Raw genomic sequence first — 121896 nt, forward strand, 5'->3', positions numbered from 1 at the left:
GAAGCTGGAAGTAGCAGAGAGTTCCTGGAAAATGTGGCTTTTACAGTGCGAGGTAAAAGAGTACACACACTCAGAGTGTACAGAATTTTATGTTTTATAGTACTTCACGAGGAAATAGAATTCGTAGGGAAAATAAATAATAATAATGTTGCAACACCTTATTTAGTTGTCCTTGATTTTTGTAGGGAGAAAAAATACTGAAACAGTTTTGCCTCTGGCTGCTGTTTGTTTTGTTTTTGTTTTTTTTTTTTCCCTCTGAACTCCATTTACTTTGTCTGCTTCTGATTTTATTTTCTGGTTTATTTATTTATTTTTTCTGAGCTGGAAAGATTATCCTGTTGCATTACAAACAAACACTAAACCTTCTGAAGAGATTTCTCATCTGCACTGTTTTGCTGCTGAGTTGCTTGAAGCCTGATGCTATAAAGATAATAGAATTAGCAGACCTAGCAGACCTCATTATTTTTAATTACTATTACTGCTGCTCACACACTACATGTAATTTGGTAAAGCTGGAGTGGGGTGAGGGGAGGAAACCAAGATTTCTGTATTTCAAAATGGTCCATCATAGGAGTGGTTGTTGTCAAATCCTTCTGTAAATTGTGTGGGTCTTTTTAGATTTATCTTTCTGATAATATTCAGAACAAATCTCAGAAACTAAACATAACAAAGAGGGAAAGGGAATGTGAGCCATAAATAGTCAGCTCACAGTTTGGTTCATTTATCAAAGCAAAATCAATTGTTATTATTAGCCTATTATCATCATCCTTTCAGTGAGCTGGCTTCATTTTGATCAATATTTCTAATTAGGCTACATCAAATACAGTTTTTAACTGTAGTATCCCAGTTCAGTGTTGGGTAATTATACATGTGTTATCAGTACCCATTCTTTCTGTTCTATCTTCATTAATAGGATGTTTCTTTACAAATGACTGAGAAGCAATCATATGTCAAGCAGGGTTGTAGCAGTTATGGATCAGTGCATCAGAGTTGATAATGGAGCACCTACTATGTTGAGATAGTGTTACTTTTATTTGTACGAGCTATAAATCTTAAGTAGCATGTCATGAAATCAGTCCCTCATTTTTAAGTAACTTTAAGTAACTTTCACTGAAGTTTCAAGTAACAGCACAGAGACCGGGAACCAATGCTCTCTGCCGTGGTTTCTCCTGGCCCATTTTCATTTGTAAACTAAGTGTTAATGCAAATGGATACATGTCATCGGTTTCTCATTCCCTAGTAGTTTATTTTTATCCTATAAGTATCATTGTTCCTCCAGGGTTTGTCTGATAGCTGCCTAGTGCTGTGCGTGCGTATATATGTGAACTGCCCTTTTGCAGAAAATTTCAGTGAATTTCCCTGTGTAATTCCATTAGGCTCTGTTACAAATTCCATCTCAATAATAGGCCAATGATCACAGCAAAGTTAATAGAGGAGCTGGAAGGAGAAACAGGAGTTTTTGCACCCAGATATCTTAATCTGAGACGTATTTATCTGATGAGTTCATCTGAGGATGTAACAAGCTTGACAAACTTTTGAAGTCTGGTAGACACTAAGTAGACATAGTTAAGTGTGAAAATACTTTTTGGAATATGTTGAGTGTAGCTGATTCAGTGCTTCTCCTTTATCTCTTTAGAACCCTCCCATGCCCCTTTTTTCCCTCTCTCTCCCTTTTTCCCTCTCTCTCCCTTTTTCCCTCTCTCTCCCTTTTTCCCTCTCTCTCCCTTTTTCCCTCTCTCTCCCTTTTTCCCTCTCTCTCCCTTTTTCCCTCTCTCTCCCTTTTTCCCTCTCTCTCCCTTTTTCCCTCTCTCTCCCTTTTTCCCTCTCTCTCCCTTTTTCCCTCTCTCTCCCTTTTTCCCTCTCTCTCCCTTTTTCCCTCTCTCTCCCTTTTTCCCTCTCTCTCCCTTTTTCCCTCTCTCTCCCTTTTTCCCTCTCTCTCCCTTTTTCCCTCTCTCTCCCTTTTTCCCTCTCTCTCCCTTTTTCCCTCTCTCTCCCTTTTTCCCTCTCTCTCCCTTTTTCCCTCTCTCTCCCTTTTTCCCTCTCTCTCCCTTTTTCCCTCTCTCTCCCTTTTTCCCTCTCTCTCCCTTTTTCCCTCTCTCTCCCTTTTTCCCTCTCTCTCCCTTTTTCCCTCTCTCTCCCTTTTTCCCTCTCTCTCCCTTTTTCCCTCTCTCTCCCTTTTTCCCTCTCTCTCCCTTTTTCCCTCTCTCTCCCTTTTTCCCTCTCTCTCCCTTTTTCCCTCTCTCTCCCTTTTTCCCTCTCTCTCCCTTTTTCCCTCTCTCTCCCTTTTTCCCTCTCTCTCCCTTTTTCCCTCTCTCTCCCTTTTTCCCTCTCTCTCCCTTTTTCCCTCTCTCTCCCTTTTTCCCTCTCTCTCCCTTTTTCCCTCTCTCTCCCTTTTTCCCTCTCTCTCCCTTTTTCCCTCTCTCTCCCTTTTTCCCTCTCTCTCCCTTTTTCCCTCTCTCTCCCTTTTTCCCTCTCTCTCCCTTCCCCTTTTTTTTCATGTATTTTAGAGAATTTTCATTTTAGAGTCATGTAATTTAGAGAATTTTCTTCGTTTGTAAACATGCAATATGAGTGGGTGTCTGTATACTCTAGTTTAGTCTTCTAATTCTGATTTCAATATTTTTACAGACAATTGGAACCATTTTACTCTGCTGTTGTGATGCCAGATGAATTTCATAATAGAAGAGAGCTATGAGATTTCTGATCTGTGTAATAACAAGCATTTTTCTCTGTACTGATGTTAAGGTGATTTTAAGAGATCTTTATTTTGGAAGAAAGCGAATTAAAAACTTAAATATTTATTTTCATCTCAGATTGATTAAATATGTATGCTAAGAGGATAGGAGAACATTATGGAGTATGTGTAGTTTCAATGGGATGAAACTCAAAAATATGTCAGTGATTTATCTGTTCGTGTGCTTTTGTGTGTGTGTATATAGCGTATGGTACTTAAACATCTATTACACAAAACGGCACACAGGGGATTTGGGTAATAGATCATTTTAATGTATGAATAGGTTACATTCCTAAATGCTACTTGGATATAAAGGTTAGTTCATATGGGAAGGGGGGAATAAAGTAAATGGCTGAGAATATTTATAATATTGTAATTCAACAAAAATATTGATTAGAAAATGAAGAACTCAATGTTTATAAACTTAACGCTGATTGTTTGGTACCCAGCTAGTAATCTGTCAAAGACAAGTCAAAGCTTCAGGCATGAAGAGAGTAGGGTCCGAGCTGACAACAATCTGAAGAGAAAGTATTTAAAAACAAAACAAAATCTACCAGTAACACAAAATAGTCTTCCAGTATTTTGGACAACTAATTTTTTGTGTGTTCTTATTTTGTTTTGTTTGTATTGCTGTGTAGTTGATGATTGGAAATATTTCTACAAGCGACTGTTGTATTTAGGAAAATCTGGCTTGTATTTTAATGTTATAATTCTTCTAGCATCCTGTGTTTTCACAGTAATCATAAAATAATCAGTTCCACAAAATGGGTGGATGCTGAGATCCATCTAGAGCCATGAGTGCCTTGGTCAAAGGTCAGCACCAGGGGAGTTCTGCACTGTGGTGTGCAGGTGCCACTTGCATCCTGGCCATTAAACGTGAAACTAAAATCAATGTTGCTGCTGCTTCGCAAGCTGGCAAAGGTTGTCATATCAGTAGAAAAAAGGGACAAAACTTGCACACATGGTGTGCTTTAATAAGGAACTGTGCAGATTCTGAAGGAAGTTTTAAAGACCTCGTAACTCTGGTTGTATCTCCCAAAATAGAAAGAAGCTGTAATTTTCCCTAGAGATTGCTTTCCCTTTTGAATAGTCCTTGGAATTGAAGGAAAATGTTCTGTGCCTCAGAGGAGGAGTGAGGAGTTACTCCTGCAGTTTTGGTCAAGGTGGTTAGTACCAAGTGCTCTTAATTTGGCATTTTTTTAGAAGCTATCAATATCCATTGAATAAATATCTGTCATGGGGCTGGCAAGCTGAGTGTTGGGTGCCTGCCCAGACATACCGTAACAAGACTGGGGGGCACAATTTGCTACGGTAAAAAGGAATATTTCTGAGCTGTTGAACCACAAGCTCACGTAACATCCGAAGTTGAAAACGTAGTCTGTCAGTGGAAGCTAGACAAATATTTCAAATGATCTTCCAGGAAGTACCTTGAAGTATTGATCAGTACAACATTTTCATGTGTATTTTTGGGAAGGGGGGTAATTTTTAAATCATTTTCTAATTGTAAGGATTGTTTTTATTCTTCTTAAATCGTTTGACTAGACCAGCTTCTCTTCCATGTTGTGTAGATTTATGTGTGAGAGCATATTCATATGTAGTGTTTAACTTAAACACTTTTCACACAGTACTAAAAAATATTTTGTATTATAATTGTATCTGGAAAAAGAAAGCAGTTGTCAGTAAGAAAGTGTGCCAAGACCTATTTAATATGTACTGTCACCAAGAGAAATAAATATGTAACTAGAATCTAGGGAGAAGACTAACTTCCCATTTACTTTCATGTTATGCTTACAATCCCCAGTTTACATTCATGGAATTATTTCTGAAAAAACAAATATGTGAAATAGCCCTAGACACTGCTGTAAATTTCTCTTATGTAATAAATTTCTCTTATGTAATTTTTTCCTATTATGAAAGGGTTATTACTTCACTGAGAGCTATATTTCCTACCAGAGACTTTCTAGCACCTCTCAAAAATTTTCTGGAGCCTGCAGCTTTCCTGCTTGAATTAGTTTCTCACCTTCTGAAAGGATTTTTTCTGTCTCATTTTCAAAAGAATATATGATAAGAATTAAGGTAGCTAGGCTGGGACAGCATAAACTTTCAGCACAACAACCTACTTGTTCAGTCCCTCCACCCCTTGTGAGCAGTAGCAATTACCTTTCACATCAGCTTTTCTCAGTCATTGACAATGGAAGTGAACATTAGCTATTCAGTCTATAATGTCGCAGTCTCTTCTACTGATGGAGGAGGAAACAATATGTGGTCCTACACTGACTGCATTATTTTAATTTAACTTGCTTTACAGTTTGGGATATTATGCTTTGTGCTGTGTCATCTACCCAAGATGTTAGTAGACAACTTTCAGCATTTTTGTTCTTTTTCACAGCAGTAATGAATTAAGTTTAACTATGGTTTTTTTCTTTTCAAGTCTGTACTTAATTTGAGAAATACATTTTTGTACATATAGACATACATACATTTTAGAAACTACTATTTAGAGGTGCCTGTATCTCAAGGAAGATAGAACAGCTTTACCATATTTTTATCATTAAAACAAATAGTTACGCATTTAAAATGAAAACTTTTCTGTGAAGGGTGAAACTCACTAACAAGACAGCAGGTCATTCATGTAGAGCCACTAAACTTTTATGCAGGTTTGAGAATTAAGTCCTTTCAAAGAACTTATGGTCTTGATAAACTGTGTAATTTTGATTCTTGCAGTGTCATATAGGTAAGTAAATTTGTCTAGATTTCGTATTGATCCAGTTTTGAATGAGAAAATAAGAAATCATAGAAAATTGTTTCCCAAGAATTTATCAGATATTCTGCAGATGCAAAGCAAAACTGATTCTTGCCTCAAAGATCTTACAACTTAAGGCCTTAACTTTATTTTCAGATGTAAGCTTCTCAGAACATGTTGAAAATATTACACCAAAATGAAGCTTTTTTAAATGATGTTGCAGTTTCAGCTAAGGACTTCCTCAGAGCTAACTTGTTTCTGATAGGATTATTTCTAGTGTGAGTTCAGAAATGGAGTAGGCACAGGGGTATGTGCAGTTTTGTTGCCTTTGTTAGCTTTTATCATATTATACACACGGGTAGCACATCTATAATTCCAGTGAACAACAGAGCCTGTTGAGCTATTGTTGATGGTTTAATATATGCATTTATTGTACCATTGTTATATTCCCTGGGATTCTTCCTTTAAGGGTGGAAAGAGTCAGGTCAGTACATGTGAGAAGTCAGATGGAGGAGAAAGGCATGTAGACCCTTCCTAAGTTACTCATTTTCTGCTGTTGCCATGATTCATGGATTTGCCACCATTGTCTGTTCTTGCCCTTTTAGTGTACATGTCATTAGTGAACATTGTCATGACACAAAATCAAAACTAATTTCATTTTGTAAGGGACACCCACAGCTGTGACTCTTGCTGTAAATATGATCATGTTGTTTTTCTGTCATAATGATGAGTAGATGTATGCAATGTTAATAAGATACTTAACATTTCTAGCAATGATAGATGAGAGTGTTCACTCTGTATTCTGTAGAACTTTATGTAAGTGGGCTGATAGGGATATTTCTAACTTTTAATCACTCTGAGACAGGTCACAAATTAGGTGCAAAATTCTTTGCTTAATTTGTAACCAGGTTTTTAAAAACTTAATATTATGGATTGTGAAGGAAGTCTGCTTTAAAGCTTTTTCAACAGTAGAGTAGGACATCTCTGGAATTAAAGTCATATATGGGATTTATCCATTCAATTTTTTTTTCAGTAAGATTGTAAAATAAAGACTGCCTGCTCTATGGTGGTGTATCACAATGACAGCATGAGCAACTAAAACATTTGGAGGGAAAGATCGTATCTTGAATCACCTATGGGTCTTGGATGAAACAATCTTGTGAGCCTATAATACTTTTGACTCACAGCAGTCATATAACAGTAAATACTGCACTTGAACACTGAAGTATTTATATTTAACCTATAAAATACCATTTATGCATAGCTTGTGATTTATGTGTTAGCTAATATTAACCTTCTTATTTTAAGACTATAAGTAAAGTCATCATAAGTGAGAGAGACTTATGATCACTGAGATGTTCACTGGGTGGAAGCAGCTTTTCCTTCTGGTTAAGGTCTAAATTATATTCTCTATGAAGAACTATCAGGCTAAAGTCTCCCTTTTCCTGAGAGATTAGATAAAAAGTGCCCTGTCAGGTTTTTGTTGTTTTGGGCCCTGTGAAACAGATGTGGTACAAACATGTTCTCCTAGAGAAACCTTATCTGTGGAGTTTGTTTCAAGTGTTATGAACAACTGCTTTGAGCTAAGTCCACTACTTAAAAAGCAGTTTGTGTGAAGAACAAACTCAACTTCTCTGAGAAAGCTAGCAACCAGCTAAGGATTACAGAGAGTTGTCTTCTTGCACTGTACAGCAGCTATTACTAATAACTAATTGGAGGTTAATATAACCCAGACAGGAAAATCAAACCTTCCTGCTCTTCCACTGGTGCTTTCTGTGGACTTGTCTAAACTCCTAGTTAAATTTGCATGCTGGAACTCGTGTATAACTGAAGCAGATCCATTTTTGCTATTTTTTTTAATTAAAAATTATTACTTTATTTATTCTTAAATTGTTTTTATATTTTCTTCTGACCTCACAAACCCATGTTTGGGAATGGCTTGACACTTAGGTCAGCCAGTAACACTGCATTATTTTGGAAATGTATGCCTTGTTGGCATATCATATAACATATAATACTTACCCAAATGAAAGCTATTTTGGTTTGCTTAAGAACCTTAAGGTTTTGTTCCATGATATTGCAGTTTTTTGGAGTATCAATAGTGGCTGAGCTATTCCTAACTTAATGCTGTCTATACCAGTGGTGTGATCTCAAATTTAAGTTTAGGAGGCTAAGATAACCCCTTTGCTTTGTATCTAAGTATTTTGTTTTTAACCAAATGGCGACCTTCAAACTGAAAACATATTGAGCTGTAGACCACGTTTAAGCTATTTAGGTATTATATTCTTCTGATAAGAAGGACATATTCATAAAATTGTTTTTTCCAACACAGCAAATAACCCTTGAGTAGGCATTTAAAAATTGATATACATTTTGTAAATAATAATAATAAACGATAACTCTTTATTAAATGAGTCACTATTTAGTCTGTTCTTGTTTCATTTCTGATTTGCAGATTGCTGGCTGCTATAGAGAAATGTTGGAAACAGTTGTTTCTATTCATTCTCTAATTACAGAACATCTGTTCTCTTCCCTCTCAGTTGTATCCCATCCCAAAGGTTTGATTTCAAAACTGTTGTAGCCATTCTTAGAAAATGAAAGTGTAGCATTTCAACAAGTCAGCAGCAGCCATTTCAATTATATCTCCTTTTTTTTTTTTTTTTAGGTTAATGATACAATTAAGAACTTACCTCTGTCCCAAACTCTGTTAAAAAAAAATAGAAAAAGCAGATTTTTATTTCATTTTCTTGAAACCAATAAAGTTAGGGATTATGCTGTAGAAGCAGTTGTTAAAGTCTTTTATCTAGACTAGATAACAGATGTTTTGCTAAGTAGTTTCACTCTTTGAAATGTGCTATTACTGTTTGAACCTGATCTTGACAAATAGGCTGTTAACTACCAGGGTTACAGAAATAACATAACTATTAAACTTCTAATATAAAACACTGCAACTGTCTAGTATTTGTTTGAGATATGAAGATTAGTACGAAAGCAAATGTTCTGGATCTGTGGTTTATAGTTCTGAGATAGTAATTTTGGTGTGGATTAACATTCACTCTTCGTCTCTACATGATTATAGGTTAGCTTTATAAATATAAGCTTTCAAATATGACTAACTACATAATAGGGAGAAAGAATCATAAGCCATTAAGTGGCAGGTATAATGACAAACAGAAGACTTTGAAAATCAAGTTGAAAAGTGTGGTAGCTGATGATGTGCAGAGGCATAGTAATATCATGCGAATTCTTCAGGTCATTCCTGACACTATTCTATTGAAATGGTTTCTGGGAACCCTTGAAATTTGAAAACCATTTCCTATAGTGGTAAATGTTGATCCTATAATAAGTGTTTTGCCTCTTCTTGCATGTATTTTTGTCTATAAATGATGAGGAAAAAAAAACCTAAAAAGGATACAGACTAGGAAACTGGAAGGTGCAGCATAGATAAAATCTGGACACCTCAGTAGAAAAAGAAAAGCTCATCTCCTCATCTGCATCTTGAGCTCTATCAGTCCATAAAGCCAACATCAATGGTGCTCTCAATAAATAGGGATGGCTTTCTGTGTCTTCTGTGGTCTTCAGTAGTTAATGTTTAGGCAGATATTCATGGGAATGTTTAGTATATTATCACTATTTATCATAATTTTTAAGAACAGTTTTAAGTGAGAAGGGGAAATGAGTCCCAGTCTTCTTGCAAGCTGAGCCTGTATTCTATAGAGCAGAACAGAAATTGTTCCCATTTGTCATAGCATGATTCCTAGGTCTGGGCATACACAGATTCCCAAGTCTGCCTATCTGATTTATGTTTTAGAAGTCACCTTTGCTGCTAATCAGATCTTGGTGACAATTTTCAGAGATAAATGAAAAAAAAAAAACAACCCAAAAACCAACCCTAAAATCAACGAAAATGTATGGGAGGATTTGTATTGCCTTTGATGCACTTTTGGGTGGAATTACAACTCACTGCAAATTGCTATTTGATTCTCTAGCATTAATGTCCTGAATGACAAGGCACAGCATGCATGCTTGTTTCCTCTCAAGACAGCTGATGTTGCTCTGGACTGCTATTTTTTCCACGCATTTGGAAGATGACAGCGAAGTCCAAGAGCAAGAGCTGCCTACCACCATCCTGGTCTCCTACATTGCTGTGTCTTTACATAAAGAATAAAAATACAGAACAAGGAAGTTCTGGCCATTTCCAGCAGGCTGGAAGCAGTACATAGTTCCACACGCAGCCAATCCACTTGTGCAGGCTCCTGGCTGAGGCAGTATTTTCCCTTCTTTCTTGTTCGCTTTGTATTACATAAAGTTAATAACTTCCAGTCCTAGCTATCCTGCAGCAGGTAGTTTTGTTTTGATGCTCAAATGTAGATTGTTTCTATTAAAGATTTAACTTGAGAAGTTAAAATTGCACTGGTAAAAGAGCCATTTAATATACAGTATATGAGAAGAGGACAGCACGAGATGATCATTCACTTGTTACTAGATTACAATTAAAGCCAACTTTTGTCCTCAGTTTCACTGGTTTTGCACAGGCCAGGGTTTTCCTTCTATTAGAGAAAGAAACGTGAAAGGTGCAGTTCTACAGCTGCTTTGTTTTCATGGAAAGCTTCCTGACAGTGAAGTATTGTGCAAGGAGCAGCTGCAGAATCAGGCCCTTTGTACACATGCACTTGTAGTAACCTTAAAAGAAATAGAATGGGACCAGCAAAATGGCACTTCAGCTCAGAGAAAAATCCAGCGTCTTCCATCTGCTCCCTGCTCCTGCAGCTGCAGTGAATTATGATGTGCTGTCACATTTATAGGGTGATTTCATCAACTGATTTATTTAATTAATTTAGATTTAACATTGTACAAAGGATATGTGATAAAGTGGTGTAACTCTTTCCTCAGCCACCACACCAGCCAAGATTTATTTTAAGTACCCTTTGCCTCGCTGTGTCCTCCCTTGTTCTTTTCAAGCTGCAGCCATGAGAGAGTTTGAAATAGCTGATTGGACCTAAGTCTGCTGGGTAACACTGCTGCCATGGAGTAGAACTAGCAACTTCAATCTTGTGTTACGATGTGAGTGTTTAAACAGCCATATATTCTCTCCATCAAAAAATTCTCAGTCACGCTGATGAGTCCCTAGTGACTCTTGAATCTATGCATTATTTTGTGTACGTATGTGGATTCATCTGTGGTTAGGTGATTACTCAGGGTGTTGACAACTTTAAGAATATGATTCCTGAATATGCTTCTTGAATAAGGTCTTGAAAAGGCATGGAAGCACCTCTCTTGTTTTGTTTTTATGGAACAATTGGTGAAGACTGTGGGTGCTAGTAGGTAAAATCAATAGCAGTACAAATCTACACTTGTCTTCAGAATTGGTGTCATATTGATTGTAAAATGAGGGTGATGATTAAATATGGTGATTTCCTAGTGATGGTTTTAATAGTAACAGCAAAATTGTATTACTGTATTATACAATCAGATATAGTAAAATTAAGGCCCTTTTTTCATAGCAGCTCTATGTAAATATGGAAAGTAATGATTCCTCTACTGCAGATCTTGATATCGCATAGCTAAGAGAACAGAAGCTCTCACTGAGAAGTTTCACTTTGCTTCTTTGTTGAGTACATCCATTTCTTAAGACCTAAAGGTAGTCACAGTTGTTTTTTAATTTTTTTCTTAGTGTTCTCTAGTGCTAGCTTGAACTGGAGTAGAGGTTGTACTTGAATTAACCCCAGAAAAAGATGAGTCACAGTTCAACTAAATCAATCTAAAATATCTACGTGTATAACATCTATTTTGCGTTATTGATCATGCTTCATTATGAACTGTAAAGTGTTAACAAGTGACATTTGTGAGGAAAGAAAAACAGTTGTTTTCAGTGTAGGTGAGAATGTAAGGAGTCAGAAAAAACTAATTAAAAAAAAAATTTTGTTTAATTTTACAATATGTAAGTAGAAATGGCCTGAACTTTTCTGGTGGGATAGGGAACATGGTGATGCTTTATATTGGTGGAAATACTTTTTGTTTCATCTTCATTCCTCTTGCTGGTTTTCACAGTCCTGAAAAGTGTTTAATCTTCTGAACTGTATTTAGCTGTTTCATTTTCATAAAACTATTTATTTACTAAAAACATAGCTTATTTCTGCATAGTGAGGCCACAGGAAAAAAAAAGTCTCACTAGTAGCAGAACTCTAAAATAAAAACTCTGTTAAAGTATATGTTTTTCATCTCAATATTTTTTATTGACAGCTGCTCTTATTTCACAATTTTAAAATCAGTACAAAGAGAAAAACAGTTACACAGGAACTAAGCTTGTTTCCACAGTGTTGAAATTATGTTTGTGATGCTGGATTTCCAAGCAGCATTCAAAAAGTAAAATTGAAGAGAATGCCATTAATTTTAATGTATTGTATTACCATAATCTGGAAAAAAAAAAAAAAAAAAAAGGTGAAAAAGGTGTGGGAACTGTATCATAACTTCAGAGGTGGCCTGGCTAGATTTAGATTAGAAGTTAGGAATGTGATTGGGATGCAGATTCATTTAGGCTTTTTAGAAGTTTATTAGTTTCCTAGTCAAAAGATAGAGATGAGAGGGGAAAAGTGAATAGACTGTTCAGCAGTATGGGATCATAAGCTGAAAATAAATGGTGCAATATTTTTTATAATAATATGCAATTAAAAACCATTTTTACCTGATAACCATAGTCAAATGTGTACTTGTACATCGGTAAAATTAGATTTGCTTTCAAAATCAGTGGTTTTTGTTTGTTTATTTGTTTAAATCTGGGCTAATAAAATTCTGAAAAAAGAAAAGGAAGAAAGAAAAAGTTTTCTGAATTCTTACATTGTGAAAGAACCATATCTAAAATTCAGGTTGTTTCCCTGTCACTGTTGTATAGGTTACCTGCTGTTGTTACTGAGAATGCACCTCTTGATTATTTGGTCAATAGCAATATTTGAAGACTGACTGATATGGTTGCTGATTACTTCCTTCTTCCCTCACTCTTTCATCTCTGTTATTTCTACACTAAATGTTGCTTGTCATGGACCTGTTTCCTGGTTCTTCTCCCTAAGGGGTTTATCTCAATGTCCCTAGCTGACTGCGTACAAAGTCAAGGATTCATTCTCGTTGAAATCTCTGTTAGGTACTTTCAAATACAAGACTTTTGTTAGTTTCAAGGCAGTCTAGCTGCATCATGCACATCTTGATAGTTTGTGAGAAATATAGAAGGAAATGCTATGTGCAACTGGAAATTGTATCTCCTCATCAGTTGGTCAATGATGCTGATAGATGTGGAAAGCTCTTTGGCTGTTATCTCTGCCAGCTCACTCAGCACCCTTGGGTGGATATTATTTGGCCCTGTGAACTTATGATTGTGTGGGTAAAGTAGCAGTAACTATTTCCACCTGAATAGCTGGGGGTTTATTCTATTCCTTGAGATCAATAGCACTATGTCTCTTAGCCTTTTTCTTCAGTATGTGACTCTTTATTGTGTGATCATCTTCTTTCTGCTCAAAACTCATCTCCAGTTTCATATATTTTAGTTCCATGGCTGATTATTTATCAGTAGTGAAGGAGCCAGTGTCTTCCCTGAGACAAATACAGTTCTAATGCTCTGCACCAATAGTAGCACGTAATATTCTTCCACCACATGCACACTGCGCTTATTCAAAAGGAGTCTGCGTTATATTGGCCACAGAAACATGCAGTGACTACCTTGGTCCTTGGAACTTGATGACCAGGAGTGTGTGAGCAAAAATACTGTCTTAAAAAAAAGTGAAGACTGAGTGCTGCAAACATTGCAAACTACATAGTATTGGTGATTCTTAAGTATTCCAGTCTTGTGAAACCTTGCAGTTGTTCTTCCAGAAAGGTGAAGTACCATTTTGTTTCCAGAGATTCATGAACTCTTTTGTTTCTTTTTACTCTCTCTATCCTTCCTTTAAGTTTCATGTTTGAACTTTTACAAATGTACAAAATGAAAGTAATCCAAAATTGCGAAGATTTGCCTCGTTTCACACTAAATGATACGAAACTTCTGAGTTCAGCGTCATTTCCACTTGCAATCATAAATCTACTCACACTCACTCAGCCTAGGATAATGGAGAAAGTTTTTAAAGGGCCCAAATGTAGGTTTCATGAAACCTGTCATCAAGATTGAATTTCATTACAAACAATTTTCACCATTCTTTTTCAAAGGCATAGATAAAACTGAGAAACTATCCCCAAGACAAAGAAACTGCAACAGAATCAAGTAGTTGCTGGAATTAGGATCTGAATTTTGCCTGCTGACAATGAAAATAATGTTAGTAACGTTCACCACTCATCTTTTTGAGACAGAGCAAGTTATCTTGTGCTGTTGATTATTAGAATTTTGGCAGTTAATCTGCCAACACAAACATTAGCCAAATTTAAAAGCTTTCAGAAAGTTATTGAAAATAGCACGTTTTACAGTGCAAAAAGGTGCATAGTTTACCAGAAGGTTATTAATACACTTTAAGATATCAAAACAGTGGGAAGCTTCTGAAAACCAAAAGGAGAGAGTAGTGAGTTGATGTGAACATTGGAGCAATGTTCACCTATGAAAGTATCTGAATCTATAAAGGCTGGAGTTCATCTGTTTGAATGTTCTTATCTTTTAATCAGTATTGAGATGAATAGTAAAGAAAAAACTAGTTCCAAATATTTCAGTTTGCTAAGAGCCATGATGCTGGTTTTTTTTTAAACTAACTTTCTAATAAAATGACAGAACTCTGAAGGCCAAACTAGTTGATACCTTTTAAAAATGGGGGAATTATTAAACTGATGACTAGAATTTGAAAAATTGACATAAAACTACAAGTGTTCCTGCAGACATATTGTCCATGCTCAAGATAGATGTCAGGAGTCTGGACACCTTTGTGTAATATATCTTATATAGCTTGCTTAGAAAGGTCTTTCTAAAAATATTGCTGTCTCTCTTCATAATTGAATAGTTCTAACATGTGTAATTTAAAATTCTTATGTCCAAAAACTGAAGTATAGCTATTCTACTTTTAGAAGTTCTTACCATGTAGGAAAAAAATAAAAACAACTGCTTTTATGTGTTACTGTTTAGACTGTGACATTAATTCACAATGCCCTACTGAATTCTTTTCTTTAATGAACAAAGTGGATTTCATTTGAGACATTGAATTTATCTCATATTCTATATTGACAAACAAGGGAATACGTCTATTGAAAGCTAACTAGTTTTAAGACTTTGAGATTCTTTTAGAAATTGTATATGTGTCTGTGTACTATCTTCTACCTTTACATTTGGTGTTTAAGAAAAATACTGAAAGAAATCATAAAGATTTTATACACCAATAGGCAGCTACTTTGAGTATTGCATTATGTAGATGAGCAGTTTTGCCAAGTCTCAGCTTTGCACTAAGGCATCAATGCAACTTGTAGAACAATGAGCTTAAATACAAATGATGTGGAGAGAGAAGAAGAAAATGCTTCTTGTAAGTGAAGCAGTATAAGATATTCACGCATGTTGAGAAGAATGTGCTTGGTTATTTACTGTGTTAAAACACTTTTCAAATGAAATCCCAGCATTACCAGTTTCAGGCAACATGGTTTGTACTTTGTCGCATTAATTCCATACTGCTATAAGCACAAAAATTTCAGAGACTGTATCAAGAGAACAAAAAAATTTAAATAAGTCATGGTACAAGGAGATAATTTTCCATGTGATAAATAAGTAATATCTATAGGTAAAATATTTTAAGTATGCTGTGCATCTTATCTTAATCTTAAGTGTATGCTCTAAGGATTATATTGGCATGTGTCCTGAATAGCTGCACCACGCTTATGAGTAGTGAAGGCATGAATAAGTTATTGGTCATTCTAAAGGAAGGATGTGGTGAGGTGTAGGAATTTTAAGTGTCTACTTGTTATGATCCAAGAAAGTAATTCATTGCATGTCTAACTATTCTTTCAGCTTTCTTAAATGGAGTAGCAGTAATGATCTAGTCTTCAGACTTCCCAATTAGAGTGGCTCCAAAATTACCAGGTGTAAGAGGCAAATGTTTTTGTGTACTACCTATGCTTGGAAGACAGAATCCTTTGAAGTTCTTGGGAAATCCTCTTGTCTGTCCACAAGAAGTATGGTCCAGGAACTGAACGTATTCTCTGATTCATTACTGAAATAACCATTTATCTCCTTGTCCCTGAATGTTCCTACTGCTTTATAAAATATGAGTAAGCACTAGTGCTCCATCACTCTTCAGCTCCACTGTCAAAATCAGATAAGAAGTCATCCACTGCTTCTAATACCAAAATTTAATTTCAATTACAGGAAGTCCTGCACATTCTGATAATGGTGACATTTAAGTTGAAAATGGATAGCTGCAGAACTTTCTTAAGAAAAAAAGGTTTTAACTAGAGGCATGGTATGTACAATATAAGCATAGAAAGCAGCCGGCTGGAGAGTATGCATCTTGGTTTACTATTCACCAAGTACTATAGAAACTAGTATCTCTCTGGACTGTTAGATTAATTAACAATGGAAAAAATAAATGCTTTCATTTTTATGAAAATGCAAAATCTGAATATTTTCACTATTATTCATGCCTCTATTTTAAATCTGTGAATAGTTCCATAGCAGGGAAGAGTGGAATGTAGTTAAAAAAAATAAAAATTAAGGAGATGTGTCATTCAATTAATGCCTAAGCAATTTCAATTAATTCCATTTAAATACTCAGATTAATTTTAAATCTCTTTTTAGGTAGCTGTGACTATCTAAAAATTGCAGGATTTTATGCATTGGTCATGTCCAGAGGAAAAAGAAAATACTTTAAAAATAAACCTGTAGTAAGCAATGGGGAAAAGAAGTGTGGCCATATAGGGTTCAGGATTAAATAGAAAATGCTTCTTTTCTATGAAGTGTACTTCAGTAAAATTAGAAGTTTAACTTTTTCCTGTTGTAGGAAAGTTTTAAAAGAAATTTGTATTTGTAGCAGACAATGTTGTTAAGCAATGCTGTAGTTCTTTTAGTAAAATTTTCTTTTGATTAGACAGAGTGGCAGGAGTAGAAACTGTACTTTAGACTATTGCCATGCAAAACTTTTTTCAAGATATTCTATCATAATGTGTTATGTTACTGTAAAAAACTCAATATGAGGTCCAAGGATGCACCTCGACACATTTATCAGTCATCTGATGTCCCATGACACCGAGTGCTTCAGGCTTGAGTCTTTCTGTACTGAAGCACTCTAAATATTGCCTGAAATGTGTACATTTATTACACAAGTGTGAACCTCAGATGTTTTGATATTGTTCCAAAACAGCTCAGTGTAAGGTCTTTTAAGGTAATATGACAGTATTACAAAAGCCCAGCGAGAATTTCAGATATCTTTTCAGAAATTATCCTAATACTGTGATTCTTCTGAATCAAGCGTGTTAATCCTATATAGAAATCAGTAAGAATCAAGATGTTCATCTTATCCTTCTGTCTTTGCTGGACACTTCCAAAACATTAATCGGTTGAAGCTTCTATTTTGTGACTATAAAATGATGGGCTTGATAAGTTCTGAAGGAGCTGATATAGTTGAAATAAATGCCCAAATAGGTAAAACATATTAAAAAAAATTAAAAAAATTACAAAAAACTTTCTTGAACACATATTGTTTTCTTTTGGAAATATGAACTCAGTTTCCTTTTAAGAATATTGAAAGATTTTGAGCATGTCTCCTAAAAAGTTGTGTGAATATTTATGTTTATGGTCTCCCTGTTTCCTGTCAGCATGGAATTTGTCTAACCTCTGTTGTATCTGCAACATCTGCTGTTTCCAGCTAGCTGCCCAAATTCTGGCACTTACGCTTACCTCACACATAAGAAAGCTTGACTGTTCTTTGTTAATGAGTCAAGTTAATCCTAAACACATATTTCCTCTTTTATATAAAGCATTCAGCTCCAAGGACAACTCCTTAGCAAATAAATGTAAAGACAACAAGAGCTGTATTTGCTTAACCATAGCAGAGCTGTAGTACACCTTCTTGAAGATCCAGATCCTTCAATTTTACTTTACTAATCTCATTAATGACAAAGTATCAAGATATTGCTGACATGTAGATGTATTTTATGGCTATTTTCTACACTTTTTCCTCCAGAAGCGGGAAAAGTAGATCTAAATGTTCACTCTACATCATGAAGTTTATCAGTTTTCTCTGCTATCAGTCAGACTGTTTTGGGGTAGTTTTTTTTTGTCTGTCATGTCTCTGCCCTCTGTGACTACAGTGATTTGTTTCTTTTCTCTCCTACAAAGACTAATGTTATGTGATGTTGATTTGAAAAACTAGTAGAGTGGTTAGCTTTTCATTTATCTCAAGGAGGATGCTGAAACTAAATCATTACTCTGATGTTGAAGTAAAGGAATTATGCAGGAGTTGCTCAGCAGTGAGGACCATAAGCTTGTTCCCAGAACAGCTTGGTTTACTGAAAAATGACTGCTGTGTGAATAAAATCCTGGTCCTCATCTGATATTCTATAGTACTCATTCCAAATAGACGTAAGGATTTGCAGACATATTTTAATTGCTTGGTAACATGGACAACCAGAACCACTTAAAAAATAGGGTGCATATTACAGAAGGAAGACAGGGATAAATCACTAATCATTTTTGCTTAATCCTAAATTTCCTATATAGCAACTAGGAAAAACTTCACTTAGTCATATATTTGTTCAGGACTATCAGTTTGTATGTAATTGATGAAGCTGTGATGCCAAATGCAGTGCTTCTGCAGAAGGTCATAATTCAATGCTCAAAGTACACAGCAGTATACTGTTGATGCTTAGCCACAAAAGAGAGAACAGGCAAAATATTTGAAAATCTGATTTCCTGAAATAATTTTTGCAAAGGCACGCTTAAATAACTTATCAGTTTCCACGTCCTTTAAAATAAAAGCTACTTCCCTTCTAATTCTTCTTTTCTTGTATAGGTTTTTAGTCAAGCTATCCACACGCCTTGCCACAGCAAGAAAAGATATGGGGATTTCTTTGCTTATCATTGCACATCATCCTTTCATGTTGCTATTCTCAAAGTCTCTTTCATTTCAAATTTTTCATCATATTGTCTGTATTTACAGTATTATTTAATTATTAGGAGCACTCAAATGCTTGATTGTCATTGTTGTAAAGTACAAAAGCTATTGTTTTGAAAGCTGACTTTTGACAAGAAAATGAAGTTTTCAATCTTTGTATGCTCAACTTCTCTTTCCAAAACTACTGGGCAAACCCCTATCAGATGCAGTTATATTTTGAGTGGATGCTTCTTTCTACGGGGGAAGAAAGTCATCAAATTCTTGTTGATTTGTTTTTCCTAGTAGGCTTCAACATTTGTTAATGTTTCTTATATGGAAACAGTGGCTCAAATAATGAAACAAGAAACACTAGTGGCTTATGGACAATAGTGAGCTCTTTTTATTCCATATTAATAAGAACTCAAATAAGCTTTGAGGCCTCTAATAGGCATATAAAGCACAAGCTTAAACCTCTGAACTTCATGAGGAGTGATCATTCATATTTAGTGTGTGAAGAAAATTCTGAAAATGATGTCTGATGCTTCACCATTATTGCATGTGACAGCAAACTAAGGCGATTGCGGGAGAGATTTCAGTAATTAATTACTCAGCTGAGGTTTTGTGGGCTTATTTAGTGGAGAGTCAGATCATACTATCTATAAATTGTTTAAAAAAGAGGTCTGAACACTTCAAATTGTATAGGATACAGGGCATATGATATTCCTGTCCAGGTTGCACCAAAGTGTCTTTTCCTCCATAGTGTATTTGCTAAGCAATGTCAATTTGTGATAGAAGTACTCAATGTGGAATGGAAAAAGTGCTCAGAATCCAAAACTTGTTCTGCAGTAATTATCTCATAATTATTGTTATGTTTTTCCAGAACCGTCTCTAAAATGGAATTCCTTATACAGAGTCACTCATATGAATTATCAATCCATAAATTACTTGATTTCTGTGATTTTACTGAGATAGGCAATAGAGGCAGGAATATTGCTGCTTGAATGTTATAAATCAATCAGAATGTAAAATGAAGGCATTATTAACATTCAAACTGCACTTTCACTTCCCACAGAAATGTTTTTTATTATTATGGCTAACTGTGTCAGCAGTCAGACTAGACATAGAATCATTGCCAATTAATATAAAAATTCTTTTATTTGATTTACTGGGTGAGATTGAGAGGACAAAATGATTTTATTTTATTTCATGCATTCCCTTTCCCCAGGCTTCACCTGATTGAGGTATTGGCTCTCTGGGTCAGTGTACTTTAAAGTTATTAATTATTTCACTTCAATCTATAATAGTTAATTAAAGCTTAAAACAAAAATAAATTGCTTGTGTTTGGTGAAAATGTTGTTGGTCAGATGGGATTTTAGCAACATAATAGAGCCAATAGGTTTGTTTTGTTTATAGCAATATTGGATGACCTTGAAATGTTCATCTGGCCAATGTGGACTCTTTAAGATAAGAACCCAATTTCTTTTCTTCTCTTTACCTGAGTTAGGATTAACAGTTTGCATTATCAAAAGGATATTAGCACATGACAAGCCTACAGATATTTCTTTATGTTATTTCACCTGCCATCCCTCAGAGTCAACATGAAGGCACTGTCAGCAGAACTCATACGTGTTTGACTGCAATTCTGTCTGCACAGAGAAGAAGGTAGCTTTAATATTCACCCTTCAAGGTTTGCTATTGCATTTCTTAAAGCCTCATTTCACGATTGAGCAGGGGAATGCTGTTGTTTTGTTGTTCTGAGAGGCAGAATTTAGAAATGGAAAAGTTACTAGATTGAAACAGACATTTCCCTGCATCTGTAGAACAGAGAGCATCCAGATAAAGACTCAGATATTAAAGTCTTCTGACCCTTCTCTCCTTTGCCAGGATGATTAAAGTCCAAAGGATTTTGTATTTGGTATCATTTGAAACCAGCTGAGCGAGAAAAGCCTTTCCACAATTCCTCAAAATATCCTGCCTTATTCAAGAAATCTATGATAGCTGTTCTGCTCTTTCAGTATTTTTTACTTGTCAACAAGGACTGGAAGGATGTGTTCTTTCCTTAACAAAGACAAAAACCTTTTCAATAATCAGTTCTATTAAGTTATGCAAACCCTTTCATTTTTATTGACAGGTTCACAATTATTCTACATACCATGATGTCATAGCTTACATCCAGCTTTTTTTTTCTGGTGGTGATGATGGTAGTTGTGTGGGATTTTTTTTTTTTAAGGCAGTTCTCTTTAAAGATAACTAGCTCTATTTTATCACTGAGGGTTTTTTAAACTTTTTAAATTATACAGACACTGTTTTCTCTTGAATTACAAGTATGGCCTCACAAGGTCCTTGCTCCCATCTTCTTCTGTTTTGTGTTACAAAAGCGCTCCTTTAAAGGCAGCATCTGAGCTGGTTTACTCTTGCTCCCATAAAACCAAACATTAAAAACAAATTTTGTTGGACTATACAAAATTTGTATGGACTATGAGTGCCAATCTGATATAGATGTTACTCATAACTGAATACAGCCAAATGCCCTTTGGCTAAGATCAAGTTTAGCTGTTGTTTAATATCTGATAAATCTTGTGTGCAGCATTTTCCAAGATCACGTTTAAAAACAACCTAGTATGAAATTTTTACTAACTTTCTGGGGGTATTTGGGTATTTTATAATTTTAAAGGTGTTGGATCCAGCTTTTGAAATGTCTTTAGATATATGTATTCACTGGAAATGGAACAGTTTGCTCAGGGGGTAGTGAGTCTCCTGTCCCTGGATATGTTCAGGGTCAGGTTGGGTGGGGCTCTGGGCACCTGGTTGAGTTGTAGATGCCCCTCTTCATTGCAGGGGAGTTGGACTAGATAACCTTGAAAGGTCCTTTCCAACATAAATGATTCTATAGTAAAGGTGATATGCAGTGTTACAGTACTTTTAAAAATGTGGTCCCAAGTTCTCCTACTCTTACAATCCTTAAATAATTGCATCACATGGGTTGCTGTCCTGCTGGCCATTAAAGGTAAACCTTCCCTCTCTACCTTGGTATTTTCAGTGTGCATAATTTTCATGCACGGAACACTGTGAAGATTCACACTGTCCAACTGTAGCTTGCTGGCTAGGAAATGCTGCTTGCTGTCTCCTGGAACTGCCAGCACCTCAGGAGGTGGGCTGAGTGGAGGTGCTAACAGATATGCAGGAAATGAAAGAGATTTAAGGAAATTAGAGAGGAAAATCACAGTGTTCAGGGAGATGGAAAATGCTTAATACATAGCTGTGTTAAATTCACACCATCCAAATCTCATGTTTATGGAGTCTTTGCTTTGGCAGGCCTTGTGGTGGGACACGTTGCTGTCTGGCAAAGGTCAATTTATTTGAGTCACAGAGAAGAGCTGGACTTTACTGAAGTATATATTTGCAGTGAAACTTAAAGGGAAGGCATGGATATTTCAGTAGAATTTTGTGTTATATGTTCCCATCTCATAAAAGAGATTTTTCACAAGGGTTGAATAGAATTTTTCCTTTTACATTCATAGAAAAGCCTTGTACAAGGTATGCAAATCTATGCCTTCCTTGGATATCAGACTGTTACTGAATGTTAAGGCTTGTGAATGTAAAAGGGTACAGTGAGTAAAGATACACAGAGGAACATAAATACATATATATACTTTTTCCACTTCCAAATATTTCTTGGGTTTGAATATGTTGCCAGCTTCATTTTCCCCGGAAATACAAATTTGGGAAATAATGTAAACATAATATGCAAGTGAAAGGCAAGCAGCATGCATCCAGCCCAGAGAGATGAAATTCCTGACCAATTTTTTTAAAATCATGATGTGGGATGATTTAGCCTGTGCAAAATAGATTGATCAGTTGTTTAGTGAAAGCTTAATCAGTTCAGGTTTGCACCTATCTTTGTCTTTGTGACTATGTAATTCTGTATATTTTCTCTCTGTTGTGCCTCCTTGCTATTGTTTTCCTTTAGCTCCACCATGTCATTTCTTAAATAATTTGATAACTTTGGTAGGGTCATGTCTTGCATTTTATAACCTGATACCAATTCTGCATTTCATGTGGGGACTTCACCGTATTGTGTAATGTAAATAAATCCACTTTGAATTTAGAATCTCTTACTGCTCATCTGTCTTAGATAGAATTGCTGATCTGGTGATTAAATACTGTGTTTTTACATCTTGTAACCTGAATCATCAGATAACAGGAAAAGGGATACCGAGTTTGTGAAGTATTGGATTTCAGTGGATGCCTTGAACACTAACAGGTTTTTGATTTGATATAATATCTTTCTGACAGCTTACTTCAAAAATTCTCATAAATAAATTTCCTTTGTTGTATTTTTCGTCCCTGGGTGTCTCAGCAGTCAGTGTTTTCACTTTGGAAGACATGTAACAAAGGTAAATAGTGATTGACTTGGGGAGGGGAATGTTACCCTCAGAAAGTCATGGGCAGATGGCTTCAGTCATTGTAGCTGATCTAGACGTAAACCTACTGTGAGAAAGGTAATTGTGACAGTGACTGGAAGTCAGCACAGTGGATGACAGGTGTTAGCAGAGCTGCACAGCCAAGAGATTTGTTGTGTGCTCAGAACATGCTAGTTGCACTGCCACTGACCAAAGGCACAGGTGGATGCTCTGTTGCTCACATTCTGGTTCTTGCTGTTACAAATCATGCTGTATTGACAAAGGGGTCAGTGCTCTGAAGGTGCTGTCATATGATGTGGGATGCTGACATTACCAGTGTTCCCCTAACAGAAGGCAATATGTGGGTGCGAAGTGGACTTAGAGAACATAAGCTTTGTACAAACATAGTGCTCTTTCTGCAGGTTAATCAGGTCTTTAATAAAAGACCATGGAAATGTCAGCAGTCTGAACAAATAAACCAGAATTGTAACTGAATGTTCGTTCAAACAAAGAAATATAAACCCTGTTTTTATTAACGTTCTTCACAAAGATAGAAAATGGATTTGAATTAAAATTAGAAATACGTATTTTCTAAATATTATCTTTAAGTTCCAGTACATACTTGAATATGCATTATACTATTAATCTTACAAACATTACCACCATGCTTTAAGGCTTATAGTCCAAAACATTTTTAATGAAAACAGGTACGTGGTAAATTAATTAAACAAATGGAAGAATTAGCTAATTAAGCCACTCATTGTATTGAATTAATTAAGTGATGATAACGATAGAAGGGAAAAAAAGATTTTTTTCAAAGCAGAAAAACAATTGCATTTCTTTTTGATCATTAACGGCTAAATGTTCAGCCAACTTTTACTTTCAGGTAGTGGTGGAATACAGCTATCTATAGAAATATTCTTTTCTGAATACTGGATGATGAGACTGAAGAGTGACTAGTAATGAGTGACTTAAAATATCTCATTTACTGCATCATGCATCCTAAATTAGATCCAACTGTTACTTTCTCTCCAGGCCAGTATTATTCCGATGACATTTTTCTAGAGAGTTGTTTGTTGTTGATTTAATACAAAATTTCACAATTTTATTTGCTTGACTATCTTTTTATAAAAGTTATTTCTCTGTTCTTAAAACGGTGTAGTAATATATGTGTGTGTATATATATATGTAATTCTTTCTGGTTTGCGCACCTGCAAAATAACATCAAAATAAAAAGAGAACTTCTAACTAGTGAATAATGGGAGAAAGGGAAACTACACTGTTTCCTCATTGTGGATTGGTGGGAATACAGTTGCTGAAGTAAGGTGGACTTAGATCACAGCAAGGAAAATTTGGTACACGGAAAAACATTTTCTAACATCTTGTGTTCTTTAAAGTTAAGGATACAAAGCACTAGAACAGAAATCCTAGTTTAGCTCTGGAATTTCTGTGGTTATTTTTAAGGAATAGACAAATATAATTAGGAATGACAGTTGTGAGGGATCCTTCTCTGGAACGGGGTAAAACAGGTAACCTTTGTAGAAGAGTGTGTGTGAAAGGAAATGTTATGTGGGACATCTCTAAAAAGACCAACAAGAGGAAGTCAGTATAAATCTCTTCAAGTTTCACTGTATGAAATAGCTTCTGCTTCCCCTTCTAGTTCTCAGGTGGAACAAGTTTTCCTTAAAGTGCACTATGGACCTTATCAAATTTGACAGTATTCTCAGAACCACATATCCTACTATTGGAATCCTCCCTATAACCTCAGATTTGTCTGTTTGCGTTGCCCTGCTGGAGATAAGGTTAAAATGAAGTTTCATGCTTAGCGATGCAAAGTAAAGTTTAACTGACATTTAGTTTTGGTGAGACTTCTTTTTAACACTGTGCTCTCAGCTCTGATGTTTGGCCAGTTTTTGACAGAGGTGTGGAGTAGTATTTCTATAAGAACACGCGGAGGCAGGAGAGGATAGGCTTAAAAGACAAAGGCAGGTGTGGGGCAGGTATGTTTCAACAGCCAAAGAGATAAAAGTGTTACTGTAGATAATCATGTTGCAAGTAGCCAGTCCTCCAAGATTCCTCTGTCAGTGAGCTCCATTTAATTCATTATGTTGTGGAAGCAACAAAAATATTTAATCGTAGTACAGAATTTGTTTGTAATGGGCAGAATAGTAGATAAAAAACAGCTCTTTGACAGAGTATTTCTTTTTCTTTCCATGTGATGCATGGTGTTGCATTTGCCTGGGGAAGATGAATGATTTTTTTTTTTTTGCCACATAGAAAACAGCACTGCCTATCTAGAAACATTGTAATGAGTTAAAATAATAACATGAAATGTATGCAATAACAGATTACAAAAAAAACAGTAATGACTAAACTGTTGGATTTTGGTGCTCTGCTGTTGAGTAACCAAGTTGAGCTTACCAATTTTGACAAAAGCTTGTTGGAGCAGTGTAAGAAAGTTTCCATCATCATTAGTCTTTGCAGAAAGGTACTTGAGAGTCTGATGTAGTTCCTGTTGGGTACTGTCCCTGTCACTGAACATACTATCCAGATGTTAGCGCTGATATCTTTGCCAGTGTGTTTACAAGAGAGGCCAAAAACTGGAGAAGCACAGACTAAACTAAATCCTTCCTTCCTTGCTTCCTCATCAAGGCCTTAACAATTTACATGAATAGTGAAATTAATACTACCACTGCAGTGCCTGCCTCATGGATTAATAGCAGAGTTTAGTCTCCTTGCATGTTAACATGCGCTACTCTCTCAGCAGCAATAAATTCACACAAAACTATCAGCAGTTCACCAAAAACATTGAGTCCTATGCTCTTTTGATTCACCTCAGGTGCACTATGCTTGAGATTTCATATGAGTAAGTCTCCTTGATGACCAGTGCATGAGAAGAGGAATATTATTGCCTTAATTACTTATAATGAAGGATCATGGGATGGTGATGTCATCATTTTAAGACTTGCTATGTCTAAGTGCACTGCCAGGAAGAGAAAAGATGAATGATGATTTATGTACCTTGGATAAAATTCAGGTAAAAACCTCTTCAAAAATGTTAATTATTTGAGGTCACTTTCTATTACATAGAATCTGTTCTATAGAATTTCTCATAGGTTAATAGAGATAATTCAGGAGGTTTCAGCCTGGCTTGGTCTGACAAAAAGCAGCAACTGCGTGGGGGAGGGAGAAGATGGAGACAAAGGGTGTGATTTATCGATGTGCACTTTGCTATTTGTGACTAACAAAGAGATGGTTCACAAATGTCTGAGACTCAAAGCTGTGATCTGTCAGAACTGCTGAGCTGGGGAAATACTACCACTAAGTAAAAATAGATTGGTCAGCAGTTAGAGACTTATCTGTAAGCAGGTCATCACATACTATCTGTACGTGCAGCAGGAAGATCGTTTTGCTGGGTTAGGAGTGAGATAACTTTGTTGCAGTGCTGTCTGTTATCAGTCAATAGTTTTAATTAGTTACAGGATTAACTAATAAAAATCCTTGCTGATTAATTGATTTTTTTAAATCTGGGTAACACTTGCTTTATTATGGAGTTTCATTTGAACTAAATGCGTTAACCAAAATGCAGAGGGGTTTTATTGTTTCTGAGGGGATGAAAGAATATTGGGGTATGGAGGGGAAAGAACACACATGTATGTCAGGAAAAAAAATATCAAGGATAGTAGTGATCTGTGTTAGGCTTACATTTATTTGGGGGTTCTGTGAAATATTTTGCAATTGTTCACACATATGTTGAAATCTACTGCCATTTGCCACACATTAACCTTTTTGTAGTGAAAGGGAGATTGGGATTAATATTATAACATCTTTGTTATTCTCTTCAGTAATCGCATCTCCACCTGTAAATACCTAATTTATTTACTAACTAATAAATCTAACACTTAAATACAGTTTTCTTAGATAACACCTCAGCTCTCACATATGTATAATATGCATCCATTCTCTATTCTTTGAATAGACAAACTGTTACTGGGGGTAGTGGTGTGGATGTGGATTTGCTCATTGTAAATCTGAGACAGGTGTTGCTGCAGCTAGAAGGACCCACAGGGTAAACAACTGATGACGTGGACTTGGCTCATAATATCCTGATTGTCCACACATGTATTCAGTTATAACTTCTAGTAGTATCTACACAATGGCAAATATGTTATATATATTCCAGGAAAGATTTTGAAGACTGCCTGAAAATAAGTGAAAGAGAAACAGCCCGTCTTGCATGAACCAGTTGAGTTGCTATTAATATTAACTATCTAAAGGCGTAGTTAGAGAATAAGCTGTGAAGCCTCAAGGCCTGAGCTGTACTGCATGAAGGGTTGTAGAACATTTGTATGCTAGTTTTTTTTAAAGTGTGAACCTTAAGTAAAACAAGAGTGTAAGTTAATCAAATAAGGCAAGCAATTCCTCCATGGTTAGATTTTATTTTATATAAGCTATCTCCGGTAGCTTACACTGTTCTAGTGTTGAATGCTTTCTATTTTACATCCAGTGACTGTCAATGATTGTGTTTCTCAATTTAGAGAACATCCAGACTTGCTTGTTCGCTTCACGAGGCATGCATTTGATTAGACTGGTGACTGAGAACATCAAAACAGTAATGTGACTGAAGTCCACCACAGATTATCATCAGTTCATCCACAGGCCTAGCAATCTGACTAACCTCTACAGGATCAAAATCAGTTATGCCTTATGATTTTCAAGAGATAAAGGCATATGGAGAAAGTATCAAACTGATATAAGATGAAGCAGCCCATCATCCAGTCTTCAACTACATCAAGTTGTGGGTTCTTTGTGAGGACTGTAAAACACAGGGACTATACACAATAAAGCTTACTTGGGGCTCCACTCCAACTTCCATCTGTCAGGTGACATTTTGCCTGTTCCTGCCTGCCAAATGCAGCGAACAGGTCTGTAGATGTGGACTCTGAACCATGTTCCCAGCTGTACTATGGCTTACTTAATGTCACAGTCCACCTTTGTGGTCTCTGATAGTAAATGATGTGTTTTTCACTGATTCTGTTTCCAAGTGAGCAATATAATTGTGAGAATAGAGTGGGTGTGGTTAATGTTCAGGCAGATAAATTCAATGATCTTTGCAGGTCCCTTCCAACTGAACGATTTTAATGGATCATTAAATGTTCCATGCTTGTGAGTTACTTCCATGAAAAATACTGCATTTGTATTAGAGGAAGATAAATTATAGACTTCTTTGCACAGGGGCAGTATAAACAAACTACATTGTTTTAATGTGTTTGCTTTATTCTTGCCATCTAAATAGGAAGAAGTGGTGAAGTTTTTGCAACAGGAACTATGTAAACAAGGAAGTTTCAATCTTTGTTGAGGCACCACAGCTCTTCTCTTTGCTACCTGGTGGCATCACTGCTACTGTTGGCTGCTGTTTCCTTGAATCATTCAGCTACTTTGGGTAGTTAATGAACAATCTGCTTTCAGTAAGTGAAGGGCATTACCATAATTATTTTGTGTATGCAATATTTCCAGCTATGAGTATTTGTTAAGCTTTAGATGAGCTTTATGCAAAAGCTGTGAAGTAGATAATATGCAAAAGGGAAAGACATCTATCCCAGATCCGTGCTTTAGAGCAGGCATGTCCTAGAGGCAGCATGCAGCCTTGGACAGCTAGTAATGTTATCTTTAAATATTATTATGTGATTTTTAGTGAAACAATGTTTAGAGGCTAAACGTTTGACCAAGTGAAATATTCTGCTTGGGAAATAAGTTTCCTGATTCTTTTCCCATTGCCTTTAAACTCCATCATCATTCCTGTCCCAAATAGTGAGGTTTTAACATCTGGAGCTAGCGTTAGATGGTGACTATATGGATTGTAGGCTGATGTGAGCCACATGTGCCTGCTTGTCAATTTGTACTAGGTCAGAGATTGCAGTAAGTCAGCTTACCCAGGCTTGCTGAGCAGTTCAGAGTGAAAAGACCATCTCTGTGGATAGTTTGGCTCTGGGATCTCAACTTCACCAGGGGACTGCTCTGGGTGGATTGAGTACAGTTAATCTGAAGTCAGTTCTGACATTTCATTCTACGTTGGCACCAAGCTTTTGGGCAGGACTTTGACAAAGTAAGAGGTTGTCCTGCCTAAGGATTTTCTGATGGATGGAATCATCATTGGAATCACCATTCCATTATGCAGCTGATGAATATCCCTCAGGTCATCTCACTGTGACTCATGTTAACCTTGGAAGCTTTGTGTCTCTATTACATAGTCTTCAGAGAAGCAGTTGAACAGTTAGCAGAAGAAGCATACGGTGAAATGAAAAATTATTTAGAAAAGTACAAGAGGAGGTAGACAACTGGGGAGATTACCTCAGTGCTCAAAACTGGAACAGTTCGGAGCATAATCACACTGAGGAGATATTTTGAATTCCTGTTCATGCAGAATTTTGTAGCGACGTTAAGTCATCTGCCTAAACTCTGAATCATCTTTATGAAGTCACTGCAGTTTTTTATGGCAATAATCAATAAAACCTTCTTTGCAGTCTTTTATTTCAAGTATTCTTTGGAGGGAAAACTATTCTTTGTTGTTCTATCTCATGGGCAATCACAGGAAGTTTAAAGGGACAGATATGTTGCTGACCCAGTACAATGGCATTTAAGAATGTACTCAGAAAGTATGGGTCAGATTCACAATGAACACATAGAGCAAAATAACCTTGACTGCATAAAGACATCCAGCAAATAGTTTGATTCATATTCTGGAGCATAGTTTAAACTCCTAAGCTAAAACCAACAACTTCAGGATCTGTAGGACACAAACCAGGTAATGTCAAAACCATGAAGTCTAAGATATCACAGGTCTAGGCAGTCATGCTCTAAAATATGATTCTGGATAGTGATTTTTGTTTTGCTGATGTTGTTTGTTTAAAAGGATTCTGCAGAAAAGCTCATCAATATTGTGATTCTCTGTCTTCCTGTTTTAATATTGTGACTCCAGTTGGTTTGTGCTGGTGGCTCTTGTCATTTTCAGATTATTGTAACTTTTTCAAGTCCCCACCAACTTGGAAATGACTTCTGCCAGAGCAGGCGTTCTTGGTTTTAGTCTTCTGTTGAACAAAATGTCAGCAGGTGACAATCAGTGTTTCTTTAGAGCAGTTAATATGGGTACAGACTCTTATTCTAAGGTACTTTCTTGTGAAAGCTTTGGCACTATTACCCTCTGGCCTCTTAGATGGTGTGTATTGAGAGCTGTCAGTTTAGCATCTAACATTTTTCTTCAATACAATCTGCTTAATCTCCTATCCTGTTAACTGTGGAACCTTGTCAGGAATTATTGTGTTAAGCATGCAAATTGTGGTCTCTCATTTAGTTTCTTAGAGGACTATATCAAGTCAGTCTTACGTTTGCTTACACCGTGCTTTTCTGTATTTTCTGTCCAGTAGCATAGAAAGACGTGTATAATTTGCTTCAGATACTTTTTTTCTTTAACTTAAAGATACAACATGCCTTGAAGAAAGTACTTTTCCAGTAAAGCTGGGCTTATGATCAGAGTGCAGTTAAAATTCCTTCCAAACTAATACTTAAGTACTTACAAACATATAGGGAGTCAAACTGTATTATACTGGGATTCCTTATCAGTTCATGTTGCTTCTGTGGCCGTACTTCAGCCAGCCTGCCAGTATAACACGAGGCTGCGCTTCCTGTCTGCAGAAGTCAACACTACCTGTATGCCCACATCCCCATAGGTCTCTGCTCTGGGATTTCACTTCTTGCAGTGTCTCAATCACCATGAGTTACAGGGATGGTGGCTCTTCTGTAAATCAGACAACCTTTTCATTCAGTGATGCCTGATGTAAAGCATTTGCTGAAGAACCAACATACACACACAAAAATCAAGACAGTAACTGCCTTCCTCATGGGAGCACTTCCTAGGCATTTGTTCCTGAAATATGTCAAGACTCTCTAAATTGACTTCTTAGGTTCACTGCGCGGTTTCTGTTTCAATCACAATCTTTTGTCCTCTCTCTGCCTTAGTTGTGTATATTTTGTTACTCCTTCAACATTTGATTTATTGGTGCAGAGACCAGCTGTGCCTGCTTAACATGAGATGTATTGTAGGAGAGCTGAAAAGCTCTGGTTTAACTAAAAATATTGGAGTTGAAAAATGCTGATTGTAAGTTGATAGATCATTGATTTACCTGCTTTTTATTTACCTGGATCAGTCAAACCAGTCTCTCCCAGGTGCTAATTGAATAATGTTCCAGTGTAGTAAGTGTAGTGGAAAAAAAACACACCTAATTTCAGATCATATCTCGTGAATTCCATTTGCCAGATTCTGAGAGACAAAAGCCAGCAGTCCAAAATTATGTCTTCCAATTAATGAGTGCAGTGTCTGCTCTACAACCATTGCCTTTCATCAAATACAGCCTGCTTGTTTGTATTTACTGAGCTCTTAGTTATAGTTAAATGTTGCTGTACCTGCTAATAACACTGAAGCAGCTGTCTTCAATTACTGTGAGCTACCGCACTGTCAGGAATTAGAAATAAGAAACTGTCTCCTTCATACATGCTGCTTCAGAGAAATTCCAAGGAAGATAAATTTCTCCAAATTAAAATACAGGTTGCTCTGCAACAAATAAGTAGTGCAGTCAGTTCAGCTTCTTAAAGTCTGTTTCTAACTTAAAAGAGAAACTGACTAGAAATTGGTAATAAAAGACATACATGAATGTCATCTTCTAATGTGCATAAATTAAAAATAGGACAGTAACCTACTTCTGGTTTTCTGCTTTAGGCATTTAAACTTCCTCTAATTTCTCCCCTGGGTTCTGATTCCTTCTCTTTAAGTTCAGGGAAGTCAGGACACAAAGGAATACTGCAATGAACTTACAAGTTTTTACATTACTTCTATGCGTGCATGAAACTGAGTGTAATTTCACTTAAACAGAAATATATTCTTCTATCTGTAAACAGAAAAACTCAAGTCAAGTGTTTTGTCTTGCCACTCTTGAAAAAAAATATCACTTTCTATTATTTTTCAACTGTGTGTATTATAGGCAGAGTCAGTAGTTTGGAGTTACCTTGTGCTGTTTTGCAGTTTGTACTGGAGAAACTGCAGTCTTGTGCTAGATAATGGGTAGCCGCAACATTTTGAAGTCCTCTTACCCCCAAAAACAACTTTTACACTATTTTTGCCCTAGTGTCTAAGTTAATTATGTCTTCTATAAAACAAATAGTAGAAAATGCTCTTTCAGTGAGCAAATTGAAGAGTTATTGTGATGCTGGACCTAAGGGATGAAAGAGCTGAGTTGTTCACTCACCCCTGAAAATCGTCCCACAACTAATTGTGTTAAACCTCTAACTGAAGGAACTTGCATACTCAGAACTTTCTGAAGATATTCTGCTAAAATCCCAAAATAGCCCATTTGTCCATAATGTGTTTTCTGTTCTACAGAGCCTTAAGGCTATGTAGGATGGTAGTGGGTCAGGAACCTCATGTCTTAGGGTGAACCTCCATTGGGCTGGTCATGACTTAACATCCATTTCTCATTTATTGGCAATAATTGTTTTGATAACTTTCTAGTTCTTTTTAAGCTCAAAATTTGATCAAAATCCATAGGGAAAGCATTAATTGTGGCTTTCTTTATGTGTGTGCGGGGGGAAGTTGGTTGTTTGTTTTAAGAATAAACAGATTATACTAGTATGCTTGGCATCTTATGTATTTATAATGTATTACATCTATATAGACTGCAATTTTCTCTTGGAATGGTTGGTTTCAGTCGTTTCGACTTTCATGGTAACTTAAGCAGCACTCATCGTGGCTCCATGTGGTGCAATTCTTAGATTTTGTTTTTAAAATATTTTTAGGAAATGATGTACTGGAAGAGCTTGTATTCCTGGAGTATACAATATTATAAGGCACTTGAAATTCTCTTTTTCAGTCTGAGTTCACTCCCTTTGTGCAGAGTATATGTCAGATAATGTGCAGTTAAGTATTCTTGCATTTACAGGACTCTGGCTGTCCTCGATGCACAGGAAGCACGAAGCGGAGTATTGTGTAAGCCAAATGATGGAGGATAAACCTTTGGGTTAGATGCCAGAAAGTTACCAGTTCCACCACTACTCCTGACACTGACTTCTAGGTCCTGAATAAGGCTTAAAATGTGTATTGCTGACCAAATTAAAAATATATTTGCAATGTTCATTCTCATATTTCCTCACAGATAAGCTCTTGATTTCATTTCTAACATAATGTTAATTAAATGTAGAAGCTGTGAGCACGTGTAATAGAAAAGTACATTTTGTTAGATTGATAGGATATAGGGGTAAATGTGTCTCCATAAACCATGGTATGAATGAAGACATGTGACCTGACTGAGTGCTTTCTTTTATGGCCACGATACCATATATTTAAAGACACGCTTTAGTATGCATGCAGATCTCTTGAATTAGCTTTGGTTCATATTTCTTGGTTTCTAATGATTACAATTTTGTAACGTATGGTTTAGAAAGTAAATCAGATTATGTAGATCATTTAACCCAATACAGGTTAACTTAGAGGTGAAGTCCCTTATAAGTTCTGAATCTGATATTTTTATACTAATTCCTATAGTGGTGAAATTAATTGTTATTCCATTGAATGTGATCTTCTCTTCATTAACTTTAGCATGCCTTCATGCTTATATTCCTAACTGAATAATGGTCATGATTTTGTCCCATCTTCCCCAGCAGAATTTAATTTGATGATTTAGGAGACTGAAAACTACCTGACTGCGGCTTCCCACAAAACCAGGGCAAATCCCCCCCCAAAACATAGGTTATCATAGCTCCATTCTGAACCTATGAAAGTTAATATCAACCAAGGCCTTTGGCTGCTATTACTTTAAAGTTGAGCTATGAAGAGATAGATATAGAAGAAGGACTTTTTTTCTGGAGATAGATCATGCATGAAGTTAGCAGCGACTAATACTTCTGCTGCAAATGCTTTCTTTTGTGGAAGACAGAATGATTTTAGAGTTCATCACTGATCTGTGTATCTGGTGTAGTGGACAAGAGCCCTACGCTGCAAGAAGTTGTAGCTACTTTACACCCAGCAGAGGTCAAACAGTAGTTTGTAGGACATGTCACTGCAGTTCAGTTCTATAGCTCTGTCAGATGGTAAACAGAACAACACAGGAGCTTGACTGAAGATGACAATGAAGGCATTACTCCAGTGAGAACATCAACATCCTTAGCCCTGGGCTCAGACTAAGCTCTGTTGTGGATTTAGATTTGGACATAACCTATATGGGAGCCCATGCAGGTAAGCCAGCTGCTGCGGTGCTTTTCAAACCCCTTGGATCTCCTCATGGTACTCCAGTAGGACTGAAGGACTCTGACAGAAACTCATCTGTGATTGCAGGTGGACACTGCAGCATGTAGTGAACCTACTCTGAGCTGCAGAATTTGATGGAAGAACAGTGAAGCTGGAAAGTGTCCTCTAGTTTCTGCATGCAGCAACGTCTGTGCAAAGTGACTGAAATCTTTTTCCAGTAGAAGTACAGTAAAGGTAAAGATGATAAGATTTCAGGACTTTGTTGCTAAACTTAGAGCAATTCAGATTTTGTGCTGTTCCAGATATGTGGTTTTTTTTCCACTCTAATTACATTTCATATTGAACTTCGAGCATGTGTATATTTTGAGTAGATTTTTCTACGTTATTGGTTATTTTTAAATTTACGATTGAAACTCCTTCTATTTGCTTCCCAGATTTGAATCCTCTAGGGTATGTTGTGGCCGTCTTTTCAAATTTGCAGCAGCCAAGTAATAACTCAAGAAAGAAACAAAACAGAAACTGAAATTGACAAATATTTACTGAGCATTTAGGAAGTATCACAGCTTTATCTGGCTGTTACTAGTATCTTATAGTGTCATATACATACTTCAGGCTGAGTTGTAAAATGTGATCTGTGAATCTTTGTTGAGCAGAATCATCATGTAACATTTTGATCTCTCTTCCATGCCACACTAGGGTTGGATTTACTAGGCAGTGAGAACAAGCTTTGCCATCGCCTGGGCTATATTTCTTTATGAATAAGTAGGCAACAGAAGTTTCATATTCTCAGGTGACACAAAATTCTATGAAAAAAGAATGATAAAGATCCCACTTTTTGTCATTCTGATCGTAGTGGTACATTATTTTCTGTGAATGGACATGGAGAAGAGTCGAAGTTATTTTATATTTTGTTAGCTGGTTTTAATTTATCAGCTGCCAGTTTCAGTATATTTTTCTAACTAGTTGCACTATAACTTTTGGAAAAACATCTACCCCCTACTATTTAAATTCTGATGTCTATGTTTTTGTGCGTGTTTGTAATGTTTCCAGACAGATTCAAAATGTTTGTTTAAAAGCTAGAAAAATCTGGTCTTCAAAGTTCAGAAGAACTATGGGGCTCGTGCTGGTGTGTAGAGATTTATCATACTGATGTCTGTTAATACCTCAGGGAAATTAATGCTTCTTGAGTAATGCAATGAATGTTGAGCCTCAGTGCCAAGGTACTTGTGGGTTACAACTATTGGGATTATGTTATAGTGTCGTTCCAAGCAGAAAGAGCTGTTGCAAATGAGATAATCGTGAGCCATCAGCCATGTTGCTCTTGATGAGCTGGGGTGATATTCCTGTGTCAATGGAGCAGCAGCCATAGCACAGCCCCACTGGCTGCACTGAGTGCACACATCAGCCTTGCATGGGGTAGTGTGCATTGTCATCGCAAGAGGCTGACAGCTAGTTGTAACCTCACTTCTGCAATCCTGCTGGTCTGCAACAGTATAATAAAATAAAATAAAATATTCAGATTTGTATGTGAATTGTGTTTGGAAACTTGTGCAGAAAGAAGAGTTTCTTAGTTGATGTAACAGTGACACAAAAACTGTAGTATAATATTCTGTCTATTTTCAGGACTAAAGTAATGAGGCAGGTGCAAGAGAACATTAGTTTCTTGATGGAAATGATAAGTGGAAAGACCTGTTGTCACCATAAACTGGAAGAATTTGTTGTTTCACCTTCTCATTTTTGAGCATTGTATGCCTAATCTGCAGCAGTACAGTCATGCAGGTGAAAGTTTCTGGTAAATCAGTGATGAAAGAAAACTTTTATTACTGACTTCAGTTAGCATCAGACAGCAAATTCTGTCTTGCCCAAGAATCTGATGGCTGCAGTTTACTATTTCATAGTAAATATTAATAGTAAACAAGATTTTTGATACTAAAATTTATGCTTTCTGTGAAAAAAAAAAAAATGTGATGGCCAGAAATGAGACGTTGTTGCAGATGAATGCTTGTTTCAAATACTTCATGTTCTGCTTAAAGTGACACGAACTACCTTTGGTTGGAGGAAGTTACAATTGTTACTGTTAAGTGCCAGCAGGAGGGTCTGACAAGCATTTCCTGCAGCAGCTGGCTTCCAGCAATGGTAATTTTGTCAGGTCTCTGTGTTCATTTTGGTTTGTCCTAGTTTAGCCCAGGCTCCTGATCTGCTCATCTGCTTTCCCTCACACACATCTCTGCTTCCTTCAGTCCTTCATCGGTGTTTCCACAGGAGTTCTGTTTTGCCATGAAATCGGTGTGTTGGATGAGGTGGAGAGCTTGTTTAAATTTCTTGTGATCAGGACGGTTGGTGGCATTATTTCTGCAGAAGGAAGTTTCATTTCCTCTTGAAGGGAATATCTTCTTGGTTGCCTTTCTTAGGTGTTGTGATGGAGAATCCATCAGCTTGGCTTTGCTGCTTTCTCCTGGTGATGATGCTTTCTGTCCGTTTAGTGGCACTTCTGCGTTGAGCACTCCAGTAAAACATGCTGCTCTTAGCTCTTTCAGTGACCTCAGGTAGACAAAAATCGTGTAGGTGGTGTGGATTGGTGGGCAGTTTAAATGTTAACTGTGTGTATTAAGTGGGGAAGAAAGGAACAAACAGAGTGACAAGAAAATGAAGCTGAAAGGTTGTGGGAAAATATGTAGATAACTTGAATAAGGTATGTCATACAGATAAATCTTTTGTGATTGTAAGGATCTCTCTGTTTATCATTAGGTCTGTCTCAGGAAGAATATCTGTCCACTGCCGTCTTATGTATAACTTACAATTTACCACAAAGTAGAGTTAAGTGTTAACAAACAATTTTAAAATCATTTAGAATAACATTTTCCTATTGTTGTTAACAACAGCGATTCCGACTCTGAGACTCTACAACAACTGACTTTAGACTGTGGGGAAAAGAGTGTTTAAGTTTTGAAATGATCAAAAATCAGATCCAATCAATATGTTCTAGGAGGAATTTCATCTAAGGAAATATTTCAGTGTTCATATGTGACTGCATGGAATGGTGAAGCAGTCCTCAAGTGTCCTGTCTTGATGCTAGCTGAGCATGACCCCGGGCTTCTGATGAAACTAAGAAACAGTTATCAATTAACATTGGTTTCAGGAAGCATTATCATATCAAGACATCTCAGGGTGCCTTTATAGAAGAAAAAAATACAATAATTTAATAGCTTGGTCTGCTGTGCCAAATGAATGACTCAAAGCAAAGCTGAAATAAATGACTGTGAGCTATAGTTTCACAATTGCACCAGCCTGCAGGAAAGTGTCAATTCATTTCCAATGTATTTTTGTGGGAGTGATAGGAGATATCATTACAGAACTTGAGCTTGTCTGGAGAGTTAAGGACACTTAGGTTGCTATTCTCCATTTACCAGTGCTGACTTTGATTACAGTTTCCAAAAGGCCTTTAGGCAACAAAGCAGGTGAATGAAATGAATGTGCATTTTATGCATATCTGAGCAGAAGCTCACTGCTGGAAGAGGTTGTTGGTATAGGCTTGTACTTCTCCAGTAAACTCAAGGACAGACACCTCACAGTCCATGCTGGGCCTCTTCATGGCTGTGGAAACAGGGCTGGCCAGAATTTTTTTTCATGTGTATTCAAATTTTGGGTAAAAAATTTCTCCATTGCACGGTTTCACAAGATGCTACAATTAGATTCTTTTGTATTTTCAGGACAAACTGCACTTCCTCAATGCACTGCTGCTTTTCTGTGGTGAAAGCTTGTGGTGTATTGAAGACCAGAAAGCAGAACAGCTCAGTCCAGGACAGTGACTACTTTAGTTCTGGAGCATACTGGTTGGGATGCTGAAGTCTCTAATATCTAATCCCTTTCTCATCCAAGTTAGCACATTTTTCCTATGTATGCTGTACGTAAGCTATGGTCCCTTGAAAACGTATAAATCTGCTTAACTTAAAAGCCTGGAAATCAAATGAAAAAATGATTCCAGTGACCTTACTTCAGCTCTTTGTATGATGAACATGATGGCATCTCAAACCAGTTTTAATGCAGTGGAGCAGAGCCTGAAGTTGGCACAGGAGTACAGCTTTGGCTTCAGTTGCTGAGATGCCAGAAGAGATTGGAAGTCCTTGAATTTCTTCCAAGAAGTCACTTTGTCCTGGCTGGAAACTGGCATTTATCAGTGCAGATGATAGTGGTGTATTTTAGATGGCATCAATATTGATTTGTATACAGTGCAAGCTTTTAAATATGATTTAAGATAAAGCTCAACTAAACGTAAGACATTTCTCCACAAAGCATTGATTTAATGTTAATGTTTTATATATTGCTTTCTTTGTGATAGCCTTTCCCTTGGCTTACGGAGACATCCCAAAAATGCTTCTTGGGTCCACCTGTCAGGTGCCTGTGAGAGCCCCATGAACACTTCTGCATGTGAGTGTTCAAAAGTTACATTCATGCTGCCTACAAGGCAGCTCCAAACACAGTGAATGTGTGATGCTCAATTCGAAGTCATTCTTTCTCTGCCGTGTTTGCACTTGAGTTGCTCTTTTCCTAAAGAGGAACGTGGGGATGCTTGATGGAGGTGCAAAAACGTGAAAATAGGTTGATTTTTTTTATTTTTTACCAGTTCTATAGGGCTATTTCTTACATGTTGCCTGTTAGTGTTGTGCGTTTTAACAAAGTCTTAACTAGTTTAGGAAGAATTTCCTACTTGATTTGTAGTTAATCTACAGCAGTTCTTGCCGGGTGAAATTACAGTTTACGTTGTGTGTCATTCACCGTGCGCGTCTCCTCGCTCGCTGTAGGGCATTTCAAAGTGTAAGGGCTGGGAACGAGCAGAGCGATAGCTGCCGCTCGGTGCCTGAATGCCGCCGTTCGGATCTCCCAGCAGCGCGGCTATGGCAAGGCATCAGCTTGGGGCGGGAGCGAAGAAAACATCTTTCGGCCGGTTGTAGAGCCCGAGGCGGAGAGACGATGCTCGGGGCCGGCTTTTCCCCAGGGGCTTTGGGAGCTGCTCCTGGCGGGCCCTTGTGGGCGAGCGGGAGCTCTGCTGGAGGGCGCGGGGCCGTGTGCGCCCGTCCCGGGGCTGTGCCGGGTCCAGGCGCGGCGCACCGAGCGCTCCGCCCGGCGTTGGCGAGCAGGGGCTTTCCGACCGCGTTTCTCAGCAAGCCGACCTGTTGTTGAAGGGGTGGTTTTGTTTTGCCTGGCTTTGCTTTTTTCTTTCCTTTTTTTTTCTTTTTTTTTTTTTTCTTCCCGCTTGCGGTTTAAAAGCGGCGTTTGGCCGCTAAGCGAGATGCTTGCATTCCGGGTTACTTTGGTTGTCTGCCAGGTGGAGCTCAGCATCCTCCTAACAGCAAGCAAAAATTACCTCCTCTCCCAAGGATTAATTATTCAAGGCGTTTAATGTGTTTGGGGGGGGGGGGGGGGGAGGCGGCCACTCGAATCCATCCTGGTGCCGCAGCGCCTGTCCCCGCTTTGTCTCGCACCTGGTGTGTTTGCGCGGCTCGCGGGTCTTCTTCCTTCGCCGCCGCCGCCGCCTCCTCCTCCCTCCGGGGGGCGGCAGGGGAAAGCGGGCCCGGCACCCCGCCGCAGCGGCCCCGTCCCGCCCCGCACCTTGCTGCCGCCCGCGGGGATGCTCGGGGCGGGGTCCCCTCCGCGGGGGTTCCGCGGGCGGGCGGGGCGGGGGCGGCCCGGCCGCCTGGCGGTCGCGGAGGAGGGGCCGGGGGCCGGCCCGAGCCGGGCGGTGCCGGGCCGGGCAGCGCGGGGGGCTCGGCGGCAGGCGTGGTGCGGCGCGGCGCGGCGCGGCGCGGCTTCGCCTCTCACTTCGGCTTCTCCTTGCAGAGGGACGGGGAGCTTTCTCCCGCCTGCGGGGTCGGGTCCGGGAGGACCGAGGGAAGGAGCCGGCTCGGGGCATCCCGGCGCGGTCCGCATCCCGCCTCGGGCATGGGCCGACCCTCCTGAGAGCCCGCTGCTGCCCGGAGCGCCGGTGGCCCAGCTGGGGCAGCGGCCGCCAGGCCCGGGAAGATGCGCTCAACGAGGGGGGTGGCCGGCATCCTGCTGCTCTGCGGGGGTGAGTACCGGGCGGGTTGCCCGCCCTCGGGAGCGGTGTGCGGCTCTGGAGCGGTGCCCCTGGTCGCTCGGGCTGGCTCCGGAAACCTTTCCCCAGATATAAACGAGATATGAAAAACCCTATCGCTTTTTCTTTGCTTTTTAAGACCGAAAGCTAAGTTAGAACAGATGTGGGTTTCCTTGTTCTTTAAATTTATGATGTGAAGGGGAAGAACATTCAAGTATGTTCCTATGTAAGTTTTTCAGAGATTATTTCTTCTCTGTTGTTCCCCTCCTGGAGCTTTTTACACCATCAAATGAAATTGGGTTTGAATTGATAAGTGACAATGACCAGAAGATGAAAAGTTATTGGCTTATAACTTAGATGATGCTATCCACAGATGTGAACTTTGTGAGGCAAACAGAAAATGCATTATATCTCTGGTTCCTCCATATGGCAATGTTTGCCAATGCGTTTCTGATGTTTACATACATAAATCAAAGTTGTTCTTTGCTACAGAGAATGCAGTGCAACCCTGTGCAACAGAAATGTGGTTCTGAAAAAGGAAAGGTGCGAATGAGGCCAGTAGTCCACCAGTTGGTGTAACAGTTAGGTGCAATATTAATTCTTGTGATTCTCTGTGAAATGTGTAATTTTGTGCTCCTTGTTGTTACTTTTTGAAATTAAAGTAGTTTATAGCAGCTTAAACTGCTTTGTGTGAGTCAAAAGAGATTGCAAAGCCCCTATTTGATATTTTTATTATTATTTTGTACTGTTTTTACTATGATGAAATGCTCCAGATTGCCCCTAGTCTTTCTCCATGTTATTCCATTACTCTTATGGCCTTCCGATCTTCCGATCTTCATAAACACTCACTGTGACTCAAAACTGGGATGTCTGGGAATAAAATAGGTAGAAAATGCCAAGTATAAATACTCATTACAAATAAATAAGTAAGTAGAGTGAATTGTATTCCCAGTCCATTTCACTGTCAGGAGGAATCATCCGGACTTGAATTGCTATTGGATGGTCTCTCATGCTGTTTTACTTTTGTATTTATGGCAAATCCATTTTCTTTAATGTTTGTGGGAGAATTAAGAGAAATGTAATTTATCTCTGATCTTCAGATGGTATGGTTTCTTTAATCAGAAAAGCACACGTGTATTTGCTTGGAAGAGATTTTTTAAAATTTCATTTTAAGCTGTACAGGTGAATTTGTCCCTGTTCCTGCTGTGGTGCCCCATAACATTGTATGAACTGAGCATAACAGATGTTTAGACCTCCCTTCTGAGCTGCTTTCTCCTATGCCATGCATTTATATTTATTTCTTCTTTATTTCTTCAGTGTATCCTCAGTAGGATTGGTGTTTGATTTTACTTGTAGTTAACTATGGATGGGGAGGACACTTGTCTGTGTGTTCTTCTCTGTAACCCAGGATAGTATCTAATCTGTTCTATAAGCATCAGAACTAAGCTGATAGATACTGGTTCAGTGAGAAACCTGTAGTTAAATATAACCATAGGTAGTTAACTCTTGTTTTGTCTGTACATTTGAGGAATATTATAGGAATTAATTTCAGTTGGATAGACTTGCCAAGTTGATTTAAAAAACAAAGCAAAAACAAACAAACAAAAAAACCATTTGCTTATGCAAAGCAATCACAAATATTTTATTGTGTTTACACTCTCAGCTTTGACTAGTGATGCTTTATACCTGATTCTCCTTAGTTTTTACTAAAACCACAGGAGAAAAAAAAGTTGTATGTGTTTAGGGTCACATGTTGTCATAATGGAATTCATAGTTATTTCAGGGGGTCTAGCATATTAACAATGCTGCTTAGGTGTCTGTTGTTGGTGAATGACTGTTTGAAGTTTAGATGCATGATATTAATTCCTATTTATGTAATAAAAGCTGAGTTGATAGCAGGGTGAGTAAGGAAATTTGTTATGCCTTGAGAGTATTAGCAAAATTCCCAGGTGCAAAGAGTGCCAGCTGAGACACAAAACTTGTGTGCGATGCCACAGTGCTGCAGCGGGGTGAGAAATGCATCAGTGAAACTTTAGTAGACTCCATCCTAGGGGAAATCCTCGAAGTCTGCAGTGATACATGTGCCATACTCTCTCTCTGGACATTGCAAAGAAGTATCTCTCTCAGCTGCGTCAGACCTTGTCATACATGCGTGGGTGTCTAACCTTCTGTCTTTCCTGAGCTGCACAGTGTGAGGAGTTGTTGTATTGGGCCACAAATAAAATATATGATATATTTAATATGTATGACCACAAAACTTTATATTTTTAGTATTTTATTCCCATATTAAAAAAAAAAAAGCAATAAAACCATAAATGTAGTGGATGCAGTGGGCTGGACACATTTGTGAAGATTCCAACTCAATGCATAGTGGTGCCCATGCACTCAGTCACTCTTGGTTCATATGTGGTTTATCTAATCTGTTGCATTTTGGAAAACCTGAAACTGCAGTAGTCCTTAAGACATATGCTCATAGATAACCCAAAGGTTTCTCAAATATGGACAAGACTGTGTTTTACCAGGTGAGCTGGCTTAGTCAGTGAATGTGCTATTAGTTGGTTGAATGGATGGGTCTGGTTCTTTGGCAGACCAAAAAGCACACAGGACCATTTGTTTTGCAGCAGAAAGGATGCAGCCCTGCTGCTTCTGCACCAGAAGCCATGTGGGAGTCTCCTGCAGGCACTGATAATAAAGTGAGGCAGCCAAGAAATAGAGGAAATAAAATGAATGTCTCAAGTTAAGACTACTATTGCTCCATCATTATCAATTAAAATAAATGCAGATTTGCATTACAGAATAAGCAAATGGATTTTTCAGAAGTGGCCTGTGGGAAAGACATAGAATTGTCTCATTTAGAAAGTAATTTTTGTTATTAAAGGAAATACTTTCTAGAAGGTGCTCTGCTTTCAGTAAATAAAGTTTGTAGGCATTACGCTATGCATGATTTTAATTTTGAAAAGGAAATACGGTTCTACATGGCGATAACAGAGATGCTACTTGAACAATAGTGCTCATGAATATCAACTATTGAAAACTTTTATTGACTGTGATGGAAACTACTGATGAATGTATTTGTTCTGGCATTCATTTAAGCACTTTGTGGAATCAACTCTTCAAGTGCAGTTCCATGCTGCTAGGGTTACTGTTAATGCTTTATTTTGACTGGTTACGATTTACTACAAGTCCTGGCTTAACTCATGTATTCAGATCAAGGACAGGCTTTAGAAACCAACTGTGCAAATATTGACATTCTTCACCCCTAACTCTGGATATTTTGTGTAATATTTGCATTTCATGATAGAAAAAGGATGTTTTCCCTAGGAAAAAACACTGAAGTGATCAACTCTGCACATCTCTTCAGACCAAATCAGTGCCAATCAGACCACATAGCAGAACATGAGTCACTGAGTTGAGGATGAGGCGAAAGATTTGTTTGTATGCTTGTCATTTTGGCAGTGATCTGGTCAGACAATATGTGATATTTTATTTTCTTTAGATTATAATCCTTACCGTAGGGTGGATATACTGAAATGTGGAAAGGAATCTGAGGACCATAGCAAGAGGAACTTTGTTAGATCTTAATTGTCTTGTTTGGAGAAGGCATAGGAGTTATAAGGAAATGTCAACCCTCACTTTTTTTTGTTTGTTTTCTTTTGTTTTATAGGAAGAACAGTGCTGAGAGGACAGCACTTCTTCTTTTCCTCTATCCCCAGATTTAGCAGCTTATGCTGGGCTCTTGCTCAGGCGTGTAGGAGCCTGCTGCTGACACTAGTGCTTCCCCTCACAGGTGCCCATACAGCAGTGATCACACAGCTGATGGCTGCTTAGTCCCAGAGCTCTGGCAAACCTCAGGGAAAAGTGCCTGGGCCCTCTGGCTCCCTCCAGGCTGAGTCTCTCCCCTCAATATATTGCTATTCCCAGGTCCAGGTCCTTCACCTTCCTGTTCTTCTCCAAATCAACTTTCTCACTGAAGTCCATAACCCACAGCTTTTTCCATTTCATAAATGGTAATGTGCTGAGTTTTGTTTGTTTATTGCGGGGTGTGTATGTTAAAATCATGATAATAAGACTTTGTGTTGCATTTGTTTCCCTACTTCCCATTGAGATTTTTGCCGTACCTCCTGTCCCTCAAGCACCTGACTTTGCCTGCCTTCTCACTGTGCTGTAGGGCAACATTCAACATCAACTTGATCAGTTCTGCCAGTCATTCTGTTTCAGTCTTGGTCTTTTTCTTCATTCGTGGGTTTTGTTACTAATACAAAGACAGCATAAAGGAAATTAATATGAAGATTATAGCAGGCCAGAATTGTAATGCTAAAATCCACATTCATTAAGCTTTGATTAACAGAGAAGATTTCTTGTAGTATTACCATAAGCAGTCAGCTTGTATGACAGTGCTGCTTCAGCACCTGAATACTAGATGCACGTTCACTAGTATGCCAACATTCTGCTTTCCATCCATGTTGTATTACAGTCTATGTTTTTTTTTATTTTTACTGAAACGACAGACTGGACTGGTGAGAAAACACGTATTTTGTTCACTCTGTTTCCTCCTCTCTCCCCCTGCTTTTGGCTTTGGCAGGAGGGAGAAGATTTATTTATTTGTTGATGTACTTGCATTCCTGGCACTGCTGCTTAGGCTGGTATGAAGGCAAGCAAAAATTCTGGTCCCTTCAGTATTGGAATGGAAGTAAATCATTTTGGAGAAACTGAACTGTTAGTAGCTCTTTTCTCTAGACCTCACCTGTCAACTTTACAGTTTGATGCATAAAGTGTATTTAAAGGGGATATACTGACAGATGAAAGAAATCAGTTCAGAGGAATTCATAGTTCTCACTCCTCCTGGGCTGCTGTCTCCTTCCCCATGTGAGCTGGCAAAGAGCAATGTGCCGTGGTTTGGGAAAAATCCATTTCATGAGGGCTCGGTATTTTCCAGTGAACTGCTTCATGTGAAGACTGGATGGAGTCTGTCTGCTGAGGAGAGCAGGTTTGCTCTGTTTGTACATTGGCACCCTTAAGTCTTCTGTCAGAAATGAGTGTTGTCAACCAGCTGATGATTGACTGGAATTGTCATGTTTTTGAAATGTAACAAATTGTCCAACGCTGCTCATTGGGTCCATACATTTGTATTTGTAATTCCCTGAAGTGAATGAAGGTGTATGCTGAGAGCAGGTTGCTTCAGCATTGGTATGTTCACAGTGCAGTCAAGAATTGTTCTTGGCTCCCACTTCATACTTCAGTTTGGCAGTAGAATATTAAAATTCATGACATCATTCAAAGAAAATACTTTGGAATTGTTTATTCTCCAGATGAACTTTGTTATTTAAAACTTTCTATTATATTTTGGAAAGTAAACAACTGAAGCAATGCTAGGATAAATAAAGCAATTAGCACAGGAGAAGAATGGATTTGAGGTTTGCATATTAGCTTGCTTAGATCAGAGCTTAAGTTCAGTTAACAGCTGTGATACAGATTTGTTCTGTCTCACTCTTTCAGTTTTCTCTTCTGTAGAATGCTACCATCAATAAGAACCTTTTCTGCACATCATATGTATAGTTGATTGCATGTAACATAACCTCATGACATAATGGGGCTGGCATAATGTGGAGGAAATACAGTGCAAAACTTTATGGAATTTCTTGAGTGATGGCACAGAAAAACGGTACCAGAATAGCTGTAGGAAACTACTGTTAATAGAAGGTAAAATAGTAAGTGAACTGAGGCTTGAATAGCCAGTGGGACAGTGCTTCTTTTTGAACTCAGATGTTGTAAAAGGACTATTAAAAGACACCTGCAGCCATCTTATTCTGCAGCCTTTTCCCTTCATTTATGGAGAACTCAAAACTGGTTCTTATACAACACTTCAAGAAACAGATGAAGAGCATCTCATTTCTGGAATAAACCATTATCGGACACTTTCTTTTATTTTAGGCAAAAAAAATGGAAATCTGCTGAACTGAAAATAATCATCAGTGCTTCAGAGTGTTAGGGAAAATTGTAGTGATCACAGTCAAAAAGGGAAATTAAAAGCTTTACTGGTATTACAGTGCCAAAAAGATAGTATGAGAGAATTACTTCAGAAATTTAACTAACTAAATCAGGTGATTGTAAAAAGAAAATGGATATATTACTCCTTATAGTTGTCTAATGGCTTTTCAGTATATGCATTCAGAAAACTAATTAAACATTATGTTTAACTCACATAGCAAAGTTGCTTGTGTTGCTGTAATGGGTGTTTTTTTAGTGTCCATTATGACTTTCTTCTAAGTGATACAAATTTCACTCTTAGATAATAGGATTAAATCTAGTTTTATTCCTAATTCAGAGACACTAAGTTTTCTTATTAAGGCAATTTGATTATCCATTCTCTTTACGTGCAAAATGGCAGAACTCATATTGACAGCAGTAGACCAGAATTTCACATAGCTCTGAAGTCATCTTAAAGACTACTTTTCCCACTAAACTCGAGCAGGCGCCCATCAGTCCTGTCAGTGCCATCCTAAAGCTGTTTTGGAGATGAGACTTATATTTCAGTGTCCTAGAGACACAAAGAAGTTTATTTGTTTTTCTGAAGAGTAGGTGCATAATTTCAGATGCCACTCTTATATGAAGAGTTGAGAATTTGGTGGCTAACAAGGAAGTTGTAGAGCAGTTTGCTTTGACTCTCTTATAGCATGCCTCTATGCTGATTAGTTTGGGTATATTTGTTTAATTTTTGTTGTTGTTATAAGGTGGTCTTCCACAGGCTATTATCTTAAAGTGAGCACTGAGAATTATTTCTGTGCAAAGAAAAATGAAGATGTAGGAGTTTGAGTGGTTTACAAAATGTGGGTGAGAAAGGATTTGATTCTGTACATTATCATCCATATATTTTTTTGTGTGTGTTCTTCAAAAGTTACCTCTGAGGCTGAAAATATCTGTTATTTTCTGTGCTATTGCTGTGTGCTTAAGAGGAAGCTGTTGCTTACCTGTTCCTGCTGCTTGGCACAGAAATGGGTAGGGGAAACATTCAGATTAACACAAATAAAGTGAAACAGAGATAAAATCTAGGCTTACACAAGTTTAACCCACAACATTCACGTATAGCTTTAAATAGTTGGATTTGTTTGAAATGTATATCTGTATGGGAATAGCCAGTACAGGGTGGTTAGTACATGACAACCATCTTAAAAGTGGGATAAGGCTTGAAACATGTATGTACTCTAGCGTTCTAATCAAGCTTTCTTTTACAACAAATACAAACACATAGTGTAGTTTCTAATTTACATTGCCATTGCATTGTGGTCTGCAAGGACGTAAGACAGAAGGATGCTGTTCATGAAATCTAAATATCAGGGATGGGGGAAAGAGGCGTTATCAAAACTTCCATCGGGAAAAGACTTAAACTTGTGAATGATTTTACTTGGAAGAGTATTTGTTGTTGTTCAAAAAAACAAAAAAGAAATTTAAAAAACCCAACAAAACAACAAGAAACAAATAGGAAGTTAGGGGAGTGTGAGCAGATTTGTATTCGGGACATTGCCTGATTTGACTCTGCCGTTGGAGTTGTACTGTGTTACATGGAAAGACCTGACAGGACTTTGGAGGAAACATTCAGCACTCATTATTAACAAAAGCCACAAAATGTTTCTTTGGTGCCTTGTGGTATTAGGGTTGTTGTTTTGTAAAGTCCTTTAACTTAGCTTTCTCACAACACTGATGTATTAGGACCAGTTTTAACAAGGTACTTAGGCATATGCTTAGGTATCCCCTATATAAGCAAAGCTTTTTAGAATGGGTTTGTATGCTCTGAACTGAATTGCGAAGAACATTAACATTTTAACATTAAAAATGTAGCAGCGTGTTTAGGTGCCAAACTCCTCTTTTTCACCTTCTCCCAGTGTGTGCCTGTACTAACAAATTCAATGGTCCAAGATAGGGATATTCCTGGTGTTTTAGCAATATACTGTAATTAAATGTAACATCTCAAGCTTCCTTTGTTGCACAGTATAGAAAGGACCCTACTAGTTTGGAAGCACTATCTTTGGAAAGAAATACAGAAACAAGTAGAGAGAAGTTAAGATTACCTTTTACTGCTTTTGAGCAATTCAGGTTAAAGGCTTTTCCAGTTGAGTCTGTGGATGCTGTTGAAATATAAAGGTCTGAGGGTGATGATTTTTGTACAATGATTCATCCCAATTAAGAAAAAAAAAAGCATTATGAGTGTTTAAATTTTGGCATTAAACACAGACTTTTTAAAGTGATGAGGGGGAACAATATAGCTCTAATATAAATTTTATAGCACATTTCAATTCAGCACTGCTGACACGTTCTGAATGAGAAAGCAATATAAACAGTTTTATTGTTTTGCTAAACTTTTGCCTTAGTGAACAGCAGAGGAATTGTCCTAATTTGCTTTGCTAAGGACTTTTTTTATAGTAAAAGTGTTTATACTATATATTTTCCAGTTTCTTTTGTATTGAAGAAATTATCTTTTTTTTTAATCATTTAAAACTTGGTTTCTGACAGTTCAACAAGGAAGATGATATTAAAGGGATGCAGTAGATCATTGGTAAAACCTCTTAAAACAGCAACAATAAAACTTATAAAAATACATTTTTTCTTCTTGTTGTATTGAAGAATTTGCTCCAGCCTGTTATCAAAAATAAGTAAGACTAGAAATCCCAAGGGTTTTGCTTCCCTGTCCCCTCCTTGTCCCACTGCCATGGACTCCATTTTTATACGTATTTTGATAGTTTTTCACCACATTTGATCAATCTTGCCTCCTTGCAGCTAGGTGGGAATTTTGTTTTACTCTACTGAAAAGTTCCATTCTTTGCACAGAAAATCTTTGTGTAGTGACTTAGGCATTCAAACTATCTGACAGTTAGGAAGTGGATGATAAGCTATGTAAGTCTGTACCTTAACTTTTAAGAATGTATTTGTCCACCCTATGACTTCTAAAAGACTATAACAGGAATGTGTGTAATGTATATTGGTAGTTCCAAACTCAGTTTAGCCTGAATATAGTAATTAGATTCATGAAGATAATGAAGAGACTGGTAACAAGGATTTTTCCTTATATTATAACATGTTCCACTGCTAAAAAATGCAGTGAGATGTAATTTTATTCTTCCCTGGTTAATCCTCTGTGATGCTAATGATAATGTAAAAATTACTATAGATAGGTTACACTAAAACTCCATCTAGAACAGAGTTATAATTGCCTGATGTTGACTGGCAGTATCCAGTTTTGAACGATACGTTTTGGCTTTCATGCTTCTTTGAATGCAAAATAAATAAATAAATCGGGAAATAACAACTTTGATAAAAGGTAGAAATGACTAGCAGTATTTATTCACTAAGGCTGCCATCACAATCTAGTTTCTGTCACTGGGAGCATCTTAAGAACAGCTAAGACAACAATCCATTGAGGTCAGTTTTGTATATTTGACTTAGCATGGGTGAATTAAATGACAACTGAAAAAAAGTTCTGATTTCTTATGGTTTTATGCTTAGGACGGATGAAATAGGGCAGTTATAGTCTTCTTATGTCTGAAGGTAATGCCTGGTGCTTGATCAATCAAGGCTTTTTAAGACATTGTGAAAACTTGAGTCTGTGTTTTTTGCAATTGGAGAGTCAAATCAAACTATTTAATATTGTTAATCACCAACAGCTGAATAGACAGCAGCTAGATGCCTTTGATGTCAAACTAAGCTTCTGGAGTTTCTGGTTTCCAAGATCTTCTAGAATATCCTTGGGGATGTTACTGGTATGTGGTAGTCTTTGTCTTTTTAAAAATCAAATTATAATACCATGTTCAGCATTCTCCAATCCCAGGCAGTGAGAGGAGGATTGCCACTAGGCATTTCCTGTCAGGGCTTTGAAAAACTTCTGTATGTATATGACCTAACCTCATCACCCAGAAAAATAGAGGAAGTGCTTTCTTCTTGAGCGAGAGAAATGCTTTGCAAGGGTAAAATTTGTTGCAAGAGGCATGGGATTTGAGGATCCATTTTCTTAAGAGTTAAATGGAATTTATAGTTCGATAAACAGTTCATATGATTAAATGAGAATGCAATGATTACACAACTACGGAAATTCAGTGCTTAGATTTTAACTCAACCATCAAAATTTTCAATCCTAAATCTTGATTTGCAATTTTGATGACTATTTATTTGTCTTTGACTTCTGAGAATTCTGCAGTTTTCCTACTTATCAGTACAGGTAAAGTCTGACAGATTTTAATCTTTGAATAACTACATGTTATATTTCTTTCACTGTTAGTTATCTTTCACAGTATCTTTCACTGTAACAATACAGTTATAATTCCACAGAATTTTCAAATTAAGTTGTTGCATCGTGTGTAATTTAAAATGGAGTTTGGGGCATGAGCTACTTAGCTGCTGTTAGTTTGCAGCATTGGTCTCGTGGAAGGCACTGATACGGTGTTTTACATAATAAAACCATGGGGAAAAATGGTACGATCCTATAATCCTATAATCCCATTCTGAGATTTTCACTTACCCTCTCTGTGCCAGCGCGGCGTAACAATATGTTGTATCCTATTCTAAACACAAGATAGAGGCAGGAAATCACTATGAAGAAGAAATAGTCCATTATTCTTCCTTTCCAAGGATTGAATTCAATTCTAGTTTGTCTTCATTTAGAACAGAATTGTTACCTTGTCAACTTTTCCTGCATTTGGACAGAATCCCGCAAATGTGTGGAACTGCTATTGAAAATGAAATTGCACTGTAGAATGTGGTTATCCTTCCAAACCTTCTGATAAAGAGACACAGCATATTTGACTTTTTGGTTTGTGAATTTTGTCTGGGAAAAATGTTGGTTGGAGTTTGGTTATTCTTTTATTCCCTCCCACCCCCCCACCCCGCACACACACACACACATCCAGCTTTTAAATGCTGTGTGAGCAGCTCTCGCAATAAAATTAAAACCTTTAGCTTTAACTCTTTTTTTTGGTAATTAGAAAGGTTAGAAGGAGCATTAGTCTCACAGGATTGACCTGAAGTTATAGAACAGCTCATCTTTTCCTTCCAGTGTCAGATGTAGCCCTTCGGCAACTTTAATTATGACTTTCCTTAGCTATCAGTAGCTAATAGATACAGATACATCCATTTATCGTGTACATTACATACATACATACATTTATTATGTAATAATACATATTATCTAAATCTCTAACAACTCTGAAGGTTTTTTTGTGCCTGTAACTATTTTTTGTTAGAAGTTTATATGTAGTTTAGGTTTACCAACATCCCAAATATATTCGTGCTTTAGAAAGAAGGGCAAATAAGTTTTCAGTGAGAGAATAAATTAAAAATACCATCACTAAGGAAAACAAATAGAATTACTTCAGGTATTACAGTTAAGGTTCTGCATGTAAGTTTTGCATCTGAAGAAATTCCAACACTGTTAATGTTAAAATGTTTCCTACCTTCTGTTGCTGATATCAGATCTGCTTAACGGGAAAAACAGATTTCTGTGAAAGTGAAATCACGAAACTGCCAGGACACAAAGTACTGTAAAAAGCAGAATGGGCAAAATTTTCATTTAATGGTTCACCAAGAGATTTAATGAGGTCATAGTCTTTTCTAGCATCAATTAATGAAGATAGTTTTTTCCCCCTAGAATTAAGTTGGCTTGCAAATGTTAAAATACCTGAGACAAGAGTGAAATTGCTGCTATTAGTAATAGAGAATTGTTTTTATTTTCCTTTTCAAGATGTGGTGCTTGCTTCTGTAGATGATGCACATTAAGACTTTTGCTATGGTAACTTTTTCTGATGTGACAACATCAAGAGTTTGCAAATTGCATTTGAATAAAAGCCTGTGAAAGGGGGGATTTTTCAATTTGTCTCAATGAGGATTTAGTTTTAAAAACTGAGTTAAACATGGACCTTGGTAACTCTCATTCCTGATTATTGTAGTGGAGCTTCTTTGGTAAAGAATTAATTCATTTTGTTTTTATAGCAAACAAATGGAGAATGATGGGCAGTGCAATTGCTACCAGAGTTAGGTGGAGGTTTTTCAAGCCCTTGACAAATTGTCACCAGCAGTTCAAACAGCAGAGTAAGATGCAGAAATTTTGCAGTGGCTCTTTGTTCCAAATGTATTTTGTTGTTTTTAAGTAAAAAGATGTTATATGATAATATGTGAAGTGCATGTTTTCAGCCTGACGTGAGTCTACTAGAGTTCATCTCATGGAATGTTTTCCAGATTCTCTCTCACTAAATTAACATTCCTGTTATTTTAAAGATGCTATAGGAGAATCAGATATGTTTATAGTACTTTGCAATTTTAAATTATAAAATTAAGGGTCAACATGTTGTCAACTGCACAACCAAATGCATGCAAGTCCTATTTGGTTTTACTGTCTGTGGAGTGGTTCAGTCCAGTTTCATCCAGTTGTTCTCTTGATATTGATGTTTCTGTGTTGTGCCCCTGGCAGATGAATGTCCAGGGAAAATGTGTTATATTTTGCTCACTTGCTCTTGAAATACGTTCCTCACACTGCATGTGATCTGTCAACTGTAGTAAAAATCCGTTAAGTCATTTTAAACTACTATTTCAGTGGTGCTTAGAATTAAATATGAATGGTAAATATGCATGTTGTTCTAAAGGAAAGGATGAGGATTACAGGAGACATAGTTATGGAAAGTGCTGGGAACGTCTGTTGCTGGTGATGATATTCCATAATAAAATTTTGGCTAACCAGTTTTACATACTGTAGATCATTGGACTGTTGAGAGTATAAGAATAATAAACCATTCAAGAAGAAAAATGTCAAAGCAAGTTTAAGTAGGTTTAAGAAGGTGTTCAAATTTAGAATCAAGCCTTCTTCAGAATACTAAAGGTTTGTCTGGCCTGCCTGCAGCTGTCAGGTTACTTGGTTTGTTTAGATTAGAAATCTGTATAGTAAGGATTAGTCTGATTAATCTGTAAGGTAAGGTTTTCCTTTTTGTACATTTAGGCTGGCCAGATCTGGTCGGGGACAGTTCTGGGCACTGATGTCATACTTCAGGTATCATATTTAAGCAACTACTGATTAATGCCTATTTCTGTCAGCAAAGCTGGATACGTTCATCCAGTGAGAAGGTGGTGGGAAAAGAAACTACCGTTTCTTGTCATGCTGTCACATCTCCCAAACAGTTGTGGCATTAAGCTCTGCTTTCCTCACGCTCAATATGTAGAATGAATGAGGCTGTTTTAGACTTCTGTTTTTATAGTTAACTGAGCTTTAAAATTGTCTCCTAAATCATCCTTGCCAGCAGCATTAACTACCCTTCTGCTGGTAGTCAGAGATTATTCTACAGTAAGTTAAAGGGTAACTCATCTTCTTTTGTGATGACAGGAAACATGGAAGGATGTAAAAGATAATGGCTAATTCAAAGCAGATCACTCCACTCTGCTTCTGGAAATCCATCAACTCCATTCAAACACAGATTTGAAATTTTGCAACAAACTTTGAAAGCTCTTTCCTTTTCGCTGCCTCAGTAAATTGTTATCTGGGCAAGGATGATGCAGATGCCCTTGAATTATGATGCCTTTCATTACAAAGAGGTGTATTGCACATTAGCCTGGCATTCAGAAGCCTGAAGGATTCAGCCACTGTGCTTTTTGCGCTTCAAAAAAAGGTAAAAGGAGGATGCAAAATAGGCAAGTGATGTGATATTAAGGAAAGTTTTTTTATCCTTCCTTCTCCCTTTGCACAGACAAGCATCTGAAAATGCATCATTGAAAAATGTACTCATGCAAAGATGAGTCATCTCAGCTGTAAGGCTGTGCCAGGTAGTGAGGTGACAGGAGCAGGTGGAGCAGCACAACAGCAGGTGAATTGATCCTTAGGTAAACACCTGTGTTTGCTTTTTGTTTTATTTTCTTTTCAAAGACAGCTGTAGCAAAAGGAAGAGAAAAATCTCACTTACTAGTAAGCCATAGAAGATATTTCAGAAGGGTAATTTTTCTTAGAAAGAACCTGCATCTAGCTCTCTTCATTTGGCAGTTCCATCTATATTTCCTTGTTCACTCACGGTTGGTTCTGATATGCAAAAGCTGGTTGTTTTGCTTGACAGATATATTGTTGCTGTTGTCATTGTTTACTTCAGAGAAAACAGCTGGCTGACAGATTGGGCTCAAGAAGATATAGTAAATGAGATTGCTTCAGGATGGTGACCAGCCACTGGTGAGCTTCCCCAAGGCTCCATCTCTGCTCAGGGCCAGTTCTCTTCAATGATCTTATTAAAAAAAATCTGGATGCAAGACTCAAGTGCATACTAAGTGAGTTTGCAGATAATACTAAATTAGGAGGAGCTGTTGACTCTGTCAAGGGAAGAGAGGCCTTGCAGAGAGATCTTGACAAATTAAGGGACTGGGCAATCACCAGCTGTAGGAATTTTTATAAGTACAGGTGCCAGATTTTGCACCTAGAACAAGGCAACCCTATATGCATACAAACTGGAGGGTTAGAAGCTGGAAAACAGGGGATTCTGATTGACTGCAAGTTATGTGATTTCAGTGGGATGCCTTGGCAGCCAAAAGCTATCCGTGTCCTGGAATGCCCCAGACCCAGCACTGCCACCAGGGAAGGGAAGGGATTGTCCTGCTCTGCCCTGTGCTGTGAGTCCTCACCTCAAACACTGGGTATGGGTTTGGACACCACAATATAAGATTGTCATAGAGTATCCAAATGAGGGCTACTAAGATAGTGAAAGGTCTGGAGGACAAGGTATATGAGGAACAGTTCAGTCCCTGGGTTTGCTCAGCCCAGAGCAGAGGAGCTGAGGGAAGGCCTCATGGTGGCTGCAGCTTCTCACTGGAAGCAGAGGGGCAGCACTGAGTTCTGCTCTCTGGGGCTCAGATCGACATTTCTAATGAGTATAGACTTGGTCTAGATCAAGAGCATTAGCTCTTGATTTACTGTGTTCTCATGGTGTAATGCATCCTGTAAGGGTGAGTGTGAAGCATGGGACAATTCAGGTTCCGACTGCATGCTTATGGCAGTGACGAGTCTGGAACAAAAAAAAAAACAACTAACCAACCAACCAAAAACCTTGTAAAGCACTGTCCAAGACAACATTTTTAAGGAGAGCTACCTTTTCTGAGAAGCTCTGTTTGAAGTTAGGTGCATAGTCCAGATTCTTCTTTAATATCCACTCTTAAATCTTTGAGTACAGAAGTAATTTACTTAGGCAGCATTTAGACATGACAGTCACGAACACCATAAAAAATTATGAAGCAGATTGCTTTTGCTAGGCAATAATTATAATTACTCACAGCTCTTGATATGTATCATGTAGCATGAATCATTTTTAATTTCCTGAGAACAATACAACTTAAGATACCTTTCTTCAGCAGGCTGTTTGATTTATTAGAAAACTACTGCATCCATGTATCAGAAGCTCTGTTAATGATTGTTTTGCATCATTTCTACTGTGAAAAAGTGGGAAACATGGTAGCTTGTGTGTGTTAGTGCATTTTAACATGCTATACATCTCTCTACCAGCTCTGGCAAAAATAAAACAAATATTTAATGCCATCCCTCCACAGTCATTGTAAAACAGAATACAAGTTGTTTTATTAAAGTGGTCATTCTCCTATGCTACCACATGCTAAAGAGATTTATTGAAAATGCAGTTAAAGAAGAAGAAACCTAAAGGTATAAGCAGATTTATAACAAAAATGATTGTATGAAAATAATGATCACAGTATAGCTACACTGTTTATTTAACAAACACCTTGCAGAAAACAGTACGAAATGCCAAGAAATCTGGTTTTATTTTTTTATTATTTCTTGCAAACTGATGCACAAAGTGCTTGATAAAATTGATCTTAAGATGAATGTACAGTACAAGTAAGTTTAATGAATTAACTTGTTTCACTTCCAAATTCAAAATTTCACCTGAGAGTCAAGCAGTACTTCTTGCTTCCAAAATATTAAATTATTAAGGAGGAAAAAAATTATTTTAAAAAATGTGGTAGGAAGATAACTATGCAATAAAAAATGTTCAAGTTATGTCCAAACAGAGGGCTTGGACCAATCTTTGTGGCTCACTCTCTTTAATAATTAAGTAAATAGAAAATAAGTCCCCAACTATGTGCATTTACATAATTCCATCCATTTTAGGATAAATCAGGAAAGATATATTTTACAAGGTAAACTGTTGTCTGAAAAGTTTATAGCTGTTTAATAAAACAAGTGATTGGACCATTTTTGTAGCAAAGATGTACGGACTGATCCTCTTTTTTTCAGGTAATATGCTTATATCCTTTTGATTTGTATGGTTCAGGCACTTTCTAGTGGCGCCTTTCATGATTTATGGCTTGCTGAGTGATATTTTATTTCTTATTCAAGGTAGTAACAGCTCAGATTCTTCAGTTTTAAGTAAAACTGATTCACTGGATTTTTATAGAGCAATTTTCAGACCAAGATCTTTGAGATATTAAAATTACCAAGAAAACTGTGTGGACAACACATCCTTGTGCATGCAGATACGTATGAGTCAGAGAAGATTAAAGAAGGAGGCTGTAGCTGTAATGTCTAGACTAGTGTTTGTGACCTCTAAAACACTGCTAATATGGTTCTGTTTTTTCAAACAGGGGTGTTCAAAGGGAATTTAAGATCTATCATGAATTTTCCCCTTGTGTTAGAAGTGAAATTACTTTGGATAGGATCAGGCTTTGTAGATTTCAGCTGCAAAACTCATTAAATTCAATCTCACCTTTTGTGTTGGTTTTTGAGACCTTGTCAGAATTTCATTTGGCACATAGAGCACAGTAAGCTCATTGAGGAAATACAGAGTTTCAGAAACAATGATTTCTTTTATAGTCACATGGTAAGCAAGCTGGCAGGACATGTGCCTGTGCCCAAACACATTGTAGTTCATATTCTCCATGATCATGCTTAGATGTAATTTCTTAACAACAGAAAAAAAAAAAAAAAAGTGCTTTAGGGAAAACAGTATTGTGACAGATGATTAGTGCTGGTATGAAAGTATGTGCTTTTACTAGAAATCAAGTGCCCTCTCCTGATTTTAAGACATACGGAGATAAATACAATGCATGGGTAGATGAGGAGACTCCATGCAGTGGAAAATCAAAAGAACTTTACTCTGCCAAAAGTATATTCTTTGATGTGTTAGGAGATTTTGCATTGGGATTCCTTACATGTAAATCAGTAACATGTGACCTCTCAGGATTCTGGCTGCTGAGATGGCATCACACTCGCTAGTCAAGAACTGTTTACAGCAGTGCAAATATTAGATGATGAGTTAGGAATCGTGTTTTCATCTCAGTTATTGGCCAAATCTCTTCCATTTCACTCTTAGTTTCTTCCACTGTTGTATGGTGATAGAGATCCAATACTGTAAAAGCTCTTTGTGGTCTGTGAATGGAAAAGTACTGAGCATAATGGTGACTTTTAGTTCTAGTAAATAAATATTGCTGTTTTGTTGTTGTTGTTGCTGTTGGCTATTTTCAAGCATTGTTGTAAATGTTTAACCATTTCAGCTTGAGGCTTACTTAGTGAAAAATCATGTCTCTGTTTCTTTTTAATGATACTTCTTATCACTTTTAGTATGTGAGACTGTGAAATATTGTGGGAATGGTGGAGAAAGATAAATGTTATCAATTTGTACTTTCATGGGTTTGAGTAGGACTCTCTTGAGTATTACTTCCATTTGGAAGAATCAGGCTATACTTGTGTCTATTGTAACATAGTGTTTGTTTAAAGGCAGAATTCCAAATACATTTGTTGGCTTTTCTCCTGAAACATGACTGTAACGGGGACATGGGTACCTTAGAGAGCTAAATATCCTGTGGTCTGGTTTGCTACTGATGTGCATACATAATTTCCACTGACAGTAATGGGAGTTACATGTGTACAGAAAGCAAAACAGACCCTTAAGAAGAGTTGATCGAGTAATAAAAGCAAACTGTAAAGCAGTGTGGAGGTAGACATTCAGTGAGGTTGTTTTTTTTTCCCTTATTTTTATAACTTTAACATATCTTCACTAATGTTGGCTTAACATTTTATTTATGGATTCACTCCAGATTGTTATGGCATGAGAGGTAAGTTGAGACCCATGTAGATAAGCAGATGACTTATAATTGTTCTAAAGAGAACAAGAGATGACTAAAGGGTCTGGAAAGGGTTTTCTTTATCCTGCTCCCATAATAATTAGGAAAAAAGGGTTTGTATTTTTAATTTAGTGTTTGTACGGTATGCTGCCTGCTGTGATGATGTGATGATGCTGAGTATCTTTTGCAGTAGCAAAAAGCACTGGGTCTGTATTGCCAAGGCTGTGTGCACAGCTGCACCCAGCACATTGCCCACAGGGGTGCACAGGGCCCATGTGCAGCTGCAGTACTGACACTGCAGTATAATGCATTGACTGCCGGGTAAGAGCTTGGTGTCCCTAGCCTTGGCAGTGAATGAAGATGGGGCTTCATGCCTTGCACCAGACCAGGGAGCTGCTCTGTCTACATAGGTCACTAAAGGAGACTTGAACTTCTGTTTAGCAAAATAAACTGGCAGTTCTGTATCCCAGTAGCATCCAATGTCCAAAACATAGAATGGTCTAAGCTGTTGTGTTCCTTGGGAACTTCGCCGTGCTTTGCACACCATATGTTACTGTGAGCACTGAAAGCAAGAAACACAATTGCTTTGGATGCTGTCAGGATTTTCAGCGTTTTCTTTGAGTCTCAGATGAGAAGGGAGAAGCAAATTCCTGGATAGTTAGACCTGGCAATCTGTAGTCTATTCCCTAATTAAATTCTCTGCAACCAGTGTGTTTTCACTGTTAATCAGTGGACATTTGTCCTCGCAAGTAAGTAACCCTGCAGAGGAAGGAAGGATAAAAATGTTGAAAAATCTCAATGTTCACAAAAGCCATACCAAATCAAATTGTCCTATTTCAAAATAGTTGAATATCATGGCATCTTAATAAAGGGTGTGCTAGAATACGTTCTCCTAATAAACCTCAGTAAAACCTCTAAAAATAACTGCACAGATATATTCTAAGTTGATTAGCAGTAATTGAACTGACTTAATGTAGTTGGATGATGTCATGTATAATATTCCTCTAAAGTAATTTCTGTAGACAAGCCATTTGAAGTCCTCTTGCAGCCAGCATAAACATCTTCATGTTGCTAAACTGAGTGCTCAGACTAAAGCACTCAGCAGGAGGGCACTGACATCTGCCCAGTTTATCTTGTTTCTGTGAGCTGCTGTGGCTCGCCTGTTAGAAGCAGCTTTGCAGTGACAGAATACCCCACCCGTGTTTCAGCGGGGATGTGGAAACTATAAAATTGAATACTACTTTTGACCTGCTGGTTGTTGAATAATACTAGAATAAGAAGTGTTAAGGATGGAAAGGACCTTTGAAAGCATCTGATTTCAAAGTTTCCCTGCAGCATGCATTTCCAGCATTCCCTCCAGCTTGGTTCACCCTGTCAAAAGCAATGAAGAGGTTCCATGGTCTAATTTGTTTCACTAGAAGAAAGCTTGGAAAAATGATTTTTGTATGTTTCAGTCTTGCTTTTACATCTGCTCATATATTTTATTGCATCTCTGCCCTTGTGTTTTTACAACCTTTTAAAGCTTGTAGTTGGTTAAGGTAGGTGGTATCTCTCAAAATTTCTGTTGTTTTTTTGGAAATTTGCGTGGCTGAACTTTTTTTGTTTGTTTGTTTTCTGAGGCTTGAGACCTCTACAACTGATTTTACTATTCAGAGCATGTCCCAGAGCTCTGTGCCCTTGCTTTGAGAACTTTCTTTTTACTAACATTGATTGTTTTAGTTTAGAGGTGCCTCTGAGTTTCTCTTCATCAGCTCTCTGGTTGTTGTCAGTTGCCCTTTCCAAGTGAGCAGTACCGGGGTATTAATCATTCTTGGTCAATTTTTGACTGATCACCAGTATATCTAGTGCAGAATATTTGTTTTGCTCTTACAATGGAGAAATCAGACTGTCAGGAGCAATACTAAAGGTCAGAATGTTGGTTTTTTGTTTGTTTGTTTTGTTTTCTTGTCCAGAATGGTTGGTTAGTGATTCAGTGAAACATTGATGTGCATATCCTGTCAGAAATTTGCACTAACCTCCTGGAATTGTCAGAGTGCCAAAGGCACTGTTAGTTACAGTGCTGCCCCTTAATCAAGAGGCCTGGCAAGGCCAGGGCTGTAGCTTCTGTTCCAGCATTATTAAATATCAACAGCTAATAGCATGCTTAGTTAGTACTAGTTGATTCTTTAAATGATAGCTTACGCGGGGAGAACACATCCTGTAGATGAGGGAAAGACTCATTAACTTCCCCTTCAATAATGACATTTTAGGAGCAGGCTCCAGCATGCTCACATTTTGCCCCTTTGCCTTTTAGCCTTTGAGGAGATTTCCTCTTTCACTCAGATGCTGTTTTGCCAACTGTCCTGGATTGCCTGCCCAGAGCACTTAGCTCAATTTTCCCAGAGGGCCTGGGACATGTTTTTCTGGCTTCTGCTGGAGCAAGGACCTAGTTGGCTGAACAGACCCTCTTTTTAAAACCTCTGTGCGCTTGAGTGACCTGTCAGTTGTGACCTTCTGCAGAGTCAGATGCATGTCTTATAGGTTTGAAGAGTTGCTGGTGAACACCATCACTTTCCTAGGCGTGGAATGCCAGTGGGAGAAGATTGACAGGTTTTGGAGTCATTCTGTCTCAAAGACAAGTCTTAGTCATTCAAATCAAGATTGAACCTATAGCTTTTTCTGAGAGGCTCACAATGCCATTTTTATGTGCAACAGTGTGCTCCATTCATCAAGGAAATGACCGCAGAAATGTGTACCCAGCTGTCTCCGTATCAGTACCATCTATGCTCAGCAGCTGCTGATGTTTGTGGTGATCATTTCCTATCAGACCGTTCTTATTTTGGTGGAAAAGTACCAGAAATACTTGGAACTGAGGAACACCTTAGAGCCTGACTCAAAACTATTTCATTAATACTGCTGTTGCACTGCCTTAATCCGTGAAATTTAAGCCAGCGGTTGGTGGTGCCCCCATGCAGCAGGGAGCTGGGCACTTTGCCCTCTAGTCCTTGTCCCTGGCACCCACTGCTGCAGCCCTGGTCTCCCATAGGTAAACCCATAGGGGCCATGGGCCCCACAACACCCTGCAGAGCCAGACAGTGCCTAAGCTGTGTAGGAGCCTTCCACTCAGGGGATGCTCACAGTGCTCCCCATGGAGCACACCCTGACCATTAGCAGCTACCATATAGGCAAAGTCCTGCTCCAATGTTGTGTTGTTTTTTTTTTTTTGTTTGTTTGTTTTAATCTTTTTATCTGCTTTCACAAAGAGGTGGTGGTGTTTTTGGTTTTGGAAAAAGAAATTCTATTTGTAGAATTTTACAAGAGTCTCAGCAAGAGAGGAGATGATATTACTGTCATAGCTTTAATCTATTATTTATTAGACCTCAGTTAAATGAGGTGCTTGTGACAAAACAGGGTGTGTGGTTTTGGTTAAGTCCCCTAGGCCCTCTGGTACGCAGAGCATTAAGGCTGTCAGTGCAAAGCACTCCTAGAGAGGAACTTTGTATTTGGATCATAACCATGTTACTGCTTCCAGCTCCTCTTTGCAAAGGAAACTATATCCTTTAAGGCACAGTTTGTTGATGGATTAGGTCTGTACTGCAGACACATCTGTGTTAGAGGTTTTACCTGCTGGACGTAGTTTTTCTGAGAAAACCCATTTAGATATGGTCCCTAACCTTTCTGTGCCCCAATTCTCAAGTTTTAATTTGAGGATAAGATTCTTGAAAATTCAAGGTGGAACTGAGACTAAATATAGTAGAACATGGTGAAACTGTTTAGTGCTACAGTGAAGGGATTCTGTAAAGAGGATATACTACTTCATGTTTTATTTTTAAAAATGTGGGAGAGTAATCCATGTGGAAACCATGCCATGTGACTTGTTCTCATTGTTAAATTAAAGCCTTTTGTAAGGAAGAAACCTAATTCATTTTTTAACAACTTATAGCTGCTGTAGAGCTGTACATTCAAACTGTTGTATGCTTGTCTGATTGAACAGGTAAATATTTATCATCCTCGTGTACAAAATGCTTTTTCTTCTTCGAAGTCTGATGTTAAGAATTGAGCATAAATTCTGCCTAAGGGACTGAAAATAATATGCTGGGGATTTTCTAACTCTGTTTATAGTAGCAAACAAATATGAGTGCATAAATAAACACGACTCATTTTCTTACTGTTCACCTGCTGTTAAACCATAGGAGAAATCAACCGATTGGCATTTAAATGATTTGATCATTTAATGGTGCTGGGGTTTGAGCAGGTGGAAATGTGAACGGGGAGACTTGGGAGAGTAACTGTGAGAGTGTATCTTGGCCATCAGAAATGGCAGTATCCCATAGGACATGTGCCATACCCAGAAGGGAAATGTGTTTTTCAGAAGCCTTACAGCCATCTTTAAATCAATGTTCCTTCTTTGAGAGAAGAAGTGTTGTACTGGATAACTAAAGGGAATTCTTGGTTGAGGGTGTTTATGCTCAGATTTGCCTTTTTTTTAAACCAACAGGCAAGTTTTGTCACAATAGGAAAATGACATGATCTAGCCAGCAGTGCTGAGAAATCCAAGAGGCTTCTGCAAGTGGGTGTTTTTCCAAGCCTTTGTTAAAGTTCCCAGACCAGGCTGTGCTTCCCAAGCTATTGAAGTCATCTCTTAGATTAGTGGCTTGGAACAGTGATCAGTGCCCTGGACTTCCCATTTGCATGGCTTCCTGACAGGAGGCAGACTTTGATAAAATCAGGGCTCACTTCTAAGGTTCCCAGCTTTACATCCCTGTCAGCCATGTGCTAGCAGAATATATTCATTTTCTAAGGTGCTTGGATACTAGAATGTGTCCATCTGCTATATCATCTTGACATAAATGGTAATGAACTATTCATTTAATTTGACTCATTTCCTACTAGTAATATTCAACCAGCAGCAACGCAAGATTGTAAACCTTAAGTTTCACTGTGTTGGTGAACTTCCCTTCGTGTTTCTATGTAAAGCTGAAGTAGCTGTACTTACTCAAAGGACTGGCCAATACTGTCTTTGCATTCATTGCAAATTTAGTTCAGAAACTAAAACCTAGAAAAGAGGAACACTGAAGCAGAACACTTCAGAATGCATGGGAAAACAGACTGAAAATTTTGATAGGAAACTTGGGGAACAATTATACTGAGGTAGAGTAATACTGAGACACTGAGATACTTTTTGATGTAGGCATTACAGATCATGTGTATTTGTGGCCACTTAACTTACAAATGATACTGCTGTGTAGATACAGAACTAAAACTGTAACCTTTGCAATAGCCTAAGAGTTTTAAGAAAACAAAGAACAAATACACTGAGTGGTACAGAGAACATGGTGCTTGCGATCTCAATCTGTTGTTGCAGTGTGAGTGAAGACTGATTTAATGATATTTTCCTCATAAGAAATGTTCAGGAAAGTGATTTCCCATATTTTCCTAGTACCTTGTCCAGGAAAGCAGATTTGGAATGAACTCTGTTAAAGTTATTGGAAAAATCATGGCTGCTCTCCTTCTGGAAAGAATAATGGCAAATTTCACTGGGACATCTGTTTGGGTATTTGAAAAAAAAAATCTCGGCATGAAGTTATTATTTTTTTTTCCAAGTGGTTATTTAAAATATTATTTGATTGCAAATATACATTTTGGATTTTAATTAAAAGTATATCCAGTGCTTTTTCTGGGTGCACATGTTTGTACATATGCAGGGTAATAAAATGTTATTGTTGTCTTACTTAGCTGCTCCTCGGTGACACAGGTTTTATTCCATTCATGGGAGAATAAACAGAGAAAATGTAATAATAAATCAAACTTTATTGTGGTTAATGCCTTAAGCATTGGAAATCATCTGGAATCTGTGATCAAATTACCAACTCACTATTATCATTATTTTAAGTACCCATTTGGTGTTTCCATGTAAATAATGATGAGCGATATGGAATCAGCGTGTTACTGAGCATGTTTGTTAGCAATTTTTCCTATTAAAAAAAGGAGGAAGGGAGGAGGATTTGATTGCCTGGAGGTAAAGCTGACTTGGTTTACGCTGATACTGATGTTTCCATTTGGAATATTCCAAGGAGTAAAGTACAGACCCAAATTAAATGGTGTGTAAATTCAGCCTGTTTTATTTCTATTTTTTTTAACTCTGAAGCAAACCAGGGGTTAAGGTTCTGTCATGTCTCTCTCTTGAATTGTGGTAATGTCATGAAATTGCTCTGCAGCTGATCTGGGCAGGAAACCAAACCTCTCAGTCTGATTTCTGACCCAGATCTGTTACTCTCAGGGCAAATTTGTGTTTATGGAACTCTGTGTCACCTCTCTGATTACACAAAACAAAAGCAGCTTGAGAAGTTTATTCCCACTCCTTTGCTAATCTACCTTTGTCTCTCACCTTTACCGGTTTTATTTGGCAAGCCACGCTTAATGTAAAAATTCATTAAAACATTCGAAGTAGTATAAATTTCCTGTGGTGTGACCAGACAGAATAATTTTTAGATGGTTAGAACCTGTTTTTAGAACTACTTCACAAAAATAACTGGAGAATTTTCAACCTCAAGACAGCTTGGAAGGAGTGGTCTCTACGTTTTTGCAGAGTAGATGTAATGAGATTGACATCTAGAAACTCGTGCAATGTGGATAAATCACTGCAAGTTATGAGTGCAGTCAATGTGCTAAAAAATTCTCTGAATTATTCCCTAGTTACTTGCTGAGCACTTGTCCTTTTAGGTCAGAAGACAGGTGGTAACTCTGTAGCCTGACTTTTGAACTGCCTGTGGCTCCAGGTCCTGTGGATGAATTTGTTTCTCAAGGTCTGTTGTTGTGGTGGTGATAATTTTAGAACAACTAAATTTTTAGATTGTTAAAACTTCTCATGACAGAGAATCTGCATTGTATCTAGGATAAGGCTTTCAATTTTTAAAACTTTTAATCCTATTTCTCTAGCTGTGTGCACCCTGTTGTTGGATTTATTCAATTTTACTGGCTTCCGGTGCTTTTCTGTCTTGGAGTTTCTAATGGTTTCTGTTGAGTTATGCATTAATGTATCTTCAGATATTCATAGTTTTTCAATGTAACTGTCTGGTTAAATACTGCATTTTCTCTATGTGCTGTTTTGTAGGTATCCAAACAGCTTGTAGAGGATGTGGGGTTTTTGCCTATTGTTTGAAGTACAAGAGCTGTAGTTTGCTTATTAGGAGCATGAGGCTCAGGGTTGCAGATTAACCAGCTGCACTGCTTGCATTCATGTGGTCACAACCTTCCAAATTTACCCCATCATGAGAGGAAGAATTAATTATAGATCTAATTGACTGTTTCCTTGGATATAAGCAGGAAGGAACTGCTAGGAGGCAAAGTGATTAGTCAAGTTAAGCTAGTTTCATCAATCAAATGTGTGAGAAAGTTTATCATCCCAAAGCCAGAATAAAGTCCAGTCAAAATATAAGAGCTGTTATCACTTTCATAGCAGTTTTGCTGTGTTTCTTTCTTCAGTTTTCTGAGGTGTCTTGAAAATGTAAAAATACATGCTTATTCATCCAAACTGTGCTTGAATAACAGTCTATCTTGGAAGAGAGGATACAGTAATATGTTCTCTTATGAGACATTGCATGAAGTCCTTACTAAAAGTCCTTGGCAAATATTGTTTTTGTGTGGATGAGCAGGTCACACACATCTCATACAAAGCTCAGCAGTTCTCTTATAAATCCTGCCAGCATTGCCAGTGAGATGTCCCTTGGTTCCTGTCTTGGTGTAAAGCCTTATTCAGAGATCTGGATCTAGAAAAAAGCCTCCAGGCTTTATCTCATTGCACCTCCTCTGGCTGCGGTCCTTCCTCTCCCATGGGATGTGCTGTACAGGGGGCAAGCGAAAAATGCTCACAAAAACCCTTCAAACCCTGACCATTTTCTACTCACAATGTTTTGGTTTATTGTAATAGACTCAGTGGAAGCAGTAGGCCTGAAAGAACAATTAATTTTTCCTATCCTGGCAAACTCTGTCAGGGAGGATGAGCAACCACTCCCACCACAGAGGTTTCATCTGCTGCAGGACTCAAATGGGACACTGCTTGTCAAATTCACCTAGGCTCTCTTTTTCTGTGGCAGCTCCTTGCACTAGACTGCCCTGTTCAGGGCTAGGAATTGCAGGACTGGCTTTCCCTACAACCTTTCTTTCTGCCAGTGCTGATTCAAACCCAGCTGACTCTTTCAGCCAGGGTGTGGTTCTGCAGCACGCTGGCACAGCTGAAGTCGTGAGGAGATGAACTCTGGGTGAGAGTGGCTTCAGCTGGTATTGCCAGTAAAGGCAAAGGTCTGGGGCACTGAGATCCCAGAGCCCCAAGGCACAAACTTAACACAGCTCATAGGAGCAACTGTCTTCACTTCAGGGCATCCCTCACTTGCTTGTATTTAGCCACAAGAACCATATTTCTAGGACTGGACAATTCATTATGGTGCATTATTTTAGGTAACAGTCGAGTTTCTCTCTCTTTTATCTACTGATAGTTGGAAGCCCAATTCAGATGGAAAGAGAAGGCATTCTGTTTTGCTTGGGCTCTGGAACACTATGGGTGACACTCTTGTGACAATCCAAAGAAAACAGGAAATAAAAGCGCATAGGAGGTTAGAAGGGGTGTGAAACTACCATGAAAAAAAGAAGGTTTTCATAAAGTTAACACTGGAAAAACAAAATAAGATTCTATTAAGTGCACTGGATGCAGTAATGTATTTGTACATAAAACCTGTACATGTGAAATGAATATCCTGTCTATGCAACAGCATATAACCAGCTGTGCTTAACACTTCCTAGCTGCAGCTAAAAAATCAGGGTTCAAAATCTGTTTGTGTGTATTTCTACTACTTTTGTTTGATTTCCCAGGTGTGAATTCACACGATTGTGGATAAGCACGTTCACACGTGCTACACACATTAGTCCATGGGTAACTAATATGAAGTTTGTGTTGAGATGTAAATTGTTTAAATCAGAACAGAAATATGTGTATTATTAATCTCACCCTTGCTTTGTTTCCATTGGTCTGTATAACGATTGATGTGCTGAGAAGTGTTAGCTGCTTATTAACTTGCCAGAGGAAATAAATTGTTTTAGAAAGCAAGGTTTTCTACATACTTGAGGAGACAGATTTAATCCATATTGGTCCAGAAGACACAACTGCAGTTTAAAGAAGCAGTTTAAAAAATGTTTCTGATAACAATAACAATGTAGTTCTGTTTGTATTGCCTGCTTAAGTGTGGATTCTATTTATATGTTTGCAGGTACCTATAGCAAATCCATAGCTGCATGATTAAGTTGCTAGTTTTAATCTTTTAGCACACGGCTGTATCTTTGGCAGATGGTTCTCATTTCATAAAGCAACACATTTCTAGTGAGGTTCTCATTCACCAGAATGTAACTTTAAACTTTCTTTAATCAAAAGTAACATCTAGGAAATAATATTGTGACTGTAAATGTCTCTGTGTGAGTAAAATGTCTTTTGGCTTGCATTCTTTTGGGCTTAATGTAAGAGAGATTATCTTAAGTAACAGAGATTGTTTTTTGAAAAATCTATCACACAGGAGAACATTTCCTGAATAAGTGGCATCTGTGCATCTGTTCATGCCATCTCAATTTTCTTCTAAAGCAAAAAAAATAAAAAAATACAAATTGATAACTAGGTAGGCTTGAAATATGGACAAGATGTCTCAGAAATAAACTAATCTGCCAAAGCTGAGGCAGTGATGAAAAAAACAGAAAAACAGTCTGCAGGTGAGCCAGCCATTTCATTCTGGATCTGAGCCGTATAGCCATGTAAGTCGTCTGCCCTATTCTGGACCATGGCCTTTTGACCACAGACTTCTGCTGTACAACTCTACTCTTTCTCTCTCTTGCTCCAAAAGAGAGTTATATTTTGCTCACACGGCTGTATAAGTTGATTTACTTTGGCTTTATTTGGAGAAAAGTGAATTAAACCCATAATGAATAAATCTAATTTTAAAATTACATTGTTGATCATCACTGCAGCAACATACGAAATACTTTCTGAGGTTTGCCAATCAAATATATGAAGTACAGTACAAAATAACATGTAGCATATATACTAGAAATTCTTGTTTTGAGAGTCAGAGCATTGAGTTCTTCATTAAAAGTGGTATTTTAGCAAAATCAGGTCAGCTGGAGACTGTAGAGTTGAGTAGGTCCAGAAAGTTCTTAAGGTAATTTTAATGCTATGTAGACTGACTGACTCCACTGGTTTTTTTTCTGTAGTGTTCATTCAAATGGATAGGGATCATTGAAGAATTATAATCAATTCACTATGTTAATTTTGGTTTAAGAGGGAATATTGTCTAATCTTAAAAAACAAAATATTACTAGTTTACATCTACAGAGAATCGTATCAAATGTGTTAAACTCTTAGAATAGTGCAAATAGTTCAAATACTATTTAGAACCTAAATTCTGGTTGAATAAGTTTAAAACAACTTATTTAATTACTCAGGGAGTAGGTACCCTTCACCTAAGTTCTTAAAATGCAACGCTTTCTCATTCTTTTTGATTAAATAGTTTTATGCAACAATGCCCAACCATTCATCTTTTTCTCCTCAGATGTCACCTATACTCTCAAACACAAATTTTGTAGACATGTCAAAATTTGTTATCCTGTCTGTAAGTAGTTGCACGGTGTTGCTTTGAATCTCAAACCTGCTGAAGTCAATAGGGTTCTTGACCTCAGCAACTTTGAATGAGGACAGTAACCGTATTAAAATCTCTAAGGTATGCCTGCAATATCAGTTGATCCAAGTCTATGCTCAAGTCCAGGCTCAGTAGTGCTATTTACGCAGAAAAACTCAAGCATGCCCATTTAACTTGTGGTCTGCAAGAAGGAGAGCTCAAGTACCCTATGCCCAGATGCTCCTTTGTGAAACTTGGACATGTCTGGCACAGCAGTGCCAACTGTATCACCCAGTCAGTTAGAGTGTACTTTTCACCCAGCTCCTCAAACTATTTCCAGTCTAAGAGCCAAGACTACTGATGAAAAACACATGCTCATTAAAGCTTGAATTGTTTAAGGAAACTTTTGAGTGCACCATGCACGCTTAAATGAGACATAGTTGTCAGTCTGGTTTTTCAAGGTGCCCTTCTTACAGAAAGATGAGCTATGTGGTAAAAATGTTGGCTCCTATGCTGTACCATTATCCAGAATTTCATCCTCAGTTCTCTGCTGACTATAATCCATGTAAGTAAGTATCTGATGGCCACTACTTTTTTTCTATCTGAAGTACCCAGTTTTATAAGAAAGTATGGAATGCATATAGAAGGCCATGCAGTCAATAAATGTATTTTGTTTGCATTTATATTTGTATTTGAATGATAGGAAGCGAGGCTACAGGCAGAGGAGTGCTTCCAGTGCTCTACATATTTTACCTTTTAGATAGCGTAAACATGTTGTATGTTTAATGTTTTCACACAAAGCGGTACTTGTTAGAGGACCAGACACCTCTGGAGCAGATCAAGTTGAGCAGATCATTTAAATTGCTTCCCACAGTGATCTTGTCTCTCAATGGACTAGTCTACTAGCAAAATTAAATGGAACTGGTGTGCTGAAGTACTTGCAGATAGACCTGCAAAGAGTATATCAAGAAGATATGGGCCAGAATGTCATGAGGGTGGCAGGCTTCACAGACAGTTCTTTGTAGCGGAATCCAAGTGGATTTGAGTTGTACTCAGAAGGAACAAATTTCAGTAAGGCCTGGGTTACTTTTTTTTCTCCTTCCCATTAGAAGCTGGAATTCAGTCCAAGTTTTGAATACAAAGTTACAGGTAACATTTCACTATGAACATTTCATTACATCGCAGAAATCAGATTGCATTTCCTTCTTCCTCTTCTTTTTTTTTTTTTAGTTGAATCTTCAAAAAGAAATTTTGTTTTGCAATTTACTACTACTGTGATTTTTTTTAATCTAGTGTAGGATAAGAATCCCAGGAGTCGTATTTTTTCCATTTTGGTTTTTTTTTTCTGTCACACTGACTTCACAAATTCAACAGAAGTTTAACTTCAGTGTTGAGTCCTGAACCTGTCATCAAGGAACATTCATGAAAGGAAGAGTGCACCCTAATGCAAAGATTTTATTGGTAGATGTAATATAGACAGAAATCCCAGAGTTATAAATGTCATGAAAATATTACATTATTGATTTTGAAATTTAATAGCTAGCAGTAATGAGCAAGTGTACTCTTACTCATTTACACTTAAACTACTACTGTAACGCTACAACTGCATGCTTATTCAGAAGAAAAGCATCAGGCCAGCCAGCTATTCATTTTTGCTGCAGAGAAACTGTTTCATGGAAAGCATTCTTGGAAAAGTCAGTTCACTTGAGTTATGCCCATGATGCGAAACCGTTTGGTTTGTTCATACCCAGGTGGTTGTGCCCTTTTTTTTAAGGCACAGGTAAAATTTCTGAGCTGAGAGACTAAACCTGCACTTCTGATTTTATATTTCTGTAGTATTCATTTGATATCTGAACTTTTATTTTCATTATGCATTATAGTCTTTTATTCTGTGAATATTATTGCCTTGACAGGGAAAGAGGGGAAGAAGAGGAAATGAGGTCTTGTGCTGACACTTAAATTAAAAATGTAAGCTCTGGATGAAATGGTGCAGCAAGCACCTTTGCAAAGGAGCTGAAAACTCAAAATGCCTTGATAAAATGTGCATAGGGATACTGTGATGTAACAAGATTTGAGTATTTCTTTGTGACTTGCCACTTGATGTGTTTTCAGTTTGTAAAAAGAGCAGAAAAAAAAAAGAGAGAGGAAGCATTGATTTCAGTAGCTGAGGAAAAAGAAATCTATATTTTTAAACTGCAAAAATATTCTTTTTGTGTGGGATTGCCCAGAGGCTGGTCACTGAACTACTGTAGTACTTTCTTCAGCTCTGGGACTGTCACTTACACTTTGCTTATACATTGAAAATGTGTGATCAGAATGACTCTTCTCGTAGTCTTGCATGTAGTTGAGAATAAATGTCAATCTCAAATGCTATCTGTGTGCCTCAGTGCAACCCTGACCTCAGTTCAGACCTATATATAGTAAAAACCTGCAGTGAAAAAAGGCATTGAGATACCTATGAAATAAGCGAAATCAGTTCTTAGTAACCAAGGGAGGAAGTTTTGATCTCTGTTTGGCAGTGATTGTTTTTCGCACCCAGCAGGAAAGGACCCAAAAGTTTGCTTAAAGGAAAACAAAGCTTTTGTAAACTCTAGCAAAGTACGGGGATGTGCAAAAGTATTGTGCATTTGAAAATTAGAGGTGGTTCCTTCTACAACTGAATATCTTTCTATTAGACTTCTCCAGCACATTCCTGTAACATGTCAGAAGCACAATGTAATTCATTTCTATCTTGAAGCTAGCTGAAATGTGCTGTCTTAAATACTCATCAGTGTCAAGTGTTTATCATTACTGTTATGTCAGGCTATTTCCAAGCCTTGTCAATACAATTTTGCCATTTTGCTGACAGCATTTATGGTTTAAGACAAGAGCGTAATAGCTACTCTATGCTCGTGATTAAAAGTCCTCAAAGGAAAAGTTCTGTTTCATTAAGCAGTGATGTTCACATCTGGGATGGGGTTTTTGTTGTTGTTTTTCTTTTCGTTTTATTTTTTTTTAACGAAGTCAGGTATAATACATACTTTTTTCTTATGAAGCCAGTTTCAAAGCAGGTTTATAATGCATTTAGAAAAATTTAACAGTCAAGTTGTAGCTTAATTTTAGATCTTGCGTCCTTTGATTTGAAGCATATATGTATATATTGTAGAAGAAAATACTATAAATTGAAAATGAAAAGTACCAAATAGACAACATCTTACCTCTTGTGTTTCATTTTATAGAACACCTAAAATGTAGTAATGTAAGTCAGAATAGTCTCTTAATTCATGACAAAACTTTAAATAAATAAATAAATGTAACAGTCACAATGATATTTCACTTCCTGGATTGAAAAATTGAAATTCAGGCTCATAGCTCCCTTGAGTGTTTGGAAAGAGAATAGCAGCTCTTAATAATAGAGCACTTTCCTGTGAGAGAGGCACGTTTGTGTCATTAATGTTTTTCTGGCAAATTTTCAACCACCAGCAGCAGAAGTTTTCATTGATTGCCTCCTACTCTAAGGAGGTAATGATACTGCTGTCACTTTCTTTCATGAACTGCACGAATTGGAGAAAATTAGGGAAGATAGTGATATTAGATATGGATAAAACACAATTCAGGCTGAGCTACTTCCTTTGTCACTGCACAAGGGGTAGTAGAGTAGCTTTTAAACATCTGTGCTAAATATAGATTTTCCAATGCAATAGTGGAGAATCCGAAGTAAAGATCATTCAAGACACGGTCAAGACATCTACCTTTCAGAAAATAAAGTGGCTCATGCACCTGTTCTCTGAAATTCTGACCCCTTTTACCATGGCTCAGATAGAGAAACCACTATTGCTGATCCCTTTGGAAGAATTAGACCTTGTGTACTTATTCAGAGGTCAAACTGATAACATTTGGTCAATGGTTACCATTTTGTTAATTGCCACTGTGGTGTGATGATGAGTGGAAAAAGCTATCTGTGAGAAACCTTGTCACATATTTCACCTGATTGTACTTGCCCTATGAGGATGCCTAAGAATAGGAAATAGATGGTGGTGTTTGTGGTCATTAACATCTGGGTTGCACTGAAATGTCAGAAAATGATCCCTGATGCCTTGGCTCCATCTATTTATAATTGACTGGAAGGCTCACATTCATTCTGATGATGCAAAATCGAGTGCAGCTGGAGAAAAGGAAATGGGGAAACTTGAGATAAAGTGGTAATGCAGCTCAGGTGTTTGAGCAAATAGAAATCCTTGTCATAAATCAACAGCTTGTTTTTTCCCCATTAATTTTTGTGACTTGAGATTGTGGAAATTAGAACTTCTGTATTAAGGAAGGACCACAGTGATCTAAATCCTTATCTTAATGCAGGAAATGCATTGTGATACTGATGCTGTTCTGAGTAGGTTAATTAATTTAAGCTTATTTGTTCTTACCTTCAAGGATCTTTTCATCTCATCAAGTATGCTGAGCAATTTCCTTGGATGAGATTGTCTTGTGGTTTATGTTACTTTTTTTTTTTGTGGGTTTTAAATGTGTTTTGTTTTCAGCACCTTGTTCTCCAACTGAATGCTATAATGTTGACGCTGAGTATGAGCTCAGCATTTCCGGAGTAAATATATGAGAAAGCTAATTGAAATATAACAAGAGTTTAGAGCGATTGTATGTCACTACATTATTAATTGAGGATTTTATGGATTGAGATTTACAACTTGTGTACCAGTTTTAGTGCAGAACAGCAATGTGTGCCTTGCTGGTCTTCTGTAGCTTCTCATGCATCACAACCTCTGCATATATGTCGTACGTAAACGCATTTTGAAGCTCACATACAGAGTGCACATGGAGAGTGAATTAGGCAATTGGTGGCTCTTTGACAACTGAAAATAAAACAGTGGACTGTGTCCACCTTTTTATCTTGGCATCTCTTGTTGTGCAGTGTGGAATAATTCCAATTGCAAGGAACATGAGCACTGTGAACAAACATGGAATATGTTGGGCTGTCAGGGTTCATTGAAACTTGTGAATGCTAAAGAAATATCAAAACTTGGAAGAAATGGTGGAGCAGTGCTGCAGAATCTGTCTGCAATGGAGCTGAAAGTGTTATAAAAATAGCATTGCAACACGAAGATTCTCAGTTTTGTCTCTCTTCTTGATAACCATGGTTCCTTTCTATAAATCGAGGTAGTACAGAACAGAAATGACCATATACATTCTAAAATGAAGAACTTACAATTACTTCTCAGATTTCTTATTTGTAGGTCTCCAGTGATGCTTGCTTGGCTCCTAGCCCTAACTACTTCTTGCTTTGGAGAGAATGTGTTATAAACCATTACTGTTCTAATGCATCGTGAGGACATTGTACAAGATGTATCCAGTGATAAGGAAATACTTTTAACAATCTCAGTAGAGAAATATGCAAATATTTAGGATCTTATTTTCATCTTGATACATATATATCTATGTGCACATGCACATGTTCTCTAACTTCATGAGCATTTAAGTGAAACTTTTTTACCTGTCACCTGCTATAAGCAAACTCAAAGCCTCAAATTTTGCAGCATTTGACATGGGATTTCTTCGTAATGTATTTTTTCCAACGTTCTTGAACTCAGGATAATTTGCCAAAACAAAATGCACTTCATTGGGCATTTAGTTTTATATAACAACATATATTTGACCTATACAGAAGTGAAACTGAATGGTATAGAAATGAGGCATTGTCATAATCTTTGTCACCATTTATTAATGTAAAGCGCTGCCAGTCAGTTTTTCCATTTTATGTTTCAGCTCTGTACACATACCGAGTCAAATGATATCCAGTTATTCTCAAGCAATAAAGCCATGATTAAAAAAAGAATTATTATTTAATCAAATAAATAATGAGGAATATTAGAATCAGGATTAAAAGAATTTGCAGAAATCCCTGTAATTTCTTAAACTTTCTGTGCACGTTGATTTCTGTTAAGAATGGTTTAAGCTCTTGTAACACTGATGTTCAGACCATTAAACTTTCAAGATCTTGCCACATTGATGAAAAGTAACAAAACCATAAGCAAGCAAGAGAAAGGAAGCTTCTAGCATTTTTGGTGCTTATGGAAGTTCAACAGTGAGTTTCTAAAATTTAGCTAGAAGTATGGGCTCTGAGGAGAAAATGTAGGCACAGGTTTGACCTCAGTCTGAAGCAGACATTAGGCAACTTGCAGAGCATTGGAGGTTATTGTCCCATTTTCTGAAAGATGCATATTTGCCAATAGTGACGAGGCAAAAATGAAAACCTTGACAATTCTCAAAAATCCAATTGAAATATTTTATTTTTTACAAATATAACCATCTGTCTTTGGACTTGAGTTTTTAAAATTTATGTTCAAAATGCCTGACACCTTAAAACATTATTTTTATCTAATACATCTCTTGGCTTTGGCAGATTTATCTTATTAATATCTTGCGGAGTTCTCATTTTCAAGATTGGAGTGTTAATACAGGTGGTCGACTGAGCTTTTCTATCACATATTTTTATCTACATAATTTGTATGTTTCCAATCAAAATCCAGGCTTGTTTTCAATATGAGTATGGGAATGTGGTGAGAAAAATCACAAGAGAGGCAATTAACTTAAAGCAGACCGGTTTATCAGGTCTGGAGTTTTTCTAGCTAACCATTGTTTCTGCTTGCCATCACTTTGCAGGGACCTGTTCCCTCTGGAAGTATCATATTCTGTAAAGCACATGTATTCCTCTGGTGCTGCTGCCATTGAAATTCATTCTGTCATTCTCTAGCAGTAGTGCTATGAGTAAATGCACACATCAGGTGAAACAGCAATTACCCAGCTCTGTAAAACCTGAGTATTCTTTCAGAATAGTGTGCTTGAAGCTCTGAAGTGATCTTTCACAGTCCGCTGTATCCTAGGATCCAGAGGAGCAGCTTTGAAAAAAGGAATTCATTTCATTTTCACTTTAAAACAGTTTCTTATGTTTGCTGTTTCACATCTCTTCTGTATTTCTGATTTCTGTAATTATCAGCTTAAAATAACATCCCTAAAAATAATGTCATGCTGCTGAACTGCAGTAATGGCTTGCTAGATAATTCAGTGTTTGTCAGCTCCTCTGTTGTGGATCTTCTGGCTCTCTGATGTGCTGTGATTTGCACCAAGCTCAATGCAGTGAGGGTGGGATTTAACTGATCTTCTCTGCTTAAAAACAGCTGAATCTTGTAATAATTTGTGCAAAAACCATTCTGCCTTGCGAGGTAGTGGCCCACCCCGCAGGGCAGGAGGCTCACTCTGGTGCCTGGCTGCCCAGGTGCACAGATGGGACAGCAGCAGCCTGGGTTTCTGCCACAGGTGCCCATGTCCCTGCTGGCCCCAGGGACAAGCAAGCAGTGATGTGTTCACAGGGCTGTTCCCCACACTGTTCAGTTTCTGGCACTGAGAGTTGCTCCAGATAACAAAGCAGGCTGTTAGCTCACACTCAGGCATAAGCTGCAGATGTTAGCGGGGCTCACCAGCAGCTCCTCGCTGGTTGCTCCTTTTCAGAGGTGTTCAGACAGCTTTGCAGGCTGCTTTTTGTGTTATGATTTGCCTTGGTTAATATTATCAAGCACTTATCTCTGGCAATGTGATGCTCAGTCTATTGCAAATAGTTCTTTTCCTGTGATTACCTTTTAAATGAGTCCCAGTGCAATGATAGATAATGCAGTTCTGAATGTAAAATCTTACTGCTGAACTGGGGGAAAGGTTGGAGCGATTCCCTGCATAAGGTGGAGATTGTTCTTTATGTCAAACCATCTTTGAATGAAGATCCAGTCATCTAAATGCTGGCAGATGCACATTTATTCTTGTGGGATAAAGCATCCTGTGTTAAGTGGCAGACATTGTCTTGAATACCTTGAGGGATATTCAGCCCCCAGCATTGTTTCTAGCTATACTGTTTCATGCTACCCTTCCATTAAGTGTCAGTGTTTTTTTTATAAATGACTGACTTTTGGGTTAATAAGGGTGAGTATACTGTTTACTATTTAGTTCTGTAGGGGCTAGAAGGACATTAAGTAGACAAATCCTTTAATTTGAAATACACAAGTGCATTGCTGCTCTTGTTCTCTGATGAATCGAATGCTGAGTATATTAATACTAGTAATGGAACATAATGGCTACTCATCAAAAATAAAGATAATTATTTCAGGAACACAAAACACAAAACTAACCTTGCTAGATAATTGCTTATTGAAATCTGATGCTGTGCAACAAATGGAGGTTTATTAGCAGCTGACTCCCATTTTCATCTGTTATGTCATTATCTTCTATATGCTGGAATGATAGCGCTATCATTGCATTGAAAACACGCTCCTGCTCTTTACATGTCAATTTTGGATGTGGGATTTTGAGAGGTCTGCTCCATTTTTAAGACGTTGCCATGTTATTCTCCAGAGTGCTGGGGAGCTCAACAAAACTGGTCAGATGTGAATTGTACAGGTGTACATGCTGAATGAAAAACATATCTAGTTTGCTGGGGGTTTTGTTGTTGTTGTTTGTTTGGTTTTGTTTTGTTTTAGAACACAAACTAATGTTTGTGTTTCAAATGCTTGCTTATCCAGCAGACATCATGAGATTGTGGAGGTTCTCATACAGTGGAAAAAAAGTGCAGCATATAACGTGAATGGTGAAAGGAAGGCAGAATGTAGCAGTCAGGTTAGAAAGCATTTCTCTCATGACTTGAATAATTAAACCCGTAGCAACTTCTCAGAGATGCTACATTTCAGTCATTTGAACTTTTAAAATCAAGGCTGTGACTTTTGATCAGTTACATGGTGCAACTTAAACCAAGTAGCAGCCATTTGCGCTCTGAAGTTTCACTATGAGCTGTATAAAACACCTGCTTGTTTAGCCAAACCCTGTGCCTCAAATTCGGTGGCAGGCCTTCAATTTGGGCAGTGTGCCGCTTTCACTCTCCCTCTGCCTTGAGCCATGAGGTTGGAGCATCAGCATCTCTTTGAGCAGGATGCTGTGGGCTGCTTGTTGCCTCCTGGCACTGAGCGGTGGCCATGTAGTGTGGGCTGAGACTCTGCTGGTGATCCATGTGGACTTGCAGTTGTCTAAGCATATTCTTTCCCAGAGCAATGGTAGTGACTAGGATAATTCACTTCCACTCATGCTATTCATAGTCTTCCCCTGAAAGCTGCAGATGTTCTGGGAGACAATCTTTCATGCTCAACTTCTTCAATTTAGTAATAAAAGTTTCTTGCCACTTCATTTTGTGACTGAAAAATTGAATTATATTTTTCCTTCTCATAGTTAATAAGAAGAGTGTGACATTGCTATGTGCAGTTTTCATAGTTAACATCAGTCTACCAATGCTACTCAAGTCTTCAGTGGCAAGCATAAAAAATGAAACACGTGCAAACTTCCTACGAGTTTTGTACAAAGAAATCAATTTTGTTCGCAAAAATGTGTCATTCATCTAATAATTCATGTTTGAAAAGAAAAAAAGGCCACATGAAAAATGACCTTCTTTCAAAACTGTTTACATCAAGACTTTAAAGTATATATAATCTCATTTCTTCACTCTCATTTTTATCTGCTTTCTATCCTTGAACTGTAAAAATGCTGTCCTAACTGTATCTATTTCCTGTAGGAGCTATTAGTCAGTAGCATTACATCCGCTTCAACGTGATCACTTTTCTCATCTGTATGTTACTGATACGCTATTAGCATGTTATATTGCTCATCCATCAGAGTTTGCAGTGTTTTCTGTGCTGACTGCACAATCGAGGCAAGATGAAGCATTCTCTTCAAAATAAAAATTAAAAAGAAGTTCAGTGATGCCAAAATATTCCAATAATTCCCTCTGTCTCTTCATCTCCCCTATATGGAGTGTTGTACTCATGTATGCTACAGAGTAAAAACTTCTGATGGTGGATTTCAAGGTTATGATTTGAAATGTTTCTCTGCTTTTAACTCCTAAGCACAAGCACTTTAACCATCAGCTCCTCCTTATTTAAGTGGCATATTCAGTAAAAGCTCCATATGTTTTCCATAGGAATCTTGCACAAATTCTTGGAAATTGTTTTTTTTCAGGACATAAGGCACTTTGACCAGGATTAGGATCTTTCCTTCCTGCAGTGTACCTGCCAGATGGAAGTTTCTTGAATCTGGTTTTAACTTACTAGGGCTTCGAAGAATGAACACAATTCAACTGACATGCGGAGTGTGGTTTCTACCTGGACAGTCTGTTGCATACCTCTTATCTCTTCCAGTGGTTGAAATTCGATTAAAGAGTGGCACAAAGCACTTTACAAAATCCCAGTCACTTCAAAATCAGTAGCATGCGATGAATCTTGTTACTGTAACATGGCTAAGTCAAATTTATCTATTTTTTTTAACAGTATAAATTTCTACATTGCTGTAAATGTTTTGTTTTGATTTGAAATAACTTGTTTTCTAAGTGAAACATGAGAACATTTTAAATCCACTTAAGCCACAGGATGTGTTCCCTTCATCCTTCATCCTTCCTCACATTAGAGCTGTTCACCCCAGTCATAGAAATAAATAAATATTCCTTCATCCTGTTGCTAATGTCATGTAATCCTCAATTGCACACATCAGTAAGTTCAGTCTATTTATTTATTTATTCATTTATTTTCATTGAGCACTGAACAACCAGTGTCAAATTTTTTGTGAGGGAGTTTTTAAAATTCTAGAATTGTAATCTTACAGAAAATACCTGAAGGAAACCTATTCTTTTGCATTGGGACTGGGCTTTCTCTTTGGATATCACCTTGTGCCTTTCATTAATGGATGTGTTTGTTAGGAATCCTCGTGGTGTAGATTCCCCATCCTTTCCTGCACTTCCAAACAGAGATAGGAAGCAGGACTGGAAAAAGATTTGAAATGCATTAAGAATGCTTAAGAATCTAACGCCTAAAATCTAACACCATGGGGCCAGAATCAGAAGTAATTGTTTTCTTCCTGATCCGGGGCTTCAGGAGCCACTGCATAAAATTGCTTTTCTAAAACTCTGACTGAGTTTTAGAGAGATTATTTTGTTGGCTCACTTTTGAATTAATTACTTTGGAGCAAATTCGCCTACTGCATTGCTTTACCACTTTATTCACATATTGCAAAGTATTTGTACAACACGTGATGGGGTTCTGTAAATCACATGGATGTAATTGCATTCAGTGATACTAATGATGTCATGATGCACTTCAAGGTAGAGTGGCTCCTGTGGTGTTTCCAAAGGAAATGAGAGGTCTCTTATTTACAGATTGTTTGTCATCCTTTCAAGTCAGTAAAATAGTGGATGAGTCTAGTAATAATATAAAATAAATAATACATTCTGGTGGTATTTTGAAGATGTTTTGGCTTTATATTCAAACTTTTGCTGCTGTTCTACCATCTTTTCCATTCGTATTTGGCTTGCTTTTAGCTAAAATAGTCCTATGTTCATACCATATGGAATTTATTTTCATTTGTTCAGCAGATATATGAGCCTTTGATATGTCTTACTTTTTATCAAATCAGATTACAAGGTAAGAGCTCTGCAAAATGTTCTGCAAGTGTCCTTTTGCACTGGGAGCAACCACAGGCTGTCAGGGCAGGTGGAGGACGTGTGAAAGTTCAAGTACTTCAGTGCATACAAATATCACTGTTTACATACAGGTGGGATGTCTTTGCAATTCATTCTAACATCAGTTTGCCTGTGCACCCAAACAAGTTTCTAGTCTCTTTGAGCCAGCTGCAGTGGATACAGGTCTTGGCCCGCCTCCTGTGATTCTGAAAATCCAACCCAAACCTTACTTATCTCTAAATGAAAAACTCTTTTAACTTTGAAGGTGCCATCCTGTTTAATGACTGTATTGAAATCCGGAGCTCTGTAAGGCTGCTTAGTATTTCTGAGAACTCAGTCAATCTGTTTACACTGTGATTTTCATGCGTATTTTTTAATGACTGTGATCTCCATGCATATCACCCTTTCTACTGTGATCATCTTGGCAAGAAGTAGAATTGGAAGGGATGCATAGGAAATGGATGGAGAGGTCATTGCAAAGTGATGGGTAAAATGAGGTTGTCTGAAAAAATGGACATCAAGACATCAAGGTGCAGCTGAGTCCTACTAAGTGCTTATAATGTGATAGAATTAAAAAATGGAGAAGAACCAGTCAGTCATATTCATGGTTTTAAAAATATATGTCTGAACAGATTAAGGAAATATACAAGTCAGTTCTGAGCTTTTCTGTCTGATATTTATGGCACTTTTGTATTATGTTTTTTATGACATATATATGACTTTTGTATTAGTTTTATTTAAACAACTCCCATTTTCTGTTCAAAAAGTATTGTGTTGGTTTGTTCAGAAAGAAAAAGAGATGCAGAAATTCTTTTCTGTATGGAAGGTTTTATGACCCAAGGAGAAGATTGAGAGAACTCTGATAAATTTCTGTTTTCTCTCAGGAGAAAACATGTTTAGATTTCTAAACTGTGTGATTTCATCAAAAGCTTTTCCCCTGTCTGAATGTTATCTGTGAAATAAAGGAGGAAGACCTGAGAGGTGCAGGTATGGATTTAAGTACAACCTGGCAAGCAGAGGTTTGTTAAGCATTCAGCTTGAACTGGGTCATGCTTATAGCAGAGCAGTTTTACTTTCAAAAAGTAGATGACTGTGCAACTTCAACATAAACTATGGGCCAGGTCTTTCATGGCTATGTCCCTGGCTTGAGTGCAGCAAAACTGAACTGACTTATGCCAGATGAGGATCTGCATTTTTCTCATCACTTTTAATGCTTCCTTAATCCTTACAAAATGAAACCTTTGGTTCTTTGTGTCTCTTAAGAAAATGACAATGCAAAAAATCTTTTAACGGGGATGAACTCTCCTTCTATGTGCCTTCCTTTTCAGCTTCCTTTGGTCTGTACTTCCCCAGAAAGGAGTACTCAGAGAATGTCTACATTGACCAACCAGCAGGTACGCCACTCCTGCACATCCATGCCTTGAGGGATTCACATGGAGAAACAGCCCACTTTCATCTGTGCCAGAATATCATCGTTTCTCGAGCAAGATCCCATGAAAATCATTGGTTTCAAATCAGAGAAAAAATGGGACTTCTCTACCTCAGCAAGAGCCTAGATAGAGAAGATTTTAACATGCTCTGTAAGTACAAGAAGACTGACTTTTCTAGTAGAAATTTCTGTTGTTCTTCAGATCATGAGATTTATCCATCAGCAGTGAGCACTTAATTTGGAAAAAAAACACCACCACCACAACACCTACTATTTTAAGATGAAGAACCAGGCCCAACAAAATCTGCAGCAAATACAAGGAGATGCATACTGAAGTAAATTTCAATCTGAGACCAATTCAGTTACTCTCACTACGATATTGAGATTTGCGGTTTATTCGTTTACTGATGCCAATTGAGCCAATTCTGCTGTGTCAGCTTTGGGTGCTTAGTGACTATACAGATGCAGTTAGATTACTTCAAACTAACATAAACAGCCCTCAAACTCTGGCAGTGTGGATTCATGTGGATTTGCAGATAACACCAATGGTTCTTGGAAGAAGTGGTCGTGTACCTCTCTTTCCCTCTTAGGGGTGTGGCTTTGTTCAGGAAGCTTACTCTGACTACAAAATGAGTTATCTCAGGTCTTTCCCCTCCTTTTGTGCTCTATCAGTATTCTGGTTTTGGTGATTTTGATCCATGAGGAAATTATCATTGGTGGTGGAGAAGGAAATGGGTGAGATGCTGATGGCATACTGCTGTGATCAGTTGCAGAAATTCTCCTCTTGGAGAGCCTATAGTAACTGAAGAGTTGAAGGGTCGTATATCAACACTACTCCTTGACTTAGGTGCCTTTATGTTTAAATATTCAACTTCATGCACTTCTGTTTTATTTGTTCAGTGCTTGCCATCTCATCCTTTTTCTCTGCATTTTTGATGCTTGTAAATATCAGATGCATATTTGTAACTGGGCAATGGAAGAATAGCTATCCATAGCTTGAAAGCCTTGGGGCTTCTTGCTTTGTTCATATCACAGTGAGCTATAGAGCCTTTCCAAGTGAATTAGATCTGTCACAGAGATGTTATCATTCTGTCAGTAGTCAAAAGCTGCTAATCAAAATAATTGAGTCTTGAGGGTGTACTTGCAGATGCCATGAGTTGATTTAAATGTCTGTGTTATCTTTTGGCCAGCTCTTTATATTTCAGTGTGATGAAACAGATTGTCCTTTAAACAATTTAGCCTGTACCTTCAACTGGTATAAATTGTCAAAACACTGATCTCAATGACGAAGATTTTGGGTCTATTTGTTATCATTTTGCAGTGTTTTTCTCCACTGCAACCCCACTGTGCTCTAGTCCTTTAAAACAACAAAACAAAAAACCAGTTGAAAGGCAGATTATTAGCAGTGACTACATATTAGTGTCTTCCATGCAAAACATTGGTATTCTTTAGTGTGAGGTTCTACAACTAAAAGCTAGTGGTATGACACCTGTGAGTTTTTAGCTTTCAGGGATTACTAGGTTTAAGATTTAAGGTTTTCCAACCAGCAAACAATATATTCAAGAATTGCTTTTGTATAACAGAACTATATGGTTGTTTGTGAAATAATGAACTAGAGTACAAAAAGTGTATAAGAAATAGATTGTCTTCCATAAAACATTTTGTCTGGTGTGTTTTGGTTTTTTTTTTGAAGCTGTAGGAAACTGGATGCCATTATCAAAGGTGATGTTATATGTCTTCCTGTCATCCCACCCTTTCCAAGAGAAGGAATGTGACTCTGCTACTCGCACCACAGTTTTCCTCTCCTTGATCAATGCTACTGCACCAGCTTGCAGTTCACTGTCAGCAAGGCAGCTTTGCTTCACAGAAATGGATCTCTCCTTTCACATCAAGGAGAATAAGCCTCCTGGTACATTTCATCAGCTCCAGTTGCCCTCAGTTCATCATCTGTGTCAGAATCTCAGCATTACGTACAAACTATTGGCAGGTAAAACTGGAACTGAGTCACTCGGGTACCAGAATTAGATGCAAACAGCTGCACTGTTAAGATCTTTCTTGTAGTAGATCTCCTTGATTGATTCTCTAAAGGAAATTCCCTTTCAAATGTGATCTGAGCTTGAATATTTTGCCTTTGAATTATACAGAATGGATGGGAAGAAGGACTGCCCCTTCCTAAGGGAAAGATGGGTTTTAGAAGTTTGTACCTGGCAAGAGAAGATTGGGGATATTCTGGGCGTTAAATTGTTTCATCTAGACTTCCACATTTTCTTCCTATCCTAATACAGCTCCACAACTTTTTATTTTCATTTTCACTTCTGATTCTTCCTTTTCTTTTGTGTTTATGGTGCGTAAATGGATTTATTTCAATAGAATATTAAAGAAGAAAACTATCAGAGTTCTGTAATGGGAAGTGATTTTCCCTGCTCATATTGTGACCATGTTTTCCAGCTGAAGGCATGCCTTTTCGATACAATGAGAACACCACTGGTGTGAGTGTAACACAGCGCCTAGATCGAGAGGAGAGAGAGAGATATGAGCTCATTGCCAAATGCACTGTGAGAGAAGGCTTCCGGGAAATGCAGGTTGAGGTGCCCTTCCTCATCAATGTGTTAGATGAAGACGACTCTCCTCCCTTCCTTCCCAATGGCACTGACACTGCAGATGCTGTCGTGGAGTTCAACAGGAAAGAGGTAATGTTCTCCTTTATTTGGTCCTGGAAATAGGAGCACAGTGGTTGCAAGGAGGATCACTAACATCAAAGATCTTGCTTTAATGCCCTCCTCCTATTTATCTGTAAATGTGCCAAGGTGATCATTCAAGAGATCTGAACCCCCTGAATGTCTTTGTGTGTGCCCCCTGCACGCCTTTTTCTTCAGTAGAGATGTGTACAAGTGGACTCTTTGGCTCTTCCTACCTAATTTTGCAGTATAAAGAAACGTCTTTATGGGCCTAAATGATGCACATTTCATGAAAGGATTTCTATTCCATTAAAGCAGCCTTGTTTTGCAGTCAAATTTCCATCCAGAGTATATTTTGCTCACAGTTATGTCTAAAAGCGAAAAGAATGATTTTAGGAGTTTGCTGCCATCTCCAGACTACAACAAGCATTTACGAGATGCCCATGAACATACCATGTTTGTCTGATCACAAAGCAATTCCTGGTTTTTTGAGAACTTTATAATTGAGGAGTTTCATTTTTCTCTGGATGACAAAAAGGGAAATTATCATTGAACTATTTTATAAAGTAGTATAATATCTCTGAAATGATGTGCCTGAATAGAGCCCAGAGTATACTGTTTCACTGTCAATTTGCAGTGGAAAAAAAACAACACAACATTCAGAAACATTCAATGTTTTCTATTAACTGTATAAGCCTCAAACTGGAGAGTTGCCAATAAAAGTATTCAAAGTGTCCAGGTAGAAAATGCATTCTAGTAGATAAATCAGAAGGCAGACAGACAACTCAGGCCACTCCTGTCATTTCAAGTAGTAAGTGACTATATTTCCTTGTCTTTTAAGTGCACTTAAAAGACACTTAAAGTACTTAAAGTACACTTTTAAGTGTATTTGCCTGCTCTGTATGTAGTATTATAGAATGACTTTGATTAAATATAAAATATAAAATATGATATACATATATATTTATAAACAAATGTCAAGAGCTGGAGATGTGCATTCACTTCCTACCGCAAATGTTTGATATTGTATTTTAGATGTAGACTGAAATAATTATATGACAATGTATTTTTCACCACTACCTTGGTGACTGCTGTCTTTCTTTTGAGCTGTCTAACACTTTCCACCTCTGCATAAGCAGTTAAGAATTCTCTGGGATTGAAGTTGGGTGTATGGGCAGATGGGTACATGTACTAGCAAATGACAGGTTCAGTGGGTATGCAGTTTTATGCAGTATGCTTATAAGAATAGGAGCATTGAAGAATTGTAGCTGATGTCAAGCATAAACCAGTGCCCTTGCATTACCTGATACTCTCACCCTAGCTGTAATGACTGAAGCAAAATCTAGTTCACAGCTGAAGGAAGATTGCCAAGATATCATTTACAGTTATTTGCTTGTTGATTGTTGGTTGGCTGTTTATTTTTCTTAACAGGAAGGTTGCCATTATCTGCATCATTTATTATTTGTTTAGAAAGGTATTTCATTTGATAATAAAGACCAAAAAAAAATACGTGGGCAGAGCACTCTAGTTGCTCAAGGTGGGAGCACTGTGTTTTGAAGTTTGCATGTGCCTCCTTACTAATTCACCCAAGCGCCAATCTTTGAACTAGATTAAATGGAGACTGCTGTACCCAAAAAGCTGAGACCAGATAAGCTGCCCCTCCTTGAGCTCTGGAACTGATTGAATACTAAACTGCTAAAATGTTCCTACATACTTCCTGGAAGAAGAACAACAAAGATGTTATAAGTAGTGGTATCCTGAAGCTTAAAATGAATTTGAATGTAAGAGTGAATCTGAGTGAAAGCTGTAGGATTTTACATGACCAATAATCTCCTAAATGCATCTCAAAGGAAGAAAACCTCAAGATCATTCAGCAATATCATTTGTGATTTCCTTCCAGGGAACTATCCTCGCAACGCTAACTGTGTATGATGCAGACACCACACCTATTTATCCCCTTGAAAGCAGCAGAAAGAAATACACAGGAACAATAATTACTGATGATCCATGGATAAGTGAAACGTTTCGGGTGGAACACATTTTTGACGAAATCCACTTCAGCCCAAATGGCAGCCAAGTGAGGGGAACTCAACATGAGTACAGTAAGATCTCTTTCTTTGAATAAAAAGGTTGCTTGTTGATACTTGACAACTGCTATTTAACTCTTCCAAGCATTTTGTATATAATAAGCTAAAGAAAGCTGAGGAATTTTAAATTAAGCAAAACACTGAGCTTTGATACTGTGCTGAAAAAAGGGATGCATCTCTGTGATAAAGGGAATATGAGATAAAATTCATAGTGTGGAGAAGCAAGAGATTCTGATTACAGGCTTCTCAGCAAGGTCATTAGAAGGGGAGATCACCTTTTCATACCTCTTCAAACCTCTTGAGTAGCACAGAGCATAATTCCATAGGAGCCTATTTCCACCTGCTTTTGCTTCCTGTTAGGAATAGCTTTGATATTTTTAAACTGGGGGAGGGGTGTGGAAGGGAAGTGCAGTATAAAAAAGTAAATAAATAAAACATTCTAAAATAATGTGGATCCATAACAGACTAATTTTTTATTTTGCAGAACTGGTATTGAATAAAAGTATTTCAGTCACAGAGCATCGTTCCTTCCAGTTGGATGTTTTAGTGAACGACACAGAGTTTAATGGCCCAGAAAGATCAGTGATGCTTCATTTCAATGTCTCCATCCTCCCTGTCAGCATTCAGTTTCCAAACACAACTTATCGCTTCACGGTGAACCGAAATGCTCAACGTTTTGCACAGGTGAGATATGAGTTAATTACACCTTCGCTCTATTAGAAAGAGCCACTATGTAGCCACGGGAGTGAAATGTAAGTAATCTAGTTTCTGTTTCTTGATACTGACTCCAATTTGCATGCACGTGAAGTTTAGCTATCTGTTTCAAGTTGCACTCTGAAATTGCATATGAGATATGAAATACAATTGCTTCAAAACTGTTTCTTGTTTCTTCCTCAGTGATCTGGCAATACTGACATAATTGTTGCTGTTTCACTCCTAATTGTTTATTTTCAGCTGTTAAGTGCTCATTTCTACCTACTTCTGTGGGACATTTGAGCTTATTTCTGTTTCATTTCTTCCTTGCACAAAACTTTCAGGAATTTATTCCAGAGTTGGCATGTGTCTTCTCACAATGTCTTGTGGTTAAGGCATTGGTTGCACTTATTTTAAGTAGAATCAATGAAAAATGTGGTATCAGTATGACTGCTGCTGGATATTGCCATGGTGGATATCAAGTAGACTGGACACTAGCTCTTCCATAGTATAGTAGCAGAATAGAACCTATCTGTGAAAAGATTAATAGGCAGAAATAGAAGTGTATATAATGTTCAGAGGAACTTGCAACCATTGCTGTCTCATGTATAAATAACTGGAAAAATATCAACAGCAAAAAAAACATTCACCTTAACTATTGCAGTCCCAGCTCTACATTTTCCGGTATGTTAATATCTTTTCTCTCAATAATGTCTAGTTTGTAATTAATATATTTCTTAATATAACCCTCATTTTAGTTTAATTACCACCATTGCTATTAATATTGCCTTCCAGAAACACCTTCTAACAGGTTGACATTAATCATGAGAAAATGGCAATGTAATTGCTGTGGAACATGTGCATTAATAAGGAAGCAGTTCAGTTTAGGTAGTGTTATGAAAGTGATTACTGAAAACATCAATGATGGGCCATTCTGGGGGAGCTCCTGTAAAGTACCTCCTATAACTAAATAATGCAGTAATGCTACTGGTGTATTTGCTCAGAGAGAAGGACTGAGACTAAAATATGATCATCCCAAGTGCAGAGAAAACCAGTTCATTATAAGCCTTCTAAGGAAGAATTCAATTTTACTCATCTTTAAGACACTAAGTGGCTGTAAAAAGAAATGGAAGTTGGGTATAAATCATATGTTTATAAATTTAATCTGATGGAATACACTGTGATCTGATAGTTCTTGAGAGTACAGAACAGACCTTACATGACCAATAAAAATGCTGCTGCTTAGTCAAGGTTCATTTTACCCCTAGACTGCACTAAATATTGAAATGATTCCAAGTATGCTCACATAGCAAGTTCCTTAGGAAAATAGATACTGATACTTTGTGATTCCTTGTTACTGCATCTTTAAAATTTGTTGTCTGTTAGAAACTTGAGAGCATGTTCGTGTGCTTTTTGAACTGTCACAATACTTCTACTGTTAAATTTGGGATATTTTTGGTAGCACTAGATTGTGAAAGATTTTCCCTCAGTAGTGCAGAAAAGTCTTGCCTAGAGATGGCATAGAATCAGTAGTTTTCATCCTAGAAGAAATAACTATGAAGATGCTTAAGATAGTCATAGCCTACCTCTTAGCATCTGGAAAATCTAGGACATATTTGCATACATATTTCAATATGACTGTAATTATAAAAAGTGGGGAAATTTTAGATTTACATTAGTAGGCAAAAATTAATTGATTTTTTTAGTGTCCATGTACATTTACAAACAGACATTACATGCACGTATAGGCTTCCAATATTATTATGAATTACTGAATTCATTCATTGTCCGAAGTAAATTTGGTTAAACCATCTGTATCTGTGCGTGCTCTGGATTTTCTGATTGTGTAAGCTTGAAATCTGAAAGCATAAACTATATTAGTTCCAGAATGGCATAACTAAAACAAGGTAAGTATTCAAAAGCAGTCACTTTTTGTGTTTTGTCAGTATAGTCAAGCATTTGAAATAGAATTTTAGGGTTTCTGGGAACAATAACACATTACAGTAATAATGCAGTTTCACTGGGTGGCAGTAGTAGCTGGGAAAAAATGTTTCTTACACGAACTCCAAGTCTGCGGGAAGAGATCTCCTTTTGTGTTGCCTGAAGGTAAATTCATAAAGAAGTTTTGTTCTGGTTCTAAGCCACCAAAATTCAAATCTCACCCCGGCTCTGGAGATGATTTTATTGATCAGTTAAATTATCTTCTGCATTTCTGAGATGGTATTTGAACTTACTGTGTGGTCAAGTTTGGAGCACAAGTCAACATAGACAGTTTAGTCCCCAGTACTTCACATTATTAAAGTTGTCTGCATAATTGGCCATGATGTGCCAGTGCAGTAAGAAAAAGTACTGAGCCAAATCAATATGAAGGTTGAACTATCTCTTGCCCTAAGGAAAACACAAGAGCGTGAAGAAATGATTAACTGCTGGGCTGATGCCATTTGTCTATTTGAGCAGCTAAATGAATTGAATAACAGAAGCATGGCCTGATGGTACAGGCTTGCCCAGTGGCATTTAACTTATCAAAGAACTTAAAGCCCTATTGACATTTACTGAGATAAATGATGAATAACATAGGCTGAGATTTTTAAAGAGCTTATATTTCCAAATGTCCCTGGAATTCAGTGAAGAGGACCATTATCATTATTCAGACTTTATTAAACTCTGGAGCATGAAAGACAGATTTTTCTATTTCTATTTCTGCTAATGATATTTATGCGTTAACTATTGGGTGTCTTACAAAATGCATCTTTGTCGATACTTCTGCTGTATTAAAATGTCAACCCTTATTATCAGGCTACTTTCTACCCTCCTCATGAAAAAAAGATGACATGTCTGTATTTACCTCCTTTTCGTGGGGCTGAGCCCTGATCCATTTGAGATCCACGCTGTGTCCAGAACCTGCAGGGCAGAGCAAGGTTACAAGCTTGAGTTTTCCCTAATGGAAACAGGCAAAAAGGGGAAGCCCATATTTCCCATACAAAATTGTTGACTGGGGCATTTTTTTGCTTCTCCTGAAGTGATGGAAGGAAAGTAAAACTGGTCCATACTCTACAGTAAGGACATTCTGCTCTTCAGGACCCCACTCTTTGATCAAAAGAGTGCCTGTACAAAGAAACGATGACAGAGTAGGTAATGAGAAAAGACAGTTTTAATGTGTTCAATATAAGGGCTAATGCCATGGTACATCACTGCGTTCTCCTTGTGCATCATGAAAGCATCACAGCAGCATTTGCGATACACTCCCAGTTTCAATGCAGCATCAAAACTAAAATGATGTGGTCCCGGATGGGACCTGCCTAGGCGTGTCTAGACAGAACTTATGAACAGCTTCAGTCTTCTCTTCTTCTTTCTGCCATTCCCAGCATGATGTAGGGAGGAGACAGCATGGAAGCTTACTACCAGAAACAGCACAGCTTCTGATTGCTTCAGTAGTCTTTGTACACTACCTTCACTGCCACTAAAAAGGAACAGCAAAACAGAACCCAACATATGGTGCCAAGTGACATGTCAGTAGGATGAATGGAAACATTAGATGAAGTAAGATTATCCAGTGATAGTGTATGATTCTAGGATTTCAAGAGCTATCTCTCTGACTTTAAATAGTCCAGATCCATAGGAAGACATATTAGTACAAGAAAGAAAAAAAAGGTTACCTTTTTGAATAAAAATACTGAAACCAAGATATACATACAAGATTTTTATTTTTACCAGCAGTAGTGGTGCTTGAAAACATATCTTAAACAAAGTCTTTGAAAGGAGTTCACCACCAAATCCCCTTAAATAATACTCCACCCTTCACATTGTGGTTTTTCCTGCAAGGAAAGCCAATTTATCTGGATCTGATCCGAATCCCACTCCAGTAAATGGAAAACTAAAGTGAGCTTTGGATCAGTTTCTATAGGAGCTGGACTGGAGGCAGGGTTTTGCATTCCAGTGCTTCTTAGATGAATTGTTTGAGACTGAAGACTGCTTTAGCACACACATGCTGGCAGGCAGAAAGACAAATATGGCAAATCCACATATTTTCATTTTTAGATGAAAATATTTAAAGAAGTTCAAATGGGAAACAATGGCATTCTTATTCCTTTTAAGGCTTTCATAAAACTCTGCTGGCCAGAAACTTTTGACTGTAGTATTACAAAACTTATACATTAGCAAATTCTATCTCTGTCTTACTGGAGAAGATTCTCAGCTTTGTTCACACTGAAATGCTTGCTTCCTCAGAGAGCTTTTCTCACAGAACACCCTGAGGAAGAGTAGGGACTGGACCCGGACTTGCACAAATCACAGGGTTATGCTATTGCTGAAAATTGCTTACCACCAGCAGCAGGCACCAAGTATCATCAAGTCTCTTGGCCAAGGCGTTTGGTGTTTCCACTGTTAACCAAAAGACAATAGTCCTTTAACCCTCCTTCTTACTGAGAATGAATAACTTCTGAAGGACTTGAATAAATCAGATTTGAAGGATTCACTTAGTAGATGTTCAGTGCTTTTGTACACAGTATTCTCCTGGAGACACACACTGCTCATAGCTTGGACAGGAATGCTTGGCCTGAGAATAGTATGGCCAGAAGGACTAGGGAAGTGATTGTCCTTTTGTCTGCAGTGCTGGTGAGAATGTACCTTGAGTACTGTGTTCGGTTTTGAGCCCCTCACTACATGCTGTTACTCAAGCAAGTGCAGGGATGAGCAATGAAGCTGCTGAGGAGTTTTAGGAGACAAGACCTACAGGGAGTGACTGAGGGAACTGGGGCTGTTTAAGCTGGAGGAGGCTGAGGAGAGACATCATGGCTCCTTAAAACTACCTAAGGGATTGCTGAGAGGAAGTTGTCAGTCACTTTTCTCGGGTGTTAAACTATTGGATGAAAGGAAACAGTCTCAGGTTACACCAGAGGAGGTTTAGAAAGGCCACCAAAAGAAGAGAGTGTGGATAAACATTGGAACGAGCTGCCCCATGGAAGCGTCAGAATCCCCATCCATGAAGGTATTTAAGAGATGTAGATGCAGTACTAAGGGACAGCTTTTGTGAGAATATTCAGTTATGTCGGATTTATTGTTGGACTTTATGATCTTGATGGTCTTTTCCAACACAGACGGTTCTGTGATTCAGGTACTGCATTGATGTTAAAGTATCAAAACGTATAAAAACAAGTTAAATGCTGAACTGTGCAAGGTGAATTATTCTTCATTTTCTTCAGTTATGTTTGGAAAGCACTGAATATTTTTGAAGTATGGTTTTGTTTCTGTTGTCTATGACTACTTTGTTGGTGTTTGTCCCTAGATAGGAAAAATCGGCATCGAAAACTATATGAAGTTCCATGGTGTGAACATCACCTACAAGTTACTGTCCCCCAATGTAAGCTGCTATGCTGTCAGCATACTTCAAGGCCGAGAAGACAAATATGGAACTCTTTATGTGAATGATTCCTCTGTGCTACTTAGACCTGAGTGCAAGGAAGTACAATACACTGTTCAAGCTACAGACAAACAGAGTAGGAAACATACGAAAACCCTTCTCACTTTTGTATTAGAAGGAACTCGTAAGTACCTGAGCTACAAGATACAGATTGCAACATTTGTTTTTATCTGGTGCTCTGATTCAGATCCAACTGCAACAGAAGTCTCGAGAACTAATGCATGTTAAGTGGTGTATGGTGTGTGATTCCTGATGTTCATCGTCGTATGAAATCACAGTTCTCTGGCCTAACTGGATTTATTTGTCTTTCTCCCTACTTTCCCCTCTAACTTTGATTTATATATTTTTAAATTTTGCTTAACATTCATGTAGCAATTTCACTGACTTAATTTTAATGAAAAGGTCATTAGGGCAAAGTGTGTTAGAAACATTCTCTAACAGACACAGCAGAAGATGGTTACACTGAAAACATAATCATTTCTCCACAAATAATAATTTACTTTGTGCAGAAACTTAAAAATTTACCTGATAATTTCCACGTTTCCCTTGTTTCATAGCATAACTACTATAGCAAGAGTAAATGGGTTAATGGAGAAGGAGAAAAAGGCCTGCAGAGGACTTCTTGTGAGAACCTTGTGCGGTCTGAAATCACATATTCAAAGGCATTATTCTGGAGTTCCAACTTATGAGCTCCCAGTGTAAACCATTTTCACTTAGCTGAAAGTTTTCATGAAGCTTTAAGCACTTATGGTCCCCATTTTTCTGTTACCAAAATGCATACATTTTTTGCAGTCCTGGGCATTGACAGTGTGCCATCAAGCAAAGCTGATCATGCTATCATGATCTTACTGTTTAATTTCACAGAAGAGTAACACCTGGATTTTTAAGTGTTACTTAAACTAATTGATACTTATGTCAGTGTTCACTCTCTCCACTCTTTTCTCATCTTTCCTTTCTTCCTATCTGCCCTGAAGAAAGGAATTTCCCCTATGATTTGATCTAACTTGCTTGTGTATTCGTTTACCTTGTACTGATTTGACAGCAAGCACTCTTCCCAACAGTTTTAAAAAAAGAAGAGGACTGCCCTGACTCTTGTGCTATGAGTAAGCACCTTGCTGAATGTGAAGAGTGTGGTGGCCTGGGAGTGCTAACAGGAAGATGCCAGTGGAGACAGGGGAGTGGAAAAGGTATGCATCTGTTGTATGAAGTCAACTATTTCTTTAGTTGTAACTGTGCTTTTTTACTTCCATGGATATAAACTGATTTATTCTAGATGGACAAGACAGTATAGTGAACTACACAGAAGCTGTGTGAAAAACACACATGGAAGCAAACAAAAGAAAAAACCCCTAAAACCTAATACCCATTCATTCCTTGTAGGAAGGAAAATGATGTTAGTTTGTAATGGTACTTCTTGCTCTTGGTGGATTGAGCATACGTATATAACACAAGGTACTAGACTACAGGTTGGATTTGTATCAGTTTAACTGGAATGGATAACTCAAAGCACTGCAATCATCAATTGAATTTGGACCTTAACAATCATCTCTTCTTGATCCATTCTCTGGTCTGCAACACAGATCTGACGGGTGGCAGTAGTACTTCTGGCTCTTTCAGAATGATGCTTTTGAGTCAATGATTTACTCTTTCAAACTGCATGAGTGTCTCAAATTCTCCAATTACTTGTAACCTTCATTTTCACAGATGTATCAAATTGTGTAGAGATGTTCTAATTTGTGAAGGCCACTCTTCAGTCTCAAAATGACCTCTTAGCACCTTTTCTTGTAATACAAACTGAAAGTGTCATACTCAAAGGGCTACCAAAGGCACAAGACAGAAAACATAGCAAAAAAACCCCTTCCTTCTAGATGTTATTGTCTTGATTTATTACTTTGAAGATAGTAAAGTATTTATAGATAATGACAGATGCTAATTTTAAAAAGAAAGATGCCTTGTGTTTTGATGTGTGCTGAGAAGATGTATTCGTGGTGTTTGTGCAGTTGTCTTTTTTTCTGTCAATAGGAATCACCACAAACTATTCGACGTGCACTCCAAGTATCAAGACTTGCCCAGATGGCACCTGTGATATTGTGGAGAGCAAAGATCCAGCTATTTGCCCCCAAGACTGCACAAGTATGGAAATATTTTCACTTTAACTTTTCTTTGTCACAGCTCACTGTTTATTAAGTTCTACTTTTGTAACATCACATACTTTTACAAGTTACATATATTTATGTCTGCATTGTCATATCTATATATGAATCATACAAGAGTGTTAAGTTTATGGGAACTCATCTTGTTATTTTTGAAGCCAGTCAGCTAACACCTATTGGCTGTCAGAGATAGCAAGATAGGGTTTCTTCAGTAATCCTTAGCACTCTGTTCCCCCTCTTAATCTGCAGGTAGTGCTTTCCAGTGGAGGTATTTACTTAAAGGAATACTCATGCAAGTTAATGCCCTATTTCCAAACTTTAGCACACAGAAATAAAACTCGAGCCTATTTGCACTACTATTTAAATAAGTAAAAAGAAATTTCAACTTAAAACAAAATGTGCTTAAGAAGGGTCACTTTCAGAAATGCACCTGGCCTTATTTGACAAATAACCATCAGAATGATCCTATTCCCTCTCTAGCTGAAGATACAGGCAGAGGTTCACATGAACAGCATTTCAGAAGAATTGAAATGTGTGTTTTTAATTCAATACATCTGTCTGCATTTCACTCACTTGTAGCTGCCCCTACCTTCAAGTTCACAAAGTACCATTTAAGATACAATATACTGTACTTGAGCAATTTTAATCTATTATGAGATGATCCTGTTTAATTGGATCTTTTCATACAGCATCTAGTATGTAATTGGATAAAGACATGACCATCTTAACAGTTCATGGCCCTGGCACTGTACGCTCCAAATTTTTATTTTAGAAAGAAGCCTTTGAGGAACTGCTGTTTTATTGTAGTATAGAATCTAAATAATTCTATGAAAATAGATTAATAAACAGGTATATTCGTCTTTCTCATATGAAAAAAAAAGTGTGGATTTTAAATTACTTTTATCACATTATTACATTAGAGTGCAAAAAATGCAACCTCTAAAGTGGCAGAAATGATTGAAATGAATGCAAGTTACTTCTCTAATCATCTGGAAAGAATTAAGTTTTTTGTAATAACTGGAATCAGTTGCCATTCTGAAAGTGGAAATATCTGTGCCAGGGGCTCCAGTGTTAAGAAATAGCATATGAAACATTTGTAGAATCAGATGCTTTGCTTGATAGAAGCCTGAAAAAAATACTGTCTTATTAGATAATAGAAGCAGGCAAGCAAGAGAAGCTTTCAAGATGTTGTGTATGTTTTTTTTGATGTTTGAATTGGAAAATTTTATATGGGATTTGGTACAGTTCAGAACCTGGGATGGTGCCCGAAACCAATATACTTACAGAGAGAAATGAGAGTGTTTTGGGAGCTCAGAGGTACAGAAATACCATTATATCAGCTTTTACTGGCAGAGAACGTTTCTTTGGAAATGGCAAGTAATAAATAGAAAAGTCCTAGATGTATTAAGATCAAGGATATTCTTTAAGTACATGCAGTTGCTAAAATTCTTGTTTTTATAATTCATCTGACATTATGATGGCTGTGTGCTTGATTCCCAACACTGCTTTTTCACACACACTAGTGCTGTGAATTTTACACTGAGGGGCACTCAGCTGAAACATCCAGAACTGTTCCCATCAAATAGCAGCAAGCTAACTGCATTCCAAACAAGATACTTCCTTGTTGTAACTGCTTCAGGGCTGGCTGCGTGAAACAACTTATCTTTGTAGGTTTCTCTGAACTTTGGCTTTCTGATAACGGAGGAAAACATAGTCCTTAGGCTTCTGCCTTCCTTCCTTTTCAGCAGCGATCTGCTTCTGCCTTTGGTTTTGCCTGACAATTAGTGTTCTTGCTTTTCAGATTTCTGGAGTTTCTACATGGCTTGGGGTAGAATTACTGTTTTTCCTTTTTCCAAATGATTTTGAAGCAGAGAAAGTTCTTTCCCACCACAGGGTAATGGAAACAGCTGATGATTTAAAACAGGAGTATTCAAAACTATTTTAATTCAATTCAAAATAACATTGATAATTCTTGGAATTTCCCTGCTGGCAGTGAACTGGTGAAAAACGCATTTATGGCTCTCTGAAATACGTATAGGAAGCTCCACGTTTTCATTGTGGGTTTATACTAGAAACCTGTTCATTCTTTCCCTGCTGTGTTAAAAAAAAAAAAAAAAAAAAAAAAATTCTTCAAATCCCTTGCTCAAGAACAGTTTAGATAGGACCTACTAACCCTCTGCTTCCCCCTTTTTCCAGCTCCTCTGATTTTTCTGAGGCTGAAGAAAACTTTATTTTATCACTTCATAGCAATTGATAAAATTGACTGGAGAGGGCATAAGCAATTTTTTGGGAACATCCGTGCTGCTCCAAACAACAAGCATTAGCACTTGTGACTCAGCAGTGACTCAGTCTTATCCCAAATAACACACTGTGCTGGGTATAATTTAATAGGTGTGGCCTTCTTGGAAAGATGATCAGAATCTGTCTATTTTGCTTGGATACAAGTTGTTGTTTTCACTTTAGATAAAGAAAGAAGTTTGCTTCCCTTTTGGCAAAAATATCTTTCTCCTCAATTTCTGCTGCACATTCAAATAAATATAAAAGAGTCGTTCATTCTGCTATCAAATTATGTAGGTAGGCAGGAGGAAAATGATTTGAAATAATATGACTGTATTGAACGTGTCTTATTCACCTTTTGAATCGTTTTATGGCTTAGATTATCTTTCTGACTGGCAGCATAGAATTGAGTATTATCTTTATATTATCTTTATTTCTCTTCATGCAATGCTATACATGATTCAAGGCAGTTTATAGATAAAAATGTGACAAGTAATAGTCCCTTTGCTTCTATTTGTAGAAAAAAAATATTTGCAGTTTGGGCCTGACCTTGCAATCACTCTGCATGAGCAACTGCTGTTTGAAGCAGAGTAGTTAAAAAGGAGTTTCTGCACTTCTCTCCTAATGTTAAAGTTTTTATAATGCATACTTTTAGATAACAAGAGATTTTTTTTTTTTCAATTTACTCTAGGCATGTAATTTTACTGTTTTCACTGGACTCTCCCATGTTACAGAATTAGGTTACATTTTAGGTTTGATGTCAGGGGGACGTTCTGATGAGAGTGGTGAAGTGTTGGAACGGGCTGCCCAGAGAGGTTGTGGATACTCTGTCCCTAGAGGTGTTCAAGGCCAGACTGGATGGGGCCCTGGACAGCCTGGTTGGTGGCCCTGTCTGTGACAGGAGGGTTAGAGATTCATGATCCTTGAGGTCCCTTCCAACCCCAGCCATTCTGTGATTCTGTGATACAGAAGCAACTAGCTATTATTACATATTTAACAGTGGAACAAACAGCTTACTGAACAGCATGGTGACTTTTCCAATCAGATGGAATTGGCGTCAGAATCAGGAACAAAACTCTACTGCTGACTACATTATACCACTGGGCTGTACAGCAACTCAGACATTAAAAAAGTACCTAAGACAATGCTAGAGAGAAACTGAAACAAACAGACTAGAGAAATTATTTTAGAGAGAATTTGAAAATGTGAAAGACATCACTGATACGGAACCATAATGCTTTATGAGGAAACCAAGTCTGAACAGCCATGATATGACCATTTGAGGTAGATGTTTGGCACTAAATAACAGGATTATGCAAAATGTTTTAATGTGTACATGAAACTGGGAACATCTTTCACCTACACAGTGCAAAGATATCTGTTTTATTTCAATTATAGATGCATTTTAATCCAGAGTCCTCCATAATGGGAATAACAACTAATCCAGGGCTAAGATTCAAGCAACCCAAGATCCCCTCATTTCAGGACCTGAGAAATTTCAGCATTTTAGATCTACTCAAGTGCTCATAAAATCCTGTCATTATTGTTATTGCACTGTCAATTTACAGATGCATACTAGGACAAATCTGTGGAAAACCTTGAGTTTTCTGTGTTTGGTTTTTTTTAATAATTTGTTTTTAATGTGAGAATCTTGTTTCTGTTTTTCATTAGATGGAAATATTATTGGTGGTCATGGGAAAGGCACTGGAAATCTTGGAATTAAGTCAGGACATGGGGTTTGTTACTGCTTCCCAAGACAGAACTGTTATTGTGAGAAAGATGATATCAAGGGTAAGTCATCTGCTCTTCCCTATATTATTAATTCCCTCTGTTCTTTTCTCCCATCTGTATATATTTAACAATCAAAACTTCTGGATGTTTTAATAAGTATTAATTTATCTTGTTCTTCATCCTAATGAGCAATATCTTTCCTCAGAAACTGGTAATATAAAATCTGTTAAGAACAAGCACCTTGACTTCTGCATGGAGACTGAAAACCTCTGCAAGGGGTTACTTCAGACCTTTGCTAAAAACTCTTTTTTATCCCTAAAGAACAAGTTGGCCATCCTTTACTCTCCAGCAGTACTTGCATTTCAGTAAGATTCACCTGATAGTTGCAAAGACACCTAGGAGTATTAGAATAATGACTTCTATTACTTTCAAGTAATTCCAACCTCCTTATCATTTCTGAAAATCTCTGCTTCAAAATGTCAACCAACACCCATTGTGTTAGGAGGAGGAGTGGATTACTTTATTCATCATCCCTTATTTAAATGTAAAAGCTCTTTACAGTTTCTCAGAACAGGTTAATGAGGATTAAATACTGTTATTTTAAAATTGGTTTTATTGTTGCAAATTATTTTGTTTCTTATTAGCATTTATGTAACTAAACTGCTAAGAATATGCTTCAATTAACTCCTTTGAATAGATTTTCTACAGGCATTAAAATAAAACAGGAAGCATAAATCTTGGGGCCTTATCTTCACCTTTATTCCCCTCTCAGTTGCAGAAAATGATTTGCTGTTCCTGTTTGTTTTGGAGGTACAGCTTCCATTGCTAAGTTATCTGTGTATCTGAGGTCAGAGTCACCTGGTGAAAAGTAGTGTAAGCACACAGTACATTGCATCTCTCAGTTCCTTCAGCAAACAAATCCCTAGGAATGGTTTTTAGGGGCACTTAGACATAAAGAAATCTTACTTCTAAAGAAAGGCAAAAGTGCTTCTGGAAAAGAACAAGTAGTACACATGGAGGAAAAAATGTGTATTAAATATACAGTTGTAGCATAAGAGCATTTCCACACAAAAAAATTAAATACAAAGGAAAAATACTCAATCTCCTTTAAAGTCTGAAAAGATTAAGTATTTTTCTTTTGTCCAACAATTGACATCATAATGAATTAAATTTCACATTTGACGATTATCTTATTTCACTGAATAGTTCTAGCATAAACTGTTGTCCACAAGTAAAATCCAGTCATGTATCTACAGGCATTAGAGCAGTGTCAGAAAAGATTGGTATATGGTAGGCTGGGTCTTGAAGAAGAACTGTAGCTGCATCGCTAAAGATGAGGAATATGGAATCAAGCTAGCTATCCTGACATTTTATGCAAGCAGTTAAGCATTCGGTCCCTACTGGTATCCACAGTAATAATAATAATAAAGTTGTAGGTGCAGTGGGCGTATTTTCAAACTTTATTGAGTAATAGCTATTAGGTTTTCCTTCAGCTTTTTACGTGGTTTTGAGTTCTTTTCCTATCATACCTGTGTGTGCCACTTCATCTGACAAATCAAAACTTGGAAACAGGAGGCAAAGTTCTAATAAATTGTTCTTGGTCCACAGAGCAATTTTGTGATGAAGTGTGCAAGACTGTGATAGCAGGGGCAGTGCTGTTGTCCTTCATCATCTCTGTGCTGCTTTCTTCCTATTTCATCCATCGCTACCACAAGAATTCTCCAAAACCACCTATTGCCTCTGCAGAAATGACATTCCGGCGCCCAGCCCAGTCATATCCCATCAGTTACTCTTCTACTAATGTCCGTCGGCCTTCTTTAGACTCCATGGAAAACCAGGTGTCTGTGGACACCTTTAAGATACCAGTAAGCCTGATTTTGTTTTGCACACTTTTCCATGTCTGTCTTGTCAATAAAGAATGGTGCTTATATGTGCAGAAGACACTGTGGAAATGCAATCAGTTAATAGAAGCATCAAACTCAAATAACTAAAACAGAAGTGATGAGCACGTGGATGAAACTGAAAATACTAATTGAATAAACCATATAATTTACTGCACGAGGATATATAGTCTTCTGTTTTTGTTGTTCTGATAATTTATTATTAGTTACAATTTGAGCCACTTTTCAAAATAAACGTAATTTGACATTATAAAAGTAATAAAATTGTTAAAATTGTTACATTTAACATAACATTGTTAATAAACTGAATGTAAGCTAGTAATCAGCAGGTTTGTAATCTCTGTGATGGGCCATGGCATCACAGTGAGGATAAGATTAGGAAGAAAAAAGTTTGAGATCTGATTTTGATTCTCTTATATCATATCTGTATACCCACATATACCTATATTCTGTGGGTATCAGTTGGCGAATCTTTGTCCAGTCATATTGTCATACATTTTATCTCATTTCTTCTGAGTTGGTAAATCACTTTCAGGATGCCTGCCAGCTGGTGCATTTTCATGGACCAATGCAGTAGAGAAACACTGCCAAATTTTATGATATGTGGCAACATCAGATCTATTTGAAGGTCTGTGCTGAGGTCTTCACAGCCCTTGTACTCTGTTTACTGTCTAGTCTGGTCTGTACATCTGTCACCATTTTGAAAACTGTAAAGCTCAGTAATACTCATTTCCTAAGAGGAGGACTGTTGAGTCTAACAAACTCTTATTCCTATTCTGCCTTATTCTGCAAGTAAAATCGATTAACTTCTCTCTGAAGTCTAAGGGCACATATTCGTATTATTCTGAAAGCAAGCATTTATTCTTTATCACTTTGCTTCATTTGTAACCAGTTTCTAAGCCTTGTAAATATAATCTATTATCCACAGGGTATGTTTACAGCTTTTTGAAGGATGTAATTTCAAGATAATGGTAGAACATTTGGAAAATGCTTAGAGGTTCAAGTGTTTTGAGAACAACACACTCTTTAATAAGAAAGACCAACCGAAATTGCACAGCGAAGTATACCTGAATAATGGTTTCCTGTTGAACATTCTGATGTACCTAGACATTCCTATTTTGATCCATTCTTATTGAGTTCCTTTTCTTTCCTGCAGGAAGATCCGAAGTGGGAATTCCCTCGGAAGAACCTGGTTCTAGGCAAGACTCTTGGCGAAGGAGAATTTGGAAAGGTTGTCAAGGCAACAGCTTTCAGACTCAAGGGAAGAGCTGGCTATACTACAGTGGCAGTGAAAATGCTGAAAGGTACCTTCTCACCTGCATCTGAAATTATTGGAAAACTATTTGTTGCAACCTCAGCGCTGGTTTTAAAATGGGCTAGTATGAAAGTAAAGGTCAGCTACAAAGATCCAGTACAATAGTCCCCATTTCTTCCAGAAGACTGTTTATTCTGACAAATTTCTAACATTGAAGGAGCTAGCATCACACTGATACGAATAAGTGATAGCTACAACCAGTTTTAATTCAAGGTGTTCAAGGGCTCTCAGTCTTAACAGAGTAAATACATTTAATTTTCTGTGGCATTGCTGGAAATATTGCAATGGTTTGCTGATGCTTTCTGATTTTCTTTTTAACTTCATATAGTTTTCTTTAGTAGAGTTAATAAAATATATCACATTATAATCATGGCAAGAGACAAAATAGGACTATTAAGTTATTTTCTAATTGACAGTTCTGTCTACTTTCTGATCTGCTTTTCAACTACTAGGTGAACCTTCCTACCTGGATTTAACAGCCTAGTGCTTTCTTCTGGTGTCTTCCTAAAACTTCAGAGCTTGGAGAAAATGTATGCTTAGGTTATGCTGAGATAATAATGCGAGACCTTGAGCTCTTGTCCCTATTTCTTTTTAGTAGTTTTCAGCCTCACGTATAGCTATTTCTTTCCCATATAAAAGAGAGAAATTACATTGAAGAAGATATTTTGTTTGGTCTCTGGAATAGGAGCTCTCCAATATTACTGTGCTTTACAGGTGGAAGCTGAATCCAGGGCTTGTAAACCAAAACAGCTTTTGCCACCTCCGAGCCCGATTTCTAATGACAGCAACGCTAGATATGAAATGATGGTGAAGGAGATCACTGGAAATGCTTAAATTTGTTCCCATAAAATGTCATTTATTCCCCAGAGACGAGGAGTTAAATGGATACTAAGGCTGTGTCCTTTTCTGTGGTTTGGTGTACTAAAGCATATAAATGTATGTAGACCCTAGACAACAGACAGCTAGGAATATATGGGACAAAGATGGAAAACAACCTTCAGAAAGGCTTATGGATACAAGATGATTCCTTTTGCTGGGCAGCTAGCTTTAGATGAATATACATACATGTTTTCTTTAAAAAAAGCCATCTTCTGCTGCTTGAGAACAAAGATACTGCATATTCCGTCATTTTACCAAACAAGTAAATGCATTATGAAGTGCTTTCCTGCATTCCAAGAGGTTTGGAGGAGATAGACCTATGTATAAAATACAGATCTAAGTCTTTTCAGAATTGAAGACTAGTCAAGCACTTCTGGCAATGTTCAGGTAATCCTGTGTATTGTTATAAGTGGGTTTTTCTTAGTCAATATTTCATTTCATATTCATTTGTGCACCGAGTATCACAGATATTCTAACGTGTTGTCATCAACAACGTGTGAGTGACTTAAGATTCCTAGAGATAGTGGTAAAAATGTTGCAGATGATTTAACATTCAGCTTTCCCTAGCTATTAAATGCAGAACTGACGGTAGGAAGAAGTAACCCTTTATTTTAAGCACCTTGTTTAAATAAATAGATCTGACATTTACTGTAATGCTTCAGGCTCTACTGAATCTCTTGTGATGTAAATTACTTTGCATGCAGTCACTTGAAATTTCATTTTCCAGCTTTATTGTGGAGAATGTTTGTCATTACTGGAAATATTTATCTGTTATTGTTTTAATTTTACTCGAGTCTGTGATAGATTGTATTAGTCCAAAGCACTCTATAAAATGCTGCCAGGAATGAAAGACAGTTATTTTGGATTAGGCCAACACTGTCCATCCTTTCCCTATTATATACAACAGAACAGAACAACAGAACTGTGAGAAATTGGATGAGTCCAAATAGACCTGGACCTACAGATGGAGGTTAAAAGGAATAGAGGAAGAATGTTTTCAGCCTGTTTCTACAATTTTATGCATACAAACCCTGTATAACATGAAAGTCCTCATCAGGATAAAATGTGTGGACAAAGCCAACCAACAAGCAAATAGATATCATTCACTATTTGCTAAAAAAAAAAAGAGGCGTTAAGGCTTCAAAGCAGTTATCTCAAGTTGTGAACTTTAGAAGGCAGTTCTTCATAAGACAGGCAAACAAGGCCCCAGGGAAATTTGGTCTTTTTTGCACATGCTACACAATATTAGACAAAACAAATACTTTAATGGGCATAAAGTTCATATTATTTGGTTTTGATTTAGATAAGGAGTACAAAAAATACTCATTTATCAGTAGTGGGAGACCATCAAATATTAATGCTCCCTGACACAGATGCTCTGAAGTGTGAGTAAATGTTCTCTGTCAGTCCCTGGAGATGTTCAAGATCAGGCTGTACAGTACTTTCAGCAACCTGATCTAGCTGTGGTTGTCCCTGTTCATTGCAGGGGAGTTAGACTAGGTGACCTTTAAAGGTCTGTTCCAACTCAGAAAGTTCTGTGGTATGATAAGACTACATATATATAATATATATAGTTGTATGCCGACAATATATGGAGAGCCTTATCAGCATACAGATAATATATAGCAGACTGATACTGACATAGAGAAGAACAGAATCAGACATTATTGTAACCAGGGCAAACTATTAGCACGCATTTTAAATGAATGTGTAAATGTATCTTTTGGTACTTAATGACAGTATGGGGAAAAAAAAAACAACCACACTTTGGTAACAAAGATCAGGAACTGAGTTTGTTTTTTATTAACCTGAAGTAAGTGTGAGTACTTAACTGTACGCTGCCCATAGTAGTACCACTAACATAATAATAACACTCTGTAAGAATGATTCAGGGAGATTCAGTGTGACAATAACATTAAAAATGAAGTAGACAAGAGGTAATCGCTGACCTATGGTGTCTTTAAGAATAATATTTCCTTTAAGACTCAGAGTGTTCAAAGAGAAAGATTGCATGAAGAGTTTTGCGAAAATAAAATGTTTGAAAGTCTAAGAAAACCTCATATTGTCACATTACTGCCACTGACATCAGCTGTCTGCGTACATGTTTCCCTGTAAAATCAATCTGAGCCATACTTTTAGCTTCTGAAATCCAAAATCTGAATGTGTGCTGCAAGTGTAAGGCAGTAGGTAGGTAGATTTTTACTCCATCAGAAAACGTTTTTAGAAAGAAAAGGGTTATATATTACAGGGAGATAAGTGAAAAAGTCTTTTGTTTCGTTATCACAGAATTATTACTTTTGCATTCTTCTGAAACTTAGTTTGCTCTGATTCACTCCAGGAATTTGCTTTTGTCTGTATTAATTTTATTGTGTCTGCAAGATGTTAAAGACACTCGTCTTGACTGTGGGCTGACCTGCTCTTAATGTAGACATCTGTCTTGGATGGTGGTGGTGATGGCTGCATGTCATCAAGTCAGCACAGCAGTGTCCTATTCACTTGATTCTGATATGAACTGCAGGGGAGTGGAGATGGGGAAAGTATTTTCTAAAGTTTTAGCAATTCTAGGATAAATGGCTGAAATAAACCTGATGTTCATGCTTCTGGTGGTACGTAAAGAACTTCTGGATAATGCTTTCCTAACCACAGCTGTGTTTTTGGACATCTGCAGAAAATGCTTCCCAGAGCGAGCTGCGAGATCTGCTTTCAGAGTTCAACCTTTTGAAACAGGTGAACCATCCTCATGTCATCAAACTTTACGGAGCCTGCAGTCAAGATGGTAAATATTAGAAGCTCATTATTTGGGTGAAAATTTTGAAAAAGGAAATAAATAGCAGTTTGTTGGTGGGTCTGGACCACTGATTTTGTAAATGAACACCTTGTAAATATGCTGCTGGCTGAAAAAAAAATAAGGATATATAAGAAAAGTAACATTGAAGGGAAGAAAAAATGCAAATTCAGTCTAACTAAGCATTCTTCCCATGAGTATCTTCAGTATTTATTTTGAATCTGAAGCTATTTTGAAATTAACATTTGTATTACCAGTTGTCTTTTTAGCAATATGTTTTTCCATTACATTGATGCTCAGTGCACCTTTTTAAAAATCGAGTTTTCATAATAGTTATTATTGTTCACTCTATAACTACTTTGACACCTGAGTTCAGAGAGTGACATCTCCTTTTTTAACAACAAATCTTTCTGTTAAAATATAGCTTGATGGTTAGATTGACATCTCATTTATCCTGTTGTTTCATGAAACTATTGTCTCCCTCTTAAGACAGATACGTTAAATACCACAGTCATTGAAAATTATATTTAAGGGGGAAGAAATTTTCAGATCTATTTATTATAAGCTTCCTATTTTCATTGCTGGGCATAGGAATTGATCTGAATAATTTCTGTTCACATTAAATGAACTTGTGCAGCAATATTCTCCTTGCTTTGTGTCTCTAATTGTGGTCCTTTTCCCTTAAAGACACTGTGATTTTTGCAGCCTAAAATTACAGTATGTATTTGGTAACTTCAGGTTAAAGCCTGCCTTTTTTGCCCACCCAGCTCTGTTGCAGATGACATTATTAGTTATAGATAGAGAATGTAATTCAGGATTGAGTCATCTCTGAGTCTTAGTAAGGTAATGAACCAACAGAGCAGGATTTATTTTTTTTTTCTTTTCGGTACAATGCATCTTTTCATCTCTGAGGAAGTGAACTGTTACTGAGTCACAGGCTTTTAAACAATATCCAGCTAATTCATTGGTGCATGGAGTAGGAGGGTTTTGATAGAGCAGGCAAATGTATTTAGCATTAAAACACTGAGTGGATGTTATTCATGTGGGTAACGGGGAGGAGAAACTAATGGAATGAAATGTCAGACTGTTTTTAAGCACTCTGAAAAGGCACCTTAATTACAGCACTGGAATTAGCAGATGATTTGTGAGCTCAGCATCATGCACTACAGAAAAGATTTTTGCTTTTTATTTATATATCCATCTATTTTTAAGATTTTTTCTAAGTTAGGCTGTTTTACAGTTCTGATTTTTATGAAGATTGTCTTTATTCAACCTCAGATTATCCAGATGAATATCCAGGGAATAGGTTATTGCCTGAACTACGGCTTGATTTAAGCTGAAACTCGCTCATAGAGAATATAAGTTAGAAATATTTCATGGCTCATTCAGCGCCTTTTAGGTTGAGTTATGTTTCCTTTCTTTACAAAAAGTAAAAAATGGCTACCTTTTAACTGCAAACTTACCAGTGTGTGTGTTTATTCCAGGCCCGCTCTATTTAATTGTGGAGTATGCTAAATATGGCTCCTTGCGCAGTTTTCTCAGGGAAAGTCGAAAAGTGGGACCAAGCTACGTGGGTAGTGATGGCAACAGAAATTCAAGTTATTTGGATAACCCCGATGAGAGAGCCTTAACAATGGGAGATTTGATATCGTTTGCATGGCAGATATCACGAGGAATGCAGTACCTCGCGGAAATGAAGGTAGAGCTGTGTGACAGTGATCTAAGCATGTCACTGTGACAGACAGACATGTCAGCAGTATTCCTTCACAAGAACCATAAAAATTTTGGTTTTCTTTCAAAAGCTTGTCCATCGTGATTTAGCAGCCAGGAATGTACTGGTGGCAGAAGGGCGCAAAATGAAGATTTCTGATTTTGGCCTATCCCGTGATGTATATGAAGAAGATTCGTACGTCAAGAGGAGTAAGGTACAGTACACATTAATAGCAATAGTGAGAATTATTACCTAATCAAGTGAAGGGATTTATATTCTGGGACTTGAGCGGAGAAGAAGATGATAATAGCTAATTTTATGAATAAAGACTTGGAATTTTTTATGAATAATGACAATAATTAACTGAATAATTTTCTTTAGAAGATATAAAACTGAAGATGGGGCAAGATGATTAGCTTAACTAGTGGGACAGTAATATATGTAAAATTTTAAAAGTGTTCCGTGTTCTAGTCACTATTACCCCATCCATTTCTTGTTTGTAAATAAGCCTATGTTTTATAACTTCCTCACTCGCCAACTAAGAGAATTGATTTCTCATCTGTAAAAGTTAGTTGCAGTAAACAGAAGGGCCTTTATGATATTTAAGGCCTTGATCTGACATGCCAAGAAATGCTGACAGATCAGGAACTGTTCAGCCTGGAGAAAAGAGGGCTTAGCAGGATCTTTCTGACGTGTACAAATACTGATGGCAGGCAGTAAACAAGACAGAGCCATGCTCTCAGAGGTTACCACTGACAAAGACAACAGGCAACAGACACAAGTTTAAACAACAGAAATTCCTTTTAAATTAACAAACAGCAACAACAAAAAGCACCTTTTTAAGTCTGACAATAATCAATGTCTCAAAACCAAACTGTGAATGTTCTCCAGAATCCTGGTATAGCACACCCTTCTCTGGGCATAGGGATTGGACTAGATGACCACCAGAGGTCCCTGCCAACCCCTGAGTTCTGTCATCCTGTGAAAAGTTGCAAGCCAATACATAAATATTAGGATGAAATCTGCTGGGTTTTGTGGTTGTTCTCTTTTCTGTTTTTTTTCTTTCCTGCCAAATGCTCTGTAATAAATCTTTTTTTTTTTTTTCCTAAAGCTAGAGATTTTACACAGGGAGGATGCTTAAAAAGTAATATGTGTTAGCAGATATAAAACAATGCCACATGTTTTCATTGCAGGAGATGTACTCATTGACCTATTTACAGGTAGACCACAGCCTATTTTTAAATGAGGTGGGCCTTCTCATGTATCCAATTCCTCAGCACACTGTTTGAAAAGAAGAAATGAACAAATACAACACTGTTCTCCCTCTTCGTGGGGAGAGGAATCAAAAAAACCAACTCAAACCAAAGCAGGGTTTAAAAACTACATTCAATTTCTACCAAGTCTTATTTTGGGGAATTATTACATCTATATGGATGACTTGAAGGAAAAACCATCCTACAAATTTTTACACGTCTGTGAAAGATACTAAATCTCAATCAGCATGGTAGACAACAGACTATGGAATCTGCTAATACTTCCTGTCAAAGATTATTTAAAGCAACTTTCTTTTGCCTGCTGTTGTAAATTGTGATCAGGTGTCTAGATACAGTGCTGTCTTGCAGTGCACGCAGCAACATTCAGCTTACCATATAGCACAGTGTATAGAATTTGAGTTTGAATTGGAAGGGACCCTTAAGGCCGTTTAGTCCTACTCCATTCCAATAAACAGGAACACTTACAGATCAGTCCAGGTGCTCAGAGTCCAACGTGACCTTGAATACCTCCAGCAATAGGGCATCTACCACATCATTGTATTATTTAATCATATCACTGCACTATTCCCTCTTGTAGGATTTTAGAAATTGAATTTGATGAAACTTCCCTGTCAGACTTTGGAAAGGAAATTTGTTGGAAAGATGATGATGTCTTCTTGTTGAATCACATCTCTATTTCTCAAAACAAACAAACAAACAAAAAAAAAAAAACCCAGAAAAAACAAACAAACAAACTTGAGGATAATAGTTTAGAGATGAAGATGATTCATTAAAACTTGCCATCTGTTTATTCTTTAAATATACATATATAGTCAAATACAGCAAGCCAAATCCTGCTTTCTGCATGTCTGCATGCTGTCATTGCAACAGCAGAACAGCATTTACATGTCACACCACGGCCAGAATGTGATGTGAGATTTGCTAATCCTGCTTTCTATTGACTGTTTATGAGATCAGAGCTCTTGGTTCGGTTCCCTCTATGACTCAATATGGAAGAGCTGCCACAGAAATTTTTGCATGTGAAAATTGTATCATTTTATGAAAATACTTCTATAAATGCTGCAATTCTTATATTTAGCTTTTCCTGTCATGTGTTTTTGTTTTTTGTTTTTAACAGTTTCCTGTGCTGTTTGTGCAAATGCTTCATTAAGTCAAAACAAATTGTAAAGAAAATGACCTTTTGAAGATGTGATCATACATAAAGAGGGCTTTGCCACAGGCAGTTTGCTATTCTGAGGCATATATTCTATGTACTGGTTGTTTGGTATTTTGCAAATTATTCATTTACATAAATGCAGTTTATTTCTTGGGATGTTCAAGTAGTGAATGGATATTTCTCTTGAGAGGCACTCATCACTGCAAAGCTAACATCATCTGTCACCTTCTGTGAAGAACAAAATTCAGTGATCGTACAAAATTCTTACAGTTGTCTTCACTTTTTCTTATGCAATGCTAAATGGTTCAGTCCCTTGGAAAATTATTAGAGCATGAATGGAGTATGTTACAGTTTTGAAAAAAGAAGTAGTTAATAGGTTGGTATTCCACTTAAAAGCATGATTCTTTGACCAGTAATACACACACACATATATATTTTTTATTATTTTTTTTTTTTTTAGGGTCGGATACCTGTTAAATGGATGGCCATAGAATCCCTATTTGATCATATCTATACAACACAAAGTGATGTGTAAGTTTAAATTCTATCATTCTTTATGGTTTATGCATTTTTTTTAAGGAGACAGGAGGAAGTGACAATAATGCACATAGTAGACAAACTTCTTAACACTTGAACAGAGACATAAACACAGCCTGGATGGTCCCATTTGCTGTCACTGATACATGTTTTGTTTTTTATTTTTCCCATTTAATTAAATCTGAGGAAAAAATATTGAAGTGATTTAGATACATAATTCCTGTCAATTTCAACAGGGATTGCACCTGTGCATGTGAAACGATTGCCTTTGAAGATCTGGACAAAATCACTAATTTTGCTTGTCGATGACAACAGTTCAACCCACTATGCCTGGTTCTCATTCATTGCTTGCCTTTAACACCTGCTGGCAAATACAGGACAGGGTAGATAGGGAGTGATGTTGTGTCTGACTTCATCCCTATTCAAATGAGTGATGTAATTACAATTAATTTTAATGACAGCCAGCTTACACTTAAGGAGAGCAGTTTGGTTCCAGTGCAAGCTTATTTGCATGATTAGGGAAGTCAAATACCTGAAGATGTGCTCCTTCCTCACCGCTGATGACAAGGTTGCAGAACTAGTACAGCTAGGTTGTTCTCATTGTCTGATGAGGAAGGAGACTAACAGAGGCATGTTTGTACACATTTAACTTAGAATCACATCCTTTCATATTCCTTTCTCCCTGGGATGACTAGTGGTTGTGACCAGACTGCAGGCAGACACTGCAAAACAAAGTGTTACTTATTTAGAAGAATAATCTCCTAGGGACTGCAAAAGCAGCAGTAGTTGCACCTGATTTTCTGCAAGGTAACATTTTGGATATCTTCCAAAAACCTCTTGAAAGACAGTCTGACTAATGAACTATTTTTGTTGAACTCACATGGGATAAAACGTACTGATCTCAATGACATTTCACTGTGGAGGAAAACACTTAGAAAAAAAGCAGTATCTGCAAATAGGAGCCCTTCAATATTTGCTTTTTAATTTGCCTTTTACTCATTTCTCTGCAGGTCAAAACAGTTTCAGTGAAATAAAATACTTTGCTTGTCTTGAAATTTCCCTACAAAATGAATTTGCTAAGTATTAATATTTTATTTTTTGTTTAGATTTAGAAAAAAGTAAGTGCAACCCTTGGGAGAATGTTGCTTTTAATTAGGCCTGTCTAAGGGTTTTTCTTGATTTTTTTCTTTTCCTTCTCATATTACCTGTTGTGCTAACCTGTTTCTCTACACTGAGTTTTCCAAGAAAATTTTAAACAAACAAACAAAAAATCTTAGCATATATATTTATATACATAAATTAACGTTATACTCTACAAAACAGGTTAAGTGGCAGAACAGTTCATGTTGCCATGTAACTGCTTCTTTGTGGACTCAGCAGCTGATAGATCCACTCGGTACAGAACCACAAAAGGATTGAGTTACAAGGGACCTGTAAGATCTCACTTTTCCAGCCCCCTTACTGTGGGCTACTTTTAGTGCTAGAGGATCACGCTCTATGGAAATATTACTTTAAAATATTCCTTATTGTGATGATGCAATTATGTTTTAGGTGTACATATATTAATATAGTCAACAGTTATTCCACTGTGCTATTTTTTTCTCATGTTCTTTATACTTCTGTTTTCTATTTCTTCCTTCTGAAGCCTTTCTGTGTAGTTAGTGGTTAGTTGTACTTAATAACAGTACCACTTGCCAGCATTCACAAAATCCCTTTTTGATTCAGAGGTCAGTGACATCAGTGGAGAGCTAGTTTGCTGCCTGCCTTTTCACATTAGTTCTTTCTTTTCCAATAGTTTTTTTTATTCATCAGTAGAAAGTGTAATGAGATTTAAATCTCCCATTTCTCTTCCTACACTACTTAGTTCGTATAACATTTCAGAATTATATTATGTTTTATTCTAGTAATTTCATTTACTAAACAACTTGTGTTAATGAAGAAATTGCTCTTCTGATCCCTCGTTCCACACACTAAAGAAATTCTCCTAAGCAGAAGAGGAGGACTTGAAAAATAAAATCTGCCGCACTACCGAGTTTATTTGAATTAATAATGTGCAGTATTACAACCTGAAGGCAGAGCAAAATTGACTTTAAAGAGGGCGTGAGGCAATATATTAATAAAGCATGTCAAAATATTATGAATATTCATTAGCTTTCAAGAATGTGCAGAGCGATTAAAAATTAATTCAATCAATGGCATCAGGGAGAAAAGCTACTGCACACCAGTTAGGACTGTGTAAAACCAATCATTTGGCTTCTTTGCTCATTTTGAAGATATTATTACTATACTTTTGGGTCACTGTTTAACATGTCAGAGGAAAATAGCTGGACAGTAGTTAGAAAGAGGTGAGTTGTGTTGCTGCATTTTCCTTAGGTTTGGAATTAGGTACGTAACCCTTCATAAAATCTTCTCAAAAGTGGAGCTATCACAAAAATTACCTAACAATGAGAGGTCAAAAGCTAATATTTGTCATAAATTGTATGCAATTTTGTTTCCAGGTACATCCCATTGAGTATCCTCTTTAAGAGGAGACACTATTGGCTGGATTCCTTCATTTTGAACATCCAAATTTTGGCAAGTTCTCTTGGCAAAGCAGATTCCAGCAATATGTAGCTTTTATTGTGTGTCTGGAATAAACTTCCAGTAAAGGAAGAAAAACTATTTTTGCCTTTTTTCTCTTTCCTTGTCCTTCAAGATGGACTAATTTAATCTAAATATTCTCAACTCACTAAAAAAATATCTTTTTTGCCTTTGAGTTCATCAGTAAAACAGGTTAAGAAATTTACCATTGCTTCCATTCATTTCAATAAACAGCTTCTTCTGTTTTCTGTTAAATTCTATTTTTATATATTTCTGTGATCTTCTTTTGCTTTCATGATGTCACAGAGCAGCTGACATCAAAGGTGCAGCTCATAACTGAAATAAACACACTGTGCATACAAAGAAATGCAACCTCATGTTTAAGTTGGCAAAACAGTCCCTTGGTAAATGGATAAGCCAGCTTCAGTAAATTTAGACAGTTATGTCTGGTGGAGACTACAAGTGCTAATTTGGACATAGCCAGTGGAAAACAGAGGCACCTCCAGAAGCACCACACAGAGCAAGAAGCAGCCTTTATGCTGGAGCACCAAGTGCTCTTTCTGCTGTCTACGGACGATGGACCTTCCTGGGATATTGTTAGCTATTGCCAATGGATAAAGGAGGGAAAGCCTTTATCTCTGCTATCTTGGTTCCTAATCGTTGTAATGAATGGTGTTTGTGAATTGATGTGTCCCTATATGCATCTGTATGGACCCACTGGTTCAGCGATATCTTGAATTTGGTTGGGTTCTCAAAAAACTTGGAAGGGATTTATCCGGTGAGAGCCAAACCAGGATCTTGATACTGAATTACTGCTCATTTGTTTCTTTTTCAGGTGGTCGTTTGGAGTTCTGCTCTGGGAGATTGTAACTTTGGGAGGCAACCCCTACCCAGGTATTGCTCCTGAAAGACTCTTTAACCTCCTAAAAACAGGTTATAGAATGGAGAGACCAGAAAACTGCAGTGAAGAAATGTAAGTAATTCTTGATTTGATTAGTTTCATAAAACGTATCTCGAGTTTAATAAAAAAAATTAAAAGTTTGAATAAATACCACAGAAATATTTTTCTGTGTATCTCAGAAGTAGAGTCAAAATAAATACTACTCCAAAGAATGTAATGAAATTAATGAACATTAGAACACAGGAAAAACATTACCAACTGAATGCTTGCAGCTACATCCAAAATATTTGTGGTCTACTGAGTAAGACATTTTGCCAATCAGTGAAAACAATTTGGGTATTCTCAGCCAAACGATTTGAATATTCAGCAGTAACTGAAACAGTGAAGAAAACGTTTTTTTTTTTTTCCATGTTATTTGCTAAAATGTATTACTGTTCTATCCACAGTTGTTATTAATTGTCTACTTGTCCTGACATTACACAGGAGAAAAGATACCCAGGAGTCTTTACCCTAGAAGACATATGTTTTCTGTGACTTGATTAGCCCAGTGCAATTCCTTTTCTGTTTGGAGACAATTTGTGTTGTATTGGTTTATTTATTAGAACACTGTGTGAAATACCTCCTCCTCCAGATTCTTCCACAGCATTTGGAAATGAGACATGATTTTATGTTTGGCCTGCAAATCTGGTCATGCTTAGGTGTTTTTTTTGTTTTGTTTTTTTTTAGAAAATTAACAACAAAAATAATTTTTTAGAAAATTATAATCACCATGGTGTTTCCCTTGACTGATTTTTAATATGAAGAATGCTTTGGTCACATCTGGGCTAAGAAAATACAGTATCCAATTATCATTTTTGTTTGTTTACTTTACATGGTGAAAAAAAATTTAAGAGTTTCTAAGTTATAGGCAGGGTAGAACTTCACAAGTTTTACTTGCAAACCTCCTCCAACAGGTATTTTTTGTTTATTTGTCCCATCTCAGCAGGGAATGAGTATAATATGAGTCCAATATATATTACAGTGTTGATGTTTCTTAGGTTAGGCAAGCTAACCATGTCTGAGATCTTTTTTCTATTCAAGCCACATCATGTTTTTCTGACTAGTTTTAGATATTTTGGATTTACTCAGATTTTTTTTTTTTTTTTTTTACAATCTTTTAGAACCCTTTCAGGGATCATTTTCTTAAATTGCATTCTCCACCTTATCCAAGTAAGAGTCATGTAAGAGAAATATCAGGAATGAGGGGAAAAAACATGGTGCTCTTCAAAAGCTTGATATAGTTCATGTAGTCAATTATTTCCTGAATTAGAACAGTTTTCTGACTAGATTGCTTAGCCTTGAAAACAGGAATGGCACACTGGGTTGGAGAGCTTCACTTCTGAAGCCTAGAATAAAAATAGATAACAAAATAATAATAATAGAAACAAAATAATAATAATAGAAGCAATCAAAATAATAAATTTGTACAAATAGTCTTAGGTATGGTATATCCTGAAGTCTTCACTTGAAGCAAAGTTTGTAGAAAAATTTCATCATTTAACCAAGTGAAGAAGATGGACATTTTGGGGGAGTTGTTTCTGTGAGGACAATTTCGGCTCTCCATGTACAGCTAAACTAGCCTCTTCCTTTCCATGGCTGGGTATCAGCAGTGAAGTTCAGCTTTTTGGCATAAAAGCTCTTATCCATGTTTTGAGGCACACAACCATGATGTACAAAATTCTTCCAAGTCATATGTAAGCAAAATTAGTTTGAAGTCTGCCACGCTGCCTACATGTGAGGCAGTCCTCTGAGAAGGTGGAGATAATAAAAGAATCCTCAGTCACCATCATTTAAATTCATAAACATTCATGAAAATAGAAGCCCAATCTTGCAATGTCAGCTGTTAATTCAAGGGAACATTTAATAAGAAAACGTGACAAAGATTGTTGTACATTGAATGGCTTTTGTGTCAGAGCTATATTTAGATTATTTGAATGGAATCTGGACCCAGTTACAAATATTTTTTTCCATTTTGTGGGGGATCACAGGTACAACCTGATGTTGCGCTGCTGGAAGCAAGAACCAGATAAAAGACCAACATTTGCTGAGATCAGCAAGGAACTAGAGAAAATGATGGTGAAGAGTAGGGTAAGTGTGAGCAACCACGAGGTTTTGAAACTTTTTCTGATCAGAATTAAAGATCTGCTTTTCTCTTAATACTAATAATTGCTCTTCAGCAAGTTTTAGAGCAGCTGAATACCTACTTTGTCAAATGCATCCAGATTTTTGAAAGCAGTAGTACCTTGTAGAATAGCTTTGGTAACTTCAACTTTATGATCTCCTTGTCCAATGACAAGGCTGGACTACAGAGGCTGGCAAATTTCCTGCCATGTTCAGCATAATTAAAACCAAAGCCAATCTAAAACAGATCTAGAAAAAAAATTAGTCATTTTTCTCTTGCACTTGTGAATGAAGAGATTAAAAAAATAATAATTTATGAATTTGGATAGTTTTATCTTTTAAGTAAATAGTCAGTAAGTTTTCAAAGGAAAAGAATTTTTTGAAAGGAAAAAATTATTTGTTGTATATTCAGCAGCATAAGTGTAAACCTGTGAGGTTATCCAGTTAATCTAAGTATTTAGTTATTGAACAGCAAAAGCTTTATTTGGCAATATTAAACAGCTCTAATATTCTGTGCAATTATGTAATAGCTTTTGTAAAATGATGAGAACACCTGAGCACCTCTCTTTCAAGTATATATATGTATAGGAAACACACATATATAATAACAGAACCTGTCGGTCAAACGAGTTGGCAGCCCATAAGCTTATTGGTTTTATTATCTATGTGCAGAATTAAGCAAGGGAAGTATTCAAAGGTGCCATACTTGCAGAAAAAGAGAGCCTAGCCTGGTGCTTAGAAGTATTATGTAGCCTTTACGCACAAGTGGTAACACTGCCATTTACTTTAACCTAGCTTCTTATGCATTCATTTCTTAGGACTACTTAGATCTTGCGGCTTCCACCCCTTCTGATTCCTTACTTTATGATGATGGGCTCTCAGAAGAGGAGACACCTCTCGTGGACTGTAATAATGCTCCCCTCCCTCGAACCCTTCCTTCCACATGGATTGAAAACAAACTCTATGGTAGAATTTCACATGCATTTACTAGATTCTAGCAACACAAAAAAAAAAAAAATTCTCTTCTGCACTGTTCTCAGACTCTGTAACCCCATTACAGTGTTTCTTGTCTGAACGAATCAAAATTTGCTTGGAAGCTTCTTTTGGGCTTTTTTGTTTTTGTTTTTGTTTTTTCTTTTGGTAAATGTCAAAGTTTGCATCAGGATCATCCTTTAGTCATTTTGCAGCTGTGTTTCAAATGAACATTTTTAAAAGGATGTGAAAATAAGTAAAATGACTAGATATCATACAACAGAAGAAAAAAGATCAGGGAAGTATTCTCAGGGGAAATATAAAATGCTAATGAGTATCTAATTCAACTATCCTGTTTGGCGGGGAGCTAAGAACATTTTAAGTATGTTAGATTCTGCACCTCTAATTTAAGCAATAGACTTTTTTTTCTTTATATCACATTTTGTCGCAGCTAAATGATAGAACCCATCTGCAATGTCTTTACTTTATCGAGATGGATCTCCAAATTTCAGCTGTTGTTAATGCACTCTGGATCCGTAAGCTGAAGTGTCTATTTAGTGTGTCATAAAAAGAAGTCAGAATACTAAATGCAGAAGGTAAAAATACTGTATCTAAGTATTATATGCAGACTAAATCAACACATAAAGTCCTTTGAAAAGTGAATCGACAATGGGCATTTTGAAAGTACTCAGCTGTTTTCACGTCCTTTGATTTATTATGAAAATGTTGGTACTAAATTCTGGCTGAAAGATGTAGCGAGTGTTTTTAAAAAGAACATATGCTTTCATATTGTGATGGTGAGATGGACAGTAAAAATGGTTCTTGCCAAAACTCCTACATTTTGTCTCCTGATTAAATATTCTACATGTCTTCAGACATATACTCACAGTATAGTTTTTTTTTTAAATCATTCTTCAGGCGGTATGACTTCTGCTAAGTTGGATCTTTGAGCTTAAAAGTTACCGTATATACCTGGCTTTGGGCCTATTGTTAATGTACATCTTAGATATAATTTTCTTAAATAGGTTTCCCCCAGCTCATGTTCTTTCTGGAACATTCAGTGGACAGATTGTAAAAAGAATGCACTAGCAGACAAATCTGCCACTGAGGTTGATGGCAGATGCTGAATGCATGATAAGCAACAGATTTCTGTTTTTGAAAATGTCGACCCTGGTGTAGGTGTCTCCTTGCACAGCTAAGCACTAAGCTAAGCACTTGTGCTTGTAAGTACTTGTAAGTAAGCAGAGTGCTAAGCACTCTGTTTCCAGTGTGGTGATCCCTTGTGCCTCACCTGAGATTCATTACTGGACTCGATGCAAACAATGACATTCTTGAAATACATGCTTAAACGCTGAATCAAGAAGAGTGCTCAGGACTCTGTTGAACTTTGCAAAGTTGTGCTCCTGGGATTTTCTAAAATTAAGCAGGGGGGGTCCTTGCTGAGGGTATGAGAGTATCTCCAAAATCTCATTCAAGCCAAAGGAAAGGTAACTATTAAGTAAGTGGAAATATTCTGTCATTGGAATGAACTTGGATCCTGTCCCAAATAGGTTTATTAATTCTTGGAGCACTTCCTGTACAGCAAGACCTTCCTCTGACAAAGCAATATATTGCCACAAGATCACTAAAAAAGAAATTTATGGAAATGTTGGAATCTTATCAGAAGAAAAATTATTAGCTTTTACTATGCACGTGTGCATATGCACCTTTTTTTTTTTTTTTAATCAAGAAAGCACTTTATTTTTTTCTGGATTTTGCCTACATCTGAATTTATGCTTCAGGGATTTTGAAACGTCATTTATATGAATTGATTTGGGACAAAATCCAGTGGACTGGCTTAAAATATTGAAGGGAGTTTTGCCAAGGGCCTTACTGTCTGCACATGAAGTTATGGTTCTTCAGTGCAGAAAAAATTATCTGTTTTCATTTTTAGGCATGTCATACCCGAACTGGCCTGAGGAGAGTCCCGTTCCACTCACAAGATTCGATGGCACTAACTCTGTGTTTTCAAGATATGCAAATGATAGTGTATATGCTAACTGGATGGTTTCACACTCAGCGGCAAAATTTGTGGACAAGTTTGATAGCTAAAATTTTCTTTGTGAAAGGTAATGGACTCATGAGGGGAACAAACATGCAAAGAATGGAAAGTCCATTGGCTCGTTCTTTGTACAGTCAACAACCTTTAGATTGGCAAACTTTCATTGATAGTTTTTAAAGTGTGTTATTCATGCGGAAAGCTATAATTGGTGATTTCCCCTTTCAGAAAGCATATCAAGCTAGATAAGAGTTGTAGTTCCGGTACTTCTTTTTAGATTGCCACTTTGCATATGGTTCCATTTGCCAACTTCTTAGTGCAAGTGGCTCTGCACTTCATTTCAGAGTTTTTTAGGTTAACCATCCTATATTACAATCTTACTGGATGGGAAAATGTACTTGAACTGCTACTTTTATGGTGGCTGTTTGCATATGACCACTTGATTTAAGTAGGAAGCACAAATACATGGAAAGGAGGGGGGAAAATATGCTCCCGAGCTACTGATCTTGCTATCAGAAGAGAAGGGTTACAATGATGTTGGCACTAATGAAGCCTGTATCTTGGTTTAGAAGCAAACATTAGGTAACTCAATAGAGCACTTGAGATTCAATATTTGAAGTCTTGTAAAATGTATTGTCTTGTCTTAATGAGAAGAGAGTTTGTTTTATTAGTCTTAATTGCTCTTACCTTTAGCACAATGGAGATAAATTTAATAGAAGATATGCTGTATAGACCGATGGCAATCAAGAGTGTTTATCTGACACGATTTATTTTCCATCATATACATCTTACTAAAGTTAAAACGTATGACCTTGTACAATCACAATTCCTTTTATGAGTTCAGTTTGGACTGTATAGGAATTTTTAGTCTGAATTAAAGTAAAGAGATTTTGTTTGCAGTCATGTTCGGTGGGTCGGCGTCCTCCTCTCAGCTCAGAATTGGATACACTGCCATGCACAGAACACTGCCATGACACAGCTCCAAATAAACCAATTATCTCAAAGTTATGAGTAAGCAACACTTGCACAGTAAAAGTGGTCTATTACTCTGCTGTTGATGAACCCATACCAAGAAAATGTCATATGAATTTGTTAAGGTGAAATATAAAAATGTGTGCCTACACTGACTTGATATTTAGGAGAGTGGTCTGACTATGGGTCATGTGTTCTATGTGAAAGAGTAAATGATCAGCACTATTTTTGTCTTTATTTGTAATCTAATATGGTTAATGATAACTTTTGTTTTGCTACAAATGTTGGGGTGTAAATCCCGGGTGACTTGCTGTTAACATTGTGATGATTATTCCAAATAATCCAATTCTACCAAAGCTTGCTCCAATTTAGCTGTTTTCAGATGTTGTTTTGTGTACAAACTTTGTTTCCATTAAAGTCTGTGATTTCAGAAACAAGAGTCAGACTGCCAAAACCCTAACACAGATTTTTATTTTACAAAAATTATTATTTAAAGTACTGTGCTAGAATTCGAACAACTTCACTTTTAGATATTGTATTCTATTCTGTCCTGGCTTTGAACAAACACTAAGCAGAGTGACTTTCTCTTTGTACTACCAGTTAGTGGGCTGTGTAATGCAAAGAGATATAGCTTATATGTATCCCCTAACTGAACCCCCTGTGTATAATGGTGATTTTCACTGGCACAGCACAACTCAGAAGATGGTCAGAACAAATAGTTTTAATATAAATGGCACTGAACATTAAGCCCATTATATGGGCTTTGCTTTTTTATGAGAGATCTGTGGGGGAGAAGGAAAAAAAAAAAGAAGAAATTGCATTTGTGTTAAGTTTTGGTTTTGTCCAGTCCTTTTCACATTATTTGTGTCTGTAAATGGGAATTCTTTATTAGCCAAAGCAACTAAGGCAGTAAGAGTGGTTTTTGTAGGTGGTGGTGGTGGGTTTTTTAATTCTTCCTTAATTAAGAACTTGTATTTATCAGCTATCTCCAGCAATGGTATTCAGTTGGGAGATGTGAAGCTACATTGCTCTGCAATAGGTGAGTGAGATAATGAAATAACAGTGGATACAGAAAGTACTGTCTATTTTTGAACTGCGTGAGACACCGCTGTGTCAATCATTAATTCCTGTGTGAAAATGCACTAAAAAGAGGTATAGATTGTATACGTAAAGTATACAGTTAGTAGTTACCGTGAGACATAATTACCAATACGAAGTGCAGCTTACTAAGTAATTCTGAACAAGTATTCTCCCATTCAAATAATCTTGACTTAGATATTGTTAAGAAATAGATTACTACTTTTAAGTACTTGTAATATGAAATAACTTGATAGCTTCTTATGTCTTATCTAAGCACACTAGTTTTGCAAATGGTTCTCTTGAAGTATTTCCTATTTATGCTATATTTCTGCAAGACAGAAAGGTGAGGAATTTGTTTCAGTTCCTGATTAAACAAGAAAATATACTTCCCACGTGGGAGAAAATGTGATATGCAGATGATATTTCCATCAGTGCCAGAAATACTTAGGTACTTGGCTGCCCTGAGCAATATGAACTCAAGGGGAACAAATGACTCATCTAGAGTACAGGTTGGAGGGAATATTTTGAAAAAATTCTGCCAGCTTTTTCTAAATACCAGCAGTGCTTACGTGGCTTACCTGGCCTGTGCTTTGAGTTGGGGCAGGTGGGGAAAAGGCTGAATTTCATGTGCCCTTTCAGTTAGCAC

General features: G+C 37.3%; 1 protein-coding gene across 1 annotated transcript; it reads left to right on the forward strand.

Annotated features, from left to right (window-relative positions):
- The first annotated feature begins 40233 nt into the window (after window positions 1–40233).
- Window positions 40234–120737, forward strand: RET (ret proto-oncogene). The gene is made up of 20 exons (XM_065746991.1): window positions 40234–40280; window positions 81851–82102; window positions 83645–83938; window positions 84400–84641; window positions 86530–86731; window positions 87201–87400; window positions 92694–92952; window positions 93890–94015; window positions 94851–94961; window positions 98930–99049; window positions 100598–100854; window positions 102047–102194; window positions 105753–105860; window positions 107354–107568; window positions 107672–107794; window positions 110471–110541; window positions 113963–114100; window positions 116056–116155; window positions 117007–117154; window positions 119094–120737. Exons 1-20 carry the CDS (start codon window positions 40235–40237, stop codon window positions 119249–119251), a joined length of 3318 nt encoding a protein of 1105 aa, XP_065603063.1. The 5' UTR covers window position 40234; the 3' UTR covers window positions 119252–120737.
- Window positions 120738–121896: the final 1159 nt, after the last annotated feature.

Source organism: Cyrtonyx montezumae, unplaced genomic scaffold (genome assembly GCF_038088225.1).
Source record: "Cyrtonyx montezumae isolate F1298 unplaced genomic scaffold, pur_monq_1.0 scaffold_4, whole genome shotgun sequence".
Taxonomy (NCBI): Eukaryota; Metazoa; Chordata; class Aves; order Galliformes; family Odontophoridae; genus Cyrtonyx; species Cyrtonyx montezumae.

Excerpts from the sequence above, each read along its gene's own strand:
- RET (XM_065746991.1), top strand. The coding sequence starts at position 40,235 with ATGCGCTCAACGAGGGGGGTGGCCGGCATCCTGCTGCTCTGCGGGG. Across the intron at positions 83,939-84,399 it reads TACGTACAAACTATTGGCAG|CTGAAGGCATGCCTTTTCGA; the intron begins GTAAAACTGGAA and ends CATGTTTTCCAG. Across the intron at positions 110,542-113,962 it reads TATACAACACAAAGTGATGT|GTGGTCGTTTGGAGTTCTGC; the intron begins GTAAGTTTAAAT and ends TTTCTTTTTCAG.